The 144,179-nt window shown below is 37.5% G+C and overlaps 2 pseudogenes; one reads left to right on the plus strand and one right to left on the minus strand.

The window, feature by feature from the left end:
- Positions 1-21,412: 21,412 nt before the first annotated feature.
- LOC117203391 (pyruvate dehydrogenase (acetyl-transferring) kinase isozyme 1, mitochondrial-like) lies at positions 21,413-22,047 on the minus strand (annotated as a pseudogene).
- A 24-nt stretch (positions 22,048-22,071) lies between these two features.
- Positions 22,072-76,025, plus strand: LOC101276701 (14-3-3 protein zeta/delta-like; annotated as a pseudogene).
- The last annotated feature ends 68,154 nt before the right edge of the window (positions 76,026-144,179 follow it).

The raw sequence follows: 144,179 nt of genomic DNA on the forward strand, positions 1-144,179 counted from the left end.
GTATCAAGATCTGATAAAAATCAATAATAAAAATCAAACAACCCAATTGCAAAAGATAAGCTAAAGACTTGAACACTTTAAAAAGGAAAATATACACATGTCCAATAAGCAAATAAAAAGGCTCAGCATTAATCAACAGGAAAATGATAATATCACAGTGTGAGCTACAACATCACATCCACAGAAACGGTTAAAATTAAAATGACTGAGAACAGAAAATGTTGAGCAGATATGGAGCAATGGGAACTCACACACGTTGTTGAGAGTATAAAATGTACAATTTTGAAAACCTGAAAGTATCTTAGAAAGTTAAACATACACTTAATGCTATGACTGTGGCAGGAGGCCAACTAGAGCAGGTGACCATAGGTTGACCCCTGAGCTGGACCCAGGCAATTGGATGTTCCTCACCCCCTCCACTGTCCTTAGAAAGTTCTTTCTGCCCACTGTTCCCCAGTGGGAGCCATTTTCAAGGACTCAGCCTTGAGGGAGCAATGTGTCATTGAGACTATCTGGGTGGTATATGTGACAGAACACAGTTAAGACCTCTATATAAACTTTTGAGATTCTAACAGGCAGGTGCAGAGATCTATTTGTCCTGTGGCTGCCAAAGACAAGCTGTGTATGTAAGTAAGTTCCCTCATTTATTAAACCTGCAACCTATCAATTTGGAGCACCCTGCCTTTTTCTTTGGTTCCTCCCTTCCCTCTAGGCTCAGGGTCAGTTTCAGATTTCATCTGGGAAGCTCCCAAGTTATCAAACCAACCATGACATTCCTACACATTTACCCAAGAGAATAAAAATACCCATCAACAAAAAGACTTGTATGAGATGTTTAGAGCAGTTGTATTCATAATAGGACAAGTCTAAAAAAAATCCCCAGATTCTGTTAACAGAAGAGTGAATAAACAAATTATAGCATATTTATACAAGGGAATACAATTATTCCCATTAAAAAGAATAGGAACTAGCCTTCCAAAAATGAACTACTAATATGTATGTCTACATAGGTGAACTAAAGAAGAGAAGCCAGACACTAAAGAAGGAAAGACACCCCCTCAAGAATCTTGGGGGCAACGTAGACAATAACATGGAGGAACAAACTATCGGGTTGGCTAAAAAGTTCTTTTGGGATTTTCTGTAAGATGTTTTTGGCCAACCAATAATAATAGTTTGCATTCACTGTCCTAAACCCAATACATACATTATTTCATTTAATTCTAACTATATGTAGTAGGTTTTGTGATTCCCATTTTATAGATGATACTTTTTAGGAAAAAAGGGGTTAAGTATATGTTCAACATAAGAGGGGATTAAGTAGCAGATTCAGTATGGCATCCCAGTTCTGTCTAAATTTTAATCCCTACACACTGAAAACTATCCCACTGACCTACAGTTCATTTCTACTGTTGCCCCAGTTTTCCAATCAAACGTGCAACCTATTGTCTTTCTATTCTAAGGGAAACCGACTTCCAATTAACGTCCTCTTGACTGAAACAGTGAAAAAGAGATTGTCACTCTTTCTTTGCATATAAACACTGAGGACCACCATTTTTTATATCGAGATTTTTAATATACAATAGTACAGATAATAATAGAAAAAATACCTGTGAATATAGAATTCAGAGGTGACAAAACTAAGTTTGTGCAATAAATACTTAAAACTAGTTTTGTAATAAATGAAATAAAACAATAAATGATAATAAAGTAACATATGCCCCAATTTCAAAAACTCCCTGGAAACAATCACTCTAATGAATTATATGTGTAGATTATCAGTCTATTTTTATACTTTTACATCCATATGTAAGTAACAATAAATAATATATGCTATTATATGAATGCCTTGATAGAATTGATGAGAGCAGTATCTTGGCTTTTTGAGGATATAAAAACATTTAGAATCCTGTCAACTGTACTCTTTATATAAATATATAATTATTTTGCATAAAAATCTAAATATTTATTGAGTATTAAATATTAATCTTTCTACAATAAGTATAAGGCAAAACACAAAATATTTTTTTCTGACCCAGAGACCATGTATCCCTATTGTTAGCACTCTTTATTTTGTGAATACATGAGCATCTTGTTGATAGATGTTTGCAACCTCAAAAATGTTTACTATCTACTGAAACAATTAAAAAATAGAAAAAAGTAGATTTTTAAAATTCAGAATTATAAATTTAGAATTCTAATTAGAAATTAAAATTACTTAGAATATAGAATTATATAAAGTTATATATTTATAAATTTAGAAAAATTAGAATTGCATTAATTCATTGTAACCCAAATTTAAACTGCTATTAATCAATACTATTTGTAGTTCCACAATTCTAAAACAGATTTTTTTTTCACATTTTACTAATTATCTATTTTGGAGCTTCATAAAATTGACATACATGTTAATTGTACTGTTTCTTTTCTTCTCTTTTTCTCTGAAAAGAAACATGATGTTAGTAAATGATGGGGTATTGTATCCTTGATGGAATTTTGTACCTAGGATACATAATCAATTTATTTTAAGTTTTAATTTCTTGTCATAAAACAAAATATTTTTAGTTACTTTCACCATATTTGGGGTGTTCAAATTGATGCCAAATTTTATACTTACTTTGTTAAAAGGATTTGGATGCCTTTCTCCAATTAAATTGGCTCCAGAAATCCACTGGGAATGACTACAGCTATTTGTTGTTTGGGTTTATTTCACATAAAAAGTTAAATCATGGTAATTTAGGGAACTTACATATCCTTTGTAATTTTTTCTTCATCAACATGGGTTTTCTTGTTTGCTTGTTTTTTACAAACTTTTCCTTAAAGGAAAGGTACATTTTACTCCCTCACACTTTTCATTTTTATGCTTTCTTCAAAAATTAGAAATATATGGGGCTTCCCTGGTGGTGCAGTGGTTAAGAATCTGCCTCCAATGCAGGGGACATGGGTTCAAACCCTGGTCCAGGAAGATCCCACATGCCACGGAGCAACTGAGCCTGTGTGCCACAACTACTGACGTTCCGCTCCAGAGCCCGCGAGCCACCACTACTGAGCCCATGTGCCACAACTACTGAAGCCCATGTGCCTAGAGCCCATGCTGTGCAACAAGACAATCCACCACAATGAGAAGCCCGTGCACCACAACTAAGACCCAATGCAGCCAAAAATAAATAAATAAATATTTTTTAAAAATTAGAAATAGAAAAAAATAAAGTGCACCAAAATCTGGAATGGCATTGTTATTAAAAGCAGAAGCTCTCAATCTAACTACCTGCATCCAAATCCTGAATGCACCTGCCAAGCTGTGCAGAATTGGGTAAATTTTTTGTCTTCTCAACTTTAGTTTCCTTACTTGCCATAGAAGGATTATAAAATTTCTATAATATTTTAAGATATATAACATGTTAATCAAGCAGTGCACACAGCACAGACGTTGACGGCCAGTCAAAACTGAAAGTTAGATGTTTTACTATGACTACAATCAAAAGAATTTTTTTTGAATTTTATTTTTTTTACACAGCAGGTTCTCATTAGTTATCTATTTTATACACATCAGTGTATACATGTCAATCCCAATCTCCCAATTCATCCCACCACCACCACACCCCCACTTTCCCACCTTTGTGTCCATACGTTTGTTCTCTACATCTGCCTTGCAAACCAGTTTTCTGCCTTGCAAGCCAGTTCATCTGTACCATTTTTCTAGATTCCACATATATGTGTTAATATACAATATTTTTCTCTTTCTGACTTACTTCACTCAGTATTACAGTCTCTAGGTCCATCCACATCTCTACAAATGACCCAATTTCATTCCTATTTATGGCTGAGTAATATTCCATTGTATATATGTACCACAACTTCTTTATCCACTCATCTATCGATGGGCATCTAGGTTGCTTCCATGACCTGGCTATTGTAAATAGGGCTGCAAGCAACATTGGGGTGTATGTGTCTTTTTGAATTATGGTTTTCTCTGGGTATATGCCCAGTAGTGGGATGGCTGGGTCACAAGGTAATTCTCTTTTTAGATTTTTAAGGAACCTCCATACTGTTCTCCATAGTGGCTGTATCAATTTACATTCCCACCAACAATGCAAGAGGGTTCACTTTTCTCCACACCCTCTCCAGCACTTGTTGTTTGTAGATTTTCTGATGATGCCCATTCTAACTGGTGTGAGGTGCTACCACATTGTAGTTTTGATTTTCATTTCTCTAATAATGAGTGATGTTGAGCAGCTTTTCATGTGCCTACCGGCCATCTGTGTGTCTTCTTTGGAGAAATGTCTATTTAGGTCTTCTGCCCACTTTTTGATTGGGTTGTTTGTTTTTTTAATATTGAGCTGCATGAGCTGTTTATATATTTTGGAGATTAATCCTTTGTCCGTTGATCCATTTGCAAATATTTTCTCCCATTCTGAGGGTTCAAAAAGAATTTTTTGAGAGCCAAATTTTCATGACATTTCACACTTTTTCCTCATATTTGAAGACTTAATGTTTATTAGAGGATTACTAATTAACCAGCTTAACAAACACATTATTTTTTTAATCTAATTTATATTATAATTATATAATACATTACTAAAATAAAATTTTAATAAAGTCAAAAAAATTTTAAGTATGCACGTATCTGCTCTCTTTTTACTTCTAATTTTTACTTATTACATTTCTCTCTCTTTTTTTCTTAATTTGATCTGTCAGGATTTTTCTATTTTATTATGCTTTTTAAAAATAAGCTCAAGGACATGTTTATAATATGTTCCCTTTTATATTTTCTAGTGCATTCATTTATACTTTTATCTTTATTATTTCCTATTTTGACTTTCCTTGAATATATTTTATTGTTCTTTTTTAATTGAATTGAATGTTTAATTTGTTTAATTGTATGATAGGATAAGTACTTCAGAAATACACAGTTATGCCTTTTCTATTTTCAGTTCTGATGTGTATATATATATATATATATTTTAATATGACATTGATTTCCACTTCTGTTCTGGATGTTCCTATTCATTATTCAGAACCACCTATGAATGTTGGAATTGGTTTGCATTATTTGCACTCTGTATAAATTACCTTCAGTAGGAGAATGAATTATGGGTCCCAGTCTTTTACTCTTCCCTATATTCACACCTTTAATCGTAACTTTATTGTTCTAGAGACAGAGTGTGATTTTCTGCCCCTTGATTTTTGGGCTTATCCATGGGAATTCCTTAGACCAAAGGTGATTGGAAATGATACAATTAGAGACTTGATATGTGCTTGTGCAGTTGAGCTTTCACTTTTATGTTTCTACTATCCATTAAAAGAATATGTACTGGAGAACCTACTGAACTAAGCCCAGCCTAGCCCAGTGGAAAAACTCAGCCAAAATCCATCAATCTTAGCTCACTCATAGATTCTGCACCAAAAATACATCAATGTTGTTTCAAGCTACTACATTTCAGGTAGTTTATTAGTCAGCATTGTTATGGCAATAGTTAATACACTCAGAAATTGCTACCTAGAAATGAGGTCCTGTGGTAATAAAATTCAAAAATGTGTGACAGTGGACATGGGACCATGTGGAAAGCATTGTGGAAACAGTTAAAGCAGCTATAAAAACGGTGACCTGTATGAGTGGGAAAACGTTTCGTTAAAACCATGGCCTGTGATAATGTGGAAAGGATAAAATCTACCTAATGATCTTGTAAAGGTGGAAAGGGGTAATTTTAAGGAGATTCTGAAAATGTGTGCTGTTACTAGATGCATTTGATAAGGTACTAAAAGAATTATGCTCAGAAAGAAACTGTCCAGTTTGCAAACAGAATTTGAAGAGAGTACAGTCAGGCCAGAAGTTTCAGGGATGGAAGATAAAACTATTTCTCACCAAATCGGCTTCAGGAAAGAGACCAAATATGGAAAAGTGGGTGGGGATAGTGCCTGTAAAGCATGGCCTCAGGGAAAAGACAAAACCAAGAGTATCACTGGAAAGCCCACTTATAAAAACTCTGAAAGGATTAATTGAGCACCTCAGAGCTACTCTCAGCCAAAGAAGATTCTAGAATGGTTAACAGCGTGGTTCCATGGAAGTCTGATGCACCCAGCACTTTTATCATTGATATAAAAAAAAATCCACAACATTTATGAAAATGTTGAATTGGCAAAAGCCCTGAGAGCCTGGACTAAAGGAGACTGAAACCATTTGAGAGATAAAAACTCTCTGGGTTTCTAAATTCTTACAGGCAGACAGCAGACTGTGAAAGCTGACCAGCCACCAAAATAAGTGTTTTCCTTAGCTTCAGGGCAGAGGTAAGCCCATTTTTCCTGTAAAGGGATGGATAGTAAATATTTTAGGCTTGCTTGGCCACATGTGGTCTCTGCATATTGTTCTTGGCTTTGGTTTTGTCTTTTACAAGTCTTTCAAACATAAAAACCTTCCTTAGTTCCTAGATCATAAAAAAAGACAGGGCTAGATCTAGCTCAATGGGCCATCCTGTGCAGGCCCTACTCTAGAGTGTATGGACCAGACAACATTTGCCCAAGAGAATTTCAGAATTCTAAATGACCAGCGAATTCTGGTTAGACAGACAAGGAAGACTTTATTCAAGGCTACTGCAGTAGGGGAGAGAGGCCTGAGCTCAGATTTAACACAGTTCCATGGAAACAAATGGTGGGAGAGTTCTTCATAGCTGTGATGAAGGGAATTCTGGGCCATCTGTGCTTGCTAACTGACTTCTTCCAAAGGAAAAGTGAACTTTCTCCTGTTTCCATGACAGAGGTAGTCTTAAAACTCAGTTCAGGGTGCACCACAGAAACTGTAAGACAGTGCTGCCTCTTCTTTAATGATTACTTTCTAAAGGGACAGCTCTCAGGTCTTTGAGAAACACACTCCTGGGTTGTAAACTAGCAAGAGGATTTTAAAAAGAATTGCATTTCAAAGAGGCAGAGAAAGGATTTAGAGTTGTAAGTTTTCTCAAATAAATGCTCTAAAATAAGGGAGGGGAATGACCACTGTGTTTAGGCCATCCGGCTGGGGTGAAGGAAAAAGAGGGAGGTCAGAGGCCAAGAGGCAGGAAGAAGCCTGTCTCAGGTTTATTCAAGCCGAAAGAAATATTAAGGTCATCTTTATTAGAAACAATTAGCATTATATTAAAAGTTAGTATAAAAAATTAAACATGTACATAACTTATAACCTACCAAATCTACTCCCAGTATATACCCTGTAGATATTCTCATATCTGTACAAATGTAACTGTTTTAATTCATGAAGTAAAATCCTAAAGCAAACTTTTCAGGAAGCAAAATTATGTTTGTCTTCTTGTCCCTTTCATTTGGTCTTCTGGGCTAGCTCATCCCCTGCCCTATGATGAAGTTAATCCCCTACATTTCTGATCACTTTTAGACAATATAAAATGTTCTCAAATCATTTAAAGTCACACTATTTAGTATTAATTTTGTCATTAAAATGTCCTGCCCCATGTAATACTCAAAACTTTAACACTGGTTTAAAGTCAAAACTTTCCCTTTTCTCCCAGTTGGGAGAGGAGCTTATAATTTGTCTTTCCTCTTCACCTTCAGCGGAAAATAGAAAGAAAAAGAGGAATGAAGGAGAATGAGTTAAGAACTTTCTCACTGATGAGTAATGTGGAAATTTGGCTTCAGTTCACTTTGGAATGGACATATGTTTAAAAATGTCTCTTCTTTTCATATTGTTTATGTTTTCCTTTGCTGTGCAAAAGGTTTTAAGTTTCATTAGGTCCCATTTGTTTATTTTTGTTCTTATTTCCTTTTCTCTAGGAGGTGGGTCAAAAAGGATCTTGCTGTGATTTATGTCAAAGAGTGTTCCTCCTATGATTTTCTCTAAGAGTTTTATAGTGTCTGGCCTTACATTTAGGTCTTTAATCCATTATGAGTTTATTTTTGTGTAGGGTGTTAGGAAGTGTTCTAATTTCATTCTTTTACATGTAGCTGTCTAGTTCTCCCAGCACCACTTATGGAAGAAGCTGTCTTTTCTCCATTGTATATTCTTGCCTCCTTTCAAAGATAAGGTGACCATATATGCGTGGGTTTATCTCTGGGCTTTCTATCCTGTTCCATTGATCTATGTTTCTGTTTTTGTGCCAGTACCATACTGTCTTGATTACTGTAGCTTTGTAGTATAGTCTGAAGTCCAGAAGCCTGATTCCTCCAGCTCCGTTTTTCTTTCTCAAGATTGCTTTGGCTATTCAGGGTCTTTTGTGTTTCCATACAAATTGTGAGAAATTTTTTGTTCTAGTTCTGTGAAAAATGCCTAGAGGGGTGGGATGGGGAGGGTGGGAGGGAGACTCAAGATGGAGAGGATATGGGGATATATGTATACATACAGCTGATTCACTCTGTTGTACAGCAGAAACTAACACAGCATTGTAAAGCAATTATACTACAATAAAGATGTTGAAAAAAACAGCTGTCTCTTCTTCTTATGATAAAGGTACCCTCATTGGCTTTGCAGCATCACCAGTGTCCCTGCTTCCTTTCCCATTCCAACTGCCTCCTGGATGCATAGCCATTTGGCAGTACCCCCTCCGCTGAAGATGAGATCTCTTCTCCCCAGAAGGACTGACATGTTACTTTGGAGTTGAAATTAAAATTTTTTTAAAATCTCTATCTCAGCCTTCTGGGCCAAGAAAAATAATAAGGATACTTAATTTAGCTACACCATATTTGACTAAATTTTAAGAGAAAAGAAGTGGAAGAGGAAAGCAGTATGAAGGACATGTACAGGAAGATAAGACAATAGACACACAAAAACAGAGAGATAAATACAAAGGAGACAGAGGTTCATCAGATCCTGCAGTATATGTTAATTAGTTTTTAAGTCACCCTCTGGTAGTTCTTTAGCTCTGAGTCACAGAATATTTAGCCCCTCAACACACTCCTCTTTGAAACTGCTAATCAATCAATTAGCCATTGTTCACAACTCTTTAGCTCCTAGTTACATGCTAGAAAGTAATTTTTCCAGAAGAGCTTCTACCCTTTTTCTGTTTGTCACTGCATCCTTGTGCTCACTACAATGTCTGGCATATGGTAGGCAGGCATTTAAAACAACTGTTTTGAATTAATAAATGAACTAATGTACCCTTCAACCTAAAGGGAAGGAAGTTACACTCTGATCACTGTGATGGAGGTACAATAATATCACCAGATGAAATAAGTTAGAGGTAATATCTTGCCCACAGGCTAAAGGTATATTCATTCCTTTTAATTCCCCACACTTATACTGTGCACCCATTAAATAAACCTGAATTTCAAAATCCACCTTTGCCTTGGGGGAAAAACTAGTATCACAGTAATACTCCCACAAAGTACAGAAATTCTAGTAGTTTTAACAAGCAAAAGTCTAAAAAATATAGAGTCATACTGCCTTGCTTCTAATCCCAGCCAGCTCTATCATATGGGATTATTATAATGTTAATTGTTAAGAACTTAGCCTTGTGCCTAATACATATTAGGTATTTCACATGTATTATCTATAAACATTATTTCACTTTACCATCTGCACAATCCCTAGGGATTGTTTCATGTGTTTGCAAAAACATGACCTTCATAAGCACAAAATGAACTCTATCCTTTCTTCCATTTCTTCTGTTTACCTGTATTAAGTCAGAGTTTAGGTTTTCATTGCCCCCAAACACCCCCACTGGTGTCTACCAGAAATGCCACCACTGCCTGGTAATGTATGCGCCAAGACTGCCAATGTTAGCTTATGTCAATATTAAGGGGGCTAATGACCTTCATTTATAAAACCCAAACGTTCTTATAACCATGGGGCAAAGGTCTAGCATAGTTCCCTTTCAGAGTAGAGGCCACAGGCATCAATGTTATTACACAATTTTTTTCCCAAGAAAAATACAAATATAGGACATTTGATGTTCTTGTTCTCTTTTTATAGTCCTTTATCCTAGAGTTCAAAAATAAATTCATGATTCATGATGAGAGGATATTTGAGAAAGTGATATTATTCTTTGCTCAGTTACTTCATTGGCAGGATTTCATTTATTGACCTTGAATCAAACTTATGAATTTTAGTTATTTCTTCCATTAGGAAGTGTTCCCCTATGCCCATACCTCCCAGAGTTCTGCTCAATAACTCATATAAATAACTATTTTAAAAGCCCCACAACCATCGTCAGTTCTCCAGGTGTAGTAAAATGTGCCAAAACTCTAGTGTAGGCACAGCTTAAACTCAGAGAATGGATCAGAACAGGATGAGTCCTGCCAGAGAGTAGCTGAGGGGGATTGCGAGCTGAATATAGAGTTGAGAAAGGAAGAAGAAACCTGGAAGAACTCACAAATACTTATTAGAATCTTGTAGGAGTCATGTCACTACCTATAACATCAAGAGAAGTGAGAAAAAATAAAATAAGGATCTGTTTTTCATGGATGGCTGGTACTACTTACTGTCACGTCCTGAGAGTAGAACCAAAGTTCATGACATATAAAGCATTCACATTTCAAAGAAAGAGTGGCTATCAGCCAGGTGGTGAGGTGGACTTGAAGTCTCAGAAAGAGTCAATGTTCTAAGCTACATCCTGGCCCAAAAATTCCCCATAGAAACTATTACCCAGACAAATGCCTTGATTTCTAAAAGACAGACAGATGTAAACGACCTCAAAAAAGATGGCTTTGTGCCAGTGACTTAGACTGTCCATCTCTCTTAACTTTTTCCAACTATCCTATAAAAGTCATATATGGGTAGCAAAGCTTTCTTAAAGAAATAAAGTTTGGCAAATCTTCAATACTATAGTACTATACTCTCAAGTAAAAGATTCATTCCCTGAGAAAGTAGCTAGAAGACAAATGCAATTTTTAGAAAATTACTGTGGAGTAGGTATGGATATGAATTTATTCTTTTGAGTAATATTTGCTCTCATCTTTAAAACTGGTCACAAGGCTGTCTGTCAATAGTTTAAACTATAAAACAATTAAAAGGCATTAATATTTATTCCTCATGATACTCCTAGGGGAATTTTATAATAATCCTTTTGAGGATGTTTTCATACCTAGAGTTTATTTATTTGTTTGATTCATAAGTGGATACACTTATATAGCCTCAGGCTTTACAACATTTACATCATTGGATATAAACCCATAGAAAAATGCAGCATCGATGTCAGCAGCATAAGGTACAAGTTGAGATTTTAGCATGATCTATCAGTTAAGAGGCATTCATTTACAAGCAACAGAAAACCCAGCTCAAAGTGGCTTCAAAAATAAAGGGCATTAATTGGCTTTAATAAGTAGAAGCAAAAAGAGACAAACCTTTGGAGTTGAGTTGATTCAGGGGTAACAGAAGGTCAATAAAGACACAGCTTTGCTTCATCCTTCTTCTTTACCTTCAGTGGTGTTAAGTTTATCCCCAAACTGCCACTCATCTTAATAACAGTTTCAAGAACTATACACTTCTTTCTTCACAACAGTGGAGGGCGCGACACTCACTGACAGAAAATTACTGATAGAGCTTTTCAGAAAATGGCGGAAGAGTAAAACACGGAGATCACCTTGCTCCCCACAGATACACCAGAAATACATCTACATGTGGAATGACTCCTACAGAACACCTACTGAACGCTGGCAGAAGACCTCAGACCTCCCAAAAGGCAAGAAAGTCCCCACGTACCTGGGTAGGGCAAAAGAAAAAAGAAAAAACAGAGACAAAAGAATAGGGACGGGACCTGCACCAGTGGGAGGGAGCCGTGACGGAGGAAAGATTTCCACACACTAGGAAGGACCTTCGCGGGCGGAGACTGCGGGTGGCGGAGGGAGGAAGCTTTGGAGCCGCGGAGGAGAGCACAGCAACAGGGGTGTGGAGGGCAAAGCTTAGAGATTCCCTCACAGAGGATCAGGGCCGACCGGCACTCACCAGCCGAGAGGCTTGTCTGCTCACCCGCCGGGGAGGGTGGGGCTGGGAGCTGAGGCTCGGACTTCGGTCGGAGCGCAGGGAGAGGACTGGGATTGGCGGCGTGAACACAGCCTGCAAGGGGTTAGTGCGCCACGGCTGGCCGGGAGGGAGTCCGGGAAAAAGTCTGGACCTGCCGAAGAGGCAAGAGACTTTTTCTTCCTTGTTTCCTGGTGCGCGAGTGGAGGGGATTAAGAGCGCTGCTTAAAGGAGCTCCCTCTGGAGCGCGAGCCGCGGCTAAAAGCGCAGACCCCAGAAACGGGCATGAGACGCTTAGGCTGCTGCTGCCGCCACCAGGAAGCCTGTGTGCGAGCACAGGTAACTATCCACAACCCCGTTCCGGGGAGCCTGTGCAGCCCGCCACTGCCAGGGTCCCGGGATCCAGGGACAACTTCCCCGGGAGAACGCACGGCGCGCCTCAGGCTGGTGCAACGTCACGCCGGCCTCTGCCGCCGCAGGCTCGCGCCGCACTCCGAGCTCCTCCCTCTGCCCGGCCTGAGTGAGCCAGAGACCCCGAAGCAGCTGCTCCTTTAACCCCGTCCTGTCTGAGCGAAAAACAGACGCCCTCCGGCGACCTACACGTAAAGGCGCGGCCAAATCCAAAGCTGAGCCAAGGGAGCTGTGAGAACAAAGAAGAGAAAGGGAAATCCCTCCCAGCAGCCTCAGAAGCAGCGGATTAAAGCTCCACAATCAACTAGATGCAGCCTGCATCTGTGGAATAGATGAATAGAAAACGAATCATCCCAAATTGAGGAGGTGGGCTTTGAGAGCAAGATTTATGATGTTTTCCCCTTTTCCTCTTTTTCTGAGGGTGTATATGTATGCTTCTGTGTGAGATTTTGTGGAAGCTTTTCTTCCACAATTTGTCCTAGCGTTTTTTATTTTATCTCCTTTCTTTATTTCCTCCCTCCCTCCCTCCCTCCCTCCCTCCTTTCTTTCTTTCTTTCTTCCTTCCTTCCTTTCTTTCTTTCTTTCTTTCTTTCTTTCTTTCTTTCTTTCTTTCTTTCTTTCTTTCTACTTTTTCTCCCTTTTATTCTGAGCCGAGTGGATGAAAGGCTCTTGGTGCTGCAGCCATGAGTCACTGCTGTGCCTCTGAGGTGGGAGAGCCAACTTCAGAACACTGGTCCACAAGAGACTTCCCAGCTCCACATAATATCAAACAGTGAAAATCTCCCAGAGATCTCCATCTCAACACCCGCACCCAGCTTCACTCAACGACCAGCAAGCTACAGTGCTGGACACCCTATGCCAAACAACTAGCAAGACAGGAACACAACCCCACCCATTAGCAGAGAGGCTGCCTAAAATCATAATAAGGCCACAGACACCCCAGAACACACCACAAGACGTGGACCTGCCCACTAGAGAGACAAGATCCAGCCTCATCCACCACAACACAGGCACTAGTCCCCTCCACCAGGAAGCCTTCACAACCCACGGAACCAACTTTAGCCACTGGGGACAGACACCAAAAACAACGGGAACTGCGAATCTGCAGCCTGCGAAAAGGAGACCCCCAAACACAGTAACATAAGCAAAATGAGAAGACAGAAAAACACACAGCAGATGAAGGAGCAAGATAAAAACCCACAAGACCTAACAAATGAAGAGGAAATAGGCAGTCTACCTGAAAAGAATTCAAAATAATGATAGTAAAGATGATCCAAAATCTTGGAAATAGAATAGACAAAATGCAACAAACATTTAACAAGGACCTAGAAGAACTAAAGATGAAACAAGCAACAATGAACAACACAATAAATGAAATTAAAAATACTCTAGATGGGATCAATAGCAGAATAACTGAGGCAGAAGAATGGATAAGTTACCTGGAAGATAAAATAGTGGAAATAACTACTGCAGAGCAGAATAAAGAAAAAAGAATGAAAAGAACTGAGGACAGTCTCAGAGACTTTTGGGACAATGTTAAACTCACCAACATTCGAATTATAGGGGTTCCAGAAGAAGAAGAGAAAAAGAAAGGGACTGAGAAAATATTTGAAGAGATTATAGTTGAAAACTTCCCTAATATGGGAAAAGAAATAGTTAATCAAGTCCAGGAAGCACAGAGAGTCCCATACAGGATAAATCCAAGGAGAAATACCCCAAGGCACATATTAATCAAATTGTCAAAAATTAAATACAAAGAAAACATATTAAAAGCAGCAAGGGAAAAACAACAAATAACACACAAGGGAATCCCCATAAGGTTAACAGCTGATCTTTCAGCAGAAACTCTGCAAGCCAGAAGGGACTGGCAGGACATAATTAAAGTGATGAAGGAGAAAAACCTACAACCAACATTACTCTACCCAGCAAGGATCTCATTAAGGTTTGATGGAGAGATTAAAACCTTTACAGACAAGCAAAAGCTGAGAGAGTTCAGCACCACCAAACCAGCTTAACAACAAATGCTAAAGGATCTCTAGGCAAGAACACAAGACAAGGAAAAGACCTACAATAGCAAACCCAAAACAATTAAGAAAATGGGAATAGGAAGGAACATATCAATAATTACCTTAAATGTAAATGGATTAAATGCTCCCACCAAAAGACACAGACTATATGAATGGATACAAAAACAAGACCTATATATATGCTGTCTACAAGAGACCCACTTCAGACCTAGAGACACATACAGTCTGAGAGTGAGGGGATGGAAAAAGATAATCCATGCAAATGGAAACCAAAAGAAAGCTGGAGTAGCAATTCTCATATCAGACAAAATAGACTTTAAAATAAAGACTATTAGGAGAGGCAAAGAAGGACACTACATAATGATCAAGGGATTGATCATAAATATATATGCACCCAACATAGGAGCACCTCAATACATAAGGCAAATACTAACAGCCATAAAAGGGGATTTCAAAAGTAACACATTCATAGTAGGGGACTTTAACACCCCACTTTCACCAATGGACAGATCATCCAAAATGAAAATAAATAAGGAAACACAAGCTTTAAATGATACATTAAACAAGATGGACTTAATTGATATTTATAGGACATTCCATCCAAAAACAATAGAATACACATTTTTCTCAAGTGCTCATGGAACATTCTCCACGATAGATCATATCTTGGGTCACAAATCAAGCCTTGGTAAATTTTAGAAAATTGAAATTATATCAAGTATCTTTTCCAACCAAAATGCTATGAGTCTAAATATCAATTACAGGGATAGATCTGTAAAAAATACAAATACATGGAGGCTAAACAATACACTACTTAATAACGAAGTGATCACTGAAGAAATCAAAGAGGAAATTAAAAAATACCTAGAAACAAATGACATTGGAGATACGACAACCGAAAACCTATGGGATGCAGCAAAAGCAGTTCTAAGAGGGAAGTTTACAGCAATACAATCCTACCTTAAGAAACAGGAAACATCTCGAATAAACAACCTAACCTTGGACCTAAAGTAATTAGAGAAAGAAGAACAAAAATACCCCAGAGTTAGCAGAAGGAAAGAAATCATAAAGATCTGATCAGAAATAAATGGAAAAGAAATGAAGGAAACAATAGCAAAGATCAATAAAACTAAAAGCTGGTTCTTTGAGAAGATAAACAAAATTGATAAACCATTAGCCAGACTCATCAAGTAAAAAAGGGAGAAGACTCAGAGCAATAGAATTAGAAATAAAAAAGGAGAAGTAACAACTGACATGGCAGAAATACAAAAGATCATGAGAGATTACTACAAGCAACTCTATGCCAATAAAATGGACAACCTAGAAGAAATGGACAAATTCTTATAAATGCACAACCTGCCAAGACTGAATCAGGAAGAAATAGAAAATATGAACAGACCAATCACAAGCACTGAAATTGAAACTGTGATTAAAAATCTTCCAACAAACAAAAGCCCAGGACCAGATGGCTTCACAGGCAAATTCTATCAAACATTTAGAGAAGAGCTAACACCTATCCTTCTCAAACTCTTCCAAGATATAGCAGAGGGAGGAACACTCCCAAACTCATTCTACGAGGCCACCATCACCCTGATACCAAAACCCGACAAGGATGTCACAAAGAAAGAAAACTACAGGCCAATATCACTGATGAACATAGATGCAAAAATCCTCAACAAAATAGTAGCAAACAGAATCCAACAGCACATTAAAAGGATCATACAGCATGATCAAGTGGAGTTTATTCCAGGAATGCAAGGATTCTTCAATATATGCAAATCAATCAACGTGATACACCATATTAACAAATTGAAGGAGAAAAACCATATGATCATCTCAATAGATGCAGAGAAAGCTTTCGACAAAATACAACACCCATTTATAATAAAAACCCTGCAGAAAGTAGGCATAGAGGGAACTTTCCTCAACATAATAAAGGCCATATATGACAAACCCACAGCCAACATCATCCTCAATGGTGAAAACCTGAAAGTATTTCCACTAACATCAGGAACAAGACAAGGTTGCCCATTCTCACCACTCTTATTCAACATAGATTTGGAAGTTTTAGCCACAGCAATCAGAGAAGAAAAGGAAATAAAAGGAATACAAATTTTAAAAGAAGAAGTAAAAATGTCACTCTTTGCAGATGACATGATACTATACATAGAGAATCCTAAAGATGCTACCAGAAAACTACTAGAGCTAATCAATGAATTTGGTAAAGTAGCAGGATTCAAACTTAATGCACAAAAATCTCTGGCATACCTAAACACTAATGATGAAAAATCTGAAAGTGAAATCAAGAAAACACTCCCATTTACCATTGCACCAAAAGGAATAACATATCTAGGATTAAACCTACCTAAGGAGAGAAAAGACCGGTATGCAGAAAATTGTAAGACACTGATGAAAGAAATGAAAAATGATACAAATAGATGGAGAGATATACCATGTTCTTGCATTGGAAGAATCAACATTGTGAAAATGACTCTACTACCCAAAGAAATCTGCAGATTCAATGCAATCCCTATCAAACTACCACTGGCATTTTTCACAGACTAGAAGAAAAAATTTCATAATTTGTATGGAAACACAAAAGACCCCGAATAGCCAAAGGAATCTTGAGAATGAAAAACAGAGTTGGAAGAATCAGTCTCCCTGACTTCAGACTATACTACAAAGCTACAGTAATCAAGACAATATGGTACTGGCACAAAAACAGAAATATAGATCAAGGGAACAGCATAGAAAGCCCAGATATAAACCCACACATATATGGTCACTTTATCTTTGATAAAGAAGGCAGGAATGTACAGTGGAGAAAAGGACAGCCTCTTCAATAAGTGGTGCTGGGAAAACTGGACAGGTACATGTAAAAGTATGAGATTAGATCACTCCCTAACACCATACACAAAAATAAGCTCAAAATGGATTGAAGACCTAAATGTAAGGCCAGAAACTATCAAACTCTTAGAGGAAAGCATAGGCAGAACACTCTGTGACATAAATCACAGCAAGATCCTTTTTGACCCACCTCCTAGAGAAATGGAAATAAAAACAAAAATAAACAAATGGGACCTAATGAAACTTCAAAGCTTTTGCACAGCAAAGGAAACCGTAAACAAGACCAAAGACAACCCTCAGAATGGGAGAAAATATTTGCAAATGAAGCAACTGACAAAGGATTAATCTCCAAAATTTACAAGCAGCTCATGCAGCTCAATAACAAAAAACCAAACAACCCAATCCAAAAATGGGCAGAAGACCTAAATAGACATTTCTCCAAAGAAGATATACAGACTGCCAACAAACACATGAAAGAATTCTCAACATCATTAATCATTAGGGAAATGCAAATCAAAACTACAATGAGATATCATCTCACACCAGTCAGAATGGCCATCATCAAAAAATCTAGAAACAATAAATGCTGGAGAGGGTGTGGAGAAAAGGGAACACTCTTGCACTGCTGGTGGGAATGTGAATTGGTACAGCCACTATGGAGAATAGTATGGAGGTTCCTTAAAGAACTAAAACTAGAACTACCATATGACCCAGCAATCCCACTACTGGGCATATACCCTGAGAACACCTTAATGCAGAAAGAGTCATGTACCAAAATGTTCATTGCAGCTCTATTTACGATAGCCCAGAGATGGAAACAACCTAAGTGTCCATCATTGGATGAATGGATAAAGAAGATGTGTCACATATATACAATGGAATGTTACTCAGCCATAAAAAGAAATGAAATTGAGCTATTTGTAATGAGGTGGATGGACCTAGAGTCTGTCATACAGAGTGAAGTAAGTCAGAAAGAGAAAGACAAATACCGTATGCTAACACATATATATGGAATTTAAGAAAAAAAAAATGTCATGAAGAATCTAGGGGTAAGACAGGAATAAAGACACAGACCTACTAGAGAATGGACTTGAGGATATGGGGAGGGTGAATGGTAAGCTTTGACGGAGCGAGAGAGTGGCATGGACATATATACAGTACCATACGTAAAATAGATAGCTAGTGGGAAGCAGCCGCATAGCACAGGAAAATCAGCTCGGTGCTTTGTGACCACCTAGAGGGGTGGAACAGGAAGGGTGGGAGAGAGGGAGATGCAAGAGGGAAGAGATACGGGAACATATGTATATGTATAACTGATTCACTTTTTTATAAAGCAGAAACTAACAAAAAAAATAAGAAAAAGAAAATTCCTGATAAGACAGAATAAACTTGTTTCCCATTAGACCATAACAAACATTTTATCCAGTGTTGTTGCACCTGAATCAGTGGTGTCAGTTTTTTTCCCATGTTTTCAGATTATTGTCACTGAAAATATTTGATAAACTATTAAGATATATGTCCATTTTAACATCTTAAGGTAAGAATTTCACTGTGCTGGATAATAATGACCTTTAAGTATGAAGATAGTATTTTGATTATAAAGCAGAACATTTCTGCTACCTCATCCTTTAAAATGTTGCCACATTCATTAACTTCTCAGGTTATAGAAAGCACATAGAATCCATTTCTTATCCTTAAGTATGTTTATATCTACAATGCATGAATCAGATATTGATGAATGTAATAACTTGTGGAGTTATTTAAACATTAAAAATTTCAAGTAGCACAATGATTTAAAATCAACCAGAATACTCCCTCAAAATATTGTTTTATGTAATTTTGTGGCCAGTTCCATAATAGCAAAGTAAAAATGCTTATACTTTATTAAGAAATTAAAAGAAAATATTTCACTTTTGCTGCTCCTTTGAAAACACCATTATTAGTGCTCAAATAAAGAGGGAAAACTTTTAATTTGGGTGGGGGTGAAATCCCTTATGAGTAAAATTATCAACTATATCTCAGTTTTATAATAACTTATTTTGAAGATAAAGAGATTACTTTGGTTTAAAGTATTACAAAATATGTTACAGGAAAAGTGAAATTTAAAGTTAACATTATTAGCAAATTGAACTAACATAAATCACTCACCAATGTATTTTACTCTTTTTAACAAATCCATAATATGGAACATAGTTTAGGAGAGATGTCCTTTTTCCAAAAATTGGTCAGGTTTAGTTTTGAATCACTAGGCAAACCACACAAATCTTTGAGCCTTAGGGTCTTCATCTACAAAATGAGAAAACTAGACTAAATGCACTTTAATATCCCTTCCAGCCTACAAATTTATGTAGCAATGTTATCTTACATAATCCTTTAAGGAATGAAGATTTCTAGATATATAAAGCTCCCCTTTAAGTTGCAAACTTTACCTGAAGCATTTACAATAAATGCATTATAATACTTAACTGTCACCCTAAAATAATATGAGATGACTGACAATCTCCTAAGTTCTGCCCCTCGAAGTGGCTGATTGATTGATCAGCACACAGGGATTTCTGGGCCTTGTTTCCAATTCTCTGCAATATTGGGAAGAACTCTCTGAAAATGAGGACACCAGAACCTTCCCTGTCCCTGTTTCACTGTTTTGAAGACAAAAGAGATACTATGCATCGAAGTATATACAAAAAAACAACAAATCACTGTAAGAATGCAAAGAATTATTATTGTGGTGACCAATTTTGACTTTCTCTTGATGAAAATATCTGGATATTATATAAAATATATCTTTTTTTAAGAAGATTTGTACATTTATGGCTCAAATATTTCAATTAATTTGACTATTCTGTAGTCATTTTGTTTCATTTCTTATTTGCTGCTTTATTTCCTAATTATATAGGGCTTGATACTCTGTTTCTCCCAGAGTCTAGAAGTTTGAACTTTTAACAGTTAAAGACATACACCTACAGATCTCTCTGTCACTCTGGCAAATTTGGTATCACCATTCACTTTAAAACAATGGCCCCCTAAACTGGGAAAGGTTTTTTGTTTATTTTTTGTTTTTTTGAGATTTCTAGGCTCCAGCCTGAGGTATTCTGATTCAATATGTCTGGGCAAGACAGGAAAGCTCTGCTTCTCAAAATCCCCCCCAGGTAATTCTGAAAAGAGTTAGTTTGGCAACTACAATTTTGTCCTCAATTTGTAGCTGCTGCTTATGTTTTATAACAAATATAAAATTTTCCTCTGACATTGGTCACAAGCACATTCAGAGAAAATTTATAAACATCTGTAGAGAACTACCTGTAACAATTTTCTGCAAGAAATTTTGAAACATTATATCAATGGTAGAGCTAAGACACTTCAAGAAGATGGTGAAAAGTGAGTGGAGTTACCCTTAGGAGGAAATTGTTTTCTGTTTTGTTTATAGTCATTCACTGGTCAACAGAAACTATCTCAGAACAGTTGTCATCACTAAATAAAACATGGAAGATCTCTATATAACAAAAAGGTGGCTACATAGTTAATCAGCATTATTGAGAAAATGTTTCTCACAGGCTTAAATGAAAAGTATAAAATAAACTGCACAGTTTCCTGTAGAAATTCAAAGATTTTCATGCGTCTGGAGTTTACCACAAATAAGACAAAAAAGTTAACCAAAACTACTATTATAGAAAAATAAATTATATTAACTCCAAAAGTATAAGTGTAAAATAGGTACAACTTCATCTTTTGGGGGGGCGGTTAAAGCATATATAGATTTTACATTCTATTCATTCTACGCAGAATAGTTAATTATGACAATGAGCTATAAAATGTTCAGTACCAAGAATCAACACCACTTCTTCCAAACTTAATGCAAAACCACATTTGTTTTTTCTAGGAGTCCTAGAGTCTGTAGCCACTGCAGAATGTCTTTATGTGCTTTGGTCATCTTCTTGGCAGACACCTATCATGAGCTTGATGGTTGGTGTTGACATGCTTCCAGGCAACTGTGTTATATGCTGGGAAGTCTTATATAGATGAATATAACTGGTCCATTACATTCTAGGAGAAATAGCTTAAGTTCTCCTTGAAATATTGTACAAGATATCATATGGGCAGTCTATAACGTAAATCAGCCAGGGTGCTACTCCAAATATCACCACAGGAGGCTGGAATGTAATTAAATACAATATCTAATTACTTAATGTGACATGTACTTAAAAGAAGGGTAAACTACCTTTGTCAGTAAGGAGTTTCACGATTGCTCCCATGCATTCTTGAAAAGTTCAAACCCCATGTGAGAGAGATGGGTGATATATAAACCACTTGTATTGGCTGTTCTGGTGATTTTATGTTTGGTTCAAGTTTGTTTCAGAAGAGGTAACATAATACAAACCACACAGATTCTAGCAGTTTCATAGCCATCTTTAATAATGTTATCTATTTTGCAATTTGCATTAAAGCTTCCATTTCAAAGATATGAAATTATTTTTCTGTTGCTACCATACAATTAAGAATAATGAATTGAGTAACATCCGAAGTAAAATACAACTTATGCAGAAATATCCAAAAAGTACTGAACATTCTGGCTAGTGATGGGGATCTTCCCGAAGCTCTCCTTACATTTAATCACACTTGGAGCCATGCCTACTTCCTGTTATCTCGTCTAGATCCTTATCACCTTGACTGTAAAAAGATAAACGTTTGCATCTTCAGCATTTTCATCCTTGAAAAATCAGGCAATTCCTGAAGACTCGATTATAGTAGCTCTGTAACTGTTGAGCTGATGGTGTTCTGAGATTATCTAAAAGAAAACATTTCTGTAATTATCTTCTCCAGTCTATCAGGCAGCCCTTGCCTCAGAAATGGGAATGAAGTCTCACCTTCCATGGATCTGACGGTCAGAGAAGAAGCATGAGTACAAGTCCAATGGACTGGATAGTACACTGGGTACAGGGCCAGAAGGAAGACTACAAGTTGCTGGGGCCATCTCTTGAGCAGAGAGATTCAGAAGGCACAGCCTGGCGGCACCTCCAAGGTCCCTGCAGCTGCCATGTGAGCACTGAAACCTGCCCCTGTGGCCCAAGCCCCAGAGGTTTGGTTGCGGTCCATTTTCAACTAAGAATGTGTCCAGGAGATGAGCTTATGCTGAAGTATTTTGGCGTGAGCTATATGCCTCATTTTCAGAGTCAGGGAAGGTGTTTATTTTCCCCAAAACATGAATTCTTAGCAGAGAGAATCCTAAAATGAAAACCAGTACTATTACCAATAGACAAGGGAATAGATGAGAGGTTAAAACAATTTATGCCAAAATGAGGAACTGATTTGTAATTGGGCTGAATATAGAGTAGGGGCTAATCATAAAACAGTTTTATTTTTCTCCTACCAGTGCCTGAAAACACACTCTGTAGTATCTAGCTTATCTACCTCTGGAGAGCATCTTGGTCAGACCTCCATCCACTCTGTTACTATATCAGGGCAGTCCAAGTCAAAGGTTCAACTTCAGCCTGACCTACTGCTCTTCCCCTCTTGATCTGCTTAGGCCTGACAATGGCTTGTAGAATTACCTGTGGGAGAGGGAGGTATCATCTTGATTTTATTTTCTATTTAATTAAGTTTTCTACTCCTTCCCCCACTGCTCTTATGCTTCTGACCGTCTGGAATTGGGAGCATTGGAAGAAGGTCTTGGAGGAAGAAAGGCAAATGCTTTATGTGTCTAGTTTGTTTGTTTGTTTATTTAATGTGGCTCTTGCTGCCCTTCATCATGGGCACTGTCGAAAAGTTGACTTTCTTTTTCAAAGTCCATTTTTGTGTTTGGAACATCCTCCTTCCCTGCTCCCCTGCAGGGATCTTCACACTGTCCTCTTCCTTGACTCTTTGATGTATCCCCTGCACAGTCACATACACCCTCTTCCATCTCTTGTCCAGCAAACAAGAGATGGCAGAAAAACCTAGCATCTTTTTGCCAAAGCCCTTCACCTCATTGGCCAGCCCTCTTGGGTGAGTTGCTTTTAAGACTGCCAAGTCTCTGATAGTACTTAGTCCTTGCTAAGTTTTCTTGCCTTATCTGGCTGTAATAAGATGACTTCAGCCAATCTTCTACCTTCAAAATTATGCAGGCAGGAGATAGCCACCAACTTCTTGGTTGGCTTAAAACTCACATTTCTGGGATTTTGCATTTATTTAGAACTCTTTTGCATTTATCTCCAGTGGCAGCATAAGGACTAAGATTTGCAGCTCAACAAGCATCCAGTCCAGAAATAGGATGCCTTCCCTCCTTCTTGTAGGCAGTCCAAGTTTTGGGAGTGATTCTCTTGGGATCCCTTCACTCAGCTTTAGTTAATGGGAAGGGAAAGGAGCATTCGCCTCCCCTACCTGGAAGGAGGGGAAAATTCACAACCTCTTATTCCTGTAAGTATCTTCCAAAGCAGGTTTTCTCAGTGTCTCCAGTCTAATCTAAATATTGTTTGGAGATAAGTAGTGATAGTGCCTACACTTGTAGCAGTCTTTAGAATGCAGAGGTTCATGCTACACATTCTCAGCTAAAGAATTTTAGGCTAAATTCTGAGACAATAGCAGTTTAAATAAGAAAAGTAGAATAGGGGATAAATTTTCTGATTTATTCTGCCACCCACTTAGTATTACAATAGCCAAACTAGAGAGCTTAATATTCTTTTCCCTACCATGCCCATTTTTCTATTGGCAGATTTTAAAAAAAGGTGGACCGAGAGAAGGCTAAAAGGAATGAGGAGTACTAAATATATAACTGCTCCTATTATCCTACCTTCTGAGATTCAAGACTCTTGGTTCATGAAAGGTTAACCACATTCTGTGATAGCAGTATAGAACATGTGTGATTCCCTTTTATCTAAAAATAGAGTATTCTAAAGAATGTAGAACTATATTATTATTTTACTATTTAATGTGCTCAGTGAGATTCTAAAAACATGAGAACTTTCTCAACACAGGAAACATAAATCAAGGGCTTACATTTAATATCCCACAAAGCAGAAATAATCCCCCCCACACACACACACAAAAGAAAAAGCACTCTTATAGATGTAGAACATTAAGCAGATGCACATAGTATTTCTCTTCAATGTGAGCCATTGAATGGGTGGGAACCATGATTTAATAAGCTTTGTTTTAAATCATCATTAGATAGAAGACACCAAAAGCAAATGTGCAATCTTATCAAATACAGCAACAGAACTTGAGCTTAGCCATTCAATACTAGAGGCACTGAAACTCATAGAATATAATTCCATTTTGATTATGCGCACAGATAAACCAATGTAAAATTATTTTCAATTTATACAGATAAAATAGATTTTCTTTTAGGTGGAACTCATCCCAATGATGAAATAACATTTAATAAAGAAGAGAAAGGGCTTTGCTTGTGGCTCAGTGGTTAAGAACCCGCCTGCCAATGCAGGGGACATGGGTTCGAGCCCTGGTTCAGAAAGATCCCACATGCTGTGGAGCAACTAAGCTCGTGCACCACAACTACTGAAGCCCGGTGCCTAGAGCCTGTGCTCTACAACAAGAGAAGCCACAACAATGAAAAGCCCGCGCACCGCAGCGAAGAGTAGCCCCCGCTTGTCACAACTAGAGAAAGCCCGCATGCAACAACAAAGACCACAAAGACCCAACACAGCCAAAAATAAATTAATTAAATAAATAATTTTTTTTAAAAAAAGGAGAGAAAGAAAGATTTAAATACTATTATGCCTGAATAGAGGAACTAAATGTAATCTAATAAATTATTTATTAAGAAGAAACTGCTAATTAAAATAAAATTCCAAACCCAATATGCTTTTTAAATATTAGCTGCTTTTAAAATAGTGTGTGTCCTGGGAATATTGCATTCAGATATTTTTAATATTCAATTATTTTTTAAGATCATTGACTATTATGACAAGAAAAATGATATGATTCACATTACAGTGTTTATGAAAATTAAAAATATAGTGATTACTGGAACACATCCTTTATTTTTGTGGAGAAATTCATTATTCCCTAATGCATCTGGAATGCAAAAAAAAAAAAAAGCTCTTTCTTTTTAAATTAATTAAGTCAAGGGTTAGAATTTCTTTACTTTGCTCAGTTTGTAGAGATGGAATAAGGCTCTTAAATTAAATGTCCCCAGAAAAACAAAAAGAGTTGAATTATCAGATAATCATAAAAACAAACTCCAAAAAGAGATTGTACAGTTAATAGTCTAATCATTTTGATGAAGAGTGCACTTAATTCTTAACCACATTTCTACAGTGATGACAACTAATGGAAAAGCAATTACCGTGTTAGAATTATTCCTTCACTTGCTGAGTCTGACCCTTTATGTTTCCATAGGGAATCCAATGGGGTTTGTGATAAATTGAGGTGGGAAAGTACACTAACTTTCTTTGAAGCTAATTGTATTGCCTCATTTACCAGCATCTAGCACAATAATTATCTGACCAAGCATTCTTTGTTATGAGCAATATGTACAAAATGTGGGCAATCAATAATAACTAGAAAACTGAGCTGACAAAAAGAAATCATTATACATGAGTTGGAGTTATACTCAATTGCATAATAAAGTATTTCTACAAGAAAATTTGTGTTAGTACAAAGTTCTGTACAAATATGAAGTTGTACTGTAGTGATAACATTTCAGAAAATCAGAAGAAAATGTATCATTATTTTTTAATGTTAAATAATAAAGCAACCCTCCCCATGTAATGATATGAGTTTTCAAACACATATGGAATCAATTCCTCCTTAACACTGTGTAGAACATTTCTTGAATAGTAACTGTTCCTAAAGAACAGTTCATAAGACAGAAAATCAGAAATCAAATTACCATATATATGGAATATAAAAGACTTGCTTACTCTCTCCTTTTTCTGTATTTCTGAGGGATTTGAGTGGGGATGAGGGTACCTATATATGAAGCTTGAAAATGAAGAGGGGGATTTTCCATAATCCAGGCTGACTCCATCTTAGAATAGTAGATGTGAACTTTTGTAATAAATTAAAAGAAGGAAGGATAAAGTTATATTTTGTTAGTATAAGAACATAAACAATCATCCCAACCAATGTCATCAGGCAGTATGAAACTCACATTATTTGGGAGATATTTGATCCTATGACTAAACTCATTTTTTATCCCCCTTATCCATTCATTGAGATTCTAAACTCTCCTGGGAAACATCCAAAACTAGGAAATAAAACAAGACAGATACGTAATAGAACAAACGATTGACAGTCTCAAAAGCCTGGAGGGCAGGAGGCAGATTCCAGACCAAGATGCCTAGGGCAGCATGGGAAGAAAGAAGTGATTGGAAAGAGGGTGATTTGAGGTGCTGTGCCAGTGATGGTGACTGTAAATCTGTCATGCCCACTGGGGAACAACTGGGCTGAGAAATAGGATATTTCTCTCATCCTTCACGTTTTCTACCCAAAGTGGATTCTTTTTAAACTGCACAAAGCAATGTGAAACTGAAACAATGAATAGTGAATGAATACTGAATAAATAAATAGAATAATGTATTTTTCTAGAATCCGTGTGTGACAGTATATTAAGAACTCTCACATTAAGGAATTACCTGTGATTGGAAACATAATTTATTCTTTTTCTCTTTCTATCCGTATAAAAGCAGCTCAAGGTTGTTCTTACTGGAACTCTTAGCACCAGTGTGTGTGTGTGTGTGTGTACGCACGTCAAGAGAAACAGGATGCCATAAACTATTGTCAAGTCACTTCACATGAATTATTCTCAGGCCTTTCTTTCTCTCCCAAATCCACTGACTTGAGGCTGTGAACAGCCTTTATTTACACCCCTAAAAACGTGAGGAAAGTCACCCTCTAGGAGTGGAACCAAAACCTAGTGAAGCATCTGGAGACTGAGATATTGAATTAACTTCTGATTTTCTAGTTCAAAACATTTTTTATGATTTCATTTGGCCAGCTCCAAATGGCACATCAAACACTATACCTTTATTTTTACTTTAGCTTAGAAACATTTTTTTTTTTTTTTTGTCAATTATTAGTCCGTGAGCTCTTTGTGAAATTGTTGGGTTAATGTTCTGATTACTTCACATATAATTCAGTGACTTTTTATGGATGGAGAAGGGAAAAATAACCCCACTCAACAAAGGGTTCTTTTTTTTTTTTTTTTTTTTTTAGTGATTAGCTTTCACATGGCAGCATCCTTCTTGAGTTATACCGAAACAAACAAACAAAAAAAGGTTTTTGTTTGTTAGTTTTGGAGTCTCACTCTTCTGTTAAAAATTTTAAAACCGTCAACATTAATTCATAATGCATATGAATCTATTATTGGTGAGTACCTGAACAGTCTCAGAGTATAAGACACAGCTAGCTCTGTCTCTGAAGAATCAGTTACCCATGGTTAAGACAAGTACATTGGGGTCAAGTGAACCTGGATTCAAGTGAAATTTGCACCATTAACATCAAGTACAATGTTGGGTAAACTCTAAGCCTCATTTTTTTTTCACTTGTAAAATGAGAATACAACATCAACATTGTCAAGATGTTGTAAAGGCAAAAAAAAAAAGTCTTTTAATTAATTTCTCTGGTAACTTTTGCAAGGTCACCTGCTCTTTTTCGTACAGACTCTTAGCTCAAAACATAGTAAATAGAAAATGCTCTCTGAAAGAGTGTGTGAAGGGAAAGAAATTTAGTGTATGAACTTGAGAAGTTGGCGATGGAATTTTTATATGCGTTTGTGTTACCAGTTCTCTGGATTGTCTTTCTTCATTAAAACAGTTTCATTTCCATTATGTCTTAAAGCATTTCCTTAGAATTTCTAATCTAAGCCAGGCACAATTTGCTAGCACTTATATTCATTTTTGCCTTTATTTTCCTCATTTTTTGTGGAAACTTGGGAGAAGAAGGGGGATATTTGGGTAATATTACTCTGCCATGTTGAGCTAGAAGTCTCAATTTATTTTCTAAATTAGGTGACATATATCTGTCCATTTCCTTGGATTTTGAGTACAGTTGTAATTTCAATTATTCCCTGCCCTTGAAAGCTATCAGAGCTTGCAAACAAGGTGACAAGACTTCACAAAGAAGACCCTCTGTGGTAGGCTCCTATGTTTCATGAAATTTACCCATCTTGCCAGAAATAAATTGCGGGATTTTTTTTCAAAAATGGAATCCAATGCATATATACGGATATACTTTAGCAGTTAAACCTCCAATTGATAAAATATGGATGTTTGATCATTAAAAGTTGAATGATGGACATGCATTCCAAGAGGAGATTTACCAGGTAAAAAACAAATCTTTAACGATAATAATAATAATATCAGTAGCCTTAATTATCCCTTCGTAATGAACTATACTCCAATAAAACTTTTTTTAAATTCCTTTTTTTTAGTTCTGGAATTCTATCCTTTCAGATTCTAATAAGTAATCAATACAATTGATCAGCAGTCCAAATTTCCATAAATGTATTTAATGCCTCATATGTCTAAGTCTTTGTGCTAGACAGTATGAAGAATATAAATAGGAAAGGATGTAGCTCTTGTGTGTATAGAGTTTACAGTCAAAGTCATAGAGCTGGGTATACCAAATGCAGTACTTCATAAAAGGAGGAATTAATAAATACTGAATGCATATTTACTCCCAAAGCCATTGTCCTCTCTCTATTTCACTGAAATGAATATAGGGGAAGAAATGAGCCAAGAATTCATGGAAAATGAGACAAATGCAATAGGTAGAGATGCAAGACACAGAAGTGTGTAGAGAAATAGGTTGTATAAGTGTATCCGGGCAGGAATCTGAAGACCATTATAGAATGAGAGGGACACCTCCTGACTGTAGGCCAATCAGGCTTGTCTTTGAACTGTTTCTAACTTCCTTCCCTGTGAAAGGGAATATACACTCTTTAAAAGATCAATGTTACACCTTAAATATACATATATGTAGCATTTGAGCTCTAGGAATAATACCTGAGTGTGCCATTTTATGCTGTAAGAGCCATAAATGTTTTGAACTTGACTCAGAGGTGAAAAGGCTCTCCAGAGAAGCTTTTAAATGTTCAGAGTTGAAGACATATTTTTCCTCTCTCTAAAAGTGAACAAAAATCCCTAGGGAGAGAAACCGAAATAAACAAATCAGTAGGAGGGTGGGAAAAATAGTGGACCAGCTGGTAAGATGGTGTTAGGAACCTGGCAGTTTGATAAATTCAATTTTCTGAGCAGACACAAGAGAGAGTAAGAACGAAAGGAGCAGGCCAGGTAGAGCAAGCTTCAAGAGCTATTATAAAAAGAACATATAAGCAGAGGAGTGTTTATTATAAAACTAATGGAGCTTAATTTTAAAGGTTCTTTTTTTCTGTTGTCACCTTCCAGGGGCCTGGGAGGGTCTCTAACGATGTGTTCATGTGATAATACATCTTGAAAAATTTAGAAAGCAAAATAAGTTATTTTAACCAAAGTTAGTTAAGATCACTGTCTCTTTCCTCTCCAGTTTATGCTCTGTGACAGGTCCCTTCCTATCAATTCAGGCAGCTTCAGTATGGCCTCAATTGTTACTGGGATCTAGCTAGAGGTAGGCTGAGTTGCAGATTTTTATTTTAGAAGGATAGTATCTGATTCTCAGTTACTTCTTTGTAATCAGTTAACTTATTTCTAGCCCTCTTGCTATAGCAATTACATCCAGCATCTTCAACCACCTATTGAACCAACTGAGTTTTGTTTCCAATTTTTTTTTAATAATTTTTATTGGAGTATAGTTGATTTACAATGTTGTGTTAGCTTCAGGTGTACAGTAAAGTGAATCAGTTATACATATACACATATCCACTCTTTTTTAGATTCTTCTCCCATATAGGTCATTACAGAGTATCGAGTAGAGTTCCCTGTGTTATACAATATGTCCTTATTAGTTATCTATTTTATATATAGTAGTGTGTGTATCTGAATCCCATTCTCCCAATTTATCCCTCCCTCCCCACAATTCCCCCCTGGTAACCATAAGTTTGTTTTCTACATCTGTGACTCTATTTCTGTTTTGTAAATAAGTTCATTTGTACCATTATTTTTAGATTCCACATATAAGCGATATCATATGGTATTTGTCTTTCTCTGTCTGACTTACTTCACTCAATATGACAATCTCTAGGTCTCTCTATGTTGCTGCAAATGGCATTATTTCATTCTTTTTTATGGCCAAGTAATATTGTATTTAAAATTTTATTTTATTTTCCTTGAAAAGGGTCCCCAGAATTGTATAAGCTTCATGACCCACAAAACCCTGGATGAAACATAATTTTTGTAATGGAGATGTTGATCACTGACTTGGAGGCAGAAAAGAGATCCCAAGAAATACATGTGGTAAATAAACTGATATAACATGAGAGTATTAATAACTCTGGGTTGGGAATGAGGAGACCTAATCTCCTACCTCAGAACTGTTTAATAGTCATAATAATTTCATATAACAGGAATAATAATTTTATCTCTTCTGTAGTATCTGTAAAAAGGAAACGGTTAATCCAACTCATGATTCCCAAACACCCGTCCTTGAATTGGTAATAAAGTTTGAATTCATAATAACGTTTTTAAGGACAACTCATTCATTCACACCTGATTAGAATGGTCATTGAATATCTACAATATGTCAGAGACTGCTAGGTACCAGGAACACATGGACTCTGCCTTCCTGTAGCCGAGAGCCTAGTTTTTTTGTTTTGTTTTGTTCTTTGTTGGTGGGGCTGGAGTGTGGAATCATTAAACAAATAATCATGGAAATCCATACAAAATTACATATTGTGTTTAAGTACTGTGACAATAACATAGATGCAGGAGTGTAAAATAATTAACTTCTGAAAGAGATTATTTAAGGCTTCTCTAAGAAAGTGTCATTTAAATTGAGATATGGATAAGCAGGAGGTAAGTAATGACAATGAGATTAACAGAGGAGACGGAGAGTTTATCAGGCAACTGGCAAAGCACAAACAACATCTTGAAGCGGGACAGAAACACAGCTCAAGAAAGCAGTGGTCTCCACATTTTATTTTGACCATGTATAATCGGATTAAAAAATTTGACTACACTACGATATATGTTTGTTATTTATTCATAAATAGTATACACACACTATAGTTTTTATATTTTGTGTATAATACAAAAATAACAAAAATATAAATGTTTAAATATCAACTTGAATGGTAGAGAAACCTTTCCACCTTAGCACTACTAATTTGTAATTTAATTAAGCACTGTTAATCAAGTGATGTGACTAGATTATGCACCTTTACTTTTGAAAATCTTGGCTTAATGCTTTGTAATATAGTAATTAAAAGTCTTTGGGCTTCCCTGGTGGCGCAGTGGCTGAGAGTCCGCCTGCTGATGCAGGGGACGCGGGTTCGTGCCCCGGTGTGGGAAGATCCCACATGCCGCGGAGCGGCTGGGCCTGTGAGCCATGGCCACGAAGCCTACGTGTCCAGAGCCTGTGCTCCGCAGCGGTAGAGGCCACGACAGTGAGGGGCCCACGTACCGCAAAAAAAAAAAAAGTCTTTGTTCTATGGCCAGTTTATTTTGATGACTAATTTTAATGGCTTTAAATTATAGCTTTAAAACGTAATAATCCACAAAAGAGCAAATCTAAATAAGAAAATTGCATGGTTAGCTAAACTTACCAAATTATGACTTTGGTTTTTCAACACATTAACCAAGTAAGCAAAAGTTTTTATTAAAAATTGCCCAGCAAATTACAATTTTTTGGCATCAGTTCCGGGTAAACTAATCAGAGTGTTTTTCAGTTTTTAACAAAGGAATCTGAAATCCACAGAATTCTTTATTAAAAACTTCTAAGAGATATGAAACCTTGTTTCCATGGACATGAAGTGTGCAGAGATGAGAACATTTATAGATGATGCAATCACACAACTTTCAGCCTGTATATCGTAATGATGGAAAGAAACACTTCCACATATTTGTCTTCCAAAAAGCTCTATCCATAAAAAGTTTCTTTAAAAGAAAGTATCATTAGCTCTTTCACTTGTTAAAGTGATCACGGTTACCTCAAATAGATTAGGCAATTTTAGTTCCAAAAAAATAACTAGTAGGTTTGAAATTGAAAAGAGCCATATGACAGAAAAGATAAGCTCATTTTCTGAAAAGGAAAACTTCAGAATTTGTCTTTAAGTACAACAATTCTTCTAAGAATTTTACCATTGTTAACCAGCAAAACTTTGGACATTAGAGATTTTTATAGTTGTGGCTCATCTTATTTCCAAAGGATTATAAACACTCTATTCTATAAAGCATTGTTTTTAAAAGCCACTTCAGTTTAACCTTAGTAAAAGAGTAAAACTATTTTTAAAAGAAAGCCTGTGTTACATGAACTGCAGTGCTTTAAAATACTCTGAAAGGTGACAGAATAGCAAGGGTGAACCCATTTAGCAATCCAAGTTTTCAAGCACCCACTCTTTCCCAGAGAGCTCCTCCATTCTCTGTGATGGTTCACCTTCTGACAAAAGTAACAAGCAAGTAATTCTTATTGAAAATAGCAGTGAAGTCCACTTTTATAATTTTGTACATGAATATTAAAATAAATCATAATACTTTCTCTATTACCTCAATGTAATATTATCTTGGGACCCCCTTTGTCTTTCTTTACCTCACTTTGTAAACTCCTACTTTAGAGGAACCAAAACAAAGTCAAGGAGGCTGGAGGGCAAAACGCAAGGTGAGTGAGAGACAATGCAGGGGCCAGATCCTGCAGGACCTTGGAGAGCATGTTCAAGGTCACCTCATGAACAAGAGAAACCGCAATCAACTATATGGTGGAATTTTTTGGAAGTGGAAATGTATTTACCAGATCATTCTCTATTCTCTGGTTGTATCATTAGTATTAGAGTTTGGTGTTAACTTTTTCAAATAGGTTATAATCATGGTATTTTCTTTTAAATTTTATTTTATTGTGATAAAAACACAACATTAGACCTACTCTCTCCATAAATTTTTAAGTGTCATTATTGTTGACTATAGGTATAAAGTTATAAGGCAGAGCTCTATAGCTTATTCATCTTACTGACTGAAACTTTATGCCGCATTGATTAGTAACTCCCTAATTCTCCCTTCCCACAGCCCCTGGCAACCACCACGCCACTCTTCGATTCTATGAATTTGACTATTTTAGATACCCCATGTAAGTGGGATCATGCCATATTTGCTTTTTGGTAACTGGCTTATTTCACTTAGCATAATGTCCATACACCACATTTTCTTTATTCATTCATCTCTTTTTAATGTGTTTGATTCCATGAAAAGCTGTCCAGTCTTGTTTTCTTCCACCTCAATGATTGTTGCTATTGTTTTAAAATTTTAATGGTCTGTGTAATCCAAATGTCTGAGAACCACTGGCCTATATAAGATCTATGATCCCTTTACGTAAAACCTATGGTCCCTTTAGTCTCTAGAATTCTGGGATTATATACTTGAAGAAAAAGATGGAAGTCCATTATGAAAACAAGCCAGGGCATTTTTGTTATTGTTTAAGAATAGAAATAAACTGTCTTTGTATAAAATGGTTACCTATTATTAAAGATGCCACAGAGATGTGTCCCAAGGGTTTGGACAACCCATAGATTATATAGCTCTTTCCAGTCAGTTTCCTACCAGTTATTATACTGGATATATTATTAATCATCCTTCAGCAAGTGTGCTGATAATTACTGGAAGATTTTAGAAAACCAGAAAGTAACTATATACAGGCACTCTTCAGAGATACTGCAGTTTAAGTTCCAGACCACCACATAAAAGCAAGTATCGCAATAAAGTGAGTCACCAAATTACTTTTTTGTTTCCCAATGCATTTAAAAGTTATGTTTTACACTATATTGTAATCTATGAGTGTGCAATAGAATCATATCTAAAAAATGATGTGCATACCTTAATTTAGACATATGTTATTACAAACAATGCTAACCATCATCTGAGCTTTCAGCAGGTCATATTCTTTTTGCTGGTAGAGAGTCTTGGCTCATTGTAGATGGCTACTGACTGATCAGGGTGGTGGCTACTGAAGGTTGAGGTGGCCGTGGTAATTTCTTAAAATAAGACAACAAAAACTTTGCCACATGGATTTGACTCTTCCATTCACGAATGATTTCGCTCTAGCATTCAATGCTGTTTGATAACATTTTATCCACAGCAGAAGTTCTTTCAAAATTGGAATCAGTCTTCTCAAGCCCTGCCACTGCTTTATCAACTAAGTTTATATAATATCCTAAATCCTTTGTTGTCATTTCAATAATCTACACAGCATCTTTATGAGTAGTCTCCATCTCAAGAAACCACTTTCTTTGCTCATGCATAAAAAGCAACTCCTCATTCCTTAAAGCATTATCATGAGATTGCACCAATTCAGTCACACTGAATTAGACTCCACTTCTAATTCTAGGTCTCTTGCTATGTCTACCACATCTGCAGTTATTTCCTTCACTGAAGTCTTAAACCCTTCAAAGTCACCCATGAGGGTTGGAATATACTTCTTCTAAACTCTTGTTAATGTTGTTATTTTGAGCTCTCCCTATGAATCACAAATATTCTTAATGGCATCTAGAATGGTAAATCCTTTACTTTTCAATGACTCTGCCCCAATCCATCAGAGGAATCACTATCTATGGCAGCTGCAGCCTTATGAAGTATATTTCTTCAATAAAAAGTCATGAAGTCAAAATGACTCTGATCCATGGGCTGCAGAATGGCTGTTGTGTTAGCAAGCATGAAAACAACATTAATCTCATTGATCTCATTGTAATTTCCAACAGAGCTCTTGGGTGACTGGGTACATTGTCAATGGGCAGTAATATTTTGAAAGGAATCCTTTTTTCTGAGTGGTAGGTCTCTCAAGAGTAGGCTTAAAATATTCATTAAACCATGCTGTCAACATGTATGCTGTCATCCAGGCTTTGTTGTTCTTTATAGAGGACAGTCAGAATTCAGATTCAACATCATTCTTAAAGGCCCTAGGTTTTTCAGGATGGTAAGTGAACACTGGCTTCAATTTAAAGTCGCCAGCTGCATTAGCCCCTAACAATAGAGTCAGTCTGTCCTTTGAAGCTTTGAAGCCAGGCATTGACTTTGCTAGCTATCAAAGTCCCAGATAGCGTCTTATTCCAATATAAGGCTGTTTTGTCTACAAGATGTTGTTTAGTGCAGCCACCTTCATTAATGCTCTCAGCTGGATCTTCTGTATAATTTGCTGTAGCTTCTACATCAGCACTTGCTGCTTCACCTTGCACTTTCATGTTCTGGAGATGGCTTCTTCCCTTAAACCTCATGAACCAAACTCTGCTGGCTTCAAACTCTTCTTCTGCAGCTTCCTCACCTCTCTTAGCCTTGAATTGAAGAGTCAAGGCCTTGCTCTGGATTAGGCTTGGCTTAAGGGAATGTGGCTTGTTTAATCTTCTAGCCACACCACTAAAACTTTCTCCATATCACTAATAAGCCGATCTCACTTTCTTATCATTCCTGTGTTCACTGGAGTAGCAATTTTAATTTCCTTCAAGAACTTTTCCTTTGCATCCACAACTTGGCTTACTGTTTGGAGCAAGAAGCTTAGCTTTCAGCCTGTCTCAGCTTTTGACATGCCTTCCTCAATAAGCTTAGTCATTTCTACCTTTTGATTTAAAGTGAGAGACATGCAACCCTTCCTTTCACTTGAACACTTAGAGGCCATTGTAGGGTTATTAATTGACCCAATTTCAATACTGTTGTGCTTCAGGGAATGGGAGACCCCAGGAGAGGGAGAGAGTTGGGGCAATGGCTGGTTGGTGAAGCATTCAGAATACACATATTTGTTGATATAGTTCGTGCTTGTGGCACCCCACCCCAAACAATTACAATAGTAACATCAAAGATCACTGATCACAGATCACCATAACAAATACAAAAATTTAGAAATATTGCAAGAATTACCAAAATGTGACATGGAGACATGAAGTGAGCAAACTGTTGGAAAAATGGTGCCAATAGATTTGCTAGACACAGAGTTGCCACAAACCTTCAATTAGTATAAAACACAATATCTGCAAAGTACAATAAAGTGAAGCACAATAAAACAAGGTATGCCTGTAACATACTCTAGAAAAAAAATTGAAACATCAAATACATTTTTCAGGTTTCCTAAAATGTATTATTTTAAAAGTGAGAAATCCTTAGAATTGAATGAAAGCTAGACTTATTTTTTGCACATTTATTGTCATATAGACACATCCTAAATGGTAATGATTTTGTAAAATATAAATCTGTAAATGGCAATCATTCTGTAAAATATAGATCTTATTCTCTGGTTTTATCCATGAAAATAAAATCCCAAACTTGCATGAAACTTGTTTTTATCATAGCTGATACTTATCAAATTGCCAAGAAAAACAAAAAAATTAAAATAAACATAAATAAAAAACTAAAATGTTTGACTGGTTTTTGTTTCAATAAATCCATAAATATGGTACTTCTCAGAATAAACTTAAATGTTTTCTTCCATCTCTCAGGCAGGAAAGATTTCATTTACACAAAGCTAGAATGAGGTCTCATGTTATTCAGACCTCATTATTTTTACCAAGTTATCTGTGACATCTGTGATATGTACTTATCTAAATGATATCAGAGATAATTAAAAGCAAGCTTCACTTGTCAGAAAAGATATTCAAGGTAAAGTGTTTCATGACGTCATTTTCATTTTACAGAAACAAATATAGGAACCAATATGAACTGTCTTTATTTTTTATGAGTGACTATGTTTATATTAAACTGTGATTTTCACAAAGCTTTTCACAGTTCCCGTCACAGATTTTCCACAAACTGTGTCATAACTAAAGTATAAACCCTTAAAATTTTAGAAGGAGCACAAATCTGTGGTGCAAAGAAATTTTTAAAAAGATAAAGGTGTGTATTATTACCAGGTACACTAATAAAGATATGATAGGCCATATCTGGACAAATAGCTAAAAACCCAGAGTAAGTTGTGAGCCTTACTAATGCATTCCATTCCAACTTTCATTTTTTAAAAAGCCATAAAAGAGAAAAACACTTTTTGTCTCCTATCCAATTATGGACTCAGAAAACAGTATTTGTTAACTTTAGTAATAAAATACTTTAAACAGGTTAAATAAAAATTCCTTTAAAATATTTAGTATTTTAGAAGTAGTAATATGTGTTCGATTGGCATACAGTTGAAAATCTTAAATTCTGTTACAAAAAAGTCCTTGAATGCTATACTTTTTCCAATGAGTTTGTAAACACAATAGAATATAAGCATTAGTTTTTAGGGGAAATGAATACATTTTTTTCTTAACATCACTAACGCAACTAACTAAATTCAAATTACCCAGTTCATGGATTATCCTCAGTGTTAAATGTTCCATTTCACAGGGAGATGAATTATTAATCTACCCAGTCGTAAACTCCATAGTTCTCTTTAACCTAAATTTCCCTTTTTAATTGAATGTTTCAAGACATTATAAATATATGGCTAAATATGTGGATATGAACAAGTATATCTATGAAAAATTATCTAATAAGCAAATCTCAAATTCTGTAGATTTCATATTTTACATTTTTAAAAATTCAGATCCACAATGGCAAAGTCTTATAATTATATGAAGCTGGGACTGGCACTAAAGAGAAGTTATGGAAATTAAAGAACAGAAATAATTTTTACCAAGGAGAACAGACATTTAACTGCTGAGTTTTTAAATAGTTTTTATAGTCTTAGTATAAAATTGATCTTGTCCTGGGATCATCATATTTTTCCCAAATGTTTAGGGATATTCTCCATCTAGTTCCAAACAATACTAAAGTTTTCCTTCCATTTGGTTATATAGATCTTCATTGCTTCTGAGGACAGTATTTTGAAGTACAATTGAGTGAGCAATGCTGCTTGAGGACTAGAAAACTGCTTAGTAGTAAATTAAGTCTTATTCAAAGCCAAGGAATTTTAGCAATAAATAGGTTAAAATTTCCATTCTTGATTACGCAGGCATTTGAAACAACCAATATTGATGCCTGTAAATATAATGTATTACCAGTAATTGTTAATGAAGTTGGACATGCAGGCTATATAATTTATAATAATATAATCTTGGAATTCAATCCCAGTAGAGAAATACTGAGGGCACTTACCAACAGATGTATGATGCCTCTCTTGTTCTGGGAATCGAAGAGCCTGTTAAGTTCGGTCCATGTTTTAAAGAATAAATCTCACCACTTAAATGTAACTCTCTCCTTAAAATCAAGAACAATATTTTAATTGCTAAATCTAGTGACTTCTTATCAATTTTGCTCTTTTTTGGTCTCTCTAAAGGCTCTGGCCCTGTTGATCATTTCCTCCTTCTGGAAATTCTCCTGTCTTCCAGGATGTTACTGTCTTCTATTCCTTTTGCTTCTTTGATCATTCTTTCTCACTTTCCTTCATTATCACCTTTTCATCTATATCCCTATTGAATTATATTTTCCCTATTTTTCTTCCTTAGGCCTTAGTTTATGTGAGCTCTATACATTCCACTTGGTGTGTACATAAATGTGGAACTTTTAAGTTATAGGTACACATTTTATAGAATATACTACCTGAATATATTATAGGTAATTCTAATTCAATAGACCCAAATCTTGACACATTATGTGTTCTCAACAGCTCTTCTTCCTGAGAATTGATTAAAGACATTGCATCTAACAGGGTTTTATTACCTCTTTTTCTAGTTAATTGAAAAAAAATATCTATGCTGTTTATCTCTAATCTTCCCAGACAATCTTATTTCCTGCAAACAAAGTGATTTTTCTGGAATACAAATCTGACATTGTCACACATCTATTTAAAATATTTCAACTGTTCATCAAAATATAAAGGTGATTTCTGAAATCTTTAGCATGGAATTCAAGACTTTTCATAATGTAGGTCTACTTCTCTCCATTTCATTCATTCATTCATTTTTGCCATGTCTGTCATTCTGATAGGCACTAAAAATATGAGGTCATAAATAATATACTCAGTCCTTTCCCTCCTAGATCTTTTAGTGTCCCCCACTTCCAGTCTCCACTGTACCCACAGACTGTTCTACCTTTTAAAATGTCTTGATTTTTCATACATCATGCCTTTGTCCCTGAAATGTTTTCTTACTTGAGTGTCCTTTTATTCTTTGCCCATCTCACAGTATCTTACCTATCTTTAAAACTAACTGAAATTGCAGCATCTTGTTTCAAGCTATAATTTCTCTTATGTATAAGTTCCAATAGAATGTTCTCTAAACTATTGATTAACTGTAATTATTTAATATCATAGAGAAGCTAATATATACTATTACTTTAATGTATAGTACTATGTATCATAGGAATTAATAGAAGGTCTTTGAAGTTAGTAAACCTCAGTCTCACATCCTGACTCTGTCCTTTATGATACGTGTGATCCATTGTAGGAAAATTACTTAGGCTGTCTGTGCTTCTCTTTCTTGGTATATGAAAATGGCTCACTAGATCTAGTTATATATCTTGATCTAGATGCCTAATCTATGCCTCCATCTCTACAAATCCATTTACTTCTCTAATATGTCATTGGTCAATTCATTCTAATTAAGAAAGTAATTCTGATATGTAGATAATGTATACACTGTTGATTCAATGTATTTTATAAAATGCATACCAATACCCATATATGATTATACCCAGGGCCCTGTCTTCAACATTGTCCACTTTTCTTTATTAAGGTACAGACATTCATAAGAATGGTTTGGTTAAATAACTGGCAGTCTTTATAATTAAATAGAACATGTGCTTATAAAACATTTTAATCAATGACTACCTGACATTAGGCAAGTTATTTAGCTGTTCAGAATTTTAGTATCCTAACTTCGAGAATGAGAAAGTAGTGTCATAGTGCTTTCCAGTTCTGAACACTCATTTCTGATTTTCCATAATCTATAGAACTCTGGTTACAAAAGCAGTACTGTACACTAGCAACTTTAATAGTGCTTCATTGATTTTAAAATTTGTATATGCTTTATCTATTTTACTCTAATGGTTTTGTGAGATGAGCAAGTCGTTACTATATCTTTTAAGGTGAGAAAACCAGTGATAATGCTTAAATGACACTGGCATGACACATAGTTAAAATTAGTTCTTCTGTTTTCCAGTCTAATGTTCCCTTTGCTACACTAGTAGTTTCCAGCCAGTGGGCTCAGGACTCCCTGTAGGTCTCAGAGCCCTGAGTTTTAGATTTCATAAGCCTTAGTAGAAGCATTCACTCAAATTGCAGTCATGTTATACAAGGGCCTAGGAATGTTTGTTTTAACACTTTGTTCTTTTCAATCATAAAAAATCTATCTATCCATCTATTTATCTACCATGGATATTTGCTTTATAATTTTATGACAAGTGTTATAATGCAATTTGATACAAAATCAACAGACCGAGCATCCAAGCAGTTGAATAACCATCCCTCTGTTCTTCCTTCTACTTAGATATTCTGCCTCTTATCTATATCAAATTCCCCATGTGTAGAACAGAAAATAACAGCTACTCAATCAATTCTCCATGTTGAAATATACATATAAAAAAGGAAAATAGAACAATCCCAAAGTCCTATTTGGCCATTAATTTCAATCCTGTAATTTTTTTTTCAAACCTTATCTTATGCTGCTTAAAGCAGTAAGGATGGTATTTCATTATGTAAATTAAGGTTCTTACAGATTCTGAAAGTGCCAAAACCAGGCAAAGAACTGAAATGAGAGAAGCCGTGGCAGGAAATTGAGCAGCCATGGGTTGTTAGTTAAACTGCAGAATGAGGCCATGCCAGGAGCATGCCTTCATGATGTTCTCATGTTCTCATGAATAAGGATTTTCTGAGCTGTTACACTATATTATAATTTCCTTCAGTAAGAATCTGCTTTTAATTTATCTTTATGTCCATTATATTCCATTACAGGACCTAGAGTAGGTACCTAATAAATGTTTTGGAGAAGCAGGGAGAATAGGGAATTACAGCTCTGCTGTTTACATGTGCAAATTTGGGCAAAATACTTAATTGTATCCATTGTAACATGATACTAATAATAGTTAATTCACAGGATTATTTTAATTATTAAATGTGTTTGGCATTTATTTAAAGCTGAGTAAATGTTAATTTCCCTTTCATTAACCTTGAATGAATTAAGGAATAATTGCTATTTTAGGCAGGATGAAACTACAGGAATAGAGTGAGGTCATGCTTTTAAAGACCTCAGATTACATACTTAAGAATTTCAACTTTTTTTTCTAAGAAATGAGAAAGTATTGTAATTGAACAGTGCCATACTTAAACTTATGATTTAGAAATAGTCCTTGGGCCTCAGTTAAAATTCATCTTGGAGAGTATCTACCCTCATAAAAATTCAGATAAGAGATTATGTGAGTTCTGGTTGGTGCAAGAGCACTGGAGATGGAACACGTGGAGTGGATGGATAAGAAGCAAATTTTGGGTGCTATCTTGATAAGACTTGACAATGGATTAAATGTAGAGACTGCTAGAAAAGAAGGATGTGAAGATGGCTCCAATATTTCTAGTTTGAAAAGCTAGATGAATAAATGTTATTTATATTCACAAAGATAAGAATGATTTATATGACTACATAATTAATGAAGGTTCATTGGAGAACAAATGATAATAATTAAGTATAAAAATATAACTATCATTCATTAGCACCTAAACTGCTACAAACTTTATCTCATTTAACCTTCATACTGCTCCTCTGAGATAGATGTTATTTCCATTTTACATGTGAGGAAAATGAGGCTCTGAGATACTGAGTGAGTAGTTCAAATTCACTGAGCTGAGCCAGAATTTGAGTACATGTCTTATTCTAAAGACTATGTCATTAAATTATATGCTACATTATGTGTCACTAAAGATTTGGGTAATTATCCTAATGAGGGAAAGCAAAGCATTTGGCATTATTTAGCCTAGGGAAGTAAAGACATGTTAATAGCACAAAGCATGTTTATAGAATACCAAAAAATGTCAATATTTTGGAGTTAGGTTGAGGTCAAAGCAATACAAGTAAGTTATTAAAAGAACTCACTAGGTCAAAGGACTGTAAGAAACTAGAATTAGAATTAAAATTAGAGAGGATGCAAAACATATCTTTGGGGAATGATGTATAAAAATGTAAAAAGTGTCCTAGCGGACTCACATTCTACGAATACTGCTCTGTAGGAAAATATAGGAGGAAATATACGGCTATTTTTTTCTTAGAAATTGTTTAATGCTATGTACATTTTGCTTAAAAATATGCAAACCTTGTTGTCCTATTAGACAGCAAAGAAGCAGCACTTAGTAAAGAAAAAATTGAAGCAGCAAAATAAGTCAAAAGTGCTATGACTGGGGGGGATGTTCAAGATAGTGGAGGAGTAAGACATGGAAGTCACCATCCTCCCCACAGATACATCAGAAATACATCTACATGTGGAACAACCCCTGCAGAACACCTACTGAATGCTGGCAGAAGACCTCAGACCTCCCAAAAGGCAAAAAACTCCCCACGTACCTGGGTAGGGCAAAAGAAAAAAGAAAAAACAGAGACAAAAGGATAGGGACGGGACTTGCACCAGTGGGAGAGAGTGGTGAAGGAGGAAAATTTTCCACACACTAGGAAGTGCCTTCACTGGTGGAGATGGGGGTGTGGTGGAGGGGGAAACTTTGGAGCCATGGAGGAGAGCACAGCAACAGGGGTGCGGAGGGCAAAGCGGAGAGATTCCCGCACAGAGGATCAGTGCTGACCAGCACTCACCAGCCCGAGAGGCTTGTCTGCTCCCCCGCCAGGACGGGTGGGGGCTGGGAGCTGAGGCTCGGGCTTGGGAGGTCAAATCCCAGGGACAGGACTGGGGTTGGCTGCGTGAACACAGCCAGAAGGGGGCTAGTGGGCCACAGCTAGCAGAGAGGGAGTCCAGGAAAAAGCCTGGAACTGCCTAAGAGGCAAGAGACCGTTGTTTCGGGGTGCGTGAAGAGAGGGGATTCAGAGCACCGCCTAAACATGCTACAGAGAAGGGCACGAGCCGCAACTATCAGCGCAGACACCAGAGACAGGCATGAAACACTAAAGCTGCTGCTGCAGCCACCAAAAAGCCTGTGTCCAAGCACAGGTCACTATCAAAACCTCCCATCCCAGGAGCCTGTACAGCCTGCCACTGCCACGGTCCCGTGATCCAGGGACAAGTTCCTTGGGAGAACACACAGTGCGCCTCAGGGTGCTGCAATGTAACACTGGCCTCTGTTGCCAAAGGCTAGCCCCGCATTCCGGACCCATCCCTCCCTCCCAGCCTGAGTGAGCCAGAGCCCCCTAGTCAGCTGCACCTTAAACACCGTCCTGTCTGAGCAAAGAACAGATGCCCTCAGGCGACCTACACGCAGAGGCGGGGCCAAATCCAAAGCTGAACCCCAGGAGCTGTGCAAACAAAAAAGAAAAAGGGAAATTTCCCCCAGCAGGCTTAGGAGCACCTGATTAAATCTCCACAATCAACTTGATGTTCCCTGCATCTGTGGAATACCTGAATAGACAATGAATCATCCCAAAAATGAGGCAGTAAATTTGGGAGAAACTGTAGACTTGGGGTTGGCTTTCTGTATCTAATTTGTTTCTGATTTTTTGTTTATCTTAGTTTAGTATGTAGAGCTTATTATCATTGGTAGATTTGTTTATTAATTTGGTTACTCTCTTCCTTTATATATATATATATTTTTTTTCCTTTTTGTGAGTTTCTATGTGTATGCTTCTTTGTGTGATTTTGTCTGTATAGCTTTGCTTTTACCATTTGTACTAGGGTTCCGTCTCTCCATTTTTTGTTTGTTTGTTTGTTTTTCTATGGTTTTTACTGCTTGTTATCATTGCTGCATTTGTTTTTACGTTTGTTTGCTCTCTTTGTTCTTTCTTTCTTTTTTTATGACTATTTTTTTTTACTTTCAATAATTTTTAATAGTTTTTTTTACTTTTTATTTTAATAACTTTATTTTATTTTACTTTTTCCTTTCTTTTTTCTCCCTTTTCTTCTGAGCTGTGTGGCTGACAGGGTTTTGGTGCTCCAGCCTGGTGTCAGGCCTGAGCCTATGAGATGGAAGAGCTGAGATCAGAACACTGCTCCACCAGAGACCTCCTGGCTCCATGGAACATGAAATGGCAAAAGCCCTCCCAGAGATCACCATCTCAACACAAAGACCAAGCTCCACTCAAAGAATAGCAAGCTCCAGTGCTGGACACCCCATGCCAAACAACTAGCAAGACAGGAACACAACACCACCCATTAGCAGAGAGGCTGCTTAAAATCAAAATAAGTTCACAGACATCCCAAAACACACCACCGAATGTGGTCCTGCACACCAGAGACAAGATCCAGTCTCATCCACTAGAACACAGGCACCAGTCCCCTCCACCGGGAAGCCTACACAGCCCACTGAACCAACCTTAGCCACTGGAGGCACACACCAAAAACAACAGGAACCATGAACCTGCAGCCTGCAAAAAGACCCCAAACAACGTAAGTTCGGCCAAATGAGAAGACAGACAAAGAAACAGCAGATGAAGGAGCAAGGTAAAAACCCCACAGACAAAATAAATGAAGAGGAAATAGGCAGTCTATCTGAAAGAGAATTCAGAGTAATGATAGTAAGGATGATCTGAAATCTTGGAAATAGAATGGAGAAAATACAAGAAACGTTTAACAAGGACCTAGCAGAACTAAAGAGCAAACAATGATGAACAACACAATATATGAAATTAAAAGTTCTCTAGAACGAATCAATAGCAGAATAACTGAGGAAGAAGAATGGATAACTAACCTGGAAGATAAAATAGTGTAAATAACTACTTCAGAGCAGAATAAAGAAAAAGGAATAAAAAGAACTGAGGGCAGTCTCAGAGACTTCTGGGACAACATTAAATGCACCAACATTTGAATTATAGGGGTCCCAGAAGCAGAAGGGAAAAAGAAATGGACTGAGAAAATATTTGAGGAGATTATATTAGAAAATTTCCCTAATACGGGACAGGAAATAGTCAATCAAGCACAGGAAGCACAGAGTCCCATACAGGATAAATCCAGGAGAAAGATGCCAGACACATATTAATCAAACTATCAAAAATTAAATACAAAGAAAAAATATTAAAAACAGCAAGGGAGAAGCAGCAAATAACATACAAGGGAATACCCATAATGTTAACAGCTGATCTTTCAACAGAAACTCTGCAAGCCAGAAGGGAGTGGCAGAAATATTTAAAATGATGAAAGAGAAAAACCTACAACCAAACTCTACCCAGGAAGGATGTCATGCAGATTTGACGGAGAAATTAAACCTTTACAGACAAGCAAAAGCTAATAGAATTCAGCACCATCAAACCAGCTTTACACCAAATGCTAAAGGAACTTCTCTATGCAGGAAACACAAGAGAAGGAAAAGACCTACAATAACAAACCTAAAACAATTAAGAAAATGGTAATAGGAACATACATATCGATAATTACCTTAAATGTAAATGGATTAAATGCTCAAACCAGAAGACATAGACTGGCTGAATGGATACAAAAACAAGACCCATATATATGCTGTCTACAAGAGACCCACTTCAGATCTAGGGACAAATACAGACTGAGAGTGAGGGAATAGAAAAAGATATTCCATGCAAATGGAAATCAAAAGAAAGCTGGAGTAGCAATTCTCATATCAGACAAAATAGACTTTAAAATAAAAACTATTACAAGAGACAAAGAAGGACACTACATAATGATCAAGGATCGATCCAGGAAGAAGATATAAAAATTGTAAATATTTACGCATCCAACATAGGAGCACCTCAATAAATAAGGCAAATACTAACAGCCATAAAGGGGGAAATCGACAGTAACAGAATCATAGTAGGGGACTTTAGCACCCCCTTTTCACCAATGAAGAGATCATCCAAAATGAAAATAAATAAGGACACAACTTTAAATGATACATTAAACAAGATGGACTTAATTGATATTTATAGGACATTCCATCTCAAAACAACAGAATACACATTCTTCTCAAGTGCTCATGGAACATTCTCCAGGATAGATCATATCTTGGGTCACAAATCAAGCCTTGGTAAATTTAAAAAACTTGATATCGTATGAAGTATCTTTTCCGACCACAACGCTTTGAGACTAGATAACAATTACAGGAAAAAATCTGTAAAAAATACAAACACATGGAGGCTAAACAATACACTACTAAATAACCTAGAAAACACTGAAGAAATCAAAGAGGAAATCAAAAAATACCTAGAAATAAATGACAATGAAAACATGCTGACTCAGAACCTATTGGATGCAGCAAAAGCAGTTCTAAGATGGAAGTTTATGCCAATACACTCCTACGTCAAGAAACAAGAAAAATCTCAAATAACAACCTAACTTTACACCTAAAGCAATTAGACAAAGAAGAACAAAAACACCCCAAATTTAGCAGAAGGAAAGAAATCATAAACATCAGATCAGAAATAATTGAAAAAGAAATGAAGGAAATGATAGCAAAGATCAATAAAACTAAAAGCTGCTTCTTTGATAAGATAAACAAAATTGATAAATCATTAGCCACACTCATCAAAAAAACAAGAGAGAAGACTGAAATCAATAGAATTAGAAATGAAAAGGGAGAAGTAACAACAGACACTGCAGAAATACAAAGGATCATGAAAGATTACAACAAGCAACTATATGCCAATAAAGTGGACAACCTGGTAGAAATGCACAAATTCTTAGAAATGCACAACCTTCCGAGACTGAACCAGGAAGAAATAGAAAATGTGAACAGACCAATCACAAGCACTGAAATTGAAACTGTGATTAAAAATCTTCCAACAAACAAAAGTCCAGGAACAGATGGCTTCACAGGCGAATTCTATTAAACATTTAGAGAAGAGCTAACATGTATCCTTCTCAAACTCCTCCAAAATATAGCAGAGGGAGGAACATTCCCAAACTCATTCTACGAGGTCACCATCACCCTGATACCAAAACCAGACAAAGATGTCACATAAAAAGAAAACTACAGGCCAATATCACTGATGAACATAGATGCCAAAATCCTCAACAAAAAAACTAGCAAACAGAATCCAACAGCACATTAAAAGGATCATACACCATGATCAAGTGCAGTTTATCCCAGGAATACAAGGATTCTTTAATATATGCAAATCAATCAATGTGATAAAACATATTAACAAATTGAAGGAGAAAAATCATATGATCATCTCAATAGAGGCAGAAAAAGCTTTTGACAAAATTCAACACCCATTTATGATAAAAACCCTGCAGGAAGTAGGCATAGAGGGAACCTACCTCAACATAATAAAGGCCAACCCTCAGCCAACATCATTCTCAATGGTGAAAAACTGGAACCATTTCCACAAAGATCAGGAAAAAGACAAGTTTTCCCACTCTCACCACTATTATTCAACATAGTGTTGGAAGTCTTAGCCCCAGCATTAGAGAAGAAAAAGAAATAAAAGGAATACAAATTGGAAAAGAAGAAGTAAGACTGTCACTGTTTGCAGATGACATGATACTGTACATAGAGAATCCTAAAGATGCTACCAGAAAACTACTAGTGCTAATCAATGAATTTGGTAAAATAGTAGGATACAAAATTAATGCACAGAAATCTCTCTTGCATTCCTATACACTAATGATGAAAACTCTGAAAGAGAAATTAAGGAAACACTCCCATTTACCATTGCAACAAAAAGAATAAAGTATCTAGGAATAAACATACCTAAGGAGACAAAAGACCTGTATGCAGAACACTGTAAGACACTGATGAAAGAAATTAAAGATGATACAAACAGACGAAGAGATATACCATGTTCTTAGATTGGAAGAATCAACATTGTGAAAATGACTATACTACCGAAAGCAATCTACAGAGTCAATGCACTCCCTATCAAACTACCACTGGCATTTTTCACAGAACTAGAAAAAAAATTTCACAATTTGTATGGAAACACAAAAGACCCCAATAGCCAAAGGAATCTTGAGAAAGAAAAACGGAGCTGGAGGAATCAAGTTCCCTGACTTCAGACTGTACTACAAAGCTACAGTAATCAAGACAATATGGTACTGTCACAAAAACAGAAAGATACCTCAATGGAACAGGATAGAAAGCCCAGAGGTAAACCCATGCACATATGGCCACCTTATCTTTGATAAAGGAGGCAAGAATATACAATGGAGAAAACACAGCCTCTTCAATAAGTGGTGCTGTGGAAACGGGACAGCTACATGTAAAAAATGAAGTTAGAACACTCCCTAACACCATACACAAAAATAAACTGAAAATGGACTAAAGACCTGAATGTAAGGCCAGACAGTATAAAACTCTTAGAGGAAAAAATAGGCAGAACACTCTATGACATAAATCACAGCAAGATCCTTTTTGACCCACCTCCTAGAGAAATGGAAATAAAAACAAAAATAAAGAAATGAGACCTAATGTAACTTAAAACCTTTTGCACAGCAAAGGAAACCATAAACCAGACGTAAAGACAGCCCTCAGAATAGGTGAAAGCATTTGCAAACGAAGCAACTGACAGAGGATTCATCTCTAAAATTTACAGGCAGCTCATGCAGCTCAATATCAAAAAAACAAACAACCCAATCCAAAACTGGGCAGAAGACCTAAATAGACCTTTCTCCAAAGAAGATATACAGATGGCCAACAAACACATGAAAGGATACTCAACATCACTAATCATTAGAGAAATGCAAATCAAAACTACAATGAGGTATCACCTCACACCAGTCAGAATGGCCATCATCCAAAAATCTACAAACAATAAATGCTGGAGAGGGTGTGGAGAAAAAAAGGGAACCCTCTTGCACTGTTGGTGGGAATGTAAATTGATACATTCACTATGGAAAACAGTATGGATGTTCCTTAAAAAACTGAAAATAGAACTACCCTGCGACCCAGCAATCCCACTATTGGGCATATACCCTGAGAACACCATAATTCAAAAAAGAGCCACATACCACAATGTTCATTGCAGCTCTATTTACAATAGCCAGGACATGGAAGCAACCTAAGTGTCCATCGACAGATGAATGGATAATGAAGATGTGGCACATATATACAATGGAATATTACACAGCCATAAAAAGTAATGAAATTGAGTTATTTGTAGTGAGTTGGATGAACCTAGAGACTGTCATACAGAGTGAAGTAAGTCAGAAAGAGAGAAAAAAATACTGTATAGTAACACATGTATATGGAATCTAAAAGAAAAAATGGTTCTGAAAAACCCAGGGGCAGGACAGGAATAAAGACGCAGACATAGAGAATGGACTTGAGGAGATGGGGAGGGGGAAGGGTAAGCTGGGATGAAGTGAGAGAGTGGCATGGACATATATACACTACCAAATGTAAAATAGATAGCTAGTGGGAAGCAGCTGCATTGCACAGGGAGATCAGCTCTGTGCTTTGTGTCCACCTAGAGGGCTGGGATAGGGAGTTTGGGAGGGAGGCGCCAGAGGGAGGAAATATGGGGATATATGTATGTGTATATCTGATTCACTTTGTTGTAAAGTAGAAACTAACACACCATTGTAAAGCAATTATACTCCAATAAAGATGTTAAGAAAAAAAAACAAAAGAAGTACTATGACCAAGCAGGGCACAAAGGAAAAAATACAAATGACTGATAAACATATGATAAACATCTTACCTGTTATTAATCAAAGAAAGAAAAATTAAAACAATAATAAGATAACATTATTTGTTAAATTTGTAAATGTTTGTGATATACTGTCCTGTACGGTGAGGGAAAATAGTTTTTGATTGGAATGTTAATTGGAAATAATAATGACAATAATAATAATAATAAACATCTCTGAACGTTTCCTCTCTGGCAGATTCTATTATGATAATTTGCATATTTTACCTATTAAATCTTTATAGTGATCACATGAAGTAGTTTCAAGAATTCCATTGTACAATTGAGGAAACTGAGCCACATAGAATCAGCCTCTGGTCCCGTAGGCCGACTGACTACAGAGCCTGCATTCTACCTTTTCCAGAAAGGTACACTATTTGGAAAGTACTTAAATAATTAATTTAATGTCCAAACCCTTTGACATGGCAATTCAAGAATTTCCAGTAAGTGTTTAAAACTATGACAAAAAAATGGTGTAAATGGGTAGACAGTGTAGCATTATATATAACAGTAAGAACTCAGAAACAACCTAGTGTCCAGCAATTGGGAATTAATGGTGATACATCAATACTGTGTATATTATCTGTATTTTTTTTTTTGCGGTACACGGGCCTCTCACTGTTGTGGCCTCTCCCGCTGTGGAGAACAGGCTCCGGACCGCAGGCTCAGTGGCCATGGCTCATGGGCCCAGCCGCTCCGCGGCATGTGGGATCCTCCCGGACCAGGGATGAACCCATGTCCCCTGCATCGGCAGGCGGACTCTCAACCGCCGCTCCACTAGGGAAGTCCTGATCTGTATTATTATACTTAGAAGATTATTTGATTACATGAGGAATGACTATATTCAACTAGTAAGCAAGTTGCAGAAGAGTATATATTGTATAATTATGATCTTCATAAACACAAACATATATAAACACACACATCTGTGAAGTATTGGGAAGTTTGTTCATGAAAATATTAGTTTATCCCTGAGTGGTTAGGATATTAGTGATATTTAATTGCATGTCTGTCTATTCTAATTTTTTCCCATAGAGAGTATGTTAAAGTGAACAGTCTCTTTGTCACAATCACAAGTTCAACACTTGTGACTCTTTATGACACAGGAGAAAGAATTGAGCAAGTCCAGTAGAAACAGTGCCTGTAGGACAAAAGAAGCATAACTCAGTCAACTTGGTGAAAATCTGCATCTTTTAACAAACATCTGAAATGTTACTCAAGGACACAGAAGGCTTCCTCTAAGTTGTAACTGAAAGGAGTAAACAATAAGGGAAAGGCTGCTCTCTTCATTTCCCACTAATGTTATCTGCTCACACTTGCTTTTAGTGGTTCTGAGAGTTTAATCCCTGTGTCCTAAACAATGTCAGTTTCACAGCTTCCTGTGGTAGATAGATTGTTCTAAAAACTCACAGTTTTAGTAGTCAGAGAGCTCTTTCCTGATTATCCATTCTAAACATTCTCCCTCAGTTTCCTCCTAGTCAGTCTTCTTTGCATCTTGGTAATTATCGATTGTTCCAAAAGTCTGCAGACTGACTCATTCTTTTAGGGTTTTTTGGCAGCAACATGTATTCTCAGATATTTTACTTGTAGTTTAACTCATTCGTATCCCCTAGTGTGACTTCTCTATATTTTCTACAATTGATTCATATTTATGTGGTTTTCTACCAAGGTACCGTGCTTAAAGCTCCCATTCCTGGCTAAGATAATTAAAAATGTATTTTCAGAAAACGTGATAGCTGGTCAGACTATGATTTATAGATTGGTAACTTTTGGATCTGGAGAAAATTTACCCAAAATGTGAATGCAGTAAGTTAGCCTTCAGTTCGTTTAGTAAGCAGAAATATGAGCAATTTATTTTCCATGGACGATTAGGATGCTTTACTGTGAAGCTTATTGACCTTTTAAGCTGATGTTCTGCCAGACAACGTGACATTCTGCCCAAGTCCATGATCCGTGAGATTTTCCCCATAAGTCATTGTTAGGAATAGTGTGATGATGGCACTCAGGGATTGTTTTGCCTGTTTTGCCAGACTGATTTTGAAATCAGCCTTCCTAGGAAATACAGCACAGGCTTTGGAACCAGACCCCCCTGGGTGTAAGGCCAAATCAGCCGCTTACCAGCTGTATGACCATAGGCACAGGGCTTAAAGTCTTCAAACCTTTGTTTTTTATTTATAAGAGGACACTAATATTTACCTAATAGTGTTTCTGTGAAGATTAAATACAATAATAAAGAATTTTTATTCAGAAGATGCTCCATGAAAGTTTTTTGAGTAAATTAAGGAAGTAATTAATGTTTACTCTTCATACCCTTCTCAAGGGTAGAATGATAGCCCTTAGGCACGGACAGAGATCTTGCTGATAAATGTTCCAATGATTCTCAGTTTCTTCCTATGCTTTCTATGGTTTTAAATGTTCATTTCAATCTAAATGAACAGTATTTCTCAACCAGAAATGATATTAACATATCGTTTCTTTTAGCATTGATCATGGCAATAATTACCATCCAATAATCCTTACTGAAAAAATGATTCCTTATAAACGAAAAAGGGAGTATAACCAAGGACTCAGTTATCCATCTAAATCAGTAAGCATATGTCACTGTATGTAAATCTGCCACTTGGTACTCTCCCCCTGCCCTTTAACACAGATGCATCTGTTTGCTTTCTTAATGCTGTCATTATAATGTTGAACTGTACAAAAGTATCTATCTCGACAGTGTTCCCTCACTTTCCTTAGACTTTCTTATTTTAGGTCATAGTTGGCCACTTGGTGACTTTTAGAGTATTGTCTACTAGTTAGATCCACAGTCTTTGTGTCAGGCAGACCTGGGATCTATTGCTAGAGTTATCATATGTGTTGTGTCCTTGGGTAAGTTACTTACCCTGTCTAGATTTACATTCTTCACTCCTGAGAAGGTCATAATAATAGTCTCTATATTAAGTGGTTATTTTAAGTATTTGTTTAGATAATGTTGATAAAGCATTAGCACTGACTTTATCACTTTTTAAATACTCAATTTAACTATTTTAATATTACAGTAAGTCCCCTACATACGAACCTTCAAGTTGTGAACTTTAAAAGATGTGAACATGGAACTTACTAATGAAGACCTGTTGGAATTGGAGGCCCAGAAAAAGGACAAAGAGAGACAAGAGGAAGAAGAAGTAACTGAAGAACCGAAGAGATTCATGACACAGGGAATGGCAAGAGGATTTTCTTTATTTGAGGAGGCACTGTTAGTTTTTGAGGCACAGGACCCAAACGCTGAACAGTACACGAAGGTCGCAGCAGCCGTTCAGAATGCAATCCAGTGCTACCTTGTCATCCATGACAAGAAAAAAAGAGCTACAACCCAGACATCACTGAATTGTTTTTTCAAGAGGGTAGATAGAATTGAATCCAGCAAGGAACTAGAACCTGTGCCATCAACACCAGGCGTGAGTGCAATTGCAGCTTGCCCTCCATCTCCTATTGCTGACGATCCTTCAGCTCTACCATCTCCCACCTCCTTTCCCTCCTCCAGTCAGTAACTCTTCTTGCCTGTTCACTCGATGTATGCCAGCTGTTGTACTGTACTACTGTACTTTTCAAGGTACTGTACTGCAAGATTAAAAATGTTTTCTTTATTTTTTGTGTTTGTTTTTTATGTATTATTTGTGTGAAAAGTATTATAAACCTATTACAGTACAGTATTATATAGCCAGTTGTGTTAGTTGGGTACCCACGCTAACTTTGTTGGACTTATGAACAAATTGAACTTACGAATGCACTCTCAGAACAGGACTCGTTCATATGTAGGGGACTTACTGTATTGAAATTCAGTTTAAAAAGTCATAGTGCATGTAACCAGTTTTTGGATATGACACCAAAAGCTCAAGAAATCCTGCCATTTGCAACAATGTGGATGGACCTGGAGGACATTATGCTAAGCAAACTAGGCCAAACACAGAAAGACAAATACCGTATGATCTCAAAGGTGCAATCTAAAATAAACAAACTCATAGAAACAGAGAGCAAAACTGTGGTTCCTGAGAGTTTGGGGAAGGGGGAAAGGGAAGATGATCAAAGGGTACAAAGTTTTAGTAATGCAAGATAAATACATTCCAGAGATCTACTCTTAGCATCGTGTCTATAGCAAATGATACTGTATTGTATACTTAGAAGTTGCTTTGCTCATAGACCTCACTTAACAAAGCCTTAGCAGTATTAGTCTAGGCTGCTAACCATACCAGTGCTTCACAGACTCTATGGCATTCTCGGCACCCTCAAGAGCATCTAAGACTCCCACATTACCATATCTCTTTCTCCTTATTTCTAATACCAGTTCCCAGCCTGGTGCCAGGCTGGTACTACAAATTCCCTCTTCCACTTTCTCTCCATCTGCTTTGAGTTTACAAGTTCCAACTGCAGAGTTGTTTTTTTTATTTACAAACAAAACAAAAAGAAAAACAAACAAACAAAAAACCCCTTTCTTCCCAATGATACACTCTAGACTTTCCACATGATTGACAGCTGCTCCCTCAAATATGGGACCATGTCATCCCAGGTTCTCTTTTCCTCTCTTACTAGCTGTTTGTTACAAATATCAACACATTCCATTTTGTTGTTGTTGTTGTTTAAGTTTTCTCTTCTCTTAGCAAATAACCTGGATTCTCTGTAACAAAAGTGACAGTAGGTAGCTAATTAAAGAAGCAAACATTTTTTATCCTTGAGACTCTGGATGGATGTCGAGGGGGCTGTGTATGTCCACCCATTAAAAAATATTATTCCTTGTCCTGAATACATCCATTCTCTTGTGTGTGTTTTCCATTATCCTATAATTATTCCATTCGATTCTAGTGGATTCCATATGATTCCTCATGGAGGATCTAACTCAGTTTCTCCTTTTTCCTCAAGCCTTCAATCTTCTCAAATCCTCTCTTGTTTACTGATTTGCATCTTCAGGATTTTCATTCTTGAGAATCAAGCAATTCCTGAAGACTCAATTACAGCAGCTCTGTATGTAACTGTTGGGCTTGCTTACTAATTCAGAGAATAAGGCTATTTAATATGATACTGTAATTTAATTTATACCAATTTCAACACATAATTAAATATATTTTTCAGTACTTTCTCTAGCCTCAGAGGAAACGTGTTTTCTTTACACTTATATCCTCCAATGAATTAGTTCTCAGCCTCAGCCTCAACAAAAATGATTGAGAAGAGAAATAGGGAATGGAGAGGTTGTTTGATTTTCTTCCCCAGAAAGTGTTTTGAAGTCAAATAAGTATTTTTATTACATTACATGGTTCCTTTATGCACTTGTAATCTCCCCAAAATAAAGCATATTGTTTAATTAACTATATAATTATATTATGCAAGATCAAAATGTTCATGAAATACCATTATGACCACCTAGGTATATCATTATTCAAGGTAGTGTCTAGGTACTATAGAAAAAGGGATGATTTTGATATAAGCACAGTTCTCAAGGAGGTTTGAAGAGAATTAACAAAAGTTATGGTGAAATAGGTGGCACCAGTTAAAATGGAGAGAGGTGGACAGAGGCAAGGAAGTATTTTTTGGAGATAATTGTACCTAAGACTTTGCCCCTTTTAAAGTCTTAAAATATGGGCAAAAGTTAGTCAGGTCATCTTAGTTTTTGGAGCCACCAAAAGCAGAGTCTGAGACTGAGCCTAATGAGCAGGTAGATTGTTTGGAAATTGATCCTAAGCAGCATAAGGGAAGGTGGGGGCAAAAAAAGGAAGGAGGGAAAGCCAAGATATCTATGTGTTTTGGGGAAGGTCACCAAGACTGGGATGGGTGCTTGATTATGTGGAACATTCTCAGGAAATGTAGACAGTAGTCTCAAAACAATCCACTCAGAGGATGAAAGGGAAACATTTATTTATGTCCCCTGTTTAGTCAAGAATGACCCCACAGGCATCAACTTCCCCGGTATTCACACATCACATGGCTACACGCACATTTCCACAAGCATCTCACACCACAATAGCATAGAAACCCATGGCAGGATATGAAATGTACACATACAGGTCCACACCTGTGTGCAACTCTTTGAAGCCAGCACAAAACTATTCACATATAGTGTCTGAAGTCAGAAGTGAAGCCAAGAGGATATAAAGCAACACATAAGAAATACCTCATTCACAGGTCAAAGGAAGAATGGTAGCAGATACATAATGAAAAACAATACAGTCTGTGTGTGGGCCGAGACTAATAAGAATGATATTGCAGCAGTAGTATTCATGTGAAGCAAGGTAGGGTGAGACAAGAGATTGGAGAAGGAGATGAAGCTTTAAATGCCATGTTAAGAAACTTGGAATTAATTCTATAATTAATGGGAAATAATTTAAAGGAATGTACTCACAAAGGTTTCAATCTGTAATAATGCTGTTGATAAAAAATAATGTTTGAAAGCAGTAAGTGAAATGGGAGGAAGAAAAGAATTATTTGAAAGGTGGGATTTTTGCTCCAGGAAATGATGTACTATATTATTGTTTCTAAACTGGGGCAATTTTGCCTCCCAATGGACATTTGGCAATGACTAGACACATTTTGTTTGTAGCAATTGGGAGGATGTTACCATATGGGTAGAGGATGACGATGCTGCTAGATAGGCAACACACAGTACAGCCTCTGATAAAAAAGAACTATCCAGCCCTCAATGTCAGTAGTACCAAGGTGGACAAACTACCTCAGTATCCGCAGTTCCCAACATCAGTTGATTGAATCCACGGATGCTGCAGAACCCACAGATATGGAAGGCCTATTGTACTTAAGGCCTATTGTATATAAAATTGTACATTTTATATAAGGGACTTGCCCATCCTCAGATTCTGGTATCTGTAGTCAATCCCAGCTGGATATCAAGGGATGACTGTGCTTTGGTTCAGCTAAAGATGTATGTATGTATATACATATATAGAGATTGAAGGCATTGAAGAAATAAAGCAGTAAGGAACTGTCAGAGCAAGATGAGCAGCATAAGAAAATCCAGAGACAGTAGGATTTTTATTGTGAAAGTGTTGAAATAAATTTGGTGAGAACATATATCTTAATAATGATGAGGGGCTTTCCTGCTGCAGCAGTGGTTAAGAGTCCACCTGCCGATGCAGGGGACACGGGTTCGTGCCCCGGTCCAGGAAGATCCCACATGGCGTGGAGCAGCTGGGCCCGTGAGCCATGGCCGCTGAGCCTGCCCGTCCGGAGCCTGTGCTCCGCAACGGGTGAGGCCACAACAGTGAGAGGCCCGCGTACCGCAAAAAAAAAAAATAAATAAATAAATAATGATGAGTTTTTCACCCCATGAACATGATACAGCTCTCAATTTAGGCTTTTAAAAATCTGTTAGCAATTATTTGTTGTTTTCAGTACAGAAGTTTTTGATGTATTTTTAGAACTATCTTCCTAAGTCTTTTAGGTTTTATAATGCTCTTATAAATATTATTTTACCTTCCAATTGTTTGTTTTTAGCATATAAATAAAATTGACTATCAAAACTGATCTTACTAAATTCACTTATTAATTCTAGAATTTAAAATTTTGTAAATTTAATTTTCTCTGGTGGATTTTTAAATAATCTTATATTTGGGTAACTGAAAGCACTCTGTTGTACCCTAAAACTACTCACTCTGACTGTCCAGTAATTTTCAAACATTTTTAGTGGCAAAAACTTTTAGTAAAATGAAATTTTAACTGAAAGCCCAACAAATGTATCAGATAAATCAGAGGTTTCTCTGGCTGAAGCTGGCGTGAGGAGCTTGTATGGGGTTGGGGAAACAAAATCTTGCCTGATTAACCCAGTGACCCCCCACGTGGATTGTGTGGGAACTCGATGGAGCCCCAAGGGCTCCATGGAACATAGCTAGCAAATTGATGCAGGTTCTGGGGGCTCTACATTTCTAATTAAAATTTGAACTTCAGAAAGTTGTCAAATTTCTATATTTCCTGAATAAAACATTTTTATTGAAAGAGAATGTGATGTAAACAAAGAGAGAGAAGCTTAACTCTGCATAGGAGACTGACCATTTTGAAAACATGAAGCTGAAGCAGGACCCCGCAAGGCCTTCCCAGGGATAGAACCCCTTTTTCCCCTGCCTCTTGTTTATAGAAAAGCTTTAGTCTCCTAGGCCTTCTTCGAGTTCCAAAGAGCAAATTTAATCAGAGAAGTGAGAAAATGCAGAAACGAAGGAAAAACAAGCAAGATAAAATAATAATAGTTTAGCCATAAAACAAAGTTAAGGACTTTTAGTTCCTCCTCAAGGGCTGTAGATAAGATTCTGAGCCACATCTTTGAGTTGTTGTGCAGATACTAAAACCCCCACCAGGGGGCGTCCAGTAGTTAAGACTGCGCTTCCAACGCAGGGGGCTCGGGTTCAATCCCTGGTCAGGAACTAAGATCCCACATGCTGCAGGGTGCGGCCAAAAGAAAGGAGCAAACATATGAAACCCCCACCAGGTGGAAGAAGGTAATTGCACCCGATGACAAGCACATAGACTCCAGATTGGCTGGTACCAGAAGGTCGATGAAGTCCCAAAACACCATCAGGTTACCTCACCACCAAGCAATCAGATGATTATCCACAGCTGATAAGGCACCCTATAACCCTCACCGTTCATGTTGCCTTTAAAAACCCTTCCCTGAAAGCCGTCAAGGAGTTCAGATCTTTTGAGCATGAGCTACTCATTCTCCTCTCTTGGCCCCATGTTGGACACCTTGCATTAAACCTGGTGTCAGCAGATTGGCTTTGCTGCCTATTGGGTGAGCAAACCTAAGTTTGGTTCCATAACAAACATAAGAAAATATTTATAAGGAAAGTGGAGTCACTGAGTATAGGCGAAAGTCAGAATGGGAATCAGAGATCGTTTATGATCCCAGGAAAATCCAAATTTCAAATTAAAGACACGGAAAAGCAAAGGAAATACGAAGGGAACACACACACACACACACACACACACACACACACACACACACCTCTATGCCTAGAAAGACTGTAGCAGAAGTGTTACCCATGCTATGAAGCCCAGGCATAGAAACTGTTTTTAATCATACAGGCTAGTTGTTCTTTATCAACCACAAAGCCCCCCAACAAAACCAGACTGAACAGGCTAGATCCAAGACAGCAGGCAAAGCAGGCTAAAGGTCATTGCTTTCCTGCCCTGATTTATCTCTGTGTTGGTTTCCAAGTACCTGGTGTTTGGCAGAGTTGTTTGGCGGCTGTACTTTGAGAGATATGCAGTGGTCAACCGTCTGGAACCAGCTCTGACTTGACCACGGGAAGGCGCCTGCGCGGATGAAACCTGGCGGTATCGAGAGTTACCTTTGCTTCATTACTGTGCCAAGATCTCTGCCCAAAGCCGGGATTTGTACTGTGCTAGGCACAATTCATGCCCAGTGGAATGCAAGGGAGCCTGAAGGACTGCGCATGCCTTGGCTGTTCCTAGAACTCTCCGCCCTTTTCCCCAGTTTCTGAAGATGCAGCTGCCTCTTACCCCTTAAAAGTCCCCCACTTTCCTCCCTTTGTGAAGAAGGTGCCTTTAGGGCGTGAGTTCCCCTTCTCCATTCTCTGGCCATTAAATAAAAGCCTGTCTTGCTTGAACCAAACTCAGTTTTGTTACTGGCAGCGTGAACCTGGGGGTGCGGGGGGAGAGCACCCTGACCCACCAGGGGGCTTCGGGTTAGTTTAGGCCCTGAGAGAGGAGGCTTTGCATCTAAATTGGTAATAGAAGCTTTTGAATTAAACGGTAAAAATTTGAATCCTCGCTCAAATTGATATTACTGTGTGACCTTGGCCAATCACCTCAAACTCTCTGTTAATTGGTTTATCTATAAAATCAGTTTTTTTGAGGTTAAGTAAAACACTTCCGATTGTGTCTGAAATCAGTAAGAGCTTAATTACTGGTTTCTTTATAGAAAAGGCGTTTCCCCAGATTTAGCATTATTCTACATCAGGCTACCTTTCCCCAAACTGTTGATATAAAAACTAAACGGTAACAGTGACCTTGTATATATTTGATTTTCAGAAATTATGCCATAATAGCAAGAGCATTCATGCCATATAAAAAATTCAATTCCAGGTAGATTTAAAACCTGCAGTGACCATGAAGAAAAATATTAATAAATTCAACTATGTGAAAATTACAATCATAATTTTGCCATCTTCAAAAGACACCATTAAAAAAAAAAAGCGAAGAGCCATAGGATGGAAGGAGGTATTTGCAATACGTGTAGCTGATAAAGGACTCTTAACCAGATTATTTCTGGTAAGGAAGAAAATGCATAAAAAAATCAGACAACCAATAGAAAAATAGGTTAAAGATTTAAAGGAGTATTTCACAAAAAAGAAACCCAAATTACTAACAAACATAGGCAAAAGCACTAAACTTTAGAAGTCAGGAAAATGCTAAATCGTAACATTTTTCTTAATACTAAGATGTGTTGACGAGCATGTAGAAGCTGCAAGAATTTTCATATATGGCTAGAGGGATTGTAAACCGGTGCAATCTCTTTGGTAAACAATATACCATAATCTAGAAATATTGAAGATGTATTTATTCCCTTTGATTCAGAAATTTCACCCCATGCATAGGTCATAGAGATAAAAATACTTATTTGCAATAGGTACAAGACCGTTTAGAGCACAATTGTTCATAGTTGTCAAATACTGGAAACAATCCAAATGCCCAACAATATGAGAATGGGAAATACATAGGGGGTATATAAATAGAGCAGATCTCAGAGATAGCAACGTTAGTGTATCTAAAAGACATCATGTTGAACAAAAGAAAGTAACAAAAGATTATAGATACTGTGTTTATATGAAGTTCTAAAAAAGGCACAATGAAACTATGTTTAAAAACGTGATGAAACCCAACATCAAGCCTTCCCCACCAAGAGAATGGAAACTCCTCACCCAGCAAGCCTCAGCTGGAGTCAAAAGTTGGAGTCTTTCCCATGAAGTGTACAAGCACATGTGTGCCCAGCTGCCCTCTGGCTCTGCAGGCATCTACTCATGTAACACACACGTTTATTGCCAGCATATTTGCACATGCAAACCCCTCATACCTACTTGAACTATTTGAAAGATACTAGCAGGGTATCTTTCATTTTTAGCATTGAAAAAATATTTATACATTTTTTCCTTTGTAGCAAAGCTACATAGGAACTCAAGAAAACAATTATAAATGAATTAGGAAAGTAGGTGCCTCTGGGGCTAAATGAGGGATCTGTGCTTTGTAAGGCGTATCAGCCAGGGTCCAAAACAACTCTAACAGAGGAATAGTTACAAACATGTAACTAGAATTCTGAAGAAAACTGTAGGGCTAAGGGAGGTGTACAGGAAGACAAACTTGGAAGGGGATGCCCCTCCCCAAGACTGGAGTTCAGACTTCATTCAGAAAGTGTAGTTGGAGCCCACAGCATGGTGAAGTTCACTGAGTTGTCCAGGACAACGTTGGTTCACAGTCAGTCACTGGGCAAGCAGGACACACCCCTCTGGGGTGCAAGAGGGCAGAGGATGGCTAGTAGACACAGAGGGAGTTGGGACACCACGTTGAGAACCCAGCATCAGCAAGGCAGCACCTATGTACAGACCATAATAAACACACCAGGAGAAAGATCCCAGTCAGCACCCTGGAATCAGAAAGAGAAGCCCCTTCCTCCCACAAGGTCCCTCTAGGGCCCTGTACCGAAAATGCTTAATATTGCGCTGACAGCAAAGAAGAAAAGTGCTTAAAGCTCCATCATCTCAAAGCAGATAAAAAAAAAAGGTGGGTTTTGGGGGCTTCCCTGGTGGCGCAGTGGTTGAGAGTCTGCCTGCCAATGCAGGGGATGCGGGTTTGTGCCCCGGTTCAGGAGGATCCCACATGCCAGGAAGCGGCTGGGCCCGTGAGCCATGGCCTGCGCGTCCGGAGCCTGTGCTCTGCAGCGGGAGAGGCCACGGCAGTGAGAGGCCCGCGTACCGCACAAAAAAAAAAAAAAAAAAAGAGTCATGTACCACAATGTTCATTGCAACTCTATTTACAATAGCCTGGACGTGGAAGCAACGTAAGTGTCCATCAACTGATGAATGGATGAAAAAGACGTGGCACATATATACAATGAAATATTACTCAGCCATTAAAAGAAACGAAATTGTTATTTGTAGTGAGGTGGATGCACCTAGAGTCTGTCATACAGAGTGAAGTAAGTCAGAAAGAGAAAAACAAATACTGTATGCTAACACATATATGTGGAATCTAAAAAAAAAAAAAAATGGTCATGAAGAACCTAGGGGCAAGACAGGAATAAAGACACAGAACTACTGGAGAATGGACTTGAGGATATGGAGAAGGGGAAGGGTAAGCTGTGACAAAGTGAGAGAGTGGCATGGACATATATACACTACCAAATGTAAAATAGCTAGCTAGTGGGGAGTAGCTGCATAGCACAGGGAGATCAGCTCGGTGCTTTGTGACCACCTAGAGGGGTGGGATAGGGAGTGTGGGAGGGAGGGAGATTCAAGAGGGAAGAGATATGGGAACATCTGTATATGTATAACTGATTCACTTTGTTATAAAGCAGAAACTAACACATCTTTGTAAAGCAATTATACTCCAATAAAGATGTTAAAATAAATAAATAAATACAAATAGATAACAACAACAACAACAAAAAACAATAGATAACAATTCCAAATGTTGGTGAAGATGTAGAGCAACTGGAACTCTCACACATTGTTGATGGAACTATACACTGGAAAAATGCTTGACAGTATCTACTAAAGCTAAGCATATACACATTCTTGATCCAGGTATTCCATTCCTTGGTAGAAACTCTATAGAAATGTATAAGTGTATGTCCCGAGAGACATACACAGGAATGTTTACAATGGCACTGTCATAATATCCCCAAATTGGAAGCTACCCAACAATCTAATAGTAGACTGGATAAATAAATAGTTGTATATGTGTACAATAAATACTATTTAGCAGTGAGGATGAACAAATTATAACTGTATACAACAACATGGATAAACCTAATGGACAGTAAAAGAAACTAGACCCGAAAGAGTGCAAATGTTATGATGTTACTGATAAAATTTTCCAAAACAGACAAACTTAGCCTATGGTGTCAGAAGTCAGGAGAGTGGTTACTCTTAGAGGCTTAATAACTATAAGGGGAAAAAAGAGGGCTTCTGGGATCTGGACAGTGCTTTGTTTTTAATCTGGGTGATGGTCACATGGGTTTGTTCACTTTATAAAATTTATTCTGATACATGCTTTTATTCTACACTTTTTGAAGATATATTTAAATTAAAAGTTTGCATCAAAATCTATATTCATATAGAAAGAGGAGCTGCCATTAGCTAGATTAAGATAACTGTCTTAGACTGAGATCAGTATCAACACCCCAGTGTGTATTAAATTCTTCTGTTAGACGCAATTGATTTCTACATTTGTGACTATCAAACTACTGAACAAATATTACTTAAATGCTTAATTGCTATGTTAGTGGTAAAAACTTAAGTTGAAGATATGATATGATCCCCAACTTCATTTTACAAAAATACTTTGTATTTACAAAGTATATACTTTGTATTTACAAAGTAGTACAGTCAGTTTGGGGAGATAAGATTAAAGACAAAATTAGCAAATAGAATTTGAAGTCTAAACTCCTCTTGAATCCCGGGAGTTTTCAGCTGATTGAGTTTGGGAAATTGCTCCAGCCACCAAGATATCCTTTGAGGATCACATTTTCTGCTTGCAGAATATGATGTTTATTTTTAAGGTTTTTTGCATCTATGTTTACGAGGAATATTGACTTATAGTTTTCTTGTAATATCTTTGAATAACAGTGGCCTCATAACCTAGGAAATATTTATCCTTCAAATATCTGGAGGAGTTTTTGTAGCATGGTACAAACATTTGATAGAATTAGTAAGTGAAGACATCTCACTTGGAATGTTCTTTGTGCATAGGTTATCTTTAATAGATAGTGGACTATTTAAGTTATCTAATTATTGTTTTTCCAGTTTTATTGAAAAATAATTGACATATATCACTGTAAAAGTTTAAGGTATACAGAATGATCGTTTGATTTATATAAATTGTGAAATGGTTACCACAATGGATTCAGTTAACATTTATCTTCTCATATAGATAACAATAAAAAGAAAAGAAAGAAAAAAAAGGAAAACAAACAAAAAAGCACGTATTTATTTTTAAAGCAATATTACTATCAAAACGTACAAAGAGGGGCTTCCCAGGTGGCACAGTGGTTGAGAGTCCGCCTGCCGATGCAGGGAACACGGGTTCGTGCCCCAGTCCAGGAAGATCCCACATGCCGCAGAGCGGCTAGGCCTGTGAGCCATGGCTGCTGAGCCTGCGCGTCTGGAGCCTGTGCTCCGCAACGGGAGAGGCCACAACAGTGAGAGGCCCGCACACCACAAAAAAAAAAAAAAAAAAAAAAGTACCAAGAGCTAAAAAGTCTGTTATTCTTCTACTAATTGAGAATCAAGAGCATGTACACAGTGATTTACTCAAAAGTAAATGTTTCTTCTCTTATTGTTTGAAGGTATATTTTTCAAACAGAAAGTGACAGAAATTATCGAGTCTATTTTTAATTTATAAATATGGACATATTAATGCCAGAAATGTTAATGTTTTCAGTTAGTGAATTCCAGGGTCAGAAGTAGAATCCAAGTCTCTTTGCAACTAGAGATTATCATGCTAAGTGAAGTAAGTCAGAAAGAGAAAGACAAATACCATATGATATCACTTATACGTGAAATCTAAAATACGACACAAATGAACTACCTATGAAACAGAAACAGAATCACGAACATAAAGAACACACTGGTGGTTGCCAACGGAGAGAGTTTGGAGGAGGGATGGAGTGGGAGGTTGGGGTTAGCAGATGTAAGCTTTTATATATAGACTAGATAAACAACAACATCCTACTGTACAGCACAGAGAACTATACTCAATGTACTATGATAAAACATAATGGAAAAGAATATAAAAAAGAGTGTATATATATGTATAACTGAATCATATGCTGTACAGCAGTAATTAACACAACATTGTAAATCAACTATACTTCAAAAAAAATTTTTTTTTAATTTTTTAAAATCCAAGTCTCCTTACATACAATTCATGGTTATCCTTAAATGGTACACATAGGACCTTAACAAATCCCCTAAGTTTGCAGAAAATCTATGAGTGTGAATGGAGGCAGTGGCTATGGTCTACTTTCTTTTTTACTCATTTGATTTCTCCTCTTTTGAGTGGGTTGGAAGCTGAGATTTATTACCAATTGGTAGCCTCTGGTAGTGTGAAAGGAGGATGAGCCTGCCATGGTGGAATAAAAAATGTAAAGTGTGATAAGATGTAATGAAGTGAAATAAAATCTCTGCTCAAAGCCCAAATAAAACTGTCAGTGTTTGGATACTGCAGCCTGTTAGGCTGGGCTTAGATAAGAGCAAGTGGGATCAGTGCAGTCTTGAGTGAGCATGCTATAACTTAATTTCTGAAACCACATATACTAATAGTTTGATATAAAGAATGAAAGGCAACATAACATGCTTCTCATAATGATATTTAATCTTGGTTCAAATCCAGTTTAAAGCAAATATTTGAAGCAAAGTTTGTGCCTGTCCTATAATTACTTACAAATGTACATACTAAATTCTGATCTCATTCTACCATAGAGTTCATTAATAGGTTAATGAAATGCACTCACAGACAATAATTACTATATTCCCATTGAAAATCAAGCATAGGTTATTTGAGTGACTTGGGCAGAAAAAGTCTTTCTTACTAAAATCAGAAACCCTGAGTCCTCAGTTAACTTCTGACTTGTATAGGAGTTGAAATAGCTCTGACATCCTCCATTACCTGTGGAATGTAAAATGCAGCCATTCAGCAGCTGGATGACAGTGACAAAGTGCAGGCTAATGGTGATCACCCTCTGCACTGACCCTGATGTACCTGGCCTTTTCAAAACAGGGAGGCTAATGTCTAACAAGTCATGTAAAAGTCACTGTGAATGAAACTTAAAGTAAATGCAACCTAGCGTCCTTTGCATTTCAGTGTTCCCTGAAATATCACCACTTTAAGTTCAGTGTCAAAGCCAAAAGGCAAAACTTCTGGATAAGTTTTGAAATAGGTGTTAACTTAACCAGAAAACAATCCAGTAAAAAGGAGTTGATTCACTTGCCATCACCTGATAGTTCTAGAACTCAGTTTTTGCTTTGGTAATCAAGGTGCTGGAATTGGATTTAAGATACTTTCCTTAAAATTGGAATTTAATTATTTTCAGTCAAAAGCTAAAACAGTGGTTTATGAAAATATAAATTAGTTTCATCATAGAAAATCCTGGAAATGGGAGACTTACTTTTAGAATACCAGATATTTTTGCATATATTATTTGCAAAATGAGTATACGTAATCTTACCAAGTAAATATATTTAAATTTTTTTCTCATTTTACCAACATGGCAACTGAAGTTCAGAAAAGTAAAAGAACTGTTCAAAGTCATAAATTCAGTAAATGGTGGCTCATAATAAAACCCCAGATTTGTTTATGATGTTTTGTTTTAAATATATAACACAACTCCTGGTGCAAAGTGAGATATTCTGTTAATCGCTATTTTAGAGCAGTAAAAAATGCATAGTATATATGTTCAACTGTCTAGTTTAACCTGTCTGTATATTCTTCTTTAATAGAATACTGGATCTGCATCACCCTTCTAAGCCTGGAAGGGGAGGTGGAAGGAGGCAGGGGAATCAGAGATGTTGTACTATAGAAAAAAGGTGATCAAAAATGGCATATAAAATTAGTAAATCAGAATTTCGGTGATCTGAAGACCAAGGCACAGCACCCTAAGAAGATAAAACTAGGAGAAAAAGGTTAGGATTTGAGAAAGGAAATAGAATGCTTCCTCAGCTTGGTCTTAATCAGCCTAAGGGCTTTAAGTTGTGATTTGTGTCTTTCTGCTTCCTTCTTTTAGAGACATCTTAAATATTTAAAAGCCTTGTGATTCTCCTTTAACCAAAAACTTCAATATAGAAAGGCTAAGGCTTGATCTTTCAATAATTGTAAATTATGGTTTGTGGCCCTATTTTTTCTAGCTTTATTAAGATATAATTGACAAATAAAAATTATATGTATTTAAGCTGTACAGTTGATGTTTTGATATATGCACACATTGTGTAATGATTACCACATATCCATTATCTCACCTAGTTATGTGTGTGTGCGTGTGTGTGTGTGTGTGGTAAGAACACTTAAGATACAATCTCCTAGAAAATTTCAAGCACACAACACAGTATTATTAACTATAATCACCATGCTGTGCGTTAGATCCCCAGAAGACCCTGTTTTCATAGAAAAGGCCATCACTGAATTGCCTGTAGGACAGTTTGACTTAAATAAGAAGAGTAAACCTTGAAGCTTCTGGTCCTGACTGGCAATGAGATTCAACTAATTAAACAAAGAAGCAAAACTAAGACTAAGAATGTAATTGTGTAATCTATAGCTATATATCAGCAGTGACCAACTAACTGTCGAAGAGAGATCATATAGATTCAGAAAATAATCAATTTAATATCAGGATGTGAGCTTCTTAGAAAGCTGCCTCCCTCTTGCTACTTCTCTAATAGGAAAAAAAATTGTTTTCTCATTGTAATTATTTTGCACAATAAAATAGGTAGTGCAAGTTGTATAAACATACCCTTTCCTCTTGGGACTCAATGAAGTAAAATACAATTAATGTGTTTTTGTTGCTGTTTCTGGGTGTTGGTGATTTTTATTGTAGTTGGAAGTATATAGTTTGGATGTTTATAAGTGAACATTTATCATTTTTTTTAAAAGATACATTTTTAAGACTACTTTCATTTGTAAATATCATTTTAAATGACTTTGTTTTCCATAAATTGGTTCTTATGCCAAAAAAATGCTGACTAAGGGTATATATAACTGAGTCATGTATAATCAGCATTACTCTCTTAAGTAGACCATATAGGATGGTAGGACATTCCAGATCTGGATAATAAACTTATTCTGTTTAGTGATGGTAATATATCAGCATCATCTGGAAAGTCCCAACACTCTAAAATTTCTTGTAATATTCCCTAACCCTTGGTCAATACTCTTTTTCTTTAGAATCACAGATACTGGTATGGAAGAAAACCTTCTGGTTATATCATGATATACAAGAACATGTTCCAAGCTGTTTTTGTTTGGGAGGGGAATGCTTGTATTGTTCTGTTTAGTTTAATTTAGCTTACTTTAATTTAGTTCAGTTTTGTTTTTAACTGAAAAGAAGGAAAATACATAGATGCCATTCCAAAATTGCACAGGGAACAAAAATAGAGAGAGATAAGAAGTGCCTGTCAAATGGAGATCTGAGTGATCTGAGTAAATCACCAGGCCCAGCCTACCACATTTTCTTCTGCTTGACAAGAATAGACAGAGTATTAGTGAGAATGATCAGAGTTACACTCAGGGCTGGTGATACCTCTTCAAGAAAGAAAAATAAGCTTGTTCTTTCTTCAGTTAATCATTTTCAGTTTGAGATATAGGTTTCCAAACACATACGAGTCCACTGAGAATCTATTTCTACAGGTTATTTTCTAAAGTGAGAAGGATCTTGAACCCAGCCTCTTTTAGGTAGAAAATTCGTCTTTCGGGACAAACTGGTTGAACAAAATCTCACTACATAAACATTTTCTTGGAACAAAAATATTTTAAAATACATTCTTTATAGCTGTCATATGTTGAGCTCTAAAAGTGCCTGCATATATTAATTCATTAAACACTATAAAGATATAAAAACCTTTCAAAAATTTATTGTTCTTACAATTATTCTCTTGATATTACAAATGAGGAAAACAGGGCATAGAAAAGTTGTCACATTCTCAATGTCAAATAGCTACTAAGTGAAGAGTTAGGTCTATCTGAGTCCTGAACTTGCACCTTCAGTGTTTGCCTTCTACTACCTCTCAAGCAAGAAGCATGGTCATGGATGTCAGTACAGGAAACAATCTGGATGATATCTGAGAACTAATTAATGGGTTGGAGCCATAGTATAATTGTCTCTATTAATCGGCAGTGTCAGAGAAATTATAGTGTTTGCTATGTGGATTTCTTAGGAAATGATGTCTATATAATTGCATAAAGTCCAGACATTTTCAGAGAAACTAGCAATTTCAAGTTCCAACCATGTTCTCTATTCTTTGTATATTAGGGAAACTTCTATCTCCTATTTTTTTTTAAAAAAGGCTGTAGTTTAGGCTGGGATCAAGGATTATCCATCTGAATTTTTAGAGAAATAAGTGGAATCTAACCAATGAAAGATGGTTACATGAGTTGGCATTCTGACTTTCTTCTGCTTCAGACATTTGGCACATCAAGCTTCAGCTTCTATGCTGAATTCCAGCAAAGAGAGTATCTGACCCTTCCTTGCCCTTCCCTGTTCCTCCACCCCTGGTTCCACCTTACAGCTCCAGAGAACTAGGATTGGACATGACTTCTGTCTGCAAACAAATTATCCACTGTTTTTCTCAATACACTAATAGCAGATAGCAGCTGAAGAGTCATGTAATTTTCTTTGTATCTCTAATAAGTTTTCAAATATCAAGGAAATAATAACACATGTTCCTATCAAAGATATTCTAAACACATATCAATTCTCAGACATGCCAATAAAGTTTTATTTAAACTTTCTAAAAGGCATTGAGAGTGCATGGGCAGATGTGTTTCTTTTCAAAATTTTAAAGGATCTCAAGTGTCCAGACTAGGATCGATCATAATCCAACTGTACATTTGTGACCTTCCATTGTGTAGGTATATATTTACTAAATTTATGTGATTAGATTGTTTGTTTAGTTTAACATAATACATATTTGTGAACATACCACCCAGAATGAAGGTGATATTCTTTTTTGTCAATTTTACTGGAGTACAATTTATAGAAAAGAAAATGTACTCATTGTAAGTATACAGTTCAATGAATTTTGACAAATATGTAGACTTGGATAACCATTATCACAACCTAGACATAGAAGACCATCATCATCCCAAAGAGAGCTCCCTGATCCTCTTTTGCAAGGCAATACACCTCCCTCAGCTCCAGGCCCTGGCAACCACTTAGCTACTCTCTCACTGTAGTTTAGATGCTTTAAGAATTTCATGTAAATTGAATCACATAGTATGTACTTTTTTTCTGATTTATTTCATCAAAATTCTTTTGAAATTCAGTCATGTTGTTGCAGGTATCAACAGTTAATTTTTTTAGGTAGTATTCCATTACATGGATGTACTACAATTTATTTACTTGTTGGCAGACAGTTGGTTTGTTTCTGCTTTTTTGGCTATTCTAAATAAAATTTCTGTGAATATTTATGAACCAGTATTTGCACATTTTTCTTTTTTTCATTTCTCTTGGGTAAATACTTGGGAGTGAAATGGGTGGGCTGAAAAGTAAGTGCATTTATTTTTAGATAGCACAATGTGATGACTTAATATATGATAACATTGTGAAATAATTACCACAATCAAGTTAATTAACACATCCATAAACTCATATAGTTATCATTTTTTGTTTGTGCAATGAGAACACTTTAGATTTACTCTCTTAGCAAGTTTTAAGTATACAGTACTGTATAATTAACTATAATCACCAGGCTGTATATTAGATCCCCAGAGCTGATTCATCTTATAACTGAAAGTGTTTACCCTTTGACCAATATCTCCCCATTTCCCCCAACACCCAGCCTCTGGCCATCACCATTCTACTCACTGGTTCTATGAGTTTGACTTTTTTAGGCTCCACATATAAATGAGACCATACTGTATTTGTCTTTCCGTGTATGGCTTATTTCACTTAGGATAATGTCCCCCAGGTTCATTCATGTTGCAAAGAGAAGAATTTCCTTCTTTTTATGGGTGATTAATATTCTATTGTATATTTTATATATATATATATATACACATGTACATATGCATATATATACAAATACATATATGTATATTCACACACACACGCCACAGTTTCTTTATCTGTTGACAGACACTTAGGTTGTTTCCATACCTTAGCTATTGTGAATGATGCTGCAGTGAAATTAGGGGTACAGATATCTCTTCAAGACACTGATTTCATTTCCTTTGGATACATACCCAGAAGTGGGATTGCTGGGCCATGTGTAGTTATATTTTTGATTTTTGAGGAACTTCCATATTTTTTTCCCATTATGGCTGTACCAATTTACATTCCCACAAAAAGTGTACAAGAGTTTGCTTTTTTCCACACCCTCATCAATATTTATCTCCTGTCTTTTCGATAATAGCCATACTAACAGGTATGAGGAGATATCTCATTTGATTTGCATTTTCCTGATGATTAGTGATTTTCAGCACCTTTTCATATAACTGTTGGCCATGTGTATGTCTTATTTGGATAAATGTCTGTAAGGTCCTTTGCTCACTTTTTAACTATCGTTTAGTTTGCTATTGAATTATATGAGGTCCTTATATATTTTGGACTGTAACCTCTTATCAAAAATATACGATTTGCAAATATCTTCTCCCATGCCATACATTGCCTTTCCATTTTTCTGATTGTTTCCTTTGCTGTACAGAGGTTTTTAGCTTGATGTATTCCCACTTTTTAATTTTTGCTTTTCTTGTCTGCTTTTGGTGCCATATCAAAAAATATATATATATTGTTGCCAAGACCAGTGTCAAGGAGATTTTCCCCTATGTTTTCTTTAAGGAGTTCCATGGTTTCAGATCTTACATGTATGTCTTTAATCCATTTCAAGTTAATTTTTATTTACGGTGTAAGATTAGGTTTCAATTTCATTCTTTTGCATATGAGTATCCAGTTTTCCCAGCACCATATATTGAAGAGACCATACTTCCCCTATTGTGTATTCTTGAAACCTTTGTTGTTGGCTGTATACGTATGAGTTTATTTCTCGTCTCTCTATTTTGTTTCATTGGTCTATGTGTCTGTTTTTATGCCAGTGTCATACTGTTTTGATTCCTATATCTTTCTTTTATCAGTGTTTTATAGCAGTGGTTCCCAACCTTTTTGGCACCAGGTACCAGTTTCATGGAAGGCAATTTTTCCACAAGTGGGGGGGAATTGTTCAGGTGGTAATGCGAGCAATGGGGAGTGGCCAATGAAGTTTTGCTCACTCGCCTGCCCGTGGCTCACCTCCTGCGGCCCTGTTCCTAATAGGCCACAGACTGGTACCAGTCCGCAGCCTGGAGGTTAGGGACCCCTGTTTTAGAGTTTTCAGTTGTACAAATTTTCCACTTCCTTGGTTAAATGTATTCTTAAGTATTTTATTCTTTTTGATGCTATTGTAATTGGCATTGTATCCTTAATTTCTTTTTCAGATAGTTCATTGTTAGTGTATAAAAATGTAACTAATTTTTGTATATTAATTTTTTTTTCCTTCAACTTTACTGAATTCATTTATTAGTTGTAATAGTTTTTGGTTGGAGTCTCTGGCCAGAGCAATTAATCAATAAACAGAAATAAAATATATCTGATTCAGAAAGGAATAAGTTAAATTGTCTCTGCAGATGATACAATCTTTTACATAAACAAACACTAAAAGCAGATTTTTCATGGTAACTCATTTCTAGCTCTATGGCTTTTCCCCCTGTTTTTCTCCTATTTCTTTCATCCTTTTCACCCAAAGAAACTGTCACCTGATTCTTATGTTCATCATTCTCTTGCTTTCCATTTCATATGTTCTTTTTAACTATTTCATGTTTCCATAAAGTGTATATGATTTTAGTTTTTTTAACACTAGTAAGGAGGATATTGTACTATAATGTAATAATTTAGTATATTTTTTCACTAAATAGCATGCAATTAACAGTCATATACAGTGTTGCTATAATTTGTTCAATTTGAATGTTGTTCTATAGTCCATCATGTAAGTACACAATTAATTCATCTACCCTCTTGCCAATGAACATTTGAGTTTTTTCTATGGTTTTGCTATTATGAACAGTTTTGCTATGAACATTCTTGTACATGTCTTCTGATATATATATATATAAACATACATATAAACATATGTTTCTCTTGACTTTATATACAGGATTAGTATTACTAGTCTAAACTTACAAGGTAATACCATGGTGCTTTTAACACTTAGCACTCCTACCAGAAATGCATAAGAGATTTAAGGTGTATATCACTTCCAACACAGATGTTGACTTTAAAAAAAATGCATAAAGTGAGAGTTGCGAGTTAAGTTTTATTTGAGGCAAAATGAGGACTGCAGCCTGGGAGACAGGGCTTGAGATATCTCTGAGAAACTGCTCCAAGGAGGCGAAGGCGGCGGGGGGGCGGGGGGGCGGGGGGGTGGGGGGGTGTGGGGAGCCAGGCTATATAGAAATTTTGTAACAAAGGGCAGGTAGTCTGTACATCAAAAGATTATTGTTAATTAAAGAAAACCAGATATCTCAAGTTAAGGAATTGAGCGCTTTTCTACGTATGGGAAGATGCAAGAGTCTGGGCTCACTGAAATCATTCCTTTGATATGAACCTCAGCTATCTGGGGCCAGTATTCTGTGTTTTCACATCCTGTGTTTCCTGAGAGCTCACTGTAGGGAGTGGCTGCAGTCTGATGGCTGCTAGATGGCAGGTATTCTTTTCAGCCCTGAGTTTCCTCAGGGCTCACCAGCTCATGTTGGAGGGCTGCAATCGTTGATGACTGTGACATCCTTTGTTTACTGATATGGCCGGAAATATTCCATTTATCACAGGGTTCTTCCAAGCTTTTAAAATATCTGCTCGTTTAATGAGCGTTACACTGGTATCTTATAGCAGTCTTGATTTACATTGCCCTGACAATGGATGAAGTTCATTTATTAGCGATATGTATTTCCTCTGCTGTGAAATGCTTTTTCATGTCCTTTGCCCCATTGTTTTCTTTGAGTTGTAGCTTTACTTACTAATTTGTAGGAGTTCTTTAACTAGCCTTGATAAAATTTATTTGTTGGCTGTGTTTATTGCTGATAGCTTTTTCTCATTCATAACTTATGTTTCACTTAGGAGTATTTGTTGATGAACCAATTTTCTTAATTTTAATATTATCAAATATTGTCAATAATTTTTGTGCCTAAAATATGTTCACCAATATGTTCTACTAAGATGCTCACAGTTTTGTTTTTAATATTCAAATCCTTAATCTTTCTGGAAATGATTTTATTTTTGTGGATAGCCGGTTTTTCAGTTTCACTTATTGAATCCTCCCACCCTTCCTTACTGATGAGACAGGACATCTCTGACGTAGTTAAAGTTCTATGAATGGGTGAGTCTAGTTCTTGGTTCTCTATTCCATTGGCCAGTTTTCTATTCCTGTGCCAGCTTCATACTATCTTTATTACTATAGCTTACAAAAAGTTCTGATAATTGATATGAACAAACATACAATAAATTATTTACTTACACAATGAAATATGAAACAGTCAAAATGAATGAATGTGATAATATACATAAACCTAAACAATAAATTTTTAGTAAAAAGTCCTAAATTACTACAAATAGCATGGTATACTTTCTAATAAATTTTAAAAGAACTGAAAAGTATGTTACCAAACCAAACACATGTCAGTTTGCCCACACGCAGTAGAGCCAATCTACTGACACTGAGTTGTGGTGAAGGAAAGTGCAGTGTTTATTGCAGCGTGCCAAACTAGTAGTCCAGGGTAGCTAGTGTTCAAAATACCAGAAATCCCTGCTATGTTTCAGGAAAGTGTTTTTAAAGGCCAGGTGAGGGAGGGGAGTCCCAGGTTATGTAACCAGCATAGTCCTGTGATCGGTTGACGGTGAGGTAGCAGGGCAGTGCCACAGGGGCTAACGTTATCAATCCTTGGTCTCCAGGAGGCCTGCAGGCTATGTGCCCATGGTCATCAAGTAGTTAATGTTTTCCCTTTGGTGGGGGTTTTAGTAACTGTAAAACAACTCTCGAAATGTGCATCAGATACTGTTACCTAAATACTTAAGAGAGGAACTAAACCAGAGAATATGGGGGAGGGGTCTGTCCCAGGAAGGCCCAGTAGGGCCCTGCTTGGTTACAATTAAACTTGTATGGGTACATATAACAAAGAAAATAAATTATATGAAAAGAAAATGCATAAAACTGCTCTTCCTCAGGCTTATGATTCAACAATCCATGACTATAATTCACCACATTAAGATATTAAAAGAGAAAAACAATATGGTTATTTCAGTTAGGTGCAGGGAAAGTATTTGATAAAGTTCAACCTAAATTCATGTCTTAAAAAAGAAAACCTCTTAGTAATTCAGGAATAGATGAGAACATCATTAATCTGATAAAAGTATCTTTGAAAACAAAAAGTCAGACACTGCTGAGCCCCCATCCATCTTTCACCAGCCACTATGGACATAAACATCCAGTCATGAATGAAAATAAGCTGGATCAGAAACAAAACTGGCTGAGCAGGCTGAGCAGTATGATGTCACGTCAGCCTGCATGAAGTCTGTAACTAAGCAAGGAGCTGAATTATCCAATGGGGAGGGTAATCTTCTCTCAGTTCCTTACAAAAATGTTGTAAGAATTTGTAGGCCATTTTGGAGGGTCATCTCAAGTACTGAGTTAAAGACAGAAGATGCTGAACAAAACAACAGATGACTTGTGAAGAGAGGAGGTTGAGACCAAGGTTAGAGTACATCCGCAATGATGTACTGTCTCTTTTGGAAGAGTTCTTGATCCCAGTGCTGCACAAGCAGAGAGCAAACACTTCTATTTGAAAATGAAAGGTGACTGCTACCGTTACATGTCTGAGGTTGCCACTGGTGACAAGAAAGGGCTTGTGGATCAGTCACAACAAGCGTACCAAGAGGCTTTTGAAATCAGCAAAAAGGATATGTAATGGACTCCTCCTATCACATTGGATCTGTCCTTAATTTCCCTGTATTCTATTTTGAGATCTGAACTCCTCTGAGAAAGCCTGCTTTCTTTCAAAGACAACTTTGGATGAAACCATTGCTACATTAAGTGAAGAGTCATACAAAGACAGGAGGCTAATAATGCAGTGACTGAGAGACAACGTAACATTGTGCACATCGGATACCCAAGAAGACAAAGCCAACGCAGGAGAAAGTTGGGAAAATTAATCAGTCTTTCAACTTTTGTCTGCATCACCCTAAAATTTACAAAAGATCATTCTCATCCAACCTGTTTTTTATGCTTTGTGACAGTTTTATATTACTTCTATTTGAATTTCTTTCTCATGTGGTTTTTATGTTTAATACTAGAAGACAAGGGTCAGTTAGCATTTAGGGACTTACCTGTTTTCATTATGAGGTACTCAATATGGTGATGTGGAATTTTTATGCAAGTAATTAATGCTTGGCATAGTACTTTTGGTACATTTGGTACATTGTGGCTTGACAAGGGCCAGTGTGAAAACTGTTTCCATGTCTAAGCAAACAAAACTGCCTGGTGAGAGATAGAAGGGGTAATTGGTTCTAGACAGAGGTGCCATTACTGTGGGTCCTTTAAGATTTAGAGTTTAAGGCTGTAGTACAAATATATATATACCAATGGATATTGTATGTTGAACCAAGTGTATCTGTGGAATACACAACCTCAATTTGCACACTTTTGACTACATCTACAGAAGTGTTCCTTTAGAGAAGGTTGTGTCCCAGTTTGCTTTGGATAAAGGCAGAAATGGTTCATATTCCATAATTTGTAAAGTTGCCTGCTTTTTACTTTCATTATTTTTGCTACACTTATTTGTATCTAAATGTTTTAGGCAACCTAAGAACAAATGTACAATTAAAGATGCAGTAAAAATGCATTTCCTAATATCCATTACTTTATAAATGTCAATCACAGCAGTAAAACAAAGTTGTATTTAACTTTTTTTAGGCTTTTTTCATTTTCGTGCTGTACTTGAATGACTGTAAAAGTAGTTAATGGAGAAATAAGTTGACATGATGGATAGGTTTACTTAATTTCTCATAAAGTTTTCAACATCAATTACATTTTTAAGAACATATGTATTAAGTTAATGTAAGTAGAATAAAAGTTTTATGAATGGACTTTCAGAAAGAAAAGATTGCCCACTATTGTCCCTTTATTCACTTTTATTTGACATTATAGCCAGTGTAATAAGGTGAACAATTAGAGATATGGGGATAAGAAAGGAGGAAATAAAACTCTGTTTCTTTATCAATCATGTTACCATTTACAGAAAATTCAAAATAATCTACAAATTATTAGAAGGCAGAAAAGTTTTGTCAAGATAGCTGGATAACAGTTAGTATACAAAAGCCAACTACATTTCCATACTCTATCAACAAATAAGTGGGAAGTATAAGTAAAAATATTTTTATAATAGTATTAGAAAATATCTACTACCTTAGAGATAATTTTAGTAAAGCCAGGCAAGCTTTTTACTGTGAAAAATTTACAACTTTTATTAAGAAACATTGAAGAAGAGACTACAAAAATGGAGAGATACACCATATACATTCATAGGAAGACAAATTGATTTGTAAATTCAATGCAAACTTCAATAAAAAATCTGAAAATTTTCCAAAGAACTTGATATATTTATTTCAAGATTTGGTCAGAAGAGTAACATGCCAAGTATAGTAAGGCAAATACCATATATTTTCACTTATATGCAGAATCTAAAAAATAAAACAAATGAATAATATAACAAAACAAAAACAGACTCACAGATATAGAGAAAAAAACAGTGGTTACCAGTGGGAAAAGAGATGAGGAAGGGGCAAGATAGGGGTAGAGAATGAAGAGGTATATACTACTATGATGTATGAAATAGATAAGATATGAAGATATATTGTACAGCACAGAGAATATTGCCAATATTTTATAATAACCCTAAATGGAGTATAATCTATAAAAATACTGAATCATTATATTGTACACTTGAAACTAGTACAATGCTATAAATCAATTATATTTTAATAATAGTCATAATATAATAATAATACTCATATTTCTCTGGGGATATTTACTTCTTTGGTCAAGCAAAGATGAAAAGATGATTTGGCTATAGACCAGACCCTCGTTCGTATCAAGCCCTGTGAGTTCAAGAATAGTGGGAGATAGATGCACGCTAGTGTGAAGAACCTCAAGCACCAGAAACCTTACCTTTCAGGTCAAGGCCCTACCCTCTACAACCAGAGAGAAGCAGCCTTGGGAGGAGTCACTGCTTAGGTTGGAGTTCATCATCCATGGGGATTTAGAAAGGCAGAGGCCAATTCATCTTTACCTATTTTTCTCAGCTCTTTGTCTCTGCAGTACTGCTATATGTTGTGTTAAAGTCCTGAAGACATTGATACCAGCAAGTGTGTCACCAGATGAGGGAGTAGGCATTGATTATCTCAAGACAACTAATGAGGAGAAGGACGGGCAGAATTCCAAGGACCTCTCCCTTATTTTATCCTGCCACAGTTGTCTCATGCTTCCTTCCCTCTCAGGTTTTGACAGACAAATAGGCTAAGGTTGACGGGAATTTAAGAGATTCCGAATGCAAGAAGAATCAACATTTTCCACCCTGTCTCTAATGGCAAATGATATAGAGTGCAACACACAAAATTTATGGGGACTTCCCAGGTTAAGAACAATTCCTAATAAAGTGCCTGTAACACTACTACTTTCTTTCACTTGAGAAGCCTTATCAAAATACAAGAGAAGGTGAAGATATTTAAGGTATAATCTAGACTGCACTGTATTTTTAAGTAGTAAATTATACACAAACTCAAGAACTTGAACGATTTTTAGTGTATTAGGGTCAAAATTTACACACAAAAATTCAGACATGAGAAAAAATTAATTTGTTTTCAAAAACTGGTTTCATCTTTAATCTGGAGCTTCCATTCTCATCTGATAGTAACAAAGAAAACTTCCATTCAAGGTAACAATCTCTTCCAGTTTAAAAAACATATCATAGTTGTATTTAAACATGTTTTTAACTTCGATCCACCCACAGTAAGAAATACTTTTCTCACTGTGATGTAGTACAACAGAAGTATAAATATGTATGTGTGAGGATATAGATAGATTTAGAGATAGAAATATTTGACTATTGATATAAAACTGAACCTCATATTTCGCCAAACAACACTTAACACCATGTGGGATACACTTGTATTTTTTTTACTTTATGCTATTTTTAACCCACAAATTGATTTCAAGATTCACCAATATGTTACGGCTACAGTTTAAAAGATACTGACGTAAAAACACCAATCAACAGCAATTTATTTTAATTTCAATTAGCTCTGGATTTTCTATCTCTCTTTTTATCTTTTTTTTTCTTCCTTGAATAAATTCAAATTCTCCAGCTGTTGGAACAGGGAAAGGTGAGTGCTGAGCTTCTCTACAACATTACCAGACTATACCTGAGAAGCAAGGTATCACTCCCAAACTTATCATGTTCTTTCTAGCCCTCCCTCCCTAAAATTTAACTCCAATGAGTGGTGGAGTATCAGTTACGTAAGATATTGAGTCTAGCCACTTGGTTCTCTCTCATTCCCTCTCCTCCAATTTCTTTCCCCAGTACAAAAAGAGTATTCTGTTTTCCATTCTTTTCCAGTAGAAATTGCCCTTAAGTGTCATTCTTTTCCTTATCTTGGTAGTATTTGTTCCTCCCTTTGCTGAGAAAACAAATCTCAGCCTCAAGAACTAGTCATCAGAGCAGAAGAAAAATATGAATAAGGGAAAATCTTGTAATGTTTCCAAATATTATCCAATTAATTAGGGAACAAATTTCTTGCAGTGTGTTTCCTAATGCATTATGCTGTGCTGCTATGCAGAAACCTTAGAGTTGAAAAATCACTAAAGTCCAACATCTTCTTTTCCAAATGAGTTAGTGGGAACCCTCAGAGAGTGGGAGTGATTTTCTCAAGATTGTGCCCTTGATTCTGTATAGTTTCTTCTCCTCTCCACTGTGTTCTGATTTTCAAAAGGTGTGTCCAGATATACGTCTTTTGGACCAATTAATGGCAAAATGATAAAACAGATAAAAGAAAATATAAATATGACCAGTCTTCCCATTCCATTATCTCTGCATCTTCTCCTACTTTTGCATCTCTACAACAACCTGTGCCCTCAACCTCCAACACTTTGCTTCCCATCAGATTGCCTTCAAAACTTTACACTATGGTGGTTCTATTTTTAGTTTTTTTTTTTTTTTTTTTGCAGTACGCGGGCCTCCCACTGTTGTGGCCTCTCTCGTTGCGGAGCACAGGCTCCGGACGCGCAGGCTCAGCAGCGGCATGTGGGATCCTCCCTGACCAGGGCACGAACCCACGTCCCCTGCATCGGCAGGCGGACTCTCAACCACTGCGCCACCAGGGAAGAAGCCCTATTTTTAGTTTTTTAAGGAACCTCCATACTGTTCTCCATAGTGGCTGTATCAATTTACATTCCCACCAACAGTGCAAGAGGGTTCCCTTTTCTCCACACCCTCTCCAGCATTTATTGTTTGTAGATTTCTTGATGATGGCCATTCTGACTGGTGTGAGGTGATACCTCATTGTAGTTTGATTTGCATTTCTCTAATTGTAAGGTCGGATCTTAACAAACGGCACCGCGAAACAGAGGAAAGCTTCAAGTGAGCTTTATTAGGGAGCGCTCCCGGGCGAGGCTCACTGGTCCGAGAGAAAGGGGCCAGAGAAGTCGCACCCGGGCAAGGGTTGGGCAAGATTTTATAGGGGAAGAAGGGAAAGTGGTGTGGTGAATCTGGGAGGGCGCAGGGTATTCCTTATTTGGTGGTCTTTTCGGGTATCCTGGGGGACCGTTAGTCCCGCCCCTCGAAAGGTGGGAAGGCTGGGCTGGGTTCAAAGTCCCCAGGTCAGTTCCTGGAACTGGGTGGTCTGGAATGTCTCCAGGGCAGTTTCTGGAACTGGGTGGTCCGGAGAATTTCGGTCTGATGCAACCTGTGAATCTGATTGTGTTCCCCTGCCTCGGGCCAGTTGGCCTTACACTAATGATTAGTGAAGTTGAGCATCCTTTCATGTGTTTGTTGGTGATCTGTATATCTTCTTTGGCAAAAGGTCTATTTAGGTCCTCTGCCCATTTTTGGATTGGATTGTTTGTTTTTTGATATTGAGCTGCTTGTAAATTTTGGAGATTATAATAAAGATGCAGACATAGAGAATGGACTTGAGGACACGGGGAGGGGGAAGGGTAAGATGGGACAAAGAGAGAGGCATGGACATACATACACTACCAAATGTAAAATCGATAGCTAGTGGGAAGCAGCCGCATAGCACAGGGAGATCAGCTCAGTGCTTTTTGACCACCTAGAGGGGTGGGATAGGGAGGGTGGGAGGGAGGGAGACGCAAGAGATATGGGAACATATGTATATGTATAACTGATTCACTTTGTTATAAAGCAGAAACTAACACACCATTGTAAAGCAATTATACTCCAATAAATGTGTTAAAAAAAAAGAAAACTTTACACTAATCTCATAATATGACATATCATTTCCTCAAACTAGAATATTTTTGTCAACACCCTGTACCATAAAATTCAAATTAAATATCTAGGTCTGGCTCAAAATTGAAGGCAGTGCTAAAAAAAAAAAACACTGAAAGAGAGACTTTTGCGTCAGTTTTCTAGTTATACTCACATTTCTAACATGATATATTAGCACTGCAGAGTCATCATAGCCAATTCTAATACAATAGGAAGTTTTGTTATATATTTAATTATAATATTAATCACATTAATAACTGTCCCAATTAAAATAATATTATTCTTGAGATATGAGAAAAGTTCACTTAGATAACAAATATGTCTGATTTTGAGGTAATAGGAAATACTCCAAATTCTTATACATTGTTTTTAAAATTAATATAATATAGGTAAACAAGAAATTAAGTGGATCTGATTTTACCATAATTATACTAATGAACAAAGCATCTCTCCCGTCTTAAACATCCACATGTTTAGGAAATAATTATTTGGTAAAGGGCTGTGTGTTAATTAGAGAATTAGAGCACATTAAACACGGTGCCTTATAAACATGTTTCAATTTCTCCTTTTCTCACTTTGTCATGTTAATATGATAATAACCCAAAGTCATCTCATAGGAAGCTGAGAGTCATCTCATAATAACCAAAGTCAAATTAGGTTAAATCTATCATCAAATATATTCCTAATTTTTAAAAAATTTGATTTATGCTGCCTTGTATTTTAAAATATGAGTTAAAAAAACAGTTGCCCATTGCTTTTTCACCTATTGCCCTTCTCTTCCTTCCCATCATTAGAAAGCAGGCCCAGTCACTGTGATTTGGTGATTGCTCTTGTAAAAGTTGCAAGGGGATAACAGCACTTGACCTACATTTTCCCTTAGGCTTTTCGTTCTGCAACCTAAAAGAAAAAAATCAGAGTTCACAGTGAGAACAATAGTCTTTCCTGCACCACCTACACCTTTATTCTCAGGGTTCTGTAATCAACTGTGATAGCATTTGAAAACGCTAATCAGTCAGACTCTGAGATTATTGATCCCAGAAATAAGTGTATGAACTATTTCCTTTCCATTTCTTCATATCTGTGGGTAGCTCCAGATAGAAAACTCAGTAACATCAATGACTCAAAACCTCCTACAAATTGATGTGTTAAGTCATAACACATACAAAATTAAAAGACATGATAGGATTTGTGTGATACTGTTTATATCTGCTTGATTTTGAGAGAGGTTCTGGTTCAAGGCATACTATGCACAACTGCTCTTTCCTATGAAGGACTAAGGAGTTGCGGGTAGAGGGGACTTGGTTACAAACACTCCCACAGTTCTCTTCTGATTAGATTCTTTGATACGTTATAGCTTGAGCCCTAAGAGAGTGAGCCTTTAGCTCTACAGAGACAATAGGGATTCATGTTTGATCATGTATACAAGGATAATGTACAAGGATCAGCTTAAGATAAAGAGAATCCAGATAATGATGTTTTGTTGCTCCTTCCATATACATCTCCTAAGGAAAGAGGCTCAGGGTGTAATTTACACCCCTTACAAGCTAAAAGCCCATTTTAATCTCACACATTGCATCCCTTTGAGCAGCTAATAGTGTATTTTCCGCATCTTATTTATCTGTGTTTTCCCAGCACCTAATATAATGCCTACCACATAGAAATTACAAAAGAATTGGGGCTGAACTGAACAAAATAGAGGCACTCTCACATACTATTGCATCATGAAGAGTTAAAAATCACAAATATCCCTGTATTACAAAATGTCATCTAATCAATGAAATTATATTTATAAAACTCAAAGTAAAGCTTCTTGACTTCCAGTATCCTCCCTGCGGGGAGGGATGGTTATGATTTTGGAAATATTTGGAAGTAAATATCAAATATGAACCAATAATATACAACACCTGAGACTAAATTCTGAAACAGAAATATAGGAAACCACATGGAAATTCATCACATCTACCATTTTAAGTCGAATTGTTTGGGAGGTTTTGACATTTTCTCTGCACAAAATCCGTGTTGCATTTGGTAGGGCCATTACCTATCTTTAAGGCAAGAACTTTGCAGTGTTCTTCAAAGAAAGATTATCTCTAGGCACACTTAGTGCTTGGCTTGCTAGACGGCTGCCCTAACAATAAGAGTCTGGTGAATTACACTCACAGTGTATTCAGCCATATAATTCTCTGCATCGTCAGGGAGGAAAAATAAGTGTTTTCAGTACAGCCTCCCCAAAAGTTGCTTTCTTTAACCTAGCGTACTTTTAGCCAGCAGAGTTTTGAAATAAAACGTTATAGGGGCGCTTTATACTTTCCTTTAGTAAGGTCTTTCAAAGTTAAGATAGTTTCTTATCTGTCTGGCTGTATATAAAGATAAAGAAGGAAGGTAATATTTCCTTTAGAGAATTTTTTCCACCTCTGTGGTAGACATGATCCTCCTTCAAGGTAACAGAGTGCATATACAGAGTGCAGTTGGCAGATGGCTTCCAGCTGTCTGCTCCTTCAGGGTCTACTTCAGCAGCAGTGAGCCACTTCAATCTGATGTGGAACAGCTCAGACAGGCACTCCTCACTCCAATGCTCCACAGTGGGTTAACCAAGGCTTTTGTGCTCACCTCCCCCATCACACTTCCTCCTTCTGTCCAATACAGTTCCTTCCTCCTTCCTTTCACAGGTATTGCTCAGCAATAAACTTGCACTGTATATTTTCTTAGCATCCATTTCATAGGAATCCAAACTGAGGCAGTAGATACCAGGACTGGTTCAAGAATGTGGGCAATAAGATGGAGTTGTGGATTACTGACTGTCCTGTTAGATAAAGACCCCAGCCCTGGTGGTGGTGATGGGGGTAGGGGTGGAACAAAAGGGCACAAATTGTCCTTGACGTAGGTGGCAGTTCAGTTGTTAACATTTTTACCAGAAATGAATGGGACGGTGTCCCAGTAGAAGGGGATGGACTAATGATTTTGAGTATTGGATGTATGAGTGACCTAACTGCAAAGAAAATTAAATGCCAGACCAAGGAGAGACTGCTACGCCAAGGTCAAGGCCCTACTTGGAAAAATTTGAGGCTTCGACATCTAGGTCTATCCTCTAGATGAACTGATCATATCTGAGTGCATGCCCCTCCGTATTTTGACTCCCCAGCCTCCTCCTAAACTTCTGAGCTTGAAAAATCTCCCTGCCTTTCCCTACACTCCCCATACACATACTACAAACAATATATCCTACTCCCATAGTAGAAGAAACTGCAGAGGCTTCTATCTTTAAAAGTCATGTTACCTTCTAAGGATTTAATCTCACCTCTCCTCATGGCCACAATGCCAATAACTGGGGTTAGTTTACAATGTAATCTTGCTGGGGCATTGGTAGGCCTGACATAGGAGAAACAAGATTATACCAGAAAATAGTTGCAAGACCTAGCCAGCACGCAATGGTAGGAGCTAAGAGAGTAAAGACAGTACCAGGTTCTGAAGGTGCTAAAGAATTTGGGAGTATACTCACAAGACACTATGTTTACACTTAGGCAAAGAGTAGGAGCTGCAAACTTGCAGCTAGGATGAAACTTACTTAGAAACATAGAAAAAGTGATGCCTGTATTGAAGAAAGTTGAAAGGACAGAATCGCCATGGTAAATGGTAAGGGAAGGGATTAAAAGTATTAGGGAAGTGGGCATTTGGGAATAGCTATACAATGTATTCCCTAAAAAGCCTCCAGATGATTGTATTCCACAGAAAAACCCAGAGGACACACCACATACCAAGGCCATAAAGAATGCAAAGTCAAGAGGAACATAAGTACCACTAAAAGTTTTAGTTGTGGCTTCGTCTCTAGATGGTGAGACAGGCTGTTGATGATGATAATAAGAGAGGTTGTTACAGAACTTGGCTCACTGATATCAGTGAAGATGCTATAATACTGAAAAAGTAGAGAGGTCAAATGGCGTTGTTTAAGCACTGGAAGCCAAGGGGTTACTATTATTGTAATGACCTATACGTTTGGAGTGGCAGCCAAGGGGGCCTGATCTGTACAGTGTTACTGACATGATCAAAAGAATACATTTTACTTAGGGGCAAAATAGATGGGTACCTTTAACATCAGAGGAAATAAGAATGGGTGACTGAGTAGCTGATAGCAGCCATTCCATAAAAGTCATGGTTCCTTGTTTTATTTTAGAACAGAACCAGTTTTCAGATGTTGAACGCATTGACTGTAATGTGTCCATGTTTCTAGGAAGAAGGACCCTGAAACATCATGGCAAGTACACATGGTAATGTGTGTAATTTTTCCAGTACTTTTACAAAGTGGCCTATGACTGTTTGTTCAAGTAACTGTACACCTGAAAAAGGGAGAAATCTAGAAATTCTGAGGAATGTTGGACACAGTGTCTGGGTTGGCACTGGTACCCAGAATCCTCACTAGCATTAGGGCCCTTATAAAAGAGATATCATCTGCAGGCCAAGTGGTAAATAGTCAGCTTGGTGGTCCCACTGGGTCTACAGACCTCCCAGTGGCACTTACCTTGTCGCCATATATATACTTTGGAGTGACATATTTGGCATCTGGTACAAGCCCCACATTGATATTCTGGAGAGTGGAAGATAATCCTACACAGAGTGAAAATTCCAACAACATTCATACAACTTTTTAAAGACCCAGTGGTCATGTGTCTGCTGGATCATCTCCACAGTAGAAGAAAAACAATTTCATTGTGCATATCCTACCATGAAAACAAACGCACAATACCCAGTTCATTTCTTCAGATTCTGGTGGCAGCATATTACACACCTCAGAATACTTCTCAGGCCCTTATACTGAATGAAGTGAGATGCTGCCAACTTTGAAAGGATCCCAGAGCAGGAAAGGGCTCTGCAGCAGATCCAGGTTACAGTGTAAGAAGCCCTGATACTTGAGTTGCATGATTTGGCAGCACCTACATTACTGGAGATGTCGTGGCTGGAAACGATGAAGTGTGGAATTTGTGGCAAGCCCCAGAGGAAAAATCACAATGCAGGACCCTGGGATTCTGGATCAAGACGATAGCATTCAACCAGAGAAAATAATATGTCTTCCCAAGAAACCCCAAGGATTCTGGAGCAAGATCATGCCAAATAAAGCAAACAATCACACACCTTTTATAAAACAACCTGTGGAATGCTGTTTGGGGGCCTAGTAGGGACAGAACATCTGGCCACAGAGAGTCAATGACCCTGGATCTACAACTACCCTTCCAGAGCTAAGTCTGTCAGCCCAAGTCATTAGTTTAGGTGGGCCAGCAGTAATTTGGCATAAAATGAAAAAAATATATCCCAAATTGACCATGAGAAAGACCATAGGGTACAAGAAATCTGCATAAATAGGAAACCCAGACCACAGCGGTATCCATCACTTTGCACCAGTGCCTACTCCTGAGCTTACAACTATGGTTATTTCAGGGCTCCCACATGAGCTAAAGAAGAACAACAAGGCCCAAACTTGGATTATGAGTATGTTGGCTCACTATAGTGGTGAAAGTCAAAAATGGATGTTAGTTGCATCACAACCTCACTTCGGGGGGGCCTTGCAAGACTGCCATGAGGAAAAATCCTTCCCATGGGCAGAATTTTGGGCAGTGCCACTGGTCATTTACTCTGTGTTGAAAAAGAAATAACCCAAGGTTAGATTACATAAGGATGTTCGGGATAATAGTAAATGGCCTGGTCAGCTGATCAGGGTCCAGAGAGGGAAAAAATACAAGATTAGGGAATAGACAGATCTTGAGTAGAGGAATACAGCTGAACACATGGAGGTGGGCATTGTGTGAAGATCTTTATAGTACATACTAACAGCCGCCAGAGAACAGTTATCAGGGAAGAAGTAAATAAACACCTGACATTGTCAGTGATTTCTGTCAATAGCCACTTCAAAGTAAGGTACGATGGGAATATAAATGAAGTGGTCAAGGTGACAGATATAGAAGCTCCATTCTGGCTGCTATAACAAAATACCACAGACAAGGTAGCTTATTAACAATAGAAGTGTATTTCTCAGAGTTCTGTAGGCTGGAAGTCTGAGATCAGGGTGCCAGTATGGTCAGGTGAGGGTCCTCTTCTGGGTGGCAGACTTCTCATGTATCTTCACAGAGTGAGCTAACTCTCCATAAGAGCACTAATCCCATTCATGAGGGTTCTGCCCTCATGATCTAATCACCTCCCAAAGGCCCCTCCCCTAATACCATCACTTTGGGCACTAAGTTTTCAACATATGAATTTGGGGGGATACATTCAGACCATAGCAGAAGCTATACGTATACTCAACAACATGGGCTTCCAATCACCAAGGCTGCTCTAGCTACTGTTAAGACCCATTGTACAACATACTGGCAATAGAAAACAGGTCTTAGCTCCCAATATGGTACCATTTTCAAGGAGACCAACTTTGCTCCTTCCACGCTGGAAGGTGTAGACATTGGTTCTCGTAACAATAGACAGATATTCTGGGAGTGTGTTTTCCTTACTTACTCCCAGAATTTAGCACAGCTGTGTGAGGTCTTACAGAGTGTTTGTCCCTTGGCATGGAGTCCCACAGCATCTCATGGAGACCAGCGGAACATTTTACAGGAGACAAAGTGTGGGAATAGGCTCATGACCACACTATCCACATACGCCACTACCCAGAAGCTGCTGGCCTGACAGAGCACTGAAATGGCTGTGAAGGTACAGATGAAGCACCAGCTCAGAGGCATTATTTTCTAAAGACAGAGAACCTCCTCCAGAGTGCATTGAAGAAAAAATTTTATACGGCACAGTGTCACCAAATATGGGTGAATATGGATGAATATGTAAGTCCAGAAATCAAGTGGTGGAAGTAGGAGTGGTCTCGTTTACCTTCACTTCTGATGACCCCCTGGGAGACTTTGTGCTTTCTGTAACTACAGTTTGTGCTCTGAAGGGTCCTGCTCTACAAAGGGAGTTCACTTTCACCAGTAAATACAGCAAGCGCCCAACTGAGTTATAAACCGTAGGTGCTTTGATTTGGTCAATGCATTCATTTCTACTCCAATCTGAAAAGGAGCACACATTCTGATTGTCTGTTTCCAAGGACCATCACTCTCCTCAGGAGAAGAAGCCTATAGAAATCCTGTAGGAGCTGCTCTCAGGATGTATATGTAGAAGTGGAACTTAGCACCAGTGAGGACTATGGTAGACACAAAGATGAATGAACTTCCCAAATTCCTTTCCAAGGAAGGACTTGCTACCCAGGTGTATGGAGCACTGTCAGTAGACAGCCACCTGTTGTCATCTACTTCAGTGTCTGCTGCTACTACAGAGAACCATCTGAAGTCACACTGCTTTCCCTAGCAACCACCTGGTAACTGAGCAAGGTAGACATGTAAAGGCCCAGCAGTTCTGACTCAACGTGGGACAGTTCTGATGGCATTGCTCAGAGTTCTTCATCATTTTGGTTAGAGCTTTGTCAGACCCGGTTCATAATTCAACAACTCCCTTTGCCTATTCCTACTTCCTCCCCTTCTTTCACAGGCACTGATGACCTAATAAACACCTAGCACCCCAAAGAATCTCAGCTTCTGCTTAGGAGATTCAGCTTTTCAAAACTTTTAGCTCAAATCCTCCATTTCTGATTATTAATATTTTTATTTCCCCATTTTCTAACTCAGCATTTCCCCAAGTATTTTCCTAGGAAACAAGATCCCATCAAGATATTAACTTTTGGGACTTCCCTGGTGGCGCAGTGGTTGAGAATCCGCCTATCAATGCAGGGGACACGGGTTCGAGCCCTGGTCCAGGAGGATCCCACATGCCGCGGAGCAGCTGGGCCCATGAGCCACAACTGCTGAGCCTGTGCTCTAGAGCCTGCGAGCCACAACTACTGAGCCCACGTGCCACAACTACTGAAGCCTGCATGCCTAGAGCCCGTGCTCCGCGACAAAGAAAAGCCACCGCAGTGAGAAGCCAGCGCACCGCAACAAAAAGAGTAGCCCCCGCTCTCCACAACTAGAGAAAGCCCACGCACAGCAACAAAGACCCAATGTGGCCAAAAAAAACCTAAATAAATAAATTAAAAAAAAAAAAAGATATTAACTTTTATTCCACCATAATAGAAATCCATGATCAAATAACTTGATAAATGCTGGGTAAGACTAAGTTAAATGAGTTTTCTTACAGCACGACCAATGGTTTGACCTGCAAAGGAACCTGTCACAAAAAAATATTTTCCCTCTTGTGAATCCCTAAGACATCAATCCTCCACCCACTGGCAGTGATAACTTTTCAGGAAAATACGTAGTGATATACTGATTTTTTTTCAATATTTTTCCAGGAGCAGAAATAATTCTTCATAAGTATTGTAAATCATGAAACTAAAAATTAAAAACACCATTTGTAACAAGAGTTATAAGGCTACTTTATGGCAACTGTGATTTTTACCCTTTGGAAACTGGACAGAGAATTAATGAGCATAAAATATGCTTAAAGGATACTTAAATGTTTAGTTTTTCATAATTGTTTTTCTCATCTAGCTCCATTAATATTATTATATAATTTCTTTTAAAAGCTGATTAGATATCCAATCAAATCTAATTCAATAAAAGATTTTAAAATCACATTGTTTCAGAATATGAGTAACAATTTTTCAGTCAAAGATTACTGCTTTGCATATACTTTAAAAATTATGGACGTTGGATAATTCATGTATATATATATACTTTTTGCCCAAATGAAAGCCATTTTTTTCTTTAGCTTTGAAGAACTTATAGATGTAAATTTTTGTACTTTTTTTCCAAAAATGTCTGTCCCCATACATACATTTTGCAAACAAAATATTCTTTGGTTGACTAAATTATTATTCTAAGCCAATCACATCCTCCTTGCCACATTCTCCTTACTCTGGACGTGTAATCAAATGCAGGACAATGAGACATGAGAAAATTTTCTGTACGACATATAGGAAATAGGTCCTTGCTGCTTAGATGAAGACACGAAAAAAAGACGGACTTCCTTCCAATGGACATTGCTAACTCTAGATATAATGCCTGGAAATTCCAGAGTTGTGTGTCTACTAGCCTGGGTGTGAAGTCAAGACATGGAGGGTAGAGGCAAGAGAAACTGAGCCACAGCCTCCACATTTCCATCTTGCACCTAGACTTCTTTTTACATGAGATAAAACTTATTAAGACTGTTCGCACTGAGGTCTTCAGTTACACGAATGTAAGGCATCCTTGCTTACAGGAGATTTCAAATTCCTTAAGAAAAATCTTAAGAAACAGAGAACAGTTACCTTCCCATTGTAAAAACTAGTACATTCCATTACAAAGAATAGAATTACTGAATTGTGAGTTAAACATACTAAATAAATTAATGATTAAGAAATGCAGCTTGGGCTTCCCTGGTGGCGCAGTGGTTGAGAGTCCGCCTGCCGATGCAGGGGACATGGGTTCGTGCCCCGGTCCGGGAAGAACGCACATGCTGCGGAGCGGCTGGGCCCGTGAGCCATGGCTGCTGAGCCTGCGCGTCCAGAGCCTGTGCTCCACAACAGGAGAGGCCACAGCAGTGAGAGGCCCGCGTACCCCCCAAAAAAAAAAAAAAAGAAAAGAAAAAAAGAAATGCAGCTTTCATAAGAAGTAATCAAACTTGAATAAGTGACCCTTTTCTGGTGTTCTTTCCCCTGCAGAAAAAAAAATATTTTATATACAAATTGACAAATATATATATTAAAAAATATATATGTATATATAGACAAAGAGAAGAGAGCAAATTTTGAATATTTATATTTTTATGAAGTCATCGGTGAGGTCCTACGGGACACTATTATTTTGTTTTATTTATTTATTTTTAGATATTAAGGTATGATTGACACAGTTTCTGAGCTAGACTCTTGATAAATTGTGGATGATTGGAAAGCAGTGGCTGTTCATCGAAGATGATGGCTGAATAGGGATTTTAGAGTGGTCAGCAGCACTACCCCTTATTGAACCTGGCTTTCTAACACAATCCTGCATCCCATTCCTGAACCCCAGCTCTTGATTCCAATTTAAGAATATTTTCAAGAAGGAAAGGCATGATGAGAGAGACAGAGACAGAAAGGCATATATAAAATGTACTTCTTCAAGTGGAAGAATGTGACTTAACATTGCCCTTTATAATGAATCTGAACAAGAAGTACAGATGTTGAAATCTTCAAACTAGTAGAAGGCTATATCTCTTCTTTGAGGAGTGAAATGTCAGACTGATGGGTCAAAGTTCTCAGGAGACTATATGGGTAGCCAGAGGCATAGTAGGTGAATTGTACTGCAGTACAGATAGTTCAAGGTAATGCATTAAAATAAAAGTAATCCAAAATTTACTTAGGAGAAAATGGTCTCAATTTATCTATTAAAAATACAGAAAATAGATTCTACTGCTCTGATTTGGCATTTATCCTTGAAGAGCAGCTGGACTGCAGAACCACAGCAATCGCTGAGGCTGACATGAATCTACAAACTTACAGCCTTCGTTAAAAAGAAACTACTGGAGTTAGTTCAGAAGTCAGACAACTGAAATTAGTTTTATAAAGGGACCAATGAGACCTTCTAAAAAGACATCTCCAAAATCATCATGATGGCCACAGATGCACTGGAGATAATTCTACACATTCAGCTGATTGGAAAGACAAGAATGTTCCCTATGAGTTTGTATGTTCCAAACAGGCTTTGAGGTAGACCTGTGGCATCTCTAGGATGATCAGAGCATGCTCTCTTACCATCAATAAAAAAGACTTTGCAGCTGAATCAACAGATTCATTCCAACAGCTCATTGAGAGGTTCTTGGTCTAAACCTGTGATCTCTACTAAATTCCTCCTTTTGACCCTTCCCCCAGAGGGATTAAGTTTTTATCTCTTCTCACCTTCCCCTTTGAAACTGAGCAGAGAGTGGTGGCCCCATTCAGAATCAGGAAAGAGACAGAAGAAAGTGCGCAAAGCCATGATACAGAAATTCTCTGTGCTTTCCTCAGACATCTCTTACTGGCCACCAGTATGCAGAGTACATTATGCAGAAGTACATGAGGGCATACTACAGTATTTCTTAGTCAGTGTATTTCACCTAAAATGTGAGTCCTTTGAAAATATGACTTCAACTTTGTATCCCTTGTCCCCGCACACAGAGATATTCTACACATGCATAAATTAATGAGTCGTTTTCTTTACTCTCTATGAGGTATTAGATCATTTGAGAAGGAAACGTGCTCTGTATGGTTATCACATATATGTCCATGTATACAGTTACTAATAAATATCCTTACTGGTTTTCTGTGTTGATGTTATTTCACACTCTTTCCTCTGTCTTTACTTCTGAGGATGGTGGCAGGCACACAGAACAAGAATTCAGAATTTCTTGCTACAGAATTTCAGAGGGGTCTGAGCTAGTAAGACACAGAAATGATTAACCTAGGCCCCCAAGGAAGGGTGGGAACTAGACAGGAGAAGTATGGGCAAAGGCCATTAGGTCTCTGGGGAGGTGTCAGCTGATGTTGGGTTGAAATATTCTGGGAATTCATGGAAAACCAGCTGGAGACCTCAGCAGAAATTATTCAATCTGAAGAAATATCTTCTGGGTGAGGATTTTCTTCAGCGGACATTTTGTACTGAGAACTTAAACCCCGTCTTGCATTAATATGTCATTCATTTTTGTGAGCAACTTAATAAAATATAAATTCATATTCCAAATTTAAAGAGTATGGGAAATAAAAGATATGCATTCTATTTTTTCCCCAAATTAGGATTCATATGCACTTAAAATATCATATTAAATTCAGATCATTGAATCTCTAAAATGACTAACACTGTGATAACACTTTTCTTCATATTGTAAAATTAATAAACAGAACCCTCAATTAAATAGCGTCAGGAGACCAGAAGGGGGAGCTCTCACTCTCTACGATGATAGCTGTGCCGGACAGAAAGAAGAAAGACTCCTTTCCTGGCAAGGACTCAGCCAATGAAAAGCCATGGACTCTTTGTTTACTACAGCCGTCCCAAATTCCTTTTCTCCACCATAAAAGCAGTTTCCTTCCCTTGCCATGCAGGCACTTGCACATGGCTTGCCATTGTTGCAGATCCAAAATTGAAAGTCTTTGCTGGAGAAATCTCTGCAGTCTTTGTTTCAGGTCAACATTTTGGTGGCCTGTACAGTGCCCAGAGAAGACCCCTGACAGCTCTGGGGTTGGTGAGCAAACAGGTGCAGTACCCAAAAGCAAGCCCTTTGCTGATCAGTGCTTTTCTGGCTGCCCTGGAGTTTGAAGATATGTCTTTCTCCTTGATCTGATGTCCCTACCCACCCACCCACTTTGCTTTTGAAGTTCTCCAGGCTTTATCTGAGATCTAGTTTAAGGTTTCATCCTTTCTGATTAAGACTTTCGACTGTATGTGAGTATTTTTCGCACTTTGGTCTGGCTTTGAGATTAGACTCTTTCAACTAAAACTGGCTGAGAAGGCTTCAGCCCATCCTTTGGAAATAAGTGCTGTTTCACTGAAACTGTGCCTGTTCAGCAGTCGGCCCATTCCTTTGGAATAGGGGCTGTTCTATGGGAAGTGGCTAAAAAGCCTTTGGCTTAGATACTCTAGGACCAAACTGTTCCCTTAGAACAGGCTGTTATAAGGGCTTCACGCTATTTGAATTGCAAGCTATTTGAATTGAGCTGTTTGAACTATAAACTGTTTAAGTTGTTTGAAAATCGTTCTTTTAGTCAAGAGAAAAGCCTCTGACAAAGGAGATCCCAGTTTTCTAAGTATTTTGAGGGCTGGCTCACCCCAGAGGGACTCCAGCCAACTGTATGTTGATAAATCAAGATCTTTCCTCATGCACATTTCTAACTAAATGGACCGACCTGACCAAAGACAATTTAGAATATCAATGGCCCTTATGGGGAATTCTTGAAATCCCCAAACTCAATTTTCTTGAAACTGAATTGGACTACAGTTGCTCTAAAATTTCCAGAAATGAATGGCATGACTATTTCATTGGTATTTCAAGGCTTCCAAATATTATCACGAGCCAGAAATTGACAATGTGCAAAATAAGATTAGCTGAGGCAAACAAATGATTAAACTTTAAAATGATTAAAGAAAGATGAGTTGGCTTCCTTGGCTTCTTTGTCTCAGGCTCCACCTCTGATGCCATCTTGACTTTCTTGGCTCCCCATGGTCAGATTTTGCCTCTGACACCATATTTCTCCTTCCCTTCTATGCCACCTACATCTCCTCTCTACCTTCAGTTCACCCATCCTAATTCTCTCACCAAACGTCCCTTTTCTCTGAAACTCTCCCCACTCACTTTTCCTCTGATCTTATCAGAACCTGTCCACTTAAAAATAAATCTTTTGAGGATGCAGAAGCTAAACCTTTAATTTCTTATTTTCCCTGAACTAAAGCTGAAATATGAGCCATAGTCAAAGATTTTCCCAAAGTAACCGAAGATCCTCACAGATTTGCTGAGGAATTTTAATATAGTCATTCAAACTTATCAACCTGGTTTCTCTGACTTACGTCAGCTAGTTCATATGCTTGTCTGTTAAGGACAGGGCCAGCATTGGATAAAAACTGGTAATTGGGAAAATCCTAAAGGTCCCTAGAATTACAACCAGGAATCAGCCCCATAGCTTGTTATGTAATCAGCCTCAGGCAATTGCTAGGCAACTTCATTGAGCAACTCCTAAAGCTTTTCCAAAGCTTGTTGATTGGAACACAATTCAGGCTTGCACACAAAAATCTGCTGAACCTGTTCTTAACTAATACAATCGACTTCAGATTTTTAAAAAAATTCTGTCCTTACTTCAGATATTGAGTCCACCTGAGTAGCTTTTAATTCTATATTTGTTAATGGGCTGAACTGGGACCTTTTTCTTCTATAGTAAAAAGTACCAGGATGAAATGGAAAACCATGTCCACTCCGGATTTAGTCAATCTGGCAAACCAGCTCTCTCATACTCTAGATGAGTCATCTCAAAGGAAGACCACCAAAATTCTCAATCTTCAGCTCCAGAAATTGAAGGCACCTAAATGAACAAAAACCCTCCTACTTTCTAATACTATTGCAAAAAGCCAGGACACTGGAAAAGAGATTATTATAAATTTAATTGCTTCTGACACCTTCAGCCCTCTAACCAGCCTTTCCAGTGTCCTCCCATTTCTCAATGATGGAGCTCTAAGGAATTTCACAAGTCTTTTCTAATTCTTTTTCTCAATTGGCTTGGAAATATTTCTCCAGATTAGGGATGAATCTTTTCCAATCATAATTGACACCAGAGCCATATTCTTGGTGCTCAAATCCACAACTATAAAGCAGCCCCTGCCTTGGAGTACTCAAACAGTTCGAATAGCAGGGATTTCTAATGAACCTCAAGAGTTCCTGTCTCTGAACCTATTCCCTTTCTTTAAGTCATTTAAGAGATACACATCCTTTTCTCTTTGGCTCCTTTGCCCCTACCCACTTATTAGGCTGAGACTTCTTAGAGAAGTATTAGGCCAGAATTTCTTTCCAAAAGTGGGAAATAATTCTAGAAATTGACAGTAGTCATCATGCAGGCCCTCAACAATAAATGACCCTTTGATATTTTTTCTTTGCTCTGTCTGGTGGTTCTGCTGCTACTGGAACTGATTCTGGAAACACTGAAGATTTATCCCTGTTGAATCAGCTACCACCCTTATTATGGGCAAAATCTCCAACTGATATTGGCAAAATTCACAGTGCACTTCCCCTTAAGATTCAAATAGATTCCTCAAAATCTCTTCCCAGAATTAATCAATATCCTATAAATAAAGAAGCCATTCAAGACATAAAGCTCATAATAGATTACAACACTCAAGGCCTCACTCTCCCTTGTATTAGTTCCTGTGATACTCCCATTTACTAGTGAGAAAACCTTAGGGACAAAGGTGAAACATTGGTCAGGACCTCTGAGCAATAAACAAAAATGTTATCCTTTGACAACCTTTTGTTCCTAACCCTCATATGTTACTAACATTCATTCCCATGAGAAGTCAATTTTTTACTGTAATTGACTTATGCGGGGCATTCCTTAGCATTCCAATTGATGACGCTAGTCAATACTGTTTTGCTTTCACTTGGGAAGAAAAACAATTCCCCTGGACAGTAATTTTGCAGGGTTTTACTGAGAGTCCATATTTCTTATAAATCTGAAGACTAATCTGGATGGCATAAGTTCCCCAGAGGTTCTACTTTGTTGCAATAGGTGGGTGATTTGCCTGTTTGCTCTCCTTCTCAGGCCTCCTCAAAGGAAGACAGCATTCATTTGCTAAAGCTTTTAGCCTTAAAGGGACATAAGGTCTCCAAAGAAAAATTGCAGTTTGTCCAAACCCTGGTTCAATATTTAAGGCACCTGATATCAGAACAAGGGCCATATCTAGATCCAGATAGAATTTATTGTGCCCTAAGTTTTTCAAAATCCAAAACTAAGTACCAATTGGGAATTTTCTTGGGCTAGTCATTATTACTGAAATTAAATTACAAATTTCTCTCTTATGACCAAACCTCTGTATATTGTTACTAAACAAGAACAACCCCAACCCAATTTAATGGGAAGAACTGGATGACATAGAAGGCCTTAAAGATGAGTTTGATGAACCCACCTGCCCTTGGGCATCCCAGTTATCAGATTCCCCTTTTCCCTTTCGTATATAAAAAAGAAGGGAATGCCTTTGGGGTACTCACCCCAAAACATGGGTCCACTATCAATCCATAGGTTATTTAGCCAGCAACTGGACCCTGTGGCACAAGGATACCCTCCTTGCCTTAGAGCCATTATGGCCACTGCCCTTTTGGTTAAGACCACTGGGAAAATCCACGTGGAATCCCCTTTAACCATTTTTGTACCTCATGCAGTAGAAGCTTTCATGAATTTTTGTCACACTCAACATTTCTCAGTCAGCTGCCTCACCTTCTATGAAGTCTTTATGTCAACTTCTCCTCACATAACTCTTTTATGTTGCAATAATCTTAACCCTGCTACTCTTCTCCCCTCCATCACCAATGAAGTCACTCACAGCTGCTTAATCACCTCCTGACTCCTCATGAAAATCTGCAGGAAATTCCTTCAGGTAATGCTGACTTCCCATGGTTCATTGATGGTTCTTATTTAGAAGGTGACAATGGCAAATATTGTGCTAGGTATGCTATTGCAACTCCTTTTAATGTTATTGTGGCAGCATATATTACCTATGGCTACTTGGGCCATAGGTAATTCTGAATTATAAGCTCTTACATGGGCTTGCACTTTAGCCAAGGGCAGAATTGCTAATATTTATGCTGATAATATATGTGCTTTCAGAGTAGCTCATGATTTTGGAATGTTGAGGAAGCACTATAGCTTTCTTACTTCCAGTGGGAATAAAATTTTAAATGGCCTTTATGTATAGGAATTATGGGATGCAATAATTTTACCTGTTGCTTTAGCTATTATTAAGATTCTCAGGCTCTAAACTTGACTTCCTGGAAGCTAAAGGAAATCAGCTTGCTGATGTTTCTGCAAGGAATACTGCCCTTAACAGAACCAGAAGCAGCCAAACCTCCATCATGGTCAAAAGAGATATTTCTCCAAAATGATAACTTAGGAAAGCTGGCTATAGAAGCTCAAAATTTGGCCTCAGAAAAGGAAAAACAAGATTGGAAATTCAACAATTCTTGGTTTAATAAAAAAAGAAAGCTCTGGTTTGGACCAAATTACAACCTGGTTTTACCAGAGACTCTAAAATTCACACTCCTCACCACTGTACATGCATTACACCATTGGTCTACTGAAAAAATTATAGCATTCATGAATCAAAATTGGTAGATAAACATTAACAAGGCTGCAAAATGTGCCTACTTCACTTGTCCCACTTGTCTGAAGTGCAACCTAGGGAAGCCTCTTCATACTGCTCCTGGACATGTTAAACTGCCTGTTGGACCATATGAGGTCTAGAAAATGTATTTCATACAACTTTATTTCATGGCTATAAATATGTTTTAGTCACGGTCTGTATGTTTTCACACTGGACTGAAGCTTTCCCTTGCAGACAGGCTACTGTCTCTTCTGTGCCTAAAGCCCTTTTGGAAAAGATTATCCCTACCTGGGGAACTCGTCTAGAACTTTATAAAGATTGAGGATTTCATTTTACTGGTCAGATACTTCAAAATGTCTGCACTGTGTGGCTGGTTTTACAGCACTTTCACTGAGCTCACCACACTAAATCTTCTGCTTTATCCAAATGCACTAGCAGCATTATTAAGGCTTAATTGGCAAAATTAATTGAGGTCTTCCAAATATCTTGGCCAAAAGCATTGCTGTTGGTTCTTCTAACCCTCAGTCCTACCCCCTTTGCAACTCATGAACTTTTACCCTTTGAGATAGTCACAGGATGCCCAATGTGTTTGGTTCCTGCCTCATTTGAACTACAACTGATAAAAGGAGAGATACTTCAATATTGCAAAGGCCCAATTACTTCAATCAAAAATACCATATTTTGGCCATAGATCAAGATGGCAAAGTAGGAGGACTCTGAGCTCACTTTCCCCAACAAACAAATCAAAAATATATCTACATGTGTAGCAATTCTCACTGAAAATATCCTGGAGAGTTGCAGAAAGAGTCTTCTACAGCCACAGCTGTAAAGAAAGGTCCACACAGAGTAGTGTAGGAAGGGAGGTGAAGTGATCAGGTCAGGACACATTCTCATAGGAGGGGACACAGAACAGGAGAGGGATATCATGGACTTGGAGATCCTTCCTGGTGAGTGAGGGGTTCAAACCAAATATTGGGCACCCCAGCACTAAGGTCCAACACAGGGAAGACAAGTCCCTCTGGCTGGTTTGAAACCCATTGGAGCTTAGAGGAGGGCTGTAAGAAACCTAGATTCCACTCATGAAGAGCTTGCTTACTCCCAGGAACAAGACAGAGGAATCAGACTGAAACTGCCTGAGGCTCTGGCCAGTTTCCCACAACCAGACTAGGGAACATCCTTGCCCACACTGAGTGCCTACCCCAGCCCCTCTAGCTCTGACACAGCTCCACACTAGGGTGAAGGCTGCACAAGAAGAGTGCACACTTGAGGGAACAGAGCTGGCTCAGACCCCTCAATGCATCTGAACAGATGAGGCAGTCATTGCTGATGCTCCCTGAGATGTCAGATTGAGAGCTGTCTCAAGCTCTGTCATGCCAGAATCATCCTAGTGTGTGCCCCAACCCACACTGACACCTGCTCTGGTCCATCTTGCTTCAGTCCTTCTCCTCTCTGGGGCAAAGGTGCTATTCCTGGGAGTGGGGAGAATGCACACCTAGAGGGAATGAAACCATCTTGGACCTGAAGGCAGGGCTTCTGCTCCAGAACCTTGGAACCTGACAGCACCCTTCATAGGGTAGTGACTACAACTCAGCACAGGAGAAGCTCTGGCTCACACGTAGCTCTGGCTCTAGCCACTCCAGCTCCAGCCCAAACTCCGACCAAGGTGATAGCTGCCAGCACACCCCGTGGAGGGAAGACTTGACCTAAGCTCACTTCAGATCCAGCTCTCCCATCAAAGAAACCGGGCACATGCAGCTGCATAGGGACACTCTCAAATAAGGACACTCCTTCAAGATGGGGATAGGTAACTGTTTCACCTAGGCAATGCACACCTAACATCATACTCAACATTGAAAAGCTGTAAGCTTTCCCTCTAAAATCTGGAACAAGAGAAGGATTGTCCTCTCACCACTTCTATTTAACAGAGTGTTCAAAGTCCTAGTCACAGCAATCAGATAAGAAAAAGGGGAAAAAAGGCATCCAAATTTGAAGGGAAGAAATAAAGCTATCATTATTTGCAGATGACAAGATAATATATAAAGGAAACCCTAAAGTCTCCACCCAAAAACTATTAGAATAGATGAATTTAGTAAAGTTGCAGAATGCAAGATAAATGAATCTGTTGCTTTTCTATACATTAGTTATGAATCATCAGAAAGAGAAAGCAAGAAACAATCCCATTTAAAATCACATCAAAAAGAATAAAATACCAAGGAATAAACTTAACCTAGGTGGTGAAAGACCTGTAATCTTAAAACTATAAAACTTTGATGAAGGAAATTGAAGATGATACAAAGAAATGGAAAGCTATCCCGTGTTCATGAACTGCAAGAATTAATATTGTTAAATGTCCATATTACCCAAAGTATTCTACAAATTTAATTCCATCTCTATCATAATATTCATAGCATTTTCTAGAACTAGAACAAATAATCCTAAAATTTATATGGAATCACAAAAGACCCTGATTCAACAAAACAGTCTTCAGAAAACAGAACAAAGCTAGATGAATCATGCATCCTTACTTCAGACTGTATTACAAAGCTACAGTCATCAAAACTAGTGCAAAACAGACATATAGATCAATGGAACAGAATAGAGAGCCCCAAAATAAACCTACACACTTATGGTCGATTACTCTATGACAAAAGAGGCAAGAACATAAAATGTGGAAAAAACAGTCTCTTCAATAAGGGGTGCTGGGAAAACTGGACACCTACACGTCAAAGAATAAAACTAGAACATTTTCTCACATTGTATACAAAAATAAACTCAAAATGAATTAAAGACCTAAATGTAGGGGAAACCAGAAAACTCTTAGAAGAGAATGTAGGCAGAACACTCTTTGACATAAATCATAGCAATATTTTTTGGACCTGTCTCCTAAGACAAAGGAAACAAAGCAAAAATAAACAAATGGGACCTAATTAAACTTAAAGCCTTCTGCACAGCAAAGGAAACCATCAACAAAACAAAAAGACAACCTACTGAAGTGGGAGAAAACATTTTCAAATAATATCACTGATAAAGGTTTAATATCAAAAAATATATAAATAGTTCATAGAACTCCATATCAGAAAAGCATACAACCTGATTAAAAAATGGGCAGAAGACCTGAATAGACATTTTTCCAAAGAAGACATACACATGGCCAACATTAGAAGGTGCTCAACATCACTGGTCATCAGAGAAATGTAAGTCAAAACCACAAGGCGATATCACCTCACACTTGTCAGAATGACTATTGGCAAGGATGTGGAAAAAAGGGAACCAACCCTAGTGCACTATTGGTAGGAAAGTAAATTGATGCAGCCACAGTGGAAAACAGTATAGAGTCCCCTCAAAAAAGTAAAAATAGATCTACCATATTATTCAGCAATTTCACTGCTGGGTATGTATTTCAAATTTCACTAATTTGAAAAGATACATGCACCCCAATGTTCATAGCAGCATTATGTAGAGCTAAGATATGGAAGTAAAGTGTCCATCAACAGATGAATGGATAAAGAAGTTGTGGTGTACAGATACAATGGAATGTTACCCCACAATAGGAAAAAAAAAATGAAATTTTGCCATTTGCAACAACATGGATGGAACTGAAGGGTATTATGCTTAGGGAAATAAGTCAGACTGAGAAAGACAAGTACTGTATGTGTTCACTTATATGTGGAATCTGAAAAATAAAAAGAATGAATATAGCAAAAAAGAAACAGACTTGCAGATATAAAGAACAAACTAGTGGTTACCATTGGGGAGAAGGAAGTGGGAAGTGGCATGCTGAGGTTAGGGATTAAGAGGTACAAACTACTATATATACAATAAATAAGCTACAAGGATATATTGTACAGCACAGGGAATATAGTCAATATTTTATAATAAATTTAAATGGAATATAATCTATAAAAATATTGAATCACTATGTTGTACACCTGACACAAATATAATATTGTAAATCAACTATACTTCAATAAAATAAATAGATAATAAGCATATTTCAGTATAGCAATATTTTTACAACACACTCTCAGTGACTGCAAAGAAATCTTTGTGCCCCCAAACTTCAAGGAATAGACTCTTAGAGTCATGTGACACTCATAAAGAAAACACCAAACCCTGACTGGATCTGCACATCAAATGGTGACCTGAAAATAAAGATTTCCCAGAATTGAAGCAGACAACATCTGATGAGACAGTTTTCCCAAGATATCCCGACTAGACCTGTTGGAAGTTTGTCACCAAACCTTTGATGATGACATAAAACTTCAGTTTATCCCCAATGTCTTTGATCTTGATACCATATATGAATTTTAGATAAAAAGTGTCTGAGAGTTCTCCTTCCTACACAACACTGTTACTCACATGTGACTTCAATAAGTTTCCAATCTGTGCGTGTTTCCTCTGATACAAGACACTATACCCAGAAAAGGGTCTTTCTGACATTGAAGGACAAAAAGCCACTGAAACCAGAAAATTTGAGTTTTGATCAGAGATATCTTCAGAAAAAGATCTTGATCAAAAGGGGGAAATATAAAAAATCAATAAATAGAAACCTCAATTAAATAGAGTGAAGAGACCAGAAGGAGGAGCTCTCACTCCTTGCAATGATAGCAGAGCCCAACAGGAAGAAAGATTCCTCTTCTTTCCTGGCAAGGACTCAGCCAATGAAAAGCTATGGACTCTTTGTTTTCTATAGCCTTCCAACTTCCCTTTCTTCTTTGTAAAAGTGTTCTCCTTCTCTTGCCACGTGGGGAGTTGCACATGGCTCACTATGGTTGCAGATCCTGAATTGCGGCTCTCTGCTATCCCAAATAAACCCGTTTTATTCTGGAGAAATAACTGGCAGTCTATTTGTTTTAGGTCAACAATATTGAGTAAAATATAGTCTATTAACAGCTGTCACCCACCAGTTTTTGTTCTGTGAGTTACTTCACTATCTCATTTGCTTTCTTTATACAAATTTTAGTTTAATGGGATTCTTTTAAAACTGTAAGCAGAATTGAAGGTAATATGTATACTTTTTCTAATTGGTACACTATATTAAAGGGATTATTCTCTCTCAGAATCAGAACTATCTATCTATCTATCTATCTATATTTTTAACAACTTTATTGGGGTATAATTGCTTTACAATGGTGTGTTAGTTTCTGCTTTATAACAAAGTGAATCAGTTATACATAAACATATGTTCCCATATCTCTTCCCTCTTGCATCTCCCTCTCTCCCACACTCCCTGTCCCACCCCTCCAGGCGGTCACAAAGCACCAAGCTGATCTCCCTGTGCTATGCAGCTGCTTCCCACTAGCTATCTACCTTAGGTTTGGTAGTGTATATATGTCCATGCCTCTCTCTCGCTTTGTCACAGCTCACCCTTCCCCCTCCCCATATCCTCAAGTCCGTTTTCTAGTAGGTCTGTGTCTTTATTCCTGTCTTACCCCTAGGTTCTTCATGACATTTTTTCCCCTTAAATTCCATATATATGTGTTAGCATACAGTATTTGTCTTTCTCTTTCTGACTTACTTCACTCCGTATGACAGACTCTAGGTCTATCCACCTCATTACAAATAGCTCAATTTCATTTATTTTTATGGCTGAGTAATATTCCATTTTATATATGTGCCACTTCTTTATCCATTCATCCGATGATAGGCACTTAGGTTGTTTCCATCCCCGGGCTATTGTAAATAGAGCTGCAATGAACATTTTGGTACGTGACTCTCTTTGAATTATGGTTTTCTCAGGGTATATATCCAGTGTGGGATTGCTGGGTCGTATGGTAGTTCTATTTGTAGTTTTTTCAGGAACCTCCATACTGTTCTCCATAGTGGCTGTACCAATTCACATTCCCACCAGCACTGCAAGAGTGTTCCCTTTTCTCCACACCCTCTCCAGCATTTATTGTTTCTAGATTTTTTGATGATGGTCATTCTGACTGGTGTGAGATGATATCTCATTGTAGTTTTGATTTTCATTTCTCTAATGATTAGTGATGTTGACCATTCTTTCATGTGTTTGTTGGCAGTCTGTATATCTTCTTTGGAAAAATGTCTATTTAGGTCTTCTGCCCATTTTTGGATTGGGTTGTTTGTTTTTTTGATATTGAGCTGCATGAGCTGTTTGTAAATTTTGGAAATTAATCCTTTGTCAGTTGCTTCATTTGCAAATATTTTCTCCCATTCTGAGGGTTGTCTTTTCATCTTGTCTATGGTTTCCTTTGCTGTGTAAAAGCTTTGAAGTTTCATTAGGTCCCATTTGTTTATTTTTGTTTTTATTTCCATTACTCTAGGAGGTGGGTCAAAAAGGATCTTTCTGTGATTTATGTCACAGAGTGTTCTGCCTATGTTTTCCTATAAGAGTTTGATAGTTTCTGGCCTTACATTTAGGTCTTTAATCTATTTTGAGCTTATTTTTGTGTATGGAGTTAGGGAGTGATCTAATCTCATACTTTTTCGTGTACCTGTCCAGTTTTCCCAGCACCACTTATTGAAGAGGCTGTCCTTTCTCCACTGTACATTCCTGCCTCCTTTATCAAAGATAAGGTGACCATATGTGTGTGGGTTTATCTCTGGGCTTTCTATCCTGTTCCATTGATCTATATTTCTGTTTTTGTGCCAGTACCATACTGTATTGATTACTGTAGCTTTGTAGTATAGTCTGAAGTGAGGGAGCCTGATTCCTCCAGCTCCGTTTTTCTTTCTCAAGGTTGCTGTGGCTATTCGGGGTCCTTTGTGTTTCCATACAAATTGTGAAATTTTTTGTTCTAGTTCTGTGAAAAATGCCAGTGGTAGTTTGATAGGGATTGCATTCAATCTGTAGATTGCTTTGGGTAGTAGAGTCATTTTCACAATGTTGATTCTTCCAATCCAAGAACATGGTATATCTCTCCATCTGTTTGTATCATCTTTAATATCTTTCATCAGTGTCTTATAATTTTCTGCATACAGGTCTTTTGTCTCCTTAGGTAGGTTTATTCCTAGATATTTTATTCTTTTTGTTGCAGTGGTAAATGGGAGTGTTTTCTTGATTTCACTTTCAGATTTTTCATCATTTGTGTATAGGAATGCCAGAGATTTCTGTGCATTAATTTTGTATCCTGCTGCTTTACCAAATTCATTGATTAGCTCTAGTAGTTTCCTGGTAGCATCTTTAGGATTCTCTATGTATAGTATCATGTCATCTGCAGACAGTGACAGCTTTACTTCTTTTCTGATTTGGATTCCTTTTATTTCCTTTTCTTCTCTGATTGCTGTGGCTAAAATTTCCAAAACTATGTTGCATGATAGTGGTGAGAGTAGGCAACCTTGTCTTGTTCCTGATCTTAGTGGAAATGCTATCAGTTTTTCACCAATGAGGACGATGTTGGCTGTGGGTTTGTCATATATGGCCTTTATTATGTTGAGGAAAGTTCGTTCTATGCCTACTTTTTGCAGGGTTTGCATCATAAATGGGTGTTGAATTTTGTCAAAAGCTTTCTCTGCATCTATTCAGATGATCATATGGTTTTTCTCCTTCAATTTGTTAATATGGTGTATCACGTTGATTGATTTGCGTATATTAAAGAATCCTTGCATTCCTGGAGTAAACCCCACTTGATCATGGTGTATGATCCGTTTAATTTGCTGTTGGATTCTGTTTACTAGTATTTTGTTGAGGATTTTTGTATCTATGTTCATCAGTGATATTGGCCTGTAGTTTTCTTTCTTTGTGACATCCTTGTCTGGTTTTGGTATCAGGGTGATGGTGGCCTCGTAGAATAAGTTTGGGAGTGTTCCTCCGTCTGCAATATTTTGGAAGAGTTTGAGAAGAACAGATATTAGCTCTTCTCTAAATGTTTGACAGAATTTGCCTGTGAAGCCATCTGGTCCTGGGCTTTTGTTTGTTGGAAGATTTTTAATCACAGTTTGAATTTCAGTGCTTGTGATTGGTCTGTTCATATTTTCTATTTCTTCCCGATTCAGTCTTGGCAGGTTGTGCATTTATAAGAATTTGTCCATTTCTTCCAAGTTGTCCATTTTATTGTCATAGAGTTGCTTGTAGTAATCTCTCATGATCTTTTGTATTTCTGCAGTGTCTGTTGTTACTTCTTTTTCGTTTCTAATTCTATTGATTTGAGTCTTCTCCCTTTTTTTCTTGATGAGTCTGGCTGATGGCTTATCAATTTTGTTTATCTTCTCAAAGAACCAGCTTTTAGTTTTATTGATCTTTGCTATCATTTCCTTCATTTCTTTTTCATTTATTTCTGATCTGATCTTTATGATTTCTTTCCTTCTGCTAACTTTGGGGGTTTTTTTGTTCTTTTTCTCTAATTGCTTTAGGTGCAAGGTTAGGTTGTTTATTCGAGATGTTTCCTGTTTCTTAAGATAGGATTGTATTGCTATAAAATTCCCTCTTAGAACTGCTTTTGCTGCATCCCATAGATTTTGAGTCGTCGTGTCTCCATTGTCATTTGTTTCTAGGTATTTTTTGATTTCCTCTTTGATTTCTTCAGTGATCACTTCGTTATTAAGTAGTGTATTGTTTAGCCTCCATGTGTTTGTACTTTTTACAGATCTTTTCCTGTAATTGATATCTAGTCTCACAGCGTTGTGGTCGGAAAAGATACTTGATACAATTTCTTAATTGTTTTGGGTTTGTTATTATAGGTCTTTTCCTTCTCTTGTGTTTCTTGCCTAGAGAAGTTCCTTTGGCAGTTGTTGTAGAGCTGGTTTGGTGGTGCTGAACTCTCTCAGCTTTTGCTTGTCTGTAAAGGTTTTAATTTCTCCATCAAATCTGAATGAGATCCTTGCTGGGTAATCTTGGTTGCAGGTTTTTCTCCTTCATCACTTTAAATATGTCCTGCCAGTCCCTTCTGGCTTGCAGAGTTTCTCCTGAAAGATCAGCTGTTAACCTTTGGGGATTCCCTTCTGTGTTATGTGTTGTTTTTCCCTTGTTGGTTTTAATATGTTTTCTTTGTATTTAATTTTTGACAGTTTGATTAATATGTGTCTTGGCGTATTTCTCCTTGGATTTATCCTGTATGGGACTCTCTGTGCTTCCTGGACTTCATTAACTATCTCCTTTCCCATATTAGGGAAGTTTTCAAACATAATCTCTTCAAATATTTTCTTAGTCCCTTTCTTTTTCTCTTCTTCTTCTGGAACCCCTATAATTCGAATGTTGGTGCACTTAATGTTGTCCCAGAGGTCTCTGAGACTGTCCTCAGTTCTTATCATTCTTTTTTCTTTATTCTGCTCTGCAGTAGTTATTTCCACTATTTTATGTTCCAGGTCACTTATCCATTCCTCTGCCTCAGTTATTCTGCTATTGATCCCTTCTAGAGTATTTTTAATTTCATTTATTGTGTTGTTCATCATTGTTTGTTTCATCTTTTGTTCTTCTATGTCCTTGTTAAATGTTTCTTGCATTTTGTCTATTCTATTTCCAAGATTTTGAATCATCTTTACTATCATTATTCTGAATTCTTTTTCAGGTAGACTGACTATTTCCTTTTCATTTGTTAGGTGTGGTGGGTTTTTATCTTGCTCCTTCATCTGCTGTGTGTTTTTCTGTCTTCTCATTTTGCTTATCTTACTGTGCTTGGGGTCTCCTTTTTGCAGGCTGCAGGTTTGTAGTTCCCGTTGTTTTTGGTGTCTGTCCCCAGTGGCTAAGGTTGGTTCAGTGGATTGTGTAGGCGTCCTGGTGGAGAGGACTAGTGCCTGTGTTCTGGTGGATGAGGCTGGATCTTGTCTTTCTGGTGGGCACGTCCATGTTTCGTGGTGTGTTTTGGGGTGTCTGTGGACTTATTATGATTTTAGGCAGCCTCTCTGCTAATGGGTGGGGTTGTGTTCCTGTCTTGCTAGTTGTTTGGCATAGGATGTCCAGCACTGTAGCTTGCTGGTCGTTGAGTGACCCTGGGTGCTGGTGTTGAGATGGAGATCTCTAGGAGATTTTTGCTGTTTGATATTATGTGGAGCTGGGAGGTCTCTTGTGGACCAGTGTCCTGAAGTTGGCTCTCCCACCTCAGAGGCATAGCACTGACTCCTGGCTGCAGCACCAAGAGCCTTTCATCCACACGGCTCAGAATAAAAGGGAGAAAAAGTAGAAAGAAACAAAGAAAGAAAGAAAGAAAGAAGGGAGGGAGGGAGAAAGGAAGGAAGGAGGGAAGGAAGGAAGAAAAGAAAGAAAGAAGATAAAGTAAAATAAAGATAAAATATAATTAAGTTATTAAAATAAAATAATAATTATTAAGAGAAAAAATTTAAAAAACGGACAGATAGAACCCTAGGACAAATGGTGGAGGCAAAGCTATACAGATAAAATCTCACACAGAAGCATACACATACACACTCACAAATAGAGGAAAAGGGCAAAAAATCATAAATCTTGCTCTCAAAGTCCACCTCCTTAATTTGGGATGATTCATTGTCTATTCATGTATTCCACAGCTGCAGGGTACATCAAGTTGATTGTGGAGCTTTAATACGCTGCTTCTGAGGCTGCTGGGACAGAATTCGCTTTCTCTTCTTTGTTCTCACAGCTCCCAGGGGCTCAGCTTTGGATTTGGCCCCGCCTCTGCTTGTAGGTCGCTGGAGGGCGTTTGTTCTTCACTCAGACGGGACGGGGTTAAAGGAGCCGCTGATTCGGGGGCTCTGGCTCACTCAGGCCGGGGGGAGGGAGGGGCGCGGAGTGCGGGGCAGGCCTGCGGCGGCAGAGGCCGGCGTGACGTTGCACCAGCCTGAGGCGCACTATGCGTTCTCCCGGGCGAGTTGTCCCTGGATCCCGGGACCCTGGCAGTGGCGGGCTGCACAGGCTCCCGGGAGGGGAGGTGTGAATAGTGACCTGTGCTCGCACACAGGCTTCCTGGTGGCGGCAGCAGCAGCCTTAGCATCTCATGCCTGTCTCTGGGGTCCGCCCTTTTAGCCGCGGCTTGCGCCCATCTCTGGAGCTCCTTTACGCAGCGTTCTTAATCCCCTCTCCTCGCGCACCAGGAAACAAAGAGGGAAGAAAAAGTCTCTTGCCTCTTCGGCAGGTCCAGACTTTTCCCCGGACTCCCTCCCGGCCAGCCGTGGCGCACTAACCCCCTGCAGGCTATGTTCACGCCGCCAACCCCAGTCCTCTCCCTGCGCTCCGACTGAAGCCCGAGCCTCAGCTCCCAGCCCCGCCCGCCCCGGCGGGTGAGCAGACAAGCCTCTCGGACTGGTGAGCGCCGATCAGCCCTGATTCTCTGTGAGGGAATCTCGCCGCTTTGCCCCCCGCACCCCTGTTGCTGTGCTCTCCTCCGTGGCTCCGAAGCTTTCCCCCTCCGCCACCCACAGTCTCTGCCCGCGAAGGGGCTTCCTAGTGTGTGGAAATCTTTCCTCCTTCACGGCTCCCTCCCACTGGTGCAAGTCCCGTCCCTATCCTTTTGTCTCTGTTTATTCTTTTTTCTTTTGCCCTACCCAGGTACGTGGGGGGTTTCTTACCTTTTGGGAGGTCTGAGGTCTTCTGCCAGCGTTCAGTAGGTGTTCTGTAGGAGTTGTTTCACGTGTAGATGTATTTCTGGTGTATCTGTGGGGAGGAAGGTGATATCCGTGTCTTACTCTTCCGCCATCTTCCCGGAAGCCAGAACAATTTATTTTTATTTTTATTTATTCTAATGTTGCTACACTGCAGGTTGTATACTTATGTGGATACTTATGTAAATCTGACAGCATCAATGTCTTCAAATAATTTAAATAAATTAGTGTTTAATAGATTTATAACACATTATTTTACACAAGGATTCTTGGGAATTCTTAGTTTTGAAGAATAATACCCCTAGTCATTTCACATCACATCATTTGGTGCATTTTTTGTTGTTGTTGTTACTACTTGGCAAACTCAATAAAGTGCTTCTTCAGAACTGAAAATGTTATGGTTTACGATACATATTTGATTAGAACAGAAATATACAAATCCACATAAAACACTTAAATCAGTAGAACTAAAATGAAATGTGATTAAATATATTTTCAAACACACTGATGACCAAAAGAGGATATGACAATCATACAAGACAACGTGGGCCCTATGAAAGAGAGAGCCAAGGAAGATTAGCAGGAAAATCCTTCAGTGGTCATGTAGTTCTAAGAAAGTTGTGGTCAGGCCAAAGGGGAATCTGTCAGAGGAGTCCTTTATCTCATGGGACTTACCCTAGGATCCTCCACATTGATTCAATGACTACTTAAAATGGGTTGGTGTGAACAATGTGGTAGAATCAGAGTGTAACAGCTAAGGTCATCCATCAATTATGGTCCCTTAAATAGGAGATCTGAAAGGTGTATTTTCATGGCCACCACCACAAGTCATGTGGATTGGAGTATATACGTGATGTTTGCTTTTCAACTTAAATGGACACATTGGCATCTTTAAGTTAACTCACAGGAAGAGCACACGTTGGCCATGCACTCTTCAGTAATCTGGTTCCTCTTATATGTATCAATACTAATTAATTAATCTGGTTTTATAAATGTCATTTGAACTTGTTAAATGTGAGTGTGCTTTTAAAAGATCCATCCTATCTGTACTGACAAAATATATTATCTGGGTGTGAAAAGCTAAGAAATAGATCATAGATGATGATTTATCAATTTACTAAGATTATATTTACTATCCTGTGAGGCCTCCTGGAATAGATACTGATGACCTTTTCCCGTACAGACCTTGGCTTGATATTGGCCAAATGTGAGGATTGTTTGCTTTTCTTCTTAGAATTTCTATACCCCAGAAATCAACCATAGAATCATTATATTAACTTTAGAAAAGGCCAAATATGTCATTGATCCTGGTCTCCTAGTTGTAGAGGAAAGACATAGTTTTGCTTATTCAAAATACAAAAGGCAAAATGCTTATTCAAAATAATATGAATTACAGACAGAAATGTCGTTAAAACTCCTAATTCATTTCTCCTGCTCTAATACTCTTTCCATACAGATCTTATGGAAATTCCTTTATCATTCTTATTATCTTTCTCAGTTTGTGAGTTTTGAATACTGTTAGCTCATAATTCTTAAACTTTCATTCTTCATTGATGAATTCATTTAACAAGCTTTTCAATAAGCAGTTATTTGTTACATAGGCTTTCACTGCCCAATATGGCAGCCACTAGCCACATGAGCAATTATGCTCTTGAAATATGGATAGTCCAAATTAAGATGTGCTCTACATGTAAAATGTTAAACATGAAGGCTTAACACCCAAAAAATGTAAAATATCTCACAAAAAATTTTATGTTTATTGCTCAACTGATAATATTTTTGATATAGTGGATTAAGCAAAATGTATTATTAAAATCAGTTCACTTGCTTTATGTTTAAAGTGACTACTGGAAAAGTTTTAAATATATATGTGTCTCATACTTTTATTAGACAGAGCTGTTATAGAATATTGTACTTGGACACCTCTTCATCAATTCAATGAATATTTTTTACATTCCTGCAAGTTTGTTTCTTTAACATCTTTATTGGAATATAATTGCTTTACAATGGTGTGTTATTTTCTGCTTTATAACAAAGTGAATCAGTTAAACATATACACATATCTGCATATCTCTTCCCTCTTGCGTCTCCCTCCCTCCCACCCTCCATATCCCACCCCTCTAGGTGGTCATAAAGCGCTGAGCTTATCTCCCTGTGCTATCTCCCTGTGCTATCTCACAAAAAATTTTATGTTTATTGCTCAACTGATAATATTTTTGATATAGTGGATTAAGCAAAATGTATTATTAAAATCAGTTCACTTGCTTTATGTTTAAAGTGACTACTGGAAAAGTTTTAAATATATATGTGTCTCATACTTTTATTAGACAGAGCTGTTATAGAATATTGTACTTGGACACCTCTTCATCAATTCAATGAATATTTTTTACATTCCTGCAAGTTTGTTTCTTTAACATCTTTATTGGAATATAATTGCTTTACAATGGTGTGTTATTTTCTGCTTTATAACAAAGTGAATCAGTTAAACATATACACATATCTGCATATCTCTTCCCTCTTGCGTCTCCCTCCCTCCCACCCTCCATATCCCACCCCTCTAGGTGGTCATAAAGCGCTGAGCTTATCTCCCTGTGCTATGTGACTGCTTCCCACTAGTTACCTATTTTACATTTGGTAGTGTATATATATTCATGCCACTCTCTCACTTTGTCCCAGCTTACGCTTCCCCCTCTGCATATCCTCAAGTACATTCTATAGTAGGTTGGCATCTTTATTCCAGTCTTGCCCCTAAGTTCTTCATGACAATTTTTTGTTTGTTTGTTTTTTAGATTCCGTATATATGTGTTAGCATACGGTATTTGTTTTTCTCTTTCTGACTTACTTCACTGTGTATGACAGACTCTAGGTCCATCCACCTCACTACAAATAGCTCAATTTCGTTTCTTTTTATGGCTGAGTAATATTCCATTGTATATATGTGCCACATCTTCTTTATCCATTCATCTGTTGATGGACACTAAGGTTGCTTCCATATCCTGGCTATTGTAAATAGACCTGCAATGAACATTGTGGCACATGATTCTTTGTGAATTATGATTTGCTCAGGGTATATGCCCAGTAGTGGGATTGCTGGGGCATATGGTAGTTCTGTTTTTAGTTTTTGAAGGACCCTCCATACTGTTCTCCATAGTGGCTGCATCAATTTATATTCTCATCAACAAGGCAAGAGGGTTCCCTTTTCTCCACACCCTCTCCAGCATTTATTGTTTGTAGCTATTATGATGATGGCCATTCTGACCGATGTGAGATGATATCTCATTGTAGTTTTGATTTGCATTTCTCTAATGATTAGTGATGTTGAGCGTCCTTTCATGTGTTTGTTGGCCATCTGTTTATCTTCTTTGGAGAAATGTCTATTTAGGTCTTCTGCCCATGTTTGGATAGGGTGGTTTGGTTTTTTGATATTGAGCTGCATGAGCTGCTTGTAAATGTGGAGATTAATCCTTTGTCAGTTGCTTCATTTGCAAATATTTTCTCCTATTCTTAGGGCTGTCTTTTCATCTTGTTTATGGTTTCCTTTGCTGTGCAAAAGCTTTTAAGTTTCATTAGGTCCCATTAGTTTATTTTGTTTTTATTTCCATTTCGCTAGGAGGTGGGTCAAAAATGATCTTGCTGTGATTTATGTCATAGAGTGTTCTGCCTATGTTTTTCTCTAAGAGTTTGATAGTTTCTGGCCTTACATTTAGGTCTTTAATCCATTTTGATTTTATTTTTATGTATGGTGTTAGGGAGTGTTCTAATTTCATTCTTTTACATGTACCTGTCCAGTTTTCCCAGCACCACTTATTGAAGAGGCTGTCTATTCTCCATTATATATTGTTGCCTCCTTTATCAAAGATAAGGTGACCATATGTGTGTGGGTTAATCTCTGGGCTTTCTACCCTGTTCCAATGATCTATATTTCTGTTTTTGTGCCAGTACCATACTGTCTTTTTTTTTTTTTAACATCTTTACTGGACTATAATTGCTTTACAATGGTGTGTTAGTTTCTGCTTTATAACAAAGTGAATCAGTTATACATATATATATGTTCCCATATCTCTTCCCTCTTGTATCTCCCTCCCTCCCACCCTCCATATCCCACCCCTCTAGGTGGTCACAAAGCAGCAAATGGATCTCCCTGTGCTATGCAGCTGCTTCCCACTAGCTATCTATTTTATGTTTGGTAGTGTATGTATGTCTATGCCACTCTATCACTTTGTCACAGCTTACCCTTCCCCCTCCCCATATCCTCAAGTCCATTCTCTAGTAGGTCTTTGTCTTTATTCCAGTCTTGCCCCTAGGTTTTTCATGACAATTATTTTTGTTTGTTTTTTAGATTCCATATATATGTGTTAGCATACGGTATTTGTTTTTCTCATTATGACTTACTTCACTCTGTATGACAGACTCTAGGTCCATCCACCTCACTACAAATGACTCAATTTCATTTCTTTTTATGGCTGAGTAATATTCCATTGTATGCATGTGCCACACCTTCTTTATCCATTAATCTGTTGATGGACACTTAGTTTGCTTCCATTTCTTGGATATTGTAAATAGAGCTGCAATGAACATTGTGGTACGTGACTCTTTTTGAATTATGGTTTTCTCAGCGTATATGCCCAGTACTGGGATTGCTGTGTTGTATGGTAGTTCTATGTTTAGTTTTTGAAGGAACCTCTGTACTGTTCTCCATAGTGAATGTATCAATTTACATTCCCACCAACAGTGCAAGAGTGTTCCCTTTTTACCACACCCTCTCCAGCATTTTTTTTTTTTTTTTTTTTTGCGGTATACAGGCCTCTCACATTGTGGCTTCTCCCACTGAGGAGCAAAGGCTGCAGATGTGCAGGTTCAGCGGCCATGGCTCACGGGCCCAGCCGCTCCACGGCATGTGTGATCCTCCCGGACCGGGGCACGAACCCGTGTCCCCTGCATCGGCAGACGGACTCTCAACCACTGCGCCACCAGGGAAGCCCTACAGCATTTATTGTTTCTAGATTTTTTGATAATGACCATTTTGACTGGTGTGAGATGATATCTCATTGTAGTTTTGATTTGCATTTCTCTAATGATTAATGATATTGAGCATTCTTTCATGTGTTTGTTGGCAATCTGTTTATCTTCTTTGGAGAAATGTCTATTTAGGTCTTCTTCCCATTTTTGAATTTGGTTGTTTGATTTTTTGATATTGAGCTGCATGAGCTGCTTGTAAATTTTGGAGATTGATCCTTTTTCAGTTGCCTCATTTGCAAATATTTTCTCCTATTCATTGGGCTGTCTTTTTGTCTTGTTTATGGTTTCCTTTGCTATGCAAAAGCTTTTAAGTTTCATTAGGTCCCATTTGTTTATTTTTGTTTTTATTTCCATTTCTCTAGGAAGTGGGTCAAAAATGATCTTGCTGTGATTTATGTCATAGAGTGTTCTGCCTATGTTTTCCTATAAGAGTTTGATAGTTTCTCGCCTTACATTTAGGTCTTTAATCCATTTTGAGTTTATTTTTGTGTATGGTGTTAGGGAGTGTTCTAATTTCATACTTTTACATGTACCTGTCCAGTTTTTCCAGCACCATTTATTGGAGAGGTTGTCTTTTCTCCAATGTATATTCTTGCCTCCTTTATCAAAGATAAGGTGACCATGTGTGCGTGGATTTATATCTGGGCTTTCTATCCTGCTCTATTCATATATATTTCTGTTTTTGTGCCAGTACCATACTCTCTTGATTACTGTAGCTTTGTAGTATAGTGTGAAGTCCGGAAGCTGAATCCCTCCAGCTCCGTTTTTCTTTCTTAAGATTATGTTGGCTGTTCGGGGTCTTTTGTGTTTCCATACAAATTGTGAAATTTTTTGTTCTAGTTTTGTGAAAAATGCCAGTGGTAGTTTGATAGGGATTGCATTGAATCTGTAGATTGCTTTGGGTAGTAGAGTCATTTTCACAATGTTGATTTTTCCAATCCAAGAACATGGTATATCTCTCCAACTGTTTGTATCATCTTGAATTTCTTTCCTCATTGTCTTACAATTTCCTGCATACAGGTCTTTTGTCTCCTTCAGAAGGTTTATTCCTAGATATTTTATTCTTTTTGTTGCAGTGGTAAATGGGAGTGTTTTCTTGATTTCACTTTCAGATTTTTCATCATTTGTGTATAGGAATGCCAGAGATTTCTGTGCATTAATTTTGTATCCTGCTGCTTTACCAAATTCATTGATTAGCTCTAGTAGTTTTCTGGTAGCATCTTTAGGCATCTCTATGTATAGTATCATGTGATCTGCAAACAGTGACACCTTTACTTCTTTTCCGATTTGGATTCTTTTATTTCTGTTCCTTCTCTGATTGCCATGGCTAAAACTTCCAAACTATGTTGCATGATAGTGGTGAGAGTGGGCTACCTTGTCTTGTTCCTGATCTTAGTGGAAATGGTTTCAGTTTTTCAACATTGAGGATGATGTTGGCTGTGGGTTTGTCATATATGGCCTTTGTTATGTTGAGGAAATTCCCTCTATGCCTACATTCTGGAGTGTTTTTATCATAAATCGGTGTTGAATTTTTTCAAAAGTTTTTCTGCATCTATTGAGATGATCATATGGTTTTTCTCCTTCAATTTGTTAATATGGTGTATCACATTGATTGATTTGTGTATATTGAAGAATCCTTGCATTCTTGGGATAAACCCCACTTGATCATGGTGTATGACCCTTTTAATGTGCTGTTGGATTCTGTTTGCTAGTATTTTGTTGAGGGTTTTTGCATCTATGTTCATCAGTGATATTGGCCTGTAGTTTTCTTTCTTTGTGACATCTTTGTCTGGTTTTGGTATCAGGGTGATGGTGGCCTCATAGAATGAGTTTGGGAGTTTTCCTCCCTCTGCTATATTTTGGAAGAGTTTGAGAAGGATAGGTGTTAGCTCTTCTCTAAAAGTTTGATAGAATTCGCTTGTGAAGCCATCTGTTCCCGGGCTTTTGTTTGTTGGAAGATTTTTAATCACAGTTTCAATTTCAGTGCTTGTGACTGGTCTGTTCATATTTTCTATTTCTTCCTAGTTTAGTCTCGGAAGGTTGTGTATTTTTAAGAATTTGTCCATTTCTTCCAGTTTTTATTGGCATACAGTTGCTTTTAGTAATCTCTCATAATCTTTTGTATTTCTGCAGTTGACCTCCCCTTTTTCATTTCTAATTCTATTGATTTGAGTCTTTTCCCTTTTTTTCTTGATGAGTCTGGCTAATGGTATATCAATTTTGTTTATCTTCTCAAAGAAACAGCTTTTAGTTTTATTGATCCTTCCTATCATTTCCTTCATTTCTTTTTCATTTATTTCTGATGTGATCTTTATGATTTCTTTCCTTCTGGTAACTTTGGCGTTTTTTTGTTCTTCTTTCTCTAATTGCCTTAGGTGTAAGCTTAGGTTTTTTATTTGAGATGTTTCCTGTTTCTTAAGGCAGGATTTTATTGCTATAAACTTCCCTCTTACAACTGCTTTTGCTGTATCCCATAGGTTTGGGTCGTCGTGTTTTCTTTGTCATTTGTTTCTAGGTATTTTTTGATTTTCTTTTTGATTTCTTCAGTGATCACTTGGTTATTAGGTAGTGTATTGTATAGCTTCCATGTGTTTGTATTTTGTACAGATATTTTCCTGTAATTGATATCCAGTCTCATAGCGTTGTGGTCAGAAAAGATAACAATTTCAATTTTCTTAAATTTACCAATGCTTGATTTCTTACCCAAGATATGATCTATTCTGGAGAATGTTCCATGAGCCCTTGAGAAAAATGTGTATTCTGTTGTTTTTGGATGGAATGTCCTATAAATATCAGTTAAGTCCATCTTGTTTAATGTATCATTTAAAGCTTGTGTTTATTTATGTATTTTCATTTTGGATGATCTGTCCATTGGTGAAAGTGGGGTATTAAAGTCCCGTACTATGATTGTGTTACTGTCGATTTTCCCTTTTATGGCTGTTAGCATTTGCCTTGTGTATTGAGGTGCTCCTATATTGGGTGCGTAAATATTTACAATTGTTATATCTTCTTCTTGGATTGATCCCTTGATTATTATGTAGGGTCCTTCTTTGTCTCTTGTAATAGTCTTTGTTTTAAAGTCTATTTTGTCTGAAAAGAGAATTGCTACTCCAGCTTTCTTTTGGTTTCCATTTGCATGGAATATCTTTTTCCATCCCCTCACTTTCAGTCTGTATGTGCCCCTAGGTCTGTCATGAGTCTCTTGTAGACAGCGAATATATGGGTCTTGTTTTTGCATCCATTCAGCCTGTCTTTGTCTTTTGGTTGGAGCATTTAATTCATTTACATTTAAGTAATTATTGATATGTTTGTTCCTATTACCATTTTCTTAATTGTTTTGGGTTTGTTATTGTAGGTCTTTTCCTTCACCTGTGTTTTCTGCCTAGAGAAGTCCCTTTAGCATTTTTTGTAAAGCTGGTTTGGTGGTGCTGAATTCTCTTAGCTTTTGCTTGTCTATAAAGGTTTTAATTTCTCTGTCAAATCTGAATGGGATCCGTCCTGGTTAGAGTAATCTTGGTTGTAGGTTTTCCCCCTTCATCACTTTAAATATGTCCTGCCACTCCCTTCTGGCTTGCAGAGTTTCTGCTGAAAGATCAGCTGTTAACCTTATGGGAATTCCCTTGTCTGTTATTTGTTGTTCTTCCCTTGCTGCTTTTAATATGTTTTCTTTGTATCTAATTTTTGATAGTTTGATTATTATGTGTCTTGGCGTGTTGCTCCTTGGATTTATCCTGTATGGGACTCTCTGTGCTTCCTGGACTTGATTAACTATTTCCTTTCCCATATTAGGGAAGTTTTCAAACATAATCTCTTCAAATATTTTCTCAGTCCGTTTCTTTTTCTCTTCTTCTGGGACCCCTATAACTCGAATGCTGGTGGCTTTAGTGTTGGCTCAGAGGTCTCTGAGACTGTCCTCAGTTCTTTTCATTCTTTTTTTTTTATTCTGCTCTGCAGTAGTTATTTCCACTATTTTATCTTCCATGTCACGTATCCATTCTTCTGCCTCAGTTATTCTGCTATTGATCCCTTCTAGAGAGTTTTTAATTTCATTTATTGTGTTGTTCATCATTGTTTGTTTGTCCTTTAGTTCTTCTAGGTCCTTTTTATACATTTCTTCTATTTTCTCCATTCTCTTTCCAAGATTTTGGATCATCCTTACTATGATTATTCTGAATTCTTTTTCAGGTAGACTGCCTTTTTCCTCTTCATTTGTTAGGTGTGGTTGGTTTTTACCTTGCTCCTTCATCTGCTGTGTGTTTCTCTGTCTTCTCATTTTCTTATCTTACTGTGTTTGGGGTCTCCTTTTCGCAGGCTGTGGGTTCATAGTTCCCATTGTTTTTGGTTTCTGTCCCCAGTGGCTAAGATTGTTTCAATGGGTTGTGTAGGCTTCCTGGTGAAGGGGACTAGTGCCTGTGTTCTGCTGGATGAGCCTGGATCTTGCCTTTCTGGTGGGCAGGTCACGTCTGGTGGTGTGTTCTGGGGTGTCTGTGGCCTTATTTTGATTTTAGGCAGCCTCTCTGCTAATGGGTGGGGTTGTGTTCCTGTCTTGCTAGTTGTTTGGCATAGGGTGTCCAGCACTGTAGCTTGATGGTCGATGAGTGGAGCTGGTTCTTGGTGTTGAGATGGAGATCTCTGAGAGATTTTCTCCATTTGATATTACGTGGAGCTGGGAGGCCTCTGGTGGGCCTATGTCCTTAAGTTGTCTCTCCCACCTCAGAGGCACAGCCCTGACCCCTGCCTGGAGCACCAAGAGCCTGTCATCCGCACAGGTCAGAATAAAAGGGAGACAAAAAAGAAATAAAAAAATAAGATAAAGTAAAGTAAATAAAAGTTATTAAAATAAAAAATAATTATTAAAAAAATTTAATAATAAAAAAGAGAAAGAAAGAAAGAGAGAAGGAAGAGAGCAACGAAACCAAAAAACAAATCCACCAATGATAACATGTGCTAAAAACTATACTAAAATTTTAAAAAAAATGGGGGGGGTGGACAGATAGAACCCTAGGACAAATGGTAATAGCAAAGCTATACAGGCAAAACTACACAGACAAGTATACACATACACAGTCAGAAAAAGTGAAAAATATATACATATCGTTGCTTCCAAAGTCCACCTCCTCAATTTGGGATGATTCGTTGTCTATTCAGGTATTCCACAGATGCAGGGTACATCAAGTTGATTGTGGGGATTTAATCCACTGCTCCTGAGGCTGCTGGGAGAGATTTCCCTTTCTCTTCTTTGTTTCCACAGCTCCCAGGGTTCAGCTTTGGATGTTGACCTGCCTCCACGTGTAGGTCTCCTGAGGGCATCTGTTCTTCGCTCAGACAGGACGGGGTTAAAGGAGCAGCTGATTCGGGGGCCCTGGCTCACTCAGGCCGGGGGTGGGTGGGGGGAGGGGTACAGCTGCGGGGCGAGCCTGCAGCGGTAGCGGCTGGCTTGACGTTGCACCAGCCTGAGGCGCGCCGTGCGTTCTCCCGGGGAAGTTGTCCCTGGATCATGGGACCCTGGCAGTGGCGGGCTGCACAGGCTTCTGGGAGGGGAGGTGTGGATAGTGACCTGTGCTTGCACACAGGCTTCTTGGTGGCTGCAGCAGCAGCCTTAGCGTCTCATGCCTGTCTCTGGGGTCCACGCTGATAGCCGAGGCTGGCGCCCGTCTCTGGAGCTCCTTTAAGCGTTGCTCTCAATCCCGTCTCCTCGCGCACCAGGAAACAAAGAGGCAAGAAAAGTTTCTTGCCTCTTCGGCAGCTCCAGACTTTGTCCCGGACTCCCTCCCGGCTAGCTGTGGTGCACTAGTCCCCTTCAGGCTGTGTTCACGCCGCCAGTCCTCTCCCTGTGCTCTGACCGAAGCCAGAGCCTCAGCTCCCAGCCCTGCCTGCCCCGGCCGGTGAGCAGACAAGCCTCTCGGGCTGGTGAGTGCCAGTCGGCACCGATCCTCTGTGCGGGAATCTCTCCGCTTTGCCCTCCACACCCCTCTTGCTGTGCTCTCCTCCGCTGCTCCGACGCTTCCCCCCTCCGCCACCCGCAGTCTCGGCCCGCGAAGGGACTTCCTAGTGTGTGGAAACGTTTCCTCCTTCACAGCTCCCTCCCACTGGTCCAGGTCCCGTCCCTATCCTTTTGTCTCTGTTTATTCTTTTCTCTTTTGCCCTACCCAGGTACGTGGGGAGTTTCTTGCCTTTTGGCAGGTCTGAGGTCTTCTGCCAGCATTCAGTAGGTGTTCTGTAGGAGTTGTTTCACGTGTAGATGTATTTCTGGTGTATCTGTGGGTAAGAAGGTGATCTCCGCCTCTTACTCTTCTGCCATCTTGAAGCTCCTCCGTCCTACAAGTTTTTAAACATTGCTCATATACAAAATGTCTTCTCTTGTCTAACGTGGTGTATATTTTAAGTGAGGTGATTTAGGATATTCTAAAATAGGAAAAAATTACTTGCATTGACATTAATTATACTTAGTTTAGTTAAGTTTGGAACCTGAAGGCATGCTATCATCCCACTTGAAGTCAAAGTTATCTGGGGAATAAGATCAGGTTTATATAACAGTATTGAACTTCTTTTTTGAGCAAGGTGGGTCAGCTAAGTTTACAAAAGCCTTTCCTTTTATTTGTTAATTAAAAACGGTTTCATTGTTTTTCTGATACCAACTCAAGCCACAAGTGCTCTTTACATTATCATCTTGTTTGTACTTGCTGTGTAACTTGTTCTCATTCTTTCCTTTCTTTCCAGCTGATGTGTCCTTCTAAAAGAGACATCACTTTTAGGAAGAAGAACTAGGGCTGAAGTCAGCACAACTAAGTTTTCCAAATGGAGGAGATAATAGAAACTGTTCCTGTACTATCCTTTTATCATCTGAATGCTTCCCTAACTTTTTTTGTGATTAAGTGTATGAAATCCTAAGCATACAGTTATGCTTGGGAGGACATTAAACTAACCTTTAAGGACAGTAAAACAAAGAAATTGCCTGATGTAGAAATTCATAATAAACTATAAGTTGTTGATATTAAGTGCCCTGCAAAGGGAGAAAATGTTGAGGGAAAATGAAGATATAATGCAATTTTCTCCATAAAGTTAGAGAATAGCCTATTAAATTTTGAAACTAAATTAAAGAAATTGCCACTTCTGGAGGAAAGGACCCTATGCAGCAGCTCTTCTTTTCTTTTTGAATGTATGACAACAAGCTTATAAATAACCAGCAGATGACATGAAAAAGTACTTATTTGTTTCTTACAGAAATGGCTTCAGAAGAAGAATCTGGAAACTTTATGCTCATAAATATGATAAATTGGAAGACAAAATAACCTTGACCAAAATAAATGAATGTTAAACAAGTGACAAAATTCCCTTCTTGGCTACTTAGTGAATGGATATTTGCAGAGGCCACCTTTGTGACACTGAAGAGACAATTTTATTTTTGTAACAATGGGTTAATTGAATTTATCTCTGTTATATGAGCTTTATAACTCATGTAGCTCACTGACAGAGAAAACCAAAAGTCATAAGTCTCTTTCGTTTTTTTTTTTGAAACCCAAAAGTCATAAGTCTCTTAAGAGAAGTTCCATGGCTGTTCTATTTATTAGGTACTTTAAGTGGTTAGAAATACTTCTTCGTGAGAGTTTTACATTCTGCAATTTTCAAAAATACAGGAAAAAAAGAATGGAAAGGTGTGCTGCTAGTTTTGTGATCATAGTGATATAAATCATATCAAGTTTTCTTTTTCCTTTCTCCTTGTTATTCAGTATTACTTTACTTGTGGGCTTATGCTAGAAGCTTGTCTTGCAAATGTCAAAACAGAATAGTTCATTCACTGCACATATGTTACTGAAGCTCTGTCTTTAAGTCTACAAAAATTAATATAGTCTCTTCTTGTCCTACCAACACTGCTGAGAATGACCTAAACATTCGAATGAATCACTATCATCAGGGATGGTGCCACCTAGTGCATGGAGTTTGGATTGAAGAAGGTACTATTTCTTCCACAAATGGTGATGGAGGAAGTGGACACTGATATGTGAAAAAAAAAAAAAAAAGAAAAGAAAAGAAAGGAAAAGGAAAACAAATCTAGACACAGGCAAAAATTAACTCAAAATGGATCATAGATCTAAACTTAAAATGCAAAACTATAGAACTCCTAGGAGATAACATAGGAGAAAACCTAGATAACTGGATATAATGATGCGTTTTTACATACAATACCAAGGACATGATCCATGAAAAAAAATTTGATAAACTGATCTTCATTAAAATTAAAAATTTCTGCTCTGCAAAAGACAATATAGAGAGAAATTGAAGACAAGACACAGACTGGGAGAATATACTTGCAAAAGACACATCTGATAAAGAAGTGTTGTACAAAATATACAAAGAACACTTAACACTCAACAGTAAGAAAACAAACAACCTGATTTTAAAATGGGCCAAAGACCTAAACAGACATCTCACCAAAGAAGATAGAAAGGTGGCAAATACATACATGAAAAGATATTCCACAACATATGTCATCGGGGAAACGAAAATGAAAACAATGAGATACCACTGCAGACCTATTGGGATGGCCCAAAACTGGAATACTGACAACATCAGATACTAGTGAGGATGTGAAGCAACAGAAGCCCTCATTCATTGCTGATGGGAATGCAGAATGATACAGCCACTTTGGAAGACAGTTCAGCAGTTTCTTATAAAACTAAACATACTCTTTCCATATAATCCAGCAATCATTCTCCTTGGTATTTACCCAAAGGAGTTAGAAAATTAAGCTGCACAAGTATATTAATAGCAGCTTCATTCATAATTGCCAAAATTTGGAAGCAACCAAGGTGCCCTTTAGTAAATAAATAAATAAACTCGTGCCTCCAGACAATGGAATATTATTCAGCACTAAAAAGAAATCAGCTATTAAGTCATGAAGCAAAGAATATTAAATGCATATTACTAAGAAGAAGCCAATCAAAAAGGCTACATACTATATGATTTCAACTATATGAAATTCTCGAAAAGGTAAAAATATGGAGACAATAAAAGTTCAGTGGTTGCCAAGGCTAAGAGGAAGCTGGGACAGATGAAAAGGAAAATCACAGAGGATTTTTAGGGCAATTAACATGCTCTGTATAATATTATAATAATGGATATATGTCATTATATATTTGTCCAAACACATGGAATGTACAACACCAAGAGTGAACCCTAAGGTAAACTATGGACTTTGGGTGATTGTGATGTGTCAATGTAGATTTATCATTGGTTTAAAAAAAAAATACCACTCTAGTGAATGATGCCGATACTAGGGGAGATTATGCATGTGTGGGGACATAGAGTGTACGGGAAATCTCTGTACCTCCCTTTCACTTTTGTTGTAAACCAAAATCTGCTCTATAACTGTAGTCTTTAAAATTAATAATAAAAATAAATTAGTAGATAAATAAAATGCAAAGAAGATTCCATTAAAAGCTTAAAGCCCAATTCTGGAAGTTAACCCATTCTCTAATATCTAGCTCATTACAGAAACTAATAATAAAGATACAGAACCTCTCACTGTTCAACTTTTCTCAAGTTCCAGAAAAATTTTGAGGAGTAGGGGTAAGGCTAATGTTGAGAGAATCATAAATAAATGTCAGCTAAAGAGGCATAATTAACAAAAATGGACCTTGCTGCAGATTAGTGTGGCCCTCTTTTGTGAACAAAATATAAACTATTTTTTTCTTACTCATTAAGGGAAATTGAGCTTTACCAAATTCCTGGCTAGGAGGGAGGCAGGGAAATCAAGAGTTTATTATTTCTCCAATATCAGGGGTTGACTTCTCCGAAGAAAAGATTGGTTTCTCCAAAAGGAACCCTGTTTCGGAAGTGCTGGCTGTAGCTTGCCTAGGTTTTGAGTTTGCTTGGAATATATTGCTCTACTGTTAGGATTAAGGTAGTGAAGTGGGGTGAGAAGTGGGGTGAGAAGACCAATTATGTGCCACCTCTGGCACATGAATATTGAAAATGACATTTGGCTACTCTAGTCAATATGATCAATACAATAGTTTACCCACATAATTGGTAAAATAGCTTTTGTGCCTTACCCTTCCAACAATCTGAGATCTAACCAATAAGCTAAGGGGAACTTTTAGGAAATTTGCTTATTTGTAAATTGGGGCCTGCCTGTAATCCTAATGTGGAGATGCATAGTGCTGGTATTGACATAGCTGAGGTGTGGACCCTAGTGTCAAACTTAAAGTCTCAGCACTGCCACTTCAGGATTTGTAAACTTGCTGAGTTTATATAACATTAGTTTGTTCATCTGAAAATTGGTCATAAGAATAGTACACAATCCAATGAATTACCGTGAGAACTAAATCAGGTAAGAAGATACTAATTATGTAAGTCCTTCTATAAAAAGCAATTTTCCTGAAAGGAAAAGACAGTGTCTACTTTTATTATTATTTGTATTGTCTACAGCTGTATTCTGCATACAGAGATTTTCAATGAACATTTGTTTGCTCTTAGTTACTTTTTAATCCATATATCCACAGAGGCAGTCACAGTGGTCAAAACATTACTCTGACTTTGAGGAATCTATTTATGAGGCAACAGGTAGCATGGGCTTCTTCGTAGAAATGAAAATACCTTGAATTAAATTACCTGGCAACAACAGGAAGCTCACTAATGATGAGTTTAATATGGCCATAGTATCAATATGAGATTTTAAATTGAAGCATTGAATCTTGCATTTGTTATCAAGTGGGGTAGCGATGTAAATAATACATACTTAAATTTTATAACAATACTTCCCTGATAGAAGACAGCCCCAATCAGATGCTTGTTGCATGCCAAATTTTCAAAATAGTTTACGTAAAAAGAGGGCATACAATTTTTTTGTTTTGTTTTGTTTTGTTTTTTTGTTCCAGTTACCTGCCAGACTTCAAAAATGCAGTAAGCCTGTTCATGGAATCTGCAAGCAATTTCCTTCTGCTGAGTTCTCCCACACATCATTTTGTAAAGCACTTAATGTGAAACAAAGTCAGAATTCTTTTAATAATGCTTTAAAAAAATTTGAAAGAACCTGGAAAACGTTTAGGTAGGTTTTATATTTTTTTTTTCTTGTATGCTTAGAGATGAGGTGACCATATTTTCCTCTTGCCTTTCTAGGTACCAAGAACTATGTCCCCACCACCAGAAAGAATGAGAATTTTCTTTCCATATTCCTCGCTGAAGTGCAAAGAGTTTTTTTGAAGTGATTCCAGGGATAAATCATAATCTTAAACTTTTTTTTAAAGGTAATCAATTTGAATGTGTTACCCTAGAAAAAAGTATCTGTCAATGGATATAATCCACAGCCTACCTATCCTTGTGAGGCCATGAGGATGAAATGCCTAGAAGTCTATCTTGGTAATATGTGGCACACTTTTACAGATCCACTTTAACTGTTTTAGCTTAGAGAAATTTCAGCACTACTCCATCTTGAAAGAAAAGATATGATAAAACCTCACACTTCAGACTGCTTTCTTCCCATAAGATTTGATGATATGCCACAAATATGACCTGGTTTTGCTTCACAGAGTTATTGAGCTTTAAGTATCAAATACTATATTCCCATATTACATATGGAGAAGAACCATAAAGTTAATAAACTCTCCTAAGGGGACATAGTAAGCTGACGGAGAAACTTAAAACTGAACTCAGATGAGACCAGACATTCTGATTTCTCCTTTGCATCATAAAAATGCCTTAATGTATATTTAAGAATTCTGCTTTAAATACTTGGCATTGTTGATCCCTTTGCTTTTTTGTAAACAAAAAGAAAAAGAAGCACAGTATTCCAAGAAATCAAGTACAATATTATATGCATGTTTCACCATTCCACTTTGTAAGCTCTACTTACTTAGACTTTCAATTATGAGAGCTGAGTTCCCTTAGCTACAAATACCTCTCATTTCATAGTGCTTTTAGTGTGAGGGTGTGTGTATGGATGGAAGAGAAATATTTCAATTGAACACAACTGTTATAGTTTTGTTTGAATTATAGCAGCATTAATATCTCATAATTATTTTAATAAACTTTTGAAATCTATGAAAATCACCCTATGTAAGGGAATTTACATTAAATGAGCTTATTTATGTTAATATACCAAACAATCACAATTCTGGGGCGAAAGAGAAAATAAAAAATTTCAGTGTGTTTAACAATTAAAACATTTATTACATGCTACTTTTTGTGTATATAGCATACTCAATTCACATTCTGTTAAAGTAGATTTTTCTTCATGAGCTTGGTCAAATTCTATGTATACGAAATATTTCTGATTCCTAATTCTGGAAAGAAGGATGGCATAAGAAAAGTAGCCCAACCTCTGTGACTTACAGAGGGTCTTGGAATTATTTTTGTAGGCAGGGACTGTGATTGGTTTCTTCAGTCCAAAGGACAATGGATCATTTAGCTCCCAAAGCCTTTTTAGAGACTAACTGGTTCAGAGAAACTCAAGACTAAGGGTTGCTAATGTATTTCTATTAGTTTTGATATTTTAAAAGTATTTCCTTGTTTGTATAACAATGTGGAAAAAATAGTCCCCATATTGTATTTCATCACCTTAAGTTTTAAATATCTATATTTTAAAATATTATTCCGCACACAAACATTAATTTTCTGGAACAGGACAGATAATTATTTACTGATAGCAAATATTGCTCCAGTTCCACATGCATCAACTTCTTCCTTCTAGAATAATGTAATGAGACCCAGATGAGCTGTCACTGAACCTGCAAAGGAGATTGTATCGTAGGCAAGGAACTCCAGGCATATAAATTTGTGTGGTTATACAAGGAAGGGGCAGGGACAGTTGTCCCTTCTCCCTTCCTGTATTCAGTATGCAACTTTCAAAGACAAGGGATGAAATACAATTACTAAATTAAGGACATTAAAACCAGTATTTATCTTATTATTTCTAGATTCATCTTCTTTCTTGCTTTCTCCTTCTCTCTCTCTCTTTCTTTAATTTTGGAAGGTATTTTTGGTAAAATACTCAGATATTTTTGATACGTATCTTTTATATAAGTAAATATGTGTTTACTGTAACTTATATGTTCCAGTATGCAAATTCAATTATATAGCTAAAGATATGAATTAGAGTTCCTAAACATGAAGATAATAAGTTTCAAAACCAACTTGAGGTGCTATAAAGTACCATCAAGGATAGGTTCACAAACCCACAGAAAATATTCATGATATTATTCTTACCTATCGTCACCACAAAGTATGGAGTCCTAGATTAGAGGACGAATGCACTAATGCACAAGCCTTATGCACTAATATTTGTATCCTGGGGAAAATTTAGCCTTCTTTTGTGATTTTGATTTAGATCAGAGTTTTCCTGTCTAATCATAACTCTCCCCAGGTTTTCATTTCATTCCCTAGAATTACCCTCACAGCTTCTCCTGTAAGAATAATTCTCTAAAGTAATCCATGAACTGTTCAAAGTACACTCTCAATTCTTAGGCTCTTAAAATAGAAACCAGTTTATTTGGGGTTACAGCAGTCAAACAGGGCAACATAGTTACCTCCTCACTATATCTTTCTAAAGTAGGATATCTTTAACCAACCAAACAGCGTGGGACTATGGGTTCTACGAAGCAGAAAGCAGCAGATGTGAAGGCATATGCTCTTTGCCAGACACATCCTGGATTTCTGGACTTATCAAGTCAGCAATTGCTCTCTCAGTGAAAGCAGAAAAAGCCTGACCCCTAAGTCTTCCATGGTCTAGAGATGTTCTCTGCAGCAGATCTATCAGCTGATTTGGCACTTTAAATGTGTACTTGTAACTATTAGAAGTTGAAGAAGTTCAGCAATTGGTCAACTCCCAGCATGATATGAATACATGAATAGATTAGCAATGACAATTGGGAAGTTTCTTTCTTATTCTTTATGAGGAATTGTCTTTTGTAACTGTTTCAGTTAGGAGTCTATCAAAGAAGCAGAACCACCGTGAGTGATATGAAATATGGGAATTATTGGACCATAAACAGTTCATGAAAGGTGCTTGCCTCTACATATAGTGATAGACTTGAAATACCTATAAGTTATAAGGTACAATAATCAGGAAAACAAAGATGAGCGTGAGGCAGCAGAAAGTAATAACAAACTGGTACCCAAAGGACAAACTGAAACTACCTTCGATCTCAATGACACGGGTGACCTGTAGAAAACCTGGAAACCTCACCATAGAGCTTAACAGGTATGTGGCCCAGAGTTGAGGAAACCTGTAGGAAGTAAAGGAAGCTGCATAGCTGGCAGCTGCCCCACCAGATAAAGTGAGTCAGTAGCTCAGTGACAATTTGCACAAGTTACAGTGGTGTCTGGTGTCCTAAACTAACCTTCAGTATGTAATGGTTGATGCTTCACTTCTACCTTTGAAACTCATGGAAAGTTTTCCTTTGGAGTTTGTTACAATGACATAAGGAATTTAACCTCTCATTTAGCGAGTTATATTTTTAGCTGTATAAGGATGGTTACATCAAGCTAGGCAGAATCAACATTTTATTGATGTCTCTATTTGGAAGTTAAATCTAGATAAAAGATATTTGCATAGATGTCAATTTGACAAAGTTGAACTCTGGTTGTTTTATACTGAGTCAGCCTAGGTAAGCCAAAACTTTTCTTCAAATCCCCTTCTCTTTATGGTCTTAGGTTATTGCTGGCCAAAAGAAAAACTTACATGGGTTTCAAAGGTGGAAGTGAAGGATCAACAATAGACCTTGCATTTGGTTCTCATTATAATTTCAAACTTTGGTCTTGCAGCTAAAAGAGATAAGAGTTTGTTGTTGCTGTTGTTTTAAGAACAGTCATAGGAGATTCCTGCTCATTTACCTCTATCTTGTGCTGGGAAGTGAAAGCCTTGAGCTGACCATTTTCTTTCCCCGAGTACTTCAACACATTTTCTTTTTCTTTCTTCTTTTTTTTTTTTTTTTTACTAAAATGGTCTTTGGCAGCAAATACTTGGTCACTCAGAGATTTTTCTTCTGTAGGCACTTAATTAATGGTAGCTGTGGGTTACAATTTAAATAATTCTTGTCTTGGTGGGCCATAAACTCTCAGTTTCCTCTTTATCAGTGGCAACAGGGTTACCGATACCTTTAAATCTAATCAGATCAAAAAGCAGTTTCAGATAACCCAGAATTAATTCACATAACCCATCCATAAATTTTCTTTCCCCTGGAACAACTTTGCCTACCAATTTCTGTACCAGTTAAGATTTGATCAGGGGAGCACAACTGCTAGAATGTTGTGCAGTAAGTGATTTATTATCGAAGTTAGACTTTACACAGGTGTGGCAATCAGTGAAGAATGCTATTCTCTGTGTGTCTTGTTGTGGGCCTGAAATCACTGAAGGTCTGTGGGGCCGGAGCTCAGCAAACAAACCTGGACAGAAAGCATGAAGGAGAGCAAAGACAGAATAAAACCCACAAAGACTTACAGAGACTCATGTCTGTCTCTCCCCAGCTCCAACCACAACAACACAGGTGATCTGCAAAAAACTTGAAGGCTTTGCCACAGAACTGCAGTCAAGCCTGGACCATGACTCAGAGAAGCTGCAAGAAAGAATCCAGGTAGGAGCTGAATTTTGCCTTCCTTCCTTTTTTCCTTTGTATTCCCATTGTCTTTTCTCTTGAGAACTGCTCTTAGAGGATTGCATAGACAGCAGAGAGTCTAAGCCCTTAAGCTATCTTCTCTTCACTGAAGTTGTCTGTTTCAAATCCAAATTCAAATAGCCCATCTGCCTTTTCAAAACATTTTTTAGGGAAACAAGACCTTGAATTGGTTTGGATGGTTGTGATTTTGAGATTCTAGTATTTACATACTGAAATGCCAAAGGAATATAAGCTAAAACACGCTTGTAGAGAAATGCCACCTCTTCTTGCCAATGTAACAAAAATAATAATAATAATTTTACCTTTTTCATTATTTACAGAGCACAGGTATTAGCTTGAAAAAAGAAGGGGCTTCTAAGATGTTTAAATAAACTAATAAAGTTTATTTTCATAGGATTTGAAGTAATTTGATGATCTGCAAGGGTCCTGAAAGTTAAGTTGTTAAAACTTCATTACAAGGGGTCTGGGCACAAGCTGAATGCTAGAATTATCATCGAGTGGAATTGCAGACATGATGTAAAATATAATAAATTACTATGATTAAAGTCATATTTGAAGGATTCATCTACTAAAAGGGAAAAATAAATCAAGAAATTAGCAATGCAGTTCAATTTAATAGGATCAATTAGTAAATTAAACAACTGAGGTATTAATTTAACACTGGACTTATGAATATATAGCATTGCGTGAGAATTTACAGAAGTCCTGGAGATAGTTCTTGTCCTCATCTTGCTCCAATCCACATAGGAAGTAATAGCCTGGATATAGCAATAAAGTATACTTTGTAATGTATTCCTTTCTTGAACATCCCACTTTGTTTGCTAGCTGGATGATTCCCTGGTCTGCCTTTGAATTGATACAATTTTCACTGAAGAGAAGATATCTCTTTTATGCTAGGTCAAAACAAAGTCTTAGTTTTGTTTGCTCTTTGCAATAAAGAAGTGAGGAATCAACTGTGTGAAACACCACAGACTTGAGATTGTATTTTTAAAAAAAGATTTTCCTTTTTTCTTAAAGAGATGGAAGAACCTCAAGATAAAAAGAAGTGGTTTCTGTATAAATAGTTGTGTCTCAGAGCAGCATAGTAAGACTTGGCCTCTTCGATCTCAGCACTAACAAAGTGACACCACTGGCCTTTGATGATTTGTGACAGTCATTGCATTTCAATTGTCTGCAACAAGCACTACCCTCCAGCATCCTCCTCTTGAACATGAAAAGCCATTTATCAGCTCTGCCTGATGAGGCCTGAGATGACTCAAAGCTTCAGCTGGCTTGTAGACCTTTTTGTGCTTGGACCTGTTGCCAGCGCTTATACTGAGCAAATTTTCAGCACAGTTTAGTGTTAGGTACACACTCTCATTCTTTGCACAATTTAGATGATAATTTTTAGTGTGCTTATGTTTATGTATATATGAACCAAACCAATGTTGAATGCAAACTGCTAGCTTAACAAGTTATGTAGGGCACATGTATTTCCTAAGCGTGGCACAATAAAGCAGCAGTGGGAAACTGAGAAAGAAAGAAAACTGCACTGTGTTAAAACATAAGGATGGTGTCAGAGATTAGAGGCCCAAAGACTCACGTAAGTGGTAGACACTGCTTTTGTGTGTGCTTGGAGAATAGCAGGTGGTATCCTTCAGATGTTTACTATTTGTGCTGCTTGGAGTTGATTTATGTTTACATGTTACTTCAGTGTGGTTATAATTATTATTATTTTTTTGAGCAGAGAAGTGAAAAAACTCCTAATAAAATCAAAGAAATCAATTTAGCAAGTTTTTTTTAGAGTATACACTATTTTTCCAACATTGTGATAGATTCTTAAGGAGAATATAAACACAGCCTACATGTAAGAAACCTCCTGGTCTTTAAAGAGCCTGCAAACTTGGTAGATGATCGAGGTTAATAAACATCAAAGTGCAGATTTAAAAATAATCAAGGACCAAATAATGTGGTTCTAAGAAGATATATGCTTTTCTCAGGAGATGTTTCCATTAGGACAAGGGCCTTGAAGCTTATACAGACTCTGTAGCTGTGAGGAGGCCAGATTAAGGATGACTGAGATCTATGTGTTAAATTCCCTTTTGGAGTTGTCCTACCACAGGTGTCAAGAGTGAACACGAGCAGAGGAAGAGGCAGGCAGGAGAGTGTTGCAGCAATAGGACAGAACACGATATCAAGGTGTAGGTCTCTTTCATTGCTATGGCTTTCGGTTTTTATGGTGCCTCCCACTTTGGGCCCACATCCTCTTAGGCCACCGGTCTGCTCCCCACAGTCATGGGACCAATTCCTGGAAGTTGTCCTTCTATCAGTGTAATTCCTCAGGAGGCCTCCCCCAGACCTCCTTCCCTTCCCCAGTAGGGAACTACTAATGACCCTTTTCATTCCCTCTTCTCTGTCCTCTCCCCGATAACTCTAAATAGAGGATTTTCCGCCTAGCACTCAGGTGACAATAAATATTTACTGAATAATGTGTTTAAAGGAATCAGGAGTCTCAGCTATTCTGGTTAGTTTTTACTCTGTTTTCTTCCCTTGTGGGTCCACAGTGCCCTAGGCTTGAAATTTTTTACTTTAGATTGGAGTTCAGAATGCTGGTTAGAAAAAAGGATAAAGTGAGGAAGTAGTGGACACCCAAGTTAGAGTCTTTGATGCGTTGAAGATTCCCTAGAGCTCTGGGTCTCAGATTATGACAAAACCTCTTCTATCTACAAAACCCCATTTGACAGAACACAAGGCTAGATTAGATGCTCTTGGTGTCTCAGTTAGATGCCCTTAACCAGACTGGTGCATCCACCTCCAGTTACTAAGAATGTCAGCGGCCAAGAATCCACAGCTACAACTTCCCTTGAACTGTCCATGGTAGCTCAGAAATGCCTGAGAAGCTTTGGCGTCCTCCCCAGAGGAGGTCTGCAACCAATAACTAACTCACAGAGAGGGCAAACGCTGCCCCTGTTGCCTCAAAGAGGAAAAAGTCTGCACTGCCATTCGTGCTCCAGGGTTCTCTGCAAGATCAGGATGAGGCTAGACTTCAGGTGGACCTGTGATTCTCAAATTTTAGTGTGTACCAGAATCACCTAGAGGACTTGTTAAAATACAGATTACTGGACCCCACACACAGAGTTTCTGATTCAGTAGATCTGGACCTGAGAATCTGCATTTTAACAGGTTCTCACCTGATGCTGACGCTACTGATCTCGGGACCACATTTTGAAAACCACTGAGCTGGACCCACATCTTTCCCTACATCTTTCCCTTATTCGTATCTGCTTCACTTTCTTTTTTGTTTTCTCCTGAGAGCACCCTCCCAAGGATCCATTAGCATAGGAGTCCCCATCTCAGGCGCTACTTCCGAGGAACCTGACCTAAAATAATAGTCCATCCTGAATTAGACGTACAGGACTTTAAAAAATGTCCTTTTGCACATGTATGTACGCATACGTGATGGAAAGCTGGATCACGAACTGGAAAAACATGTGCCACCTAAATTTATTGAGGGCTACATGGGCTCTTTGTACACGTGAAGTCACTTTAACAATAATAACCAAGGTTTCCCTAGCTTAATAGTTCCTCCTAGAATTGCTTCTGTGACTCTTTCTCAGTAGGCATCAGCACCAGTGCACTGAAGCATCTATAGTTGCTAAGGGACATGAAGCTTAAGGAACAGTATGGGAAGAAGAGATAGGAGCGAAAGCCTCTCTCCCATTCGTGTTAACACTGCTAGAAGAATCGCAAAGCACTGTTATAGATGATTCCATATTTCACAGAGCTTATTGAAACTGTTCTTGCAGAAATGAATGTCAGCCTCCCTCTTCCTCAAACCTGGAAATCAGTCAGTGCAGGAACATAGAAAAGTCATCACAGGCTTCTCAAAATCCTTCTTCCCTCTCACAACTAAACCTTCCTTCCTGGGTCATGCTTATTTGACTCTCTTCTTTTAATCTCAAGTTGAGTTTTCCCAGGAGTCCTTCATTGCTCATGTAAATGTATTTCTTAAGGACTAACTCTTATGATTTCTCTAAGTCCCCCTGAGACTCAGGTGGGGAAACAGTAAATAAATTTTGTTTGTAACAGACATTGGACTTCAAAACTTTATCTCTGTAAAGTATTGACTTAAGCTGATGTGCTGTATTAAAAGTCTTGATATGAAATACTGAGAAGGTAGAATTTATTATGTTAAATATATATGTGCATATATATACACATACATGTATGGTATATATACCTCCCACAAGACCAGAACTCTTTTTCCATCAACCTCCTGTTTATCCATACCATATTTATTTAGAGACTGCAACATGAGTTTCCAAGCCCCAAAGCCAGCTCACTATTTCTTTTTCCTTTCTATATGACTACAAGTCTCTGTATACACTCCAAGAGTTCAGTGGCTGAGACAGCAAATCTCTTACTCCTCACATATCAGTGACTCTTACAGATTATTGCCCTACGTTAAGGAGAGGCACAAGGCAGCAGAAACATGTCCTGGGTTCATATGGAGCATTGAGGAATCACTGAAATCTTACAAAGGAGGGTATAAATCCCCATACATTGGTGTGTTTTATTAGTTTGTTACTGTTGTTTACTTCACTTTTTGCAACTTACTATAAACTCGCCTCATGACAATCATTTGGGTACCAAAACATGGCATCAGCTAAACTCCAAATTAATTCACATATATTTGGTTGCAGAACTTTCCAAGTTGCAAACCACTTTCCCTGGGGGAGAAAAGCAGTCTCTCATTCCACTCCAGGAAATTCACTGAAGTCAACAAGGTATGCTTGCTACCAGACAAAAGGGGCCTCAGGATTGATGTAACGATATAATTCAGACTTGATTACATACAATTTTGTTTCCACCATCTTTAAGCCTTAGCCAGGATTGGAAGATGCAGGCATTCTTTGACATTGGAAGTCTCTAATAAGGTAACAAATAGACTACCCCACCTGAGCAACCTGCTACATAAAGAAGAACAATGACATTTAGCAGTTTTTATGTCTTCACCACCTTCAGGATTCCTTTCCTCACTGTTTAAAAGTAATTTGTGATCACATAATCCATTTATATGGTGAATATTGTATACTATCACTAGTTGAATATGCACGAACACAGATTAAAAGCCTCCATAATTTAGGATTTGGGGGGAGTGATGTTACAGTGTCATGAATTAATTAGTTCATAAGATAAAAGTAAATATTTGATAAAATATTATATTGACAGATAAATCTTTTTCATAGCTTCACAAAGTTTGTGAAAACCTCAGCGTCTCCCAACAATGTGCATAAACACAACGGTGTGACTTTTATTCCTCACAATCTCAGACTTCTTAGGTGTTACGTACAAATTCAAACCATGCTGCCTTACCTTGTTTTGTCTTTCAGAGGCTGGCTTGAAGGGACCATGACTTGTTTAATTGAATTAAATTCTAAATCCAGTTTTTATATAATCTCCTGATAGATTATGATGTCCTACTCTATGGATTTTACTTGAGAAGAAACAAGAATAAATTATGAACAGTATGAGGGAGTAACTGAAAATAGTTGGTTTGGGATATACTTTGATGTTTTAGTTTATTGGTTCAATGAAAATATATTTGACATTCATCATGACTGTTGATGAGCACAAGTGCGGGAAAACATGCATATTCCCTTTTACAGAATGAGATCAAGGAATAAGATCTCTGGGCTGGGCAGGTGGTGGTGAGACATTATTATCCCATGGCATGCAACCAGTGTAGTCTGAATTTCACCAGGGGTGGCAAAAAATATTCCCTAAACTTGGAAACTAATTTTGCTTAATCTTGTTTTGTACGTGTTGCTACCTAAGTACATGGGACAAAGACTCTTCATTACCTCTCTTCTCCAATGGATTTATCTACAAGTGGACTTGGGAAATCTCACAAGTGCATGAAAGGCCTTTCAAACACTTCTCTTAGAGTGTGCAAGTATATAATAAGCAGGATTCTCACTACAAACTTGAAAGCACATCTTTTTAGATAGGATTCTGTAAAGATTAGTGAACAATTGTTTGTATCAGGGAGTCTGATGAAGTACATAAAGAGGAAAGTTCCATCTATTTATAATGTTTTCATAGAACCCAGAGCCATGGAGACTTAGCTGTGGGACTTAGCACACAATACCAGGATTCCTATCTTTCTCCCCCTTCTGTAGCCACCCATCTTATTGGAGGAAAGGAATGAATGGAGTGAAGGGCATCTGAATTTCACTTTTCTTTTTTGTACTGGTTGGGCACATTGTTATTCTTTCAACAACATTTCAACATTTCAACAACATCATCACCTATGATGATGCTTCTTTACATAATGGATGCAATTCATGTAGAGAAACTTCAATAATATCATATTGAATATGATAGAGTATCAATACTATTTAATTGTATCTATCTTTTATTGTATTATTGTATTTAATATCTATCTTTTAGGCACATAGTTAACAAAATGGAACACAATGAGCGTGTTTGAAGAAAACATTTCCTTTATTTTAATTGTCTAAAACTCTGAACGGCTATTTAAAATGCTAGTTTTCAAGCCATATGTAATGCCAAAAATAACACTGTGAATCTGATGACTTTATATTGCAGCTCATAACTTTGTTATTTCAGGAGATGTTTGAATATTTTCAAGATAACAAATATGTCACCCTTCTGAAAAGACTATTGTTTTATAAATAGAAGAATATATTTTATTTAATTTTAAGGATAACTTGTAATTGATGAAAAGAAATATCATTAACCTATATTATTTTTTCCCTCTCATTGCACTAGTATTTATTTCCTTGGTAAATATAGTTTAGCTATATTTAAAATAGTTTAATAAAGATGATAAATCATATAATGATTTCAAGGATTTTGATTCTGATTTTTTTCAAAGAAAAAATGTAAAGTATTTTAATATATCTACAAACTGTTAAAATAATCTTATTTAACAGTCATGTATTAAATATTGGTCATATTCTAATCATGATACAGGGATAAAATGGTGAAAATTTGTGGTCTCTGCTATCAAGGAGTTTGCAGAAAGGGCATAAGTGTTGTTTCATAATGCTTCAAACTAAAACATTTAAAGGAAGACATATTAGTCAGCCCAGGCTGCCAAAAATAAAATACCATAGACTGGGTGGCTTAACAGAAATTTACTTGCTCACAGTTCTGGAGGCTGGAAAGTCCAGGATCAAAGTTCTGGCTGATTTGGTTTCTGCTGAGGCCTCTCTTCCCAGCTTGCAGACTGCTGGCTGCCTTCTCAGTATGTCCTCACTTAAGCAGAGATAGAGCAAGATTTTACCTTATGTTTCATTGTTTCGTTCTCTTCTTATAAGGGCACCAGTCCTATTGGATTAAGGCCCCACCTTTTTGACCTCATTCAACCTTTATCACTGCCCTTTTCCCAAAAACAGTAACGTTGGAGGTTAGGGTTTTAACATATGAATTTCAGGGAGTTGCAATTCAGTTCATAGCAGAAGGCTTGACTGAATTACCTTGTTAAAATGAGGCTTCTTTATTTAGTTGTTAGTATTTGGGAAACGAGATTGCCTTAGATGGAAACTTTATCATGGAACCAAATCTAACTTATGTGACTTAATAGTTTCCCCATATTCATTTGCATGATCTCAATTATATAAATTGAAAAAATTGTACAAGTTATTATATTGCACCATTGGGATATTGCAAAGAGAGTTTAAAATGTTTCTTTATAAATTCAAAAATTTTTAAGCTAGCTGCAAAGAAAGAATTTGTCAGGAAACCATGATTCAAACATTTAGGGTATTTTGAATTAGGAAGAACAATTAAATGTGTTGATTCAAATTCACTCCCTACCATTTTACAACAGAAGAAAGGGAAGCACAGACAGGTTAGGTCATGATCTAATCACACAGTTAGTTTGTGGGAACAATAGAACCAACCCTAGAACCAGAATTCATTTTCTCCTAGTCCAGTGTTTTGACCAGCACACGTCATGAAGCTCTAGCTATATTATGGGTACTTTGTTATGAAATTGATATTTCCTGCTAATCAGCATTTCAAGTACTAACTAAAATATTTGTTCTCAGTGTTCTAAAAACCTCAATTCACCTGCTGTTTCAGTGTTTTAGAAATCAAGTAAAATCATTATAATGTTGATTTCATTATTTCCTTTTTATTGAAGCATAGTTGATTGACAATATTGTGCTAGTTTCAGGTGTACAGCAAAGTGGTTCAGTTCTATATATATATATAGTTTTCAGATTAATTTCCATTACAGGTTATTATAAGATATTGAATATACTTCCTTGTGCTATACAGCTATACAGTGCTATACAGGATTGACAATATTGTGCTAGTTTCAGGTGTACAGCAAAGTGGTTCAGTTCTATATATATATATAGTTTTCAGATTAATTTCCGTTAAAGGTTATTATAAGATATTGAATATACTTCCTTGTGCTATACAGTAATCCTTGTTGCTTATCTCTTTTATATATTGTAGTTTGTATCTATTAATCCCATATTTTTTTAAACATCATTATCAGGGGAATCTACCTTTCTCTTATAAAGGGAGCTATTAGACTTTCTCCTCTCATATGACAAGTGACATTGATATGGTTCATATTTATAGGCTTTGGGAAGTAACAAGATATGCTGCTTCATGCTGTTTTCATCTGTCATGGGAATAGAATGAAGCTTATGCTATATGTAGTCTGTACAGTTGCTGGCACAACCCATTGGGAATTAACTTTCCCCAGTAAAGAATCCACAGTGAAAACTGAGACAGTCTTCTATCATTCAGTGCTTTCTTTCTTGAACAATCTTAGAACTAGAATGACAGTCAAATCAATTATTTGGTATTTCTTTAGGGACAGAGGAAAGAGGAAAAGGTAATTATGTTTTGAACTCAAAAACATTTTAACTTGGTAGCATTGAATTTTTTATTTTTCCTGTCAAATATAAGTGAAAAAAATAGGTGAAATTTCTGATATAAATCAAATATTATACAAGCCTGTGGAAATGCAGGCAAAGTATAAGCACCTCTAAGATTTTTTTTTTAAATTTGCTTAAACTTACCAGATACCAGAACAAATGTCCATGGCCCTAAATCAGGGGTTAGTTGGAGCCAATGGCTTGCACTGGCTTGAAGAGTTGATTTTTCTTTTTCTTTTTATATATGTACCACATCTTCTTTATCTATTCCTCTGTCGATGGACATTTAGGTTGTTTCCATGTCCTGGCTATTGTAAATGGTGCTGCAATGAACATTCAGGGTGGATGCACCCTTTCAAATTATGGTTTTCTCCAGATATGATTTTTCTATCTCCTCCTCTCAACTCCTCTCTTCCAGATTGCACTATCACTGATGTCACCTTGGTACCTGAGATTGGTTATAGTGGGAATATTTATACATTTGCAGTTACTATAAATCAGGATTTTATTATTATTCATATTTTGGGGGGGCTGGTTTAACCAGCACACAACTATCCCCAATCCATAGTACCTGAGGTAGCGCTGTGCATAGTCTGTCTCTATGTGACAGTGGGCTCAGAATTCTGTCACTTGACACAACATGGGTATTAAAGGCATAAAAGAGGAAAGTTCCATCTTATTTATAAAGCTTTCATGGAAACCAGAGCCATGGAGACTTAGCTGTGGGACTTAGCAAACAATACCAGGGTTCCCATCTTTCTCCTCCTTCTATAGCCATCCATGTTATTGGAGTAAAGGAATGAATGAAGGGACTGAAGAGCAGTTGAATTTCACTTTCTTTTTTTTCCTTTAAAGAGGAGCTTTTAAAGGAGTTTCACAAGTCTTATTTATGACTATTGTGTCCATATTAAGAATAACACCCAGTATTTTCAGGTAGCTTTGTCCTCCACAATAATGAACCTAAACTTTTTTCTGTTTAATACCAGAAGAGCCTTGTAGGACAGATATCACTGTTCCTATTCTATATATGATGTATAGAGAGACACATAAAATGTATACACAGCATCAGATTCAGGATTTCTATCTCCATGATCAATGTTTATTTTCCAGTATACCAAAAATGTTGATTCCATATGTTATATGGAATTAAACTATGCTATTCTGGGTATACAAAAAGACTGATCAAAAATCTAATAGCCAGCACTACCCTTCTGGCTTAACAATATCATTGCAGAGTAAAACAAAACACATGAAATGAGCAGGTCTTCCCAAAAAGTCCTCCTGAGAGCAAAATTTATTCTTCCTAAAATTTCATATAAAGTATTGGCACTGTCAAGGTAGGCAGAGCATAGCTGAAATGTTGGGTGTGTGTATTTGTGTGTGTATGTGTATGTGTGTATGTAGGGAGTGACATATGTAGGCATTACTTGGACATGTTAGAAATAGGACTTATAGTTTAATTTTCATTTCTAAATTGATGAAATATTTCATATTTTTATAGTTTAACCTGTTAACTCAAAGACCCTTTGTGTTCTGCCATAAGGCATATAAAGGATATATGCCTCTTATTCTTCTGTTTATACTCAACTGTTATATAATATTTTATAGACTAACCTATGTCACCACAGATTTGCATTCCTTGGGCATCAACCAAAAAATGGCCAGTATTCCTATTTATATTCTCTCTGCTTTTAATCAAAATCAAAGAAGAAAATTCTCATGTCTAAGCAAAAGAAAAAAAAAGATGAATCAAATTAGGTCATCAAAATGTAAGAAAATATAAAAATTTCTCACAGCAAAAATATAATGACTATAGTCTCTTAATAGAGAACAATTCTTGCTACTGTACAGTTATGCAAAACAATTTAAACCAGCTATTATGACCCTGGAAACTCTGAAAATATGAGACACAGTCTTTGAGAAAATAAGAACTTCCAGCATTCAGAAAATTTTTAGCATACCTGACATAGAAAGACATTAAGCTATAAAAATGTACAACATTCCCAAAAACCTATTTGATGATTTACACCACAATTTAAAAGTAGACCATTAATGACTTTGGAGATTCCTTGGCCCTACCTTCACATTTTATGGTTGAGAATACTGAGGCCATGAGTGGCTGAGAGTTGCAAAAGTTAGTTACTAAAGTGGGCTCCATTCTTTCTTAACCCAGGGCCCCTTCTTCATCATCAAATGTGACAAGACTGTCGTATTCATGATGTATCTGACATAAGAAATACAGATATATTGATTACTCAGTTGTCACTTAAATCAGATAACGTCTCTAGCTAAGAAAAGATGGGTCAAGTGAGTATACATGTTTTGGAACTACAGTGAAATTCTAGAGACATAGAGGCTTGCCAATCAGAAAATGTGAATTCTGTCTTGGCCTTCCCACTTATAGCTAGGCTCTGTGTCTATTTTCTCCTGGGTAAAAATGTCATTTAAAAACTTGAGAATTGTGAAAATCCAAAACAAAGTTGGATATTACTATTTTGGAAAATTGTTAAGTGCTTTCTAGAAAATGGATTATTGCTGGTTTGATTATTTTAAAATATTAGGTATTGGTGAAATATTAACACCTACAAAGATGCTTGCTAGAGATGGCATTTTTGTAGGTGTTAGGTGTGGGCCTATCTGGTGGTCGCCAGCTTCAGGGCAGAGTATCTCAGGATGCTCATGAAAAGTTAAGTTGCTGTACAAGGTTTTCAAGACATTTCAAATGATAGGCGTTCAGAGAGGTTTCTTCTGAGTTTGAGAAACTTTTCACTAAAAATAGAAAGTCCTGTATTTACTCTCCTTTTAGACAAGCAATGAATTATGATCAAGAAATTAAATATCAGTCCAAATGAGCTGGTAAGGGGAAGAATACCGATAATCACTTTTGGACATTTTGTCCCTGAAAATAGATATATAAATACCGCATTTGTCCAAATCCTGTATTTAATTACCATTTATAAGATAAATGCTGCTGCTGTTGGTGCTGTTTTAATCAATTCGTGGAAAGGAAATTGTAAAATAAGATGGATAATCTAGGTCCCTAGCTTCAGCTTCTCAGGTGATGGTCCTCAGTCTCCTAGGGAACTGAATAACTCAAATTGGGACTTGGATTTCTTGATCAGAGTGAGGACACATGAAAAAAGGAGAGACTTTCAGGATGGTGGAGGAATAAGACGTGGAGAACAACTTCCTCCCCACAAATACATCAGAAATACATCTACATGTGGAACAACTCCCACAGAGCACCTACTGAACACTGGCAGAAGACCTCAGACCTCCCAAAAGGCAAGAAACTCTCCACGTACCTGAGTAGGGAAAAAGAAAAAAGAAAAAACAGAGACAAAAGAATACAGATGGGACCTGCACTTTGCGGAGGGAGCTGTGAAGGAAGAAAAGTTTGCACACACTAGGAAGCTTCTTCACTGGTGGAGACAGGCGTGGCAGAGGGGAAGATTCAGAGCCACGGAGGAGAGCACAGCAAGAGGGGTGCAGAGGGCAAAGTGGAGAGATTCCCGCACAGAGGATTGGTGCTGACCAGCACTCACGAGCCCAAGAGGCTTGTATCCTCACCCGCTGGGACAGGTAGGGGCTGGGAGCTGAGGCTTGGACTTCTGAGGTCAAACTGCCAATGTCATTTTTCACAGAACTAGAACAAAAAATTTCACAATTTGCATGGAAACACAAAAGACCCTGAATAGCCAACGCAATCTTGAGAAAGAAAAACGGAGCTGGAGGAATCAGGCTCCCGGACTTCAGACTATACTACAAAGCTACAGTAATCAAGACTGTATGGTACTGGCACATAAACAGAAATATAAATCAATGGAGCAGGAGAGAAATCCCAGAGTTAAACCCACACACATATGGTCACCTTATTTTTGATAAAGGAGGCAAGAATATACAATGGAGAAAAGATAGCATCTTCAATAAGTGGTGCTGGGAAAACTGGACAGCTACATGGAAAAGAATGAAATTAGAACACTCCCTAACACCATACACAAAAATAAAATCAAAACGGATTAAAGACCTAAATGTAGGGCCAGACACTGTAAAACTCTCAGAGGAAAACATAGGGAGAACACTCTATGACATAAATCACAGCAAGATCCTTTTTGACCCCCCTCATGGAGAAATGGAAATAAAAACAAAAATAAAAAAATGGGACCTAATGAAACTTCAAAGCTTTTGCACAGCAAAGGAAAACATAAACAAGACGAAAAGACAACCCTCAGAATGGGAGAAAATATTTGCAAATAAAGCAACTGACAAAGGATTAATCTCCAAAATTCACAAGCAGCTCATGCAGCTCAATATCAAATAAACAAACAACCCAGTCCAAAAATGGGCAGAAGACCTAAATAGACATTTCTCTAAAGAAGATATGCAGATTGTCAACAAACACATGAAAGAATGCTCAACATCATTAATCATTAGAGAAATGCAAATCAAAACTACAATGTGGGCTTCCCTGGTGGCACAGTGGTTGAGAGTCCGCCTGTCGATGCAGGGAACACGGGTTCGGGCCCCGGTCCAGGAAGATCCCACATGCCACAGAGCTGCTAGGCCCGTGATCCGTGGCCGCTGAGCCTGCGCATCTGGAGCCTGTGCTCCGCAATGGGAGAGGCCACAGCAGTGAGAGGCCTGCGTACCGCCAAAAAAACCCAAAAAACAAAACAAAACAAAAAAAACTACAATGAGGTATCACCTCACACCAGTTAGAATGGCCATCATCAAAAAATTTAGAAACAATAAATGCTGGAGAGGGTGTGGAGAGATTCGAACCCTCTTGCACTGTTGGTGGGAATGTAAATTGATACAGCCACTATGGAGAACAGTATGAAGGTTCCTTAAAACTAAAAATAGAACTACCATATGACCCAGCGATCCCACTACTGGGCATATACCCTGATAAAACCGTAATCAAAAAAAGTCATGTACCACAATATTCATTGCAGCTCTATTTACAATAGCCAGGACATGGAAGCAA

Source organism: Orcinus orca, chromosome 6 (assembly GCF_937001465.1).
Source record: "Orcinus orca chromosome 6, mOrcOrc1.1, whole genome shotgun sequence".
Classification (NCBI taxonomy): Eukaryota; Metazoa; Chordata; class Mammalia; order Artiodactyla; family Delphinidae; genus Orcinus; species Orcinus orca.